The sequence below is a fragment of the Myripristis murdjan genome, chromosome 16 (genome assembly GCF_902150065.1).
Source record: "Myripristis murdjan chromosome 16, fMyrMur1.1, whole genome shotgun sequence".
In the NCBI taxonomy this organism is placed as follows: domain Eukaryota; kingdom Metazoa; phylum Chordata; class Actinopteri; order Holocentriformes; family Holocentridae; genus Myripristis; species Myripristis murdjan.
The window spans coordinates 28,002,656-28,124,154 of NC_043995.1; the positions used below are offsets into that span (position 1 = coordinate 28,002,656).

The 121,499-nt window shown below is 40.9% G+C and overlaps 6 protein-coding genes across 7 annotated transcripts; 3 read left to right on the forward strand and 3 right to left on the reverse strand.

The window, feature by feature from the left end:
• The first annotated feature begins 23,192 nt into the window (after nucleotides 1-23,192).
• On the forward strand, nucleotides 23,193-43,918 carry LOC115374123 (retinoic acid receptor beta-like). The gene is made up of 8 exons (XM_030072885.1): nucleotides 23,193-23,878; nucleotides 27,498-27,652; nucleotides 29,070-29,211; nucleotides 33,610-33,776; nucleotides 35,816-35,992; nucleotides 38,832-39,036; nucleotides 39,449-39,607; nucleotides 40,622-43,918. Exons 1-8 carry the CDS (start codon nucleotides 23,719-23,721, stop codon nucleotides 40,831-40,833), a joined length of 1,377 nt encoding a protein of 458 aa, XP_029928745.1. The 5' UTR covers nucleotides 23,193-23,718; the 3' UTR covers nucleotides 40,834-43,918.
• Nucleotides 43,919-45,979: 2,061 nt separating this feature from the next.
• On the reverse strand, nucleotides 45,980-58,258 carry nek10 (NIMA-related kinase 10). The gene is made up of 35 exons (XM_030072217.1): nucleotides 58,188-58,258; nucleotides 58,003-58,063; nucleotides 57,758-57,891; nucleotides 57,290-57,385; nucleotides 57,119-57,203; nucleotides 56,967-57,008; nucleotides 56,797-56,875; nucleotides 56,634-56,701; nucleotides 55,722-55,801; nucleotides 55,563-55,649; nucleotides 54,634-54,858; nucleotides 53,631-53,770; nucleotides 53,134-53,195; nucleotides 52,945-53,016; nucleotides 52,796-52,860; nucleotides 52,404-52,506; nucleotides 52,124-52,252; nucleotides 51,335-51,472; nucleotides 51,191-51,236; nucleotides 50,910-51,031; nucleotides 50,462-50,564; nucleotides 50,295-50,370; nucleotides 49,986-50,115; nucleotides 49,811-49,881; nucleotides 49,327-49,534; nucleotides 48,974-49,076; nucleotides 48,793-48,867; nucleotides 48,500-48,545; nucleotides 48,256-48,293; nucleotides 47,923-48,023; nucleotides 47,621-47,731; nucleotides 46,856-46,961; nucleotides 46,543-46,595; nucleotides 46,197-46,252; nucleotides 45,980-46,034 (listed from the first exon to the last, which is right to left on the reverse strand). Exons 1-35 carry the CDS (start codon nucleotides 58,256-58,258, stop codon nucleotides 45,980-45,982), a joined length of 3,237 nt encoding a protein of 1,078 aa, XP_029928077.1.
• A 913-nt stretch (nucleotides 58,259-59,171) lies between these two features.
• On the forward strand, nucleotides 59,172-80,356 carry septin7b (septin 7b). Of its 2 annotated transcripts, none has more exons than XM_030071781.1 (15): nucleotides 59,172-59,286; nucleotides 61,998-61,999; nucleotides 62,161-62,263; nucleotides 66,672-66,778; nucleotides 67,845-67,945; nucleotides 68,439-68,573; nucleotides 71,064-71,181; nucleotides 71,577-71,669; nucleotides 71,767-71,863; nucleotides 72,542-72,593; nucleotides 73,087-73,215; nucleotides 74,703-74,723; nucleotides 76,733-76,868; nucleotides 78,033-78,175; nucleotides 79,134-80,356. In XM_030071781.1, exons 1-15 carry the CDS (start codon nucleotides 59,283-59,285, stop codon nucleotides 79,171-79,173), a joined length of 1,281 nt encoding a protein of 426 aa, XP_029927641.1. In that variant the 5' UTR covers nucleotides 59,172-59,282; the 3' UTR covers nucleotides 79,174-80,356. The 2 variants fall into 2 exon arrangements, with proteins under 2 accessions (XP_029927641.1, XP_029927642.1); XM_030071782.1 differs by having other exon boundaries at nucleotides 59,212-59,286; nucleotides 62,164-62,263.
• Nucleotides 80,357-80,608: 252 nt separating this feature from the next.
• Nucleotides 80,609-82,128, reverse strand: LOC115373407 (protachykinin). Its single transcript, XM_030071783.1, has 5 exons — nucleotides 81,916-82,128; nucleotides 81,326-81,425; nucleotides 81,202-81,225; nucleotides 80,965-81,021; nucleotides 80,609-80,851 (listed from the first exon to the last, which is right to left on the reverse strand). The coding sequence occupies exons 1-5, from the start codon at nucleotides 82,009-82,011 to the stop codon at nucleotides 80,796-80,798; spliced, it is 333 nt and encodes a 110-aa protein (XP_029927643.1). The 5' UTR covers nucleotides 82,012-82,128; the 3' UTR covers nucleotides 80,609-80,795.
• Nucleotides 82,129-83,293: 1,165 nt separating this feature from the next.
• On the forward strand, nucleotides 83,294-97,093 carry LOC115374535 (uncharacterized). Its single transcript, XM_030073509.1, has 12 exons — nucleotides 83,294-83,946; nucleotides 85,287-85,426; nucleotides 86,370-86,545; nucleotides 87,078-87,238; nucleotides 88,060-88,200; nucleotides 88,516-88,637; nucleotides 90,168-90,336; nucleotides 91,381-91,526; nucleotides 93,660-93,787; nucleotides 93,880-94,006; nucleotides 94,929-95,062; nucleotides 96,866-97,093. The coding sequence occupies exons 1-12, from the start codon at nucleotides 83,495-83,497 to the stop codon at nucleotides 96,989-96,991; spliced, it is 2,022 nt and encodes a 673-aa protein (XP_029929369.1). The 5' UTR covers nucleotides 83,294-83,494; the 3' UTR covers nucleotides 96,992-97,093.
• Nucleotides 97,094-98,249: 1,156 nt separating this feature from the next.
• On the reverse strand, nucleotides 98,250-120,009 carry col28a1b (collagen, type XXVIII, alpha 1b). The gene is made up of 34 exons (XM_030072218.1): nucleotides 119,917-120,009; nucleotides 119,787-119,859; nucleotides 117,006-117,583; nucleotides 114,921-114,980; nucleotides 114,674-114,727; nucleotides 114,038-114,082; nucleotides 113,918-113,944; nucleotides 113,785-113,829; nucleotides 113,661-113,705; nucleotides 112,718-112,771; nucleotides 110,752-110,820; nucleotides 109,249-109,317; nucleotides 108,887-108,955; nucleotides 107,829-107,897; nucleotides 107,555-107,623; nucleotides 107,293-107,361; nucleotides 106,741-106,809; nucleotides 105,922-105,993; nucleotides 105,765-105,833; nucleotides 105,372-105,443; nucleotides 105,106-105,174; nucleotides 104,947-105,015; nucleotides 104,298-104,366; nucleotides 104,126-104,194; nucleotides 103,629-103,697; nucleotides 103,453-103,521; nucleotides 102,699-102,767; nucleotides 102,150-102,230; nucleotides 101,885-101,920; nucleotides 101,750-101,786; nucleotides 100,938-101,492; nucleotides 100,000-100,181; nucleotides 99,305-99,596; nucleotides 98,250-98,422 (listed from the first exon to the last, which is right to left on the reverse strand). Exons 1-34 carry the CDS (start codon nucleotides 120,007-120,009, stop codon nucleotides 98,250-98,252), a joined length of 3,609 nt encoding a protein of 1,202 aa, XP_029928078.1.
• Nucleotides 120,010-121,499: the final 1,490 nt, after the last annotated feature.

Consider the following 121,499-nt stretch of genomic DNA (forward strand, 5'->3'; position numbering starts at 1 on the left):
GAGTTGCGTGTACAGGCCACACCCACATATGGACGACAACAAAACACACATATCTCACAAAACTCGCTCAGTGACAGCAGAAGAGACAGGAAGACAGAAGATCAGAAATATGACAAAGGACAGGACAGTATGAAACAGCACCGGCATTTTGACAACAACATTCAAATTTGCCGCTATACGCACGGCGGCAGAAGTGAGCGAGAGGGCCGGACTTCAGGGATGATGTATGTAGTGTGTCCCAATAGTATGCATATGCATGCATATTTCATACTAAACTACATACTTTGTAAGGGCAGCTGCAGTACATACTAAAAGTAAAAAGTATAAGTATGCGATTTGGAACGCAGGGCCGGTTTCAGATGGCGAGCTTTTGGCGCACCTCGGCGAAGCCTTTTGGCACGAAACTGTCACTGCGCCAAGCTGAATCTGTCGGCACCTCCCCCTGCTGCAACGCCACTCCCATCTTGGCGCACCTCCGTCTGTGAAACTTGCAAACTGTCTCACTGTGCCACCCCGCGCTGCGCCGGGAAACTAGAGCCCAAAGACAGACACATATGTTTTATAGAAGCCAGGGCCCAAATTGACCGCATCTAAAACTCCAGTGTCAAAATAGTCAAAATGTGTACTAGACATTGATAATATATCTGTGAATTTTATCTTTACTCAGTTATCTCCATTAAATAAGGAAAAATCATTGAGTATGAGGCAAGAAAAAAAAAGAAATGTCATTACCACCACACTTTGTCTTTACCATCACAGCTTATTGTGTGGTGGTAATGACGTGTGATGGTAATGACATTTCTTACTTTCCTGGTAAAAAATAGCTCATTGTATGACTTGGTAAGGCTAACCCAACAGCTAACATAAAATGCACTCTAGTTACACACAAACAGAGCAAATTTTCATAAAACTACACTAAAATAACAACATTGAAGCTTATTTGGTAATGACGTGTAATAAACATACTCTACTGTCACCCTATATAAATCTTGAATTTACTTACATTTCTGATGATCAAAATGTAAAACTTTCCTCTTTACAGCCATGTGCTCATCTGCCTCTTCCCATATGCAGATGAGTGAAGTGAACTGATTTTGGAAAACCTTAATTATTCTGTGATTTGTTCAAAGTGATGGTAATGACCACAGTACTTAGGGACAGCCATATTTTGTTTGAGAAAACCCACATATGGCACATTAAAATGAAATATCTATGTGAAATTTATTTATTCAACTTGTTTTGAAGAAGTATAATGTAAAAATTTAGTTATTTTTAAACTTTTTTTCACTTTATAACATAGTTGAAGTACCACACTCTGGGCTGGGGACATGGCCAAAGCACTGAAAATTTGACATAAAACACATTTAAAAACGTATAAAAATACATGACAAAGAGACAATAAAAAAAGTTCAGGGTTAATTTTATTGCTACTTAGCAAATGTGACAAAACCTAATATGATTTTAATTTTTTTCATGAAATTTTAGGCCAGGGACTGAAAAGTTACCCAAATTGAAGAATTACCCATATATAGATATATAAGATGCGGTTGAGTAGGGTTTTTATCTTAACCTCTGACATCGGGCCCAGTTGGGCACAGGCTTTTTGTATGTATGTATGTATGTATGTATGTACGTATTTATTTATTTATTTATTTACTTGTTTGTCAGATTAACACCCCTATAAACTATAATATTAAGACTTAATATATCAATATTTTCTGTGCAAATCTGTCTCTTTGTGCACAATTCAGTACTTTATTGTCCCACTGGGTGAAATTTAGCTTGTAGATATAACACCCATAACAGTAAAATCTATAAAAGATGGGTTTTGTATAGATTTTTTGTGTTTCTGTTTGTGTGTATCTGCATATTTACTTGTGACAGGGTCATGGTAATGTTTGTGTTTGCAGCTGTTTTGCCACCATGTGGACTCACACAACACCCAGGTCATTAAACAACCCAACAGAGTCTGATCTGGTGCGCTCACAAGCCTGATGTTTTCTGCTTTTCTTGTAGATCACTGAACAACAGTTATCACTCTTCCAGATTTTAATAAATACCCTGAAAATATACCAATAAAAGACCTGCAAGTCATATATTCACTTGAGTTAAGAAAAGGCCCGGTGACCTCTGGTTTTCAATGTAGATCTTGGAGTCTCTCAAACGGACCCACCAGAGGCTCTCAGTCTACACCTAAGCTCATTTGTGATTAAAAGTTGGAGCTTTAGTGTCCCTCATCCTATCATTGTGTGTTGCTGCAACTGAATTTGTTAAACTGGGTAGAGAGGCAGAGGGATTGCTCAAATAAACCAGGGCGTCATCTGCAAAAGGGTTGATTTAAGTTTGAACCCTGCTATGCTTATAATGGCAGTGGTGTGTTTCAGAGAACAATGCAAAGAGGAGTGGGGAGTGGATGTTGGCTCATCTTATGAAAATTCAAAGGACCTTGCCACGCAACATCCAACTTTAAATGGAACACCGATTTAGTCTCTGTCATCAAAAAGAAGCTCATCATATTATTTACAATTGGCTATGATCTAATAAAAAATACCAAATATCTAGATTAAATATTAGAAGCTAACAATTCTACCAACTATTTCAGACAGTGTGTGAATTAGGTGTGTTTACAACAATACAGGGAGTGTTGGTTAGCTGCAAGATATTATTTTCAGCTGTCACTAACAAGCTGACATCATCTAAACAAAATGAGTCAGGTTTGTATGCGGCAAAATGATCCATTCTAAGTCAAAAACAGAACAGAAATGAAAATCTGTTCTGTTTTACTGAGTCAAACAATCAGCTGGTGGCACTATAAATATCTTACACTGTATAAATACAGTCTGACTCTTTGATATTAACCTTGTAAAGTGAATAATTACACGAAAACTACATTTTTTTTGTTTGTTATGGCTCCTCCACTGTTAATCTAAGCAGAAATGGATCAAATTGCGTGTGTGATCCTCCATGTTTCAGATAGATGTGATCATGTATTTAATACATTTTCACTCAAACATTTCTTTCTTCCTTCTCTCTAATAATAACAGATACCATTAATCAGAAAGATTTTTTTTCTGAAACATGTTACAAGAACCTTATGATCCCTTTAATGCTGTAATTCATGCTACTTCTTCATACTTGCCATCCATACATTTCTACTTAAAGGTACACCATGTAATTTTTATTATGCTGCAGCACCATCTTGTGGTTATTCCCCATCCCTGTCTATATACAGATTCAAGAGGATGAGAGTTAACTTGTACAGAGTAAACTTGACTCTGCAAACTATTGCCGTCACCACTCAGCAGGTTTTGTAAAATTTTTAAAGTTCTCACAAACTGCAGTTTACTTGATCAGGGTTTGAGACGAGGATCAGACCTGATGGTGCAGGTTAACCAGCTCTCATTTCAAAGGAGCTGCTGGTAACAGTCTCACAATAAAGCATTACCACATTAATTTTGAGAAATTTGCATTATTTCCATAAACAAATGAGATCAGGACGTCCAGGAGGGCTAGAAACCGTCTCCACTGGAATTCACGTTGTGTGCCAGCAGGGCAGATTTGACTGGAAAACAACTGATTTTACTTTGCAAGTGGAAGATGTTTTTATTTCAGGTGTGTTATTCTAGCTGCACAGTTTCATCTTCTTGTCAGGGAGGGTGACAAGCAGCAGCAACATCTTTGCAACACATGTAAGTTAATATATATGTATTCTTCAGACGCTATAGCACCTTTAAACTCACATTTTCTGCTGGGTGAAAACCTTGTATCTCTCAAATATCATCTGTTAAGGAACAAAATGAGCTCTGTCTTCAGATTGAGCACCATGTATTGTTTTTCTATTCAGTTTTGAAAAGGCTTCATATAAACTAAGGGCCATAAAATGAATTTTAACCTAAACAAGCCCATGATATACTGCAATACTAACATAAATATCACCACATTTGGTGATAATTGGTTGCACACTGGTCATTCCATGGAAATTCAGTGCCTCCCACCTGACCCCATCAGAATCTGCTGATTTTTTTATTTTATTTTTTTTGCTACAATATCTTTTGCATATTCAGTGAGGTCATGCAAACTCTTACATTCATACTATGAATATTTTCTGAGTTACAGCTCCTCAAAGTTCATATGGCCAGGTCAAAATTTTGCTCTTTTATTCGCATTGTTTGTTTCTAGCATTTTTGAGCCTCATAACTTTGACTCTGATGAAGACAGCCACATGAGATTTGCAGAGCTGAAAAACACACTTGAGCTCTGCAACCAAGTCAACTTTACATCCATGCCAAGTGTCACATTCTTAAGCCAAAATCTGTTTTTTCATCAACATGATTTTTTTCTATAACCAAACTAAATAAGGTGAGCATTATCATGGTTGTAATTCCTTTCTAGAGTTAATAGAATTTCCAATTTCAGAGTCAAAATACGCCTTTATCAGAAAATTAGTTTGACACAGAAAGAAAGATGGCTAAAACATGAGCCTGGTCTCAAAATGTCGCTAAAAATGAGACCTTTCATTTGCCAGACCTGGATTTAACCAACCGCCTATCCCACATGATGATATGTCCCTTCAAAGTTTTCCAGTTTTCTCTGATGAATTATCAGAAAACATATGACACATCCAGGACACCAAGGCTTGTTTATATTCCCCTTTGTCATAGACATTAAAAAGGTCCAGTTTTGCTGTTGAAACTTTAATTTTCCCCAAGATATTGATGTTCAAAAGTGGTTTCACTTGGTAAATTACCACATTTTCCCCAGCAAATTTTTATTGGTTTCTTGGGTAGAAAAAAGTCATACAAGATCAGGAAAACAACATAAAGCATTTCAGCAGATTTATGCATCAATCTGCATCATATTTGACCTCTGGCTGCTGTAAATCCCCGGCCTCACAGTCACGACCCTCATCTGTCCGCTCACATCAACGACAACAGAAACAGACAGTTACATGAAGACATACAGAGGCTTTTGAGGGAATTTAAATTTCAAAAATCAGTATACATATGTTACTATATGATATGCAGATATGCATTTTAGTTTGTGGAGTGAAACTGGAATTTTCTGGCAACCTAAATGTTAGAAAATTAAAGAAAGTTGTAAAAAAAAAATGGACCATCTATATTTATATTTTGTATTTGTTATTAAGGGAGGTGGCAGGTTATGTAAGCTGCTTGTTCCTTAGTAGGTTAGGGTACAGTGTATATTACTCAAAGTATAACAATAAAATATATAGTCAAAATCACATACTCACTACAACAACACAGCAACTAAGGTTAACCCTAACACGAAATCAAACTATCATTTACTGTTGTGTTTCTTGTGATCCTGATGATCCACAAACAAACGCCATTTTGGATCGGACGAGTGCATGCTAAATCTTAAAATGTAAATGAAATGTACAATCTAGACAAAGTAGAGTAGAAAGCAGATGACAGAGAGACAGAGAAACACACACACACACACACACACACACACACACACACACGTCATTTATATTCAAAGGGGGAATCATCAGTATTACCATAGATCATCTCTGATATCACGCTGCGTCGGCCTCGGCGGGGAGACGAGCCTCTCTATCTAAACAAAGGCAAATCCAGGAGGAGCTGAAACAACACACATCCCCTCAGACATCATTTTACTGGTTTGAATAAGACATTAACTTTACTAAAAAAAAAAAAAAGTCCTCTAGTTCTCCTCCTGCTCCCTAACCCACTGAGTTACTATTAGCCACTGCAAATAATATTCTGATCCTCTGTTTGTCACATTAGCACCCATATGACCACTGACTGAGATATGATGACATGATCCAAATGCACAATGCCATTTTAGCAGCCAATTCTCCATGGGACCTTAAATTTGAGACAAAATATGCAGATTATGCATTCAAAAAATTGTGTACAGTCTGATTTATTTAGGTTTTTCTCCCCCCTGCTGCCTATGACTGACTAAATGGAGAACTCTTCATATTATAAAACTGATATGTTGCAGCTCTTTAAGATTGATGGTACAGTTTAAACAAATAGTTGAGCTCCCAGTGTCAGTTAACGTGTCATTATCACAATCTAGGGCTATAAAAGCAAGATAAAGTAGGATTACTGAAGTTAACAGGTTACAGCTACTCATACAAAGACACACGCGGCCCCAACCTGTAATTTGTCATTTTCCCAGACAGTTTGCATGTATCTGTGGTTTGCATAATAGCCAGTGACAGTGAAAGGTCTTAAGGAGGAGACAGAAGAGCGAGAGGATATAACAAAGCAGGACAGAGATGAAGCCGATGTCCTCATAGGGTGAAACACCGCGGCACTCAATATTTGCTCGGATCTTTGCAACGCTGGTGAGTAAAACGTGAAGCTCAGACCTGACTCATCACGCTTCTGCACCCGTGTCACTAAAGTCCCCGTACGTTTTGTTGTCATGGGTGAATTAAATGACTGCGAGGGTCATGAAAATGCACGGCTAATTTAATTCCTGCAGGAAACTGCCTGATGGAAAACAGTGCATGGTTAGGATTGTAGCACATTAATCAGATTATGAATGGGGGGTAATGATAAAGCAAGTAAGGTGGAAAAGAGATGCAAAATGCTCATAAAATGCTGCTTTTTAAATTATATGTTAAAATGATTGGATTTGTTTTTATTGACAATCAAATAAAAGTGCCTTTGCTAGTGTATGGTGTGTTAAATGTTGAATTTGTACGAGTTATTTTAGATGCAAGTGGATTTTTCAGTACATTCAACAAACTCTAAGATGACTGTAAAGTTACATGTGGATTGAGGCAATGGTCTGATATTATGTGTATATATGCGTTTTGTGTAGCTGTGTCAGAAGATTGTGTGTGTGTAAAACACTCACGATGGCTCACCACCTTCCAGCGGTTCTTCTGCTCTCAGGTAAGAAACTAAAAAGTTATCGAGATGAAACGTAAAAGCAAAACTGCTGTCTTTCTTTTTGACGTGCACTTTTCTGTACATTTTTCTGACATTGTTTGCCAATATACTGCTTTATGTCTCTGATTTTAAACTTTTTTCCCTCCTAGTTGTGCTATTAAATGCAAAACTTACTGCTGCCATTGGCCAGTAAAGCTCTGATGTTGTCAGAACCTAGTCTTCAAGTTTATCACACTATATCTAACCAATTTGATTTTTTAAATAAACTAAAGTACATTTACTTGCAAATCAATCTGTGAACATAACAACGCATTTTATCCTGCATCATAGTACATGCAAAACACAAAACTATAAAAAACTGGATTCTATGGGACCTTGAAGTGTCATTAGGAACCATCTGGTGTGTGTGTGTGTGTGTGTGTGTGTGTGTGTGTGCATGCTCTCATAATCATAGACACAAAATTGATCCGGCATTTGCATTCAGGGTCCTTAAACTTCTCAGTCTTTTGCTACACAATGGAAACCTCATTTTTAGTCGATAAGTTGTCGTTTTGGTGCGGTCATGGCGTGGTTTCATTTGAGTTTGGAGCCCTAAAGTGTTGAGTAAACTGTAAAATTGCAGAGTGAGATGGCAGTGATCCAGTAGGTTGTTCGTTTTTAATTTGGAGGTTGAATCATTGTGTCTTTTAATGATACAGATTAACAAACCAGACACTGATTCGTGTGAAACTCTTTATTTTCCTTGCTCATTACATGTACATTCATGTACATTGTAACCTGTTTTTAAAAAGTTGAAATGATTGACAAATAAAAATAAAAAACGACACCCTCCCTCCCCAGGCTTCCTCATCGCACCCTCATACTTCCAGCCTCATTATAACTTTGTTAGGATGAAAAAGACCTGGCTTGAAGCACAGAGGTACTGCAGGGAGCTGTTCACCGACTTGGCCACCATACGCGACCAAAGCGCACAAAACAAGCTGAAGAACACTGTCCCGTCTCGTTACACCGGTAGCGCCTGGATTGGGATGTTTAAAAATGCCTCTCATTGGTGGTGGGCGGCTGATCCAGACAAAGAAGTTGAGTTTTACAACTGGACTGCCTCGGCTGGGCGAAGACATAATCTCTGCGTATCAATGCTGACTGATGGAAAGTGGTTTCCTGACCACTGCAACGAAGAAAAACACTTTGTTTGTTTGACAGGTGAGTAAGTGAACAACACATCCTGCGCTTGTGTGCTCCAGTGTTTACTCCTGCTCTACTGAATCACCTCTCACTGCCTTCCAGGATCAGCAAACGGCAACCAGACGTACAAGCTTATAAAAGATAAGATGAGCTGGTCAAGCGCCGTGTCTTACTGTAAAACCAATCACTCTCACATTGCTTCTATTATGAACTCAACTGAGAATCTGGCGGTGCAGAGTCTCTTGTCGGAGCCGGCATGGATCGGCCTGAAGCGAGCACCATGGAGGTGGTCCAGTCGAGACGGTGCTTCCTTCAAGTCCTGGGCAAAAGACCAAGAGCACATAAAATCTGGGTGTGTGAGGGTGAAGTTCCCTTCTGGAGAATGGTACAGAGATGAATGCTCTGTCATACGCAACTTCATTTGCAACGAGGGTAAGCATCATTTTTCATTTGACTTGCGAAAAACAATATGCATTTATATAAAATAAAGTAAAACTGAACCATAAAAACACACCGTTCAACACGTGAGCCGTGACTCTTCATTATATTTTCAACTGAGAGGTGGAACGTGCGGAGTTACAAACACAACCACTGTCTGTGAGCCAAACAACCTCACACACTGAGCTGACAAGGCAATAAATACACTAAAAGTATCTATATGTTTTTAATTTAAATTGTCTGAGCAGCACTTTTGCCTTCGCAGGGAATATTTGTTGATTTCATATACTGTTAACAAATCTCTGAATGAAAAATAGATGCACATAACTTTGGAATTAGTAATGTTGCTGCCCTTGAGGATTGAGGAATGGCTTTAAACTCTGATGTCCGAAAGAAACCCGGAGTGTCGGGTTTTGGGTCACAATTTGAGTTTCTGTTCAGTTGGTTTGGAACACCAACGAGGAAAAAAAAAAATTTCCACTTCTTCTTCCACTTTCCTGTTCTGTGTCACAGGTGTGGTCAATACAAAAGGTCACATGACCCATCATCACCGTTTTCATTTTTTTCTCACAGTGTTTTAACATTTTTATCAAAAGCGAATCATGTTACAAAACCCATGACAATATTCTACAACATCACACCTCTCAAAACACATGACAAATATTACACAGTTACAAAAATTACACCATTTCACATATTCACATCGACCGCTGGCAAAACAGGATGGGCTAAATTTCTTTAGAAAGATAGCTGATCTGTGTTTCATTGAGTCCACGAGGTTCAGTTGTGCTCAATTCATAAATTTACATAAAAATACAGTGAAGTTATTTCAGAGTCAGAGTGTGGTGGTTGATTTTTGTTTTCACTCATGTTCCTGTTGATTTTTCTTCTTTTTTTTTTCAATGTAATTCAATTGTGCATGTGTCTTCATAAGGGCCAAAACTAACCGTGGTGAGACTGAAGCTTCGGCACAGTAATAATTTGATGGATCCAGCCGCCCACGATGAACTCCTGCAGCAGGTACGAATTCGCAGTGTGTGTGTGTGCGAGTGATCGTCTGTCCTGCTTTCCAGGTGTGAGACGTAGCAGAGTGAGAAATTCTAGATGAGCATATGAAAATGACACGCCGAGGTGGCCAAGATGGAGTTATCTGTCGTCACCCCATCATGCATTTCTCCTTCAAAACGTTTTTCTCACCTCCACGCTCAGGTCACGAAATTTCACGGGACTTTTTGGGAATTTCTGACATCCAACTTTGTATGATGTGTATTTATGAAATAGTTATGATCGATATGGCCACCACGTTGCCAGGGTGACATATTCCTATGTTTGCCATCTTGACAAAGCAAATACAGTTCCTCATTGCTGGTTTTCTTTTCTCACCTTTCCACACCATCGTTTGGACAACGCTTGAATATTTGCGACAGGCTTTCATTCACCCGATTTATTTGTCTTGGTTTCTTGTTTTTTTGTGATATTTATAACACCACTTATCCTCCATTTCCTTCTCTTCACAGTCTTCATCGCACATGCTAATTTACTTATCTTTTCAGTCTGTTTTTTTTACTATTTTATTTATCTCTTTATTATCCTTTTCTTCTTGTTTGCTGTTTAAAATGTGTTCATTGCACTTTATATCAAGCACTTCAGATTGCCTCTGCCTCTGAAAGCTCTGTACATAATCTATGTAAATAAGCTTTCCTTGCTGAACGAGTCGCCTCCGTCTTTCCCAGCTGCACACGGCTCTCGGAAAGCACATAACCGACTTCAAACTGCGGTGGAAATCTCCACCACGAAGAGTGGAGGAAGAGGAGTCTGGAGGTGAACCGGGTCTGCAGTGATCTTTTACAACCCAAGATGTTTTCGTCCGCTCGGCTGTGCGCTGGATGGAAAAGTGAAAAGTCAAACTGTGGCTTGATGTGGGAGGCTGAGACAGCAAAGTGAGCACAAGGAAATCATTTGCATCCAGATTTGAGTTTGTGTTACAGTCGGTTCATTTTTGACAAATTAACGCTGGATTTTGATAGTGACAATTTTGTTATATCAAAAAATAAAAAATGCTTATATTGTATATGAATCATCATGTGATCGCCCCAAAAAATATCTCAGGACTCCCTCAGTTTGAGAACAACTGCTCCATAGAGAGATATCTGATAACTAAATAAATTAATTATTTCATTTATTTTATTTTATGCATTTATTCATTTTGCAGTTTTCTTTTTCATTTGCCTTGATCTGATTTCAATATCAATCACAACTAATGGGAACTGTATTGTTTGTGTACGTGTGCTCTTGTTTTCATAGATAATAATTTTACTATGTGTTAATTGTAGCTTTCTGTTTATATGATAAAATTACAGAATAAAACACGTCAGCAATGGGTCGTAATGTATCTGCCAGAAATGCAAGCCTGTATGTTGTGCTGTCTTATGTAAATAATATACATAAATGACAATACGAATGCATTATCCACATGTTTTGTGTGAAATTTAGATGGGAATGCTTTTTGCTTGCCGTGTTTATGCATTTATTCTTTTTTTTTTTTAATCTAATAACTGTTTCAGTATACTTAACTCAGTAACCTGTTAGTTTAAACTTAAAACTTTTATAATGGTCTAAAAAATTATGTTATGGGATAGCCGACTTCAAAACTGTTGCATTAACACTGTCTGCTTTACTCATCATGTGACATTTTGAAGAATCACAGGCTTCATTCTTTATTAATAATGGAAAATGACTAGATGAAGGCAATAATAAGAATAAATAAATCTGTAAGACTGAAAATGTCTCCAGCACATGTGATAACCAACGCCAAAAGGTCACCTCTGCACAGACATCATTTGGATATGTAAATATGCCACCATCTAGCAGCAACAGCACTAGATATTTATCGGTGTGTGTATCAGAGATGAGCTGGAAGAGATTACCTCCAGCTTTGTGCGTCTGAAATGCTGACAGCTTATCGGCTTCACTACAACCTGCAAACACTTGTGAGTATACCTTCATTTAACAGTTTGCAGGGAATTAGGCTCTTGTTAAAGGAGGAATATAACAAGGAAAAAAAAGTTTCCTATCCTGATTCAGGATTAAAGTGAATTGCCTCTATATGCTGATGATGTTGCCCTGATTTTTGTTAAAGTTTTGATTTAGTGGACCTTAAGGCCTTTTTCACTGTCTTTTTCACAGCTGGTAATGTGTGATACACCGTAACAGGTTAAATATTGCTGGTTTATATATACAGTTTATATATCAGAGTCAGTCTGTCTTGATGAAAATGGCCTCTGGCGTGTTTGCTGCGTCTCTGGTGGTGAAACTGTACTAGCCTCCTCTGGAAAGGATTTCTCCGTGCATGACTGTCGTTCCTCTGCTGTCAAACTATCTGTCTGAGTTTGCTGCACTGGAAATAAAATACTCTGCTGTGATGTAAGGCCATCTACAATTGCCCAGTAAACCAGAGGAATAAGAAGAACACAACCACAAAAATGCAAAAAGGCCCAGAAATAAAAGGCTTATATCAGGAATAGCTGTGTTATTCATTCATTTGTTCAGTGAAACAATGTCAAATTGTTTTAGATGATTTCTCTGGTTTTCTTTAATATCTACTGTCTTCATGTGGTTTATTCTGTTTTGCTTTTTCTTGTGATTCGCAGTAAAAATCAGATATGGACTGCAGAGTGCTTGTGCCCCTCCTCATCTTTGGTAAGAGTTAAGATGTGATTTTAATTCCTGTGATGCAGCTTTATAGTTAAATCTCACACCATACACCAGATTAATTAATTCATCGAGCTGTAGAGTGGTCCACAAGCAGTGTAATACTGAAAGAGAAATAATATTTTTAGAGGTTTTTCCTGAGGAAAAGATGACAGTTGTTTATCTATGAGCAAGCCTTAAAGCTGCACTGAGCGATTACAGCAACAAACCTGAAACTAGAACCTGTGCTTTATGCAGAGTTTTGTACCTCTAATTATATAAACCAACACCAAATCAACCAAAACCAGTGCCCTGCCCTGCCCACTTCACCCCCCTCTTCCCTTCAGCTTCATTCAAAGCTTCTCTGAAACGTCACATTCTGCAGAGAAACACATCCAAATTTCAGATCAGTTCATTCTGCAGCGACAACTTCATTCAAAGCAGCGCCACCTTGTAGCTTCACCACATTTTCAAACTGGAGCTCAGAGACAAAATAATCCCAGTAATCCAACAAGAGCCTTGTGAGAGTGAACTGTATCCCACATTTCCATACCACAGACACATTTTCCACCTTAACTTTCGGTTTTGTACAAGCGATTTGCCGTGAATCCGGAGGCAGGACTGACTCTGTTTGAGCTCTCCACATCTTCTAGTGGGATTGACTAGTGGGAGTGAAGGGATTGACTTATTTGGATTAAAAATAATAATCATAACGACTAAATATATATATTTTTGAATACCAGTCCTAAGCCAAATATCATCTCTGCCATCAACACTTAGGACTCTTGATCTCCTCCTCCCACCTCTCTGATGAGTTTCACTTTGTCAACCTGAAAATGAGCTGGAGCGAGGCTCAGCGTTACTGCAGAGTCAAACACACTGACCTGGCGACCGTCAAAAACAAGAATGACCTCAACAGGCTGGTCGGACTTGAGACCGCTCGAGCCTCAGCGGCCTGGATCGGACTGAGGGACGACCCCCGGTCCTGGAAGGGAATCATGGGTGGCAAGAAGACCTCGTGGAGATGGTCCGCAACCGGCAACACAAGTAGGACCACCTTCCACAACTGGAAACCACCCGAGCCGAATAATAGGGGAGGAAACCAGCTCTGTGTGCTGATGTACAACGATGGAACGTGGAAAGATGAGCTATGTGGAGTAAAAAATAAGTTTCTTTGTTTCAATGGTAAGAAAAACCATGTTAATGGACTTCAGTTAGTCACCTGTAAGTCATAGACAGTTTAGTTTATTAGTTTATATGAAACTAATAACATATCTGAAAATTTGCCAGAGCTAATTTTGATGTGTGGTACCTGTGCAGGCAAATAGTTACAAGCACAAACACATATGAGTGTTAAGAATAAAACAGCAGTGGACATATGCAGAGGCCAGCAGTACTGATGACAGCTGATCTGACTGCAGGACGGCACAATGTAAGGCCTCACTGGTAACACTTTAGAATAAGAGTACAACAATTAACGTTAGTTAATGCCGTAATAACCATTAAGTAACAGTTAACCAACCGTTAACTGATGTGTCTAAGAATCATTTACTAAAGCTATTTACTAAAGCTGTTCATGCAAATTTATTAATTTATATGTTATTTATATGGAATTTTCCCTTGTGGGATTAATAAAGTGTACTTACTTATTTAAGGGTTATTGTAGATATTATTAACATTAGTAAATGCCATAATAATCATTAACTAACAGTTAATGAACTATTATGGCATTAACTAACATTAACTAACGTTAATTGTTGTACTGTTATTGTAAAGTGTTACCGCCTCATTCTACACATAAGATAATAATAAAAACTACTTTTCCACTCTTCTCAGACAAGGGCACAGGACCATACAAAAGCACACTGAGATTGCCTCAGTTTGAAGGGATATAAAGTGAAGAGTAGTGTCTTCATACATTTAACAAAAATGTATAGTCTAGTGAGTATTCAGTATAGAATATGGTGTATCATTAATAAATGACTTGCCTGATATCAGGACTGAACCGTCAACTTCTTACACCGTGTTTCAACTCAAAATCACTCTAAACTTTCGAAAGTGAACGCGTGTATTTGAAGAACATTGCTTCTCTTTGGAAAGAGCTTGCCACACACAAACACACTTTACTGAAAACATGAATGCACCCATGATACCACCACATTATGCATTTTTGTTAATATACCACAGAGGTCTTCAACATGGGGTCCACGACCCCTAGGGGGGTCCGCGGAGGTACTGCAAGGGGGTCATGAAATTTTTGACTGATTAGACAATTTTTTAAAAATTAAAAAAAAAAAAAAAAAAAAACAATTACCAGATATTTTTCCCCACAAATTTAAGTCTTTACATACACATTAACATGAATCCATTTGAGTAGCTTAGTATTGAATGCACAATAACAAGGTACATTTATACATGTCACTAGGCCCAGTGTTAATATAAAACACATAATTTTATACAATATATATTGAAGGGCGTCCCTGCTCCATCACTTGATCAGTTTGGGGATCCTTGGCTTGAAAAACGTTGAAGATAGATAGATAGATAGATATACTTTATTGATCCCAACCAGGGAAATTCTGGTCTATCTATCTATCTATCTATCTGGCCAACAACCTGACACTATCTTAAGCAGTCATTATTAGAATAGAAAAGAAAAGCTCCTAGTCAAAAACACCGTAGCACAGAAATTAATCACTTCTATTCAGTTCTGTGGTGACAGTAAAGTTGTGAAAGCGCTCCACAACTAGATATATTTCATTAATCATTATTATACTGACTTCCCTGGATTATTCTGCAGACACACATTCAGACAAGAAAAACTACACGTTCATCAATGAGCACCTCTCGTGGAAAGACGCCCAGGCGTACTGCAGGGAGCACCACACCGACCTGGCCACCATCGAGACCGCCCAAGAGAGCCATGAGGTCGTGTCCAAAAAGCCAGCCGGCAGTATTTGGTTCGGCCTGTACCGAGTGGCGTGGAGCTGGTCTGACAGGAGCTGGAGCGCCTTCAGACCCTGGAGCTCTGGACAGCCTGATAACTTTGGGCTTCGACAGCACTGTGCGGCTGTATCGCTCCATAACGCTCTGTATTACGACAAAAACTGCCAAATCAAGTTGCCATTCTTTTGCCATGGAGGTAAATGTTCACTTCTTTGCACATGACCTATCTTGGGGTTCTTTGTGGCTGTAATTAATAATTTTCTCTCCTTGGGTGTGTTGTTGTATATTTGCATTGCCCAGCTCTCAAAGTAAAGATGTCCTTGATCAGCGTGAGGATTCAGACTGATGCTGACCTGACAGATCCAGCTGCTCACGCCCACATCCTGCAGCAGGTATAAAATTCTCCCTTGTGCTATGAAACTGCATAAAGAGAGTCATAAATGAAAACATCCAGTCATATCTTTTTTTTTCTTCCACTTCTCCCCAGTTACATGCAAAACTCACCAACCAGGGAGTGTCTGACTTCCAGCTGAACTGGAAGATTCAGCCCAGAAAACAGGAGGAAAAGGAAGACGAAGCCAACCTCACAGATTCCCACGATGCTTTACAATGTTAACTTCTCTACAAGCTTCAAAAATTCACCATGTTGCTTTTTAATTATTGATTTGGCAGTGTATAATAAGCATGCATTTTTTAGGCCATTTTTTGATGCTTTTTTTTTTTTTTTTTTTTTTGCACAATTTCTGCATTTTGAGACAACACTTTATGACTTGATATGACCTTATCGTCATCATCATCATCATCATCATCATTATTATTATTATTATTATTATTATTATTATTATTATTATTTGAGTGATCCAGTTTTAACCCAAACCTGTGGCAGTGGCACCAGTAGTCCTGAATAATCATATGTAAGCTAAAATTAGACTTCTTGAAATTTACTTGAGGCTGATCTATTGATTTTGACATAAAATCAGCTTGTATAATTGTTTAATAATAAATATATGTGTATACATGTATATTTTGCAAAGTGAATGATTGCTGGATATAGTTTTCTATCTACAGATCTTCTTCTCTCTGCGTTTCAAAGATATGTCTTAAGGTGGAAGTGGGAGATTCCTGATGCTGCATGAACAGCGGTGTGTGTCAGTGGCTGGTAAAGATGTAACTTTTCATTATGTTCCAGTTGTGATGAAGGTTGAGCGAAGCCACAGGAAGGCTGTCCTCATCACGACGAAATCACTCTCTGCTTTCCAGCCTCAACCTCAAAACATCCCAGCGATGCCACCCAGGAGCTGCTGAGTGAAGTCTGCACTGTTTGGCGTTCAGTTTGTGATTTGAAACCATTTTACTTTAACACACTCACATTAGTTTAGCACCTTTTAATGAGGGCTGTTCTTGATCTTATTCCATGTAAGGTCATGGGTCCAAGCCATTTTCAGGAGTTGAACTGGCTCCCTGTGGAAGGTAAAGTTCAACATTAAAACTTATGGTTTTTAAGATTTTTACATGGCATATGTCCAAATTATTTTTTAGTTTGTTCGGGATTCCCATGGCCTGAATCCAAGTACACTCCTGTATTTGAGGGCGGAGAGATGGAACAAAATCCCCAAACAAAATCAAATCTGCTCATATGTTGAACAGTTTTTATAAAACAACTGAAGAAATGGATGCTAAACAAGTTATCATGAAACATCCAGTGTTTAGATCAGCTTTCTGAACTTCTGGGTTTTACTTATTTATCCTCACTTAGTGCTTTTTTTTTTTTTTTTTTTTTACTCTTTTTTCTTCATTTATGTATTTGTCTGTGTGCATTAGGATAAAATATGAGCTGAATCTGAATTTTTAATTTGTCGGATAAAATCAATCAATCAACCTTTGCATTTTAACCTCTTTTTAACTTTTTTTCCTCAATGAGCTGCCAAATATCTGCACAGTATATTACAGTGAGTAGCACTATTAATAACAAACCTTATCCAGTATATTCTGTTTAACTGGCTGGCACCTCATGTCCTGAGAGCATTGAATAGAGCATTGATTGAGTTATTCCACCTGAGAAAATAGTCTATATCAGCTTCAATGATCACTTAAAAGAAGCAAATTTTAAAGTGTTTAAATTTTAAAGTGTTTAAAGTGCAGTATTCAAGAAGTTCATGCAAAAGTACATTTCATCGCCTGCAGCAGAGAAACATAAGAAGCTACACTGACGATTTCCTCGATACTGGAAGTGACAAATAATCACTTGCGACTAAAATCAAAACTATCTGCTAAGTTTCAGCTTCCCCTGGACACAACATCCGATCTTTTGCTCTTTCATCTCCCTGCTTTCCTTTGCTATAAATCATCATCGACTGGCCGCCTGGTAAACATTAACATGCCGCGCGTAATTTACTGACGTCACTTTTTTTTTTTTTCCCTTCAAACAGTCAACTTTTGCTGCCATTTGGAGCTGCCAAAGTGTGATACTCTTCCTTGCGGTGTTAAAGCTCCTGTAAGCATACATTAATTAGCACAACACATTGGTTTCCGTTATTAACGGCGCTTGTAAACCCGTTGACGGCGAGAATGCGGAAAAATAAAGTTATCAAATGGCGGAATCAAATGGAAAAAGGCTTAACTCTTTCACTTCTGAACTCTTAAAGGACACTTTCGGTATTTTTGAAGGCTGATTTCTGTGCCGTGGTGTCTGTTGCTTAATACAGTTTCAGTTGTCGGCTCTGTTGCCCTATATAGCTCAAATGGAGGCTGATTTTTAGACACTGATAAAGAATTAAAAATATTAAAACTGTCCTTTCAGAAAGATGCAACACTGTATTTTCAGTGAAAGTTACAAGTGGTGCTTATAACCAATGTGTGCATAATAAGAGCCTGTATTTTTTAGTTATGTGTTGCTTTAATAATCGGGGCAGCTGTGAATGTCAGTGTCTGCTTTATCCCCCCATAGATTAGGGTTACAGCATGGCTGCAGTCCGGAGAATTTGGCTGTCGTCCCCAATTCTCCCTGGTCCCAGATGTTCCCGTTCAAAAAAATACAACAACATCATGACCGTCCATCAATCAAGGAGACGGGTTTCTTTGTTGTCGTCTTAATAGGCCCGACACGATCCCATGGAAAATCAAATGCCACTTTAAAAGGGGAGTCTGACTTGCGGCCCGGCCCTTTAAAGCGGCCGCTGCCCTCTCATCCTGCTGCTGCTTGTGTTACAGCGGGGATAAAAGATATATTGCCCTAATAAATAACCCCTCAATGATGCCATGCTCTGAGTGAAGGTTTACAGCTGGTTGTAAAGGGGAGAAAAAAGAGCAGAAAGGTGGCTGAGGAACCCGTTTACTTTGTGGGCCATTCTTGCTTTCTCCTTTTGATGTTTGCAGTTGGCCTTTTAGTGGCTCTCCATATTTCCGACGCCGGCTGCACACAGGATTAGAGGGACACACACTCTTGTAGATGTCGTTAAAGAGAGGAGATTTCCAGTTTTCAAATGAGGTGTGGATCGTGCACAGAGGGGTGCAAACCCAGTGTAAGGAAGATGTCTTAATAATCTGCATGTTCTGTGTATATTTCAGCCATGATTTACCTTCTTCTCGCTTCATAATTGAAATTAATTGCATAAACTTGACAAATAGAGACAAACAAATATGGAATCCCACTATAATGACAATATAACAAAAATAACTATGCTCTATATGTTCTCCTTGATGACAATGCAGGATTTATGTCAATGTGGCACACACACACACACACACACACACACAAATACAAAACTTTGAAAGCAAAAAAAAAAAAAAAAAAGTTAAATTCCATATAGGCAGCAGAGTGTGGAAGGGCCAATTTAGCACTCTGGAGTAGCTGTGAAAACACGAGAACGCTGAAAGGAAGGAAAAATAAAAGAACCCAAAACAAAAGTGAACAAGGGGCTCGAATCATTCAGCGTTAATCATTAAAATACACCGCCAAACAAAGAGGGTTTTATCTCCGCTGCCTGTACATTATCTGTATACAGGCCTGGGGGAGGGAGCGCCCAGAATGCAAAGCTCAGTGCCGCTCGGGGGAAATCAGACCTAATCCTGGATGATGGTCGGCTGCCATTCACAGGGGATCGCCTTTATTCTCCGGGGGAAAATGAGCAGGACACATTTCTCCTGCATTTTTTTGCCCGAATCTGTCGCTACATCTGGTCAGGTCATCTGGGAGTCCAAACAAAACGTGGTGCGGCAGTGTTCGGCGACACGTGGCTGGAGCAAACTCCCAGAGGAGCTGAAACCTGCCCCAACTCTGACTACCTACCTCAGGCTAAAACTTTTTTTTTTTTTGCCATTCATTCATTCTCTCTTATTCAACGCCTTTTTAAGCCACTCCTAATTCCCTTTGTGTGGAAAGTGCTACACCACTGATTGTCAAAGTGGGGTCCAGGGACACCCAGGGGTCCTTGAGGGGCCACCAGTGGTTCCTCAGCAAAATGAGGAACAGTTTAATGCCACATTCACTAGAAATTATGACACAAAGTATAGATGTATTGGTATTAGTAGCATAATACGAGTACTTTTCTCACCAATTTGACCCTTAACTGTCAATATTCAAGTAGGACAACTAAACAATAATTCACACAAAACAAAATATCTTTTCATATCAGGCTCTCTGGGGCAAGATCACTGAAAATGGGGGTCTGCAGCTTAATGAAAAAGCTTGAAAACTGCAATGCTATGCAAATAAACTGGTCTTGCCTTGTCACTAGATTTTTTATATATATATATATATATATATATAATGATGAACAGATACACTTCTATCAGAGACAAAGCCTCTTTTTAGTCAAATCCTGAGCACACAAGGCTCCACCAACTCGAAAACAAGTGAGTGAGTGAGTGAGTGAAAGGAGATGGAAGTGAGAGTCAACAACATGGAAAGCCGAACGTGAGAAAGGGCATGTGCGAAGAATGAAAGTGATACTGTAAGGAGGGGAGGGAAGAGAGGAGACGGAGGACGAGGAGGAGGACGAGGACGGGGGGGGGGGGGGGGGGGGGGGGGACAGGGGAGGACGGGTGGACTGAGGGAGGTCCGGCAGCAGTAATGCAGGAATGTTTCACATGCCTGTCCTCTGGATGACCTCCCCTCCCTGGAGTGTGGGAGATACTGGGAGTAATTAGCCTCCTTTAACATTGGAGCTGCGCTGCCCCAACGCCTCAATGGGGTTAGCAGTGGCATTGAGGGAGATCAAGTGTATTTATATTTTCTAACAAAATAGCCTCTGCATTCTTCTTTTGCACGTCCTCTGTCTCTTTTCACTGGACTGTTTTCATGTGATACATTTAAATCCTTCGGGGGGTTTTCTTTGTTTTGTTTTGTTTTTTTTTTTTTTTACCCATCTTTTTTTTTCCAGGTTTTTGGGGCAGGGGAGCAGTTCCGGTCCTTTCCACTTGATGTACGCTGGTAGTCCATTCCATTATTTTGAAATAGAGCAGATTTCCTTTAATTCTTGCCTAGTTCCTCCCCCCACCCACTAACCCATCTGGCAGCTGACCTACTTTATCTTCCGGTAGATTTGATTATGGCTCAAGCTAACTGCAAATTCTTCTTCCTTAAGTCAAGAACGAGGAATTGAAGTGGACGTGGATGAAGAGAAAGTGAGCCTAAAAAGTATTGATTTTTGTAAAAGCCCCTGTGTTTTCGATCATGAAACGGCAATATTGGAAAATCCCTGCCGTCTGCTTTGCTTTGCTGTCCCTTGTTTAAAAGAGACAGCTGCAGTTTTCCATCCCAGACAAAAAAAACATGCACACAGTGCTAAAAACATGAATATTCTGCAGCACGTTAATGCAAATAGAAAAAAATTGTTAACATGGCAACGTGAAAATAGCAATACATTTCTTTTTTCATCATGCAATAAATCTAAATCTAAATAAACCTAACATATGTGTGGTTTCTCCACACTGTTTTGGCCCAAATCCATCATAACTGACTACATGACTGATGACTTTTTGGACTTTATCTGTTTCAGCGAGACTGAGAAGCAGCTCCAACAGCCTCAGCTTTCTTCTGTTGTGCCCGCAAGCCTTTGTGGCGGTGATATATTAAACTTATCAATCAGTCATTATCAGCTCATCTGAATGGGATCTCAGTTCTCTGGTTCCTTAGTTTGTCAACTCTCCTTCATATCTTCTGTAGAGAATACAATTGGCTAATATCGGCAGCTGATGACCTCCAGCACTGAGAAAATGAACGGTGCCTTGTGTGTTTGTTGACACCACAGTGCTTCCATAATGATGTGTGAGCCTGATTTTGCAGATGGCGAAAATATTTGATATTTGCATGCCCCAGAAACATGTTTGCATCGAGGTAAGACAGGAATCATAACCGGAGCTCTCACAATCACAGTTTGTGTTTCATTTGCATTTGCATGTGTGGACTGTAAACCGAGTGATTTGGTTACTTGGGTAACAGGTAAAACAGAGTCTGGATGTAAGTGTAGCTGATGAAAAAAAAAAACATTAAGAACATTTTTATGTCATCAGAAGAAGAAGAAGAAAAAGAAGAAAAGTGTGTGTTATAAATATGAAGAAGAATGACACAAATAGCTGATGTAAGCAACTAAAATGACAGTAAAACCAGATGAACAATAAAAGGTGCAGAAAAGAATAATATCCAGATGCATAATTATTCTGGCACAGAATAAGACAAGGATACAACAATTAGAAATTATTCAATATGACTCACTCTGTAGAGAAGGTAATTCTATAAAAAAAAAAAAGAGTTTTCAAACAAAACACGTGAAGATTCATATTTAAAGTTAAATCCAAAGTATATAGGTTTTATTACTGCCCATTAAATATATATATATATATATATATATATATATATATATATATATATATATTCTATTAAATACAGAACAGGCAAGATTTATGATTTTTCCTCATACTGATGATATTTGAGGTTTGGGTTTGAGGTTTGGGGAACATGTACAGCAAACCTCAAACCTCTGATTGACCTCAATGTTACATCTTGTTGGCCTTAAACTAAAAGCAAGAAGAAAAAAAATATAAAACTCGCTCCATGTGTTATGCAGTATGCACTCATATTCAGACGACCAGCACAGTTCCACTGCAATGAAATATTAAATACGAATATTATTTCCTCATCAGAGCAGACTACCTAATGAGCAAGGGTGATGATAAATTAAAAACATGGTCATCTGTTATTTAGTTATTTATTTATTGGTCATCATCATACAAACCCTTAATATAAACACTAAAGTCTCACTTTTATTGTTTTTTTTTTTTTTATCAGTTTTCCATCATCTTTAGAGTCACATTTATCTTTACATCGTCATCATCATCATCTTCTACACGATGATGAATCCTCTGAATTTCATATCATCCAGTTTTATGCCACTTGAACACTTTCCCTCCTCTACATTCCTGTTTACGACATCATCAGTGGCTGACGGTCCTCCCTGATTCCTTGACAACACCTCTGGCATCCTTTAGCCGTAAAGAAAAATCTCTATAATATCCCTTTAATATTCCTTTAAGGACTTAGAGCGTCCTCAGCTGTCAGCTTGTAATGATCTCACTGAGCTGGGTGGTATTTTACATTTTATTCCCTGTCGCATAAATTAAATATTTATCCTCCTGTAATATGTAAGGACTTTTAATGCGTCTGCGGTACTCACTTGTGTGTTTATAATGTCTTTATGATATTTTTTTTTAATCTTCTGTGGGTCACTATAACATTCATTTGGCGTTATGGAGTAATATTCCAGTTTATCTCCTATGGCACTGCTGAGTTTATCTCCTATGGCATCGCTGTTGCATTCCTTTACAACATCTCCATAACATTCCTGCGATATTTGCGCTGTAACCCTCTGAAAATGTATTACAGGATTATTATAGTGTCGATTTCCCAACTGCGGGCTCTCCGGATGCGTATTTGTCATCTTTTTTGCAGATTATAATCCCGCAGTGAGAGCCGGAGCGCAGCGCACGGTGAGTTTTGGTGCTGGGTGATGTCAGACAGCGGCTGGGTCATCTGAAGGTCAGCAGCGGAGGAGGTTCACGGAAAGTTCACTCGCATATATTAGGTAACTCTATCGGCCGCTGTGACATAACTAGTATGAAGTAGGTTGCTTCGAGACGGCCAAACTCATCCGTCAATAAAGAAGAGATAAGAAGTCCCTGGAACAAACTTTGTTATGCAAAATAGCCTGCGTGTTTAGCCGGGCGGGCTCCGTGTGCGGGACGGGCTACAGTACAGGCTGTTTGGCTGGCTGCGCGTCAACATGCGAACACTTTCCTGACGCTCGACGGGGACTTTCGGCCTGTTTCCGAGCGCACACGCCCCTCTGACCACAATATTGCCATGCTTTCCTGCTGAGAGACCGCTTGCATCCAGTACAAACTTTTACCTGAAATGCACATGCGGTAGAAACTGCAGGGAAGGCGACGCGGGTTGTAGGAAAAGACGGATTTTTTTTTTTTTTTTTTTTTTTTTTTTCCTGTTGCATCCGATATTTTTTTCTTATGTGGACACACCTGCAAAGGACCTGTCTTTGATTTGCACGAGATCATGTTTGACTATATGGAATTTCTAGCCGTCGGCCCCGGAGAAATGCTGGATTTCTACACATGCAGCCCCGCCTGCCTGCAGCAGGAGCAGGAGCAGACTCTCGCCGCCTGCTTCCCTGAACTCACCGAGTCCGACTGGCAAGTGGACGGCAGCTCGCAGTGTAGGTGAAATGATGTTTTGCAATAAAATCCTGCTGTACCTCAGTGGTTATGGCGGATAAAATCATAAATAATGTCGACCTCCAGATATAAGAAAACTCATATAATGCAAATCAATTATATTTCCAGATTAGGATTAATTTACTGTATGATGTATCTTTTCACACCACTGATATCCTAATATCACATACGACTCTCCATGATGTGTATATAACATGTAAGGAAATTAGTTCAACTGATGTCAAATGATTTTTAGTCAATAACTGTGCAAAAGATAATATTATGGGGTATTTTAATTAATAATCTTATCATTTAAATATGAGGCCTGTAGCCAATACTAGGCCTGTGTTGGTGATGTTGATTGGCTGTGTGCTACACTAAACTCTATGTCATAATTATTATATTCTCAATGGATGACTGCCACTTTGATGGATGCGATAGATGCAAAAGCAAGTAATGCCACAGCCTCTGTCAGCTGGTAGTAGCCCTGCAGGTCATGTATTACACTTTAAATGGCAGCAGGGGATTCAGGCCGTGGGCAGCGAGTCAGGTTGAATTGCTCTTGCTCGCTTTCATTTGATATATCACATGTGACTGCTGCAACTGTTGACTGTCACTTCACCTATGTTTTAATTATGTTTCACTCGGAAATTAGAGTCTCCTTCAGTGTGCCTCGCAGGCCGAACATTTCTCTTAGTTTCTCCCTGGAGGTTGCGGTGCCTTTGGAGATGAGTTTCCTCTCGCACAGCTTTATTTTCTTCCTGGATCCCGACAAGCAGGGAAACACCGAGTGCTGCAGGACAGTGTGTATCAGGGAGTGGGGCGGCACATGTGAGAGTGGTCAGTGTTTGGGACAGAGAAGGCAGGCCGGTCAGTTCGGGGTCACTGTGGGTTCACCGGATGGTCACCAGCTCAGGAGGTCAGACGAGAGCCAGACTACACTGCTGCTGCCGCTGCCGTCCGTCCTGACAGCAAACCATGCAACTTTTCAGGAAAGAGCCTTACTCTAAAAAAACGAGTCTCTTTTACACCCCTGTGACTCCCTGAAGATGCTTTGAACCAAGAAATGATGAAAACAGAGTCAGATGTTGATTTTATAAACCTGTCACTCAACTCGGTCACAGCTTTATCTTTATTCACAGTACAGGAACTTCCTCCTTGGGGAAAAAAAACTCAACATGAAGCCTTTTAAACTGGATTTCCAGCCTGCAGAAGTCTTCATGCCCTCAACATACTTTGTTGATACAAATTGTTGACTCCAATGATGCATGATCAAATAACGCTGCCTAAATAGGGGGCAACCTCTTCCCCCTTCCCCCCGTCCAAATCCCTTCATCATATCCTCCCCACCATATACACACACTCTTACACACACACACACACACACACACACACACACACACACAGTCTCTCTCTGTTTCTTCTCTCCCTCCCTCTCTCCCTCTCTCATCAGTCAGTTGGGCTTGTGGCATGCTCCTACATTGTTTTGCATTGGGAGAGCATTCGGGCTAATGGGGGTGTCCTTGTTTGACCCGGTGATTCCAGGTTCAACCAGAGGCCACGGGTTCAAGGGGATGGAGATAAGCAATTTTTCTCGTTTTGTTCTCCTTTTGAAACGGCTTTCTTCATTTTCTGTCAGTGGCGCAAAGTGTTCGAATGGTGGAGGTGATCAGGAGCCAGCGGGGAAGCTGGCTGAGCCCCACAGATGGGAGACTCCTTCTGCCTGTGGGAGAGAAAGGTTCAGAGAGTGGGACGGGACTCTGTTGTGATAGATGGTGTGAAATGATGATACGCTTATATGGAAAGAAAAAAAAATTGCAGATTGAAGCTGCACCGGGGAACTTTGCACAATGACATCTTCAAATGGCAGCAAGGGGTAACTTTTCAATCTTTGAAAAGTCTGAAAAGTTTGAAACCTCACTATCTAGAAATCCTGTAATGTGATGTCAGTGAACTGCATATGTTCACCATCCCGGCTGGTTTAAAGCAAAGGAAACCAAAAAGAGAGTCTAAAGATAACATCGATGAGTCCTGCGCTCTCTGGATGGAGTGTGCACCTCCTGCTGTTTAGGAGGCAATTTAGAGGCTCTGAAGTTTAAATTTGTCTGTTCCTGCAGGAGGAGAAAGAGTGCATAGAGACACCAGTATTTCATCTGGGGAACTAGGGCAAATCTACAGTGTCCCAGTTAGGGAGGATGGGACGCCCCTCTCTGCTTCAGCCCAACTGCGTGATCTAAGCTGATAAGATGGGTGTATGAAAATCTTGGCCAGTGCAGTTATGCAGCGAGAACAGTGGCTGCAGCTCAGTGTTAATGCAGGCAGTGAGACCTTGAGATAAAAATTTAGCACATTACTTTTTGCCTTTACGTTGAAATCTCAAAGACACTTTATGAAACTGAAGATCCCTTTTGCATCAGCACCAACAAGATGCTAGATGGCACTGAGACTGGATGTGTGTGTGTGTGTGTGTGAGTGTTTCTCCTGCTGGTCTATAGGCCACTTCGTTAATGCTTTAGAGGGGTTAGCAGTAACTGGATAAAACACCCCCAAAGGTGGATTCAGCTCTGTTGCTCCAGATATAACATACAGTATATAGTATTATATGGCTGGCATGAGTTTTATAACTTCAGTTCATTGGAGACCCTCAGGACCAAAAGGGCATAACACACTTTTGCACACACAGTATTCAAGCACTTGTCTTCAAATCACAAATAGGATCCTTGCACCTGAAGTGGTAGCAAATTAAAATATCCGAATAATAGAAAATAGGCCCGGATGCTATGGACAAAAGCAAGTATCATGATATATTTGAGCAAATAGCTTGATATTGATATTGTGACAATATTGTGTTTTCATGAGATATTTAAACATGAGATTTTTTATAAATAATCATTAGCAATGTTGATCTGATGACCAAGCAGGTAGAGACAAATACCAGAACAGCTGCAGCAGTCTAATAAGCTGAAAAAAAAAAACTCATCTCTTTACTGTGTTGCAGCTTTTAAAACCAGGACAAGATAACACAGATTATGATATGATGCTATCCAAAATCCCAGATGATATCTAGTGTCATATCACATTATCGATTTATTATTGATATATTTCCCAGCCCTAGTAGAAAAGCAGTCATATAATTAAAAAAAAAAAAAAAAAAAAGGTAGAGCGCTAGAGCTCAGCATGGGTGAAAAAGTGCTCAGTCAGCTTTCCCCGGTTATGGAAAGTAGTGCTCAAATGATTAGGCGATTAACCGATTAGTTGATCAATTCATTAAGAAATCATTTTAATCATTTCAAAAGTAAAAACCCCAAACCTTGCTGATTCCTGCTTTAGTAAGACCACCAAGATGCTAGATTTGCTCACTTTCCTCCATTCATATCATTATAAAATTAACAGTTTTTTTCCTGGCTGCTGATCAGACTGTGAAGTTATGATTTTGGGCTCTTTTAACCTCCAGTTATCATTTGTCATTATGTTTGACAGTTATGGGATAAAAACAATAATCAATAGAGTCATCATCAGTGAAAATAATCATAAGTTGCAGCTCTAGTCTGCGTTGGTTTGCGCGATGTGTGTGTGTGTGTGTGTGTGAGCTTGTCTCTCACTGTCCCTGTGTGTTTGCAGCAGTGGAAAGCCAGAGCTCCAGCTCGGGCTCAGAGGACCTGTTCACCAGCCCGCCCTCCCCCCCGCCGCCGCCACGCACATACAAGCCCTGTTTTGTGTGTCAGGACAAATCCTCGGGCTACCACTACGGAGTGAGCGCCTGCGAGGGCTGCAAGGTGAGACGGCAGGGAAACGGTCCACCACACACCGCGTCTCATATGGAAATATGTCATGTGTCCATAATGTGGCCGCTATGAAAATATCACCTCATTTGTGCAACATGAAAATAGGCAGGGCATCAGGATAAAAGGGTTTGTAGCCATTTGGGGGGAAAAATATCATCATCAGATATATTGAAGTTTTCATGCCAAACGTTAATAACAATCTGTGGGGAGTTTTGCTTTTCTGACAGGAGTCATTTCGTAAGAGTGTGTGCCATATTTTGAAAATGAAAGCAGTGATGTAAATCGGATTTCAGCGTGTTCAGTCCCACGTGAGGTCGTTTGAGTGAGCTCCAGGGAAACTGAATGTGTCCCCCTTAATTTTATTCCGACAAATTGTAGCGTTTAACTCTTGATTGATGTTATATGTGATAGATAATCAATGAGTATGTTAAATGTTAGTTAAGTGGTTTTAAGCCACAATGTGAAGACAGATTCAACAATCAGAAAAGAGTATTCACCCAGACCATGATATAAATACTTATAATCATGGTTAGATTCGTGTATGTTGAAAATGTATCTGAAAATTAAACAGCTGCTTCAAATCTGAAAACTTTAGTTGCAAATCAATGTCACATCGTCGTGACAAACTGCAAAAATTCAATAAACAAAATAGTGTAAACATAATAGCACCAAACTCAATCAAATAAGAGAGTTGAGTGTAACACGTGTGAAATAAACATTATTCAAATAAAAGCAAAATTCAGTCCGCAGCACCATAGCTGGACCAAAATGAGTTTTAAGTTTTAAGTTTAGACAGGATTTTTTTTAAAAAGCCATAAAATGTTTTTTTTTTTCCCTTCTCATATTTTCTTTCACTTTCGGATTTTTGCCTGATTTTTTTTTTTTCTCATTTTCAGCTTGAGAAGTTTTCCCATTTCTTCTTTTGTTCATCGAATTCAAGTTTTGCTCAGCTGTTTTTTTTTGTTGTTGTTGTTGTTTTTTGGGGGGGGGTTTTTGTTTGTTTTTTTGCTCAGACAGCTTTTTCTGTGAAAGGAGCAAAGTCTGGGAACTCACCACCTGATCACTTGAAATTTTTGATTTTTTTGTATCTTTACCCTGTATTCTTTTTTATTTCAATTTTAATTTTAACATTAATCTCTTATTTTTACAAAATAAGAGATTACAAAAGGGTGTTGTGAATTAGCGTCCACTACAAACACTGCGAGCATCAGATAGCTGTTCTCAGTTTGTCTAAGTACATGGTATCAGTCCCTATCAAATACACCATAAATAAATAAATGAATTGTAGACTCAAGTTAAGTTTTAGCTGCCTTTGTATGTAAGCCTAGACAGGACTACTTTAATCACCCGCTAACCTGCGGCGTTAATAAGTAATCACGCCTCTCTTTCCTCCCTGGTGGCACCGCAGGGTTTCTTCCGCCGCAGCGTGCAGAAGAACATGGTGTACACCTGCCACCGGGACAGGAACTGCATCATCAACAAGATCACCAGGAACCGCTGCCAGTACTGCCGGCTGCAGCGCTGCCTCGCCGTGGGAATGTCCAGGGAGTGTGAGTGTCTGATCCGCCTCGATTCGGAGCGACGCCGCGCGCCTCGGGAGGCCTGTCGCCGCGCCGCTTTCATTAAAACATCCTGCTGTATTCCCGCAGCGGTGGAAAGTCGCGTTAAAACACCCAGCAGCCGGTCTGCTTCCCGAAATGAGGCGTGCATGATTATGAAATTGTGAAATAACTTTTGCCTTTGCTCAAAAAAACACCAACTCCTTCCAGAGCAGAGGTGTTAGGCCTCATTCATGAAGCTCACCAGCCTGGATTGAGTCTTTTTGCACTCATGAACGTAAATTGTCAGGTCAATTTTGTGTTTTTGCAGCACCCAACCACACACCTGTGATCATATTGTGGACTGCAGTAATTAATGGGAACACTAAAAACCGCCACACGAGCTATATTTAGACCTGACCCCGTGATTCACATCATCATGAGTGAGGAAGCAGTCCGCTGCGACAGACTCAGACTCAATAAACCCCGACTGCGTGTTCAGACAGCGGCCGACAGAGCAGCAAAACAGTCAAGCGTGGCTGCGTTGTCGCCGAGTCGCTGTTGAAGTGTCACTCAGGCGCTCGGTGACGGTCGGTGGTTATTTTCAATGTAGGTCAGTGGGTGGAACTAATCTTCAGGAGAGACGAGGAGGCGAGTAGAGATGTGATTGGTTGGTCTCTGAAGCGCCAAAAAAAGTTGATGTCAGCTCAATCACTTCCCAAACACAGCAAGATAGAGTCTTGATCAGTAGGGTGGTTGTTGAAGTTACAATGAAAGTAAAAATAACTTTTCCACCCTGTTAGGGATTTCTCCACATCATATTTCTCCATATCAAATATACTAATCCTTTATCTTTTCATTTGCTGGTATCAGAATTCTGTTATTTTTTACTTTAACCGCCTGGACATGCCATTTGAACTGAAAATGAGAAGCAGGGCACCATTTAAATGCTGATTTCTCATGTTTTCTCCTATTTAACCCTCAAATTAACTTAATGAATTTCACCAGCTGCCATCTGGACTGCTCCTGCTACTGCTGCAGTGCACCACTACAGCTTAAAGGGATCATAAATCCAGTTTAAAATGGGGATTGTCTTATTTAGTGTTGCTCTTGAGTACTCTCTTCATTATTTGCAGAGATTTGAGAGTTCCCAAAAGTCGCCAATTGGAATAATATGGAGTTTCAGAGGCTGCATTTTGTACAATAATCCATGCCAGCAGGATTGGTTGGGCTGTAGTTCCCCTATCATCTGGACCCTGAAGACCAACCAGCTGTTCAGCAAAGAGAAAATATCCCGCTTATTAGGGCTTAAACAGCTACAGCTTTACTAATGGTGCAACAGTATGTCAGCAAATGATTTTATAATTACTGTCACCTATCAAAAACCTGTAGTAGTAGAGGTGATGTGAGAGAGTCCACGGCGAGCTTAGGAGGCACGGCTCCATCTCGCCCGCTCCTCCTCCGGTACAATTTAGATAAAACAGGTAAAATAATCCCCGGGTGAAATGTTAGATTTACATCCTGGAGCACCACAGAATGTGCTAATGAGATAACACCGACTGTAACTCAGCACCGTCTGAGGAGCCTGTTGGAGGATAACAGGTACAGCTGAAGAGTTAATCAAACAGGCAGGAGGGTAAAAAAAAAAAAAAAAAAAAAAACTGAGATCATGTTCTGATTGGATGGCTCTGCTCTTGAGTGTGAAACTGCTGGTTTGAATCAGGGGAAATGAACCGATAAGCTCCTCCAGATGAATGAAAAGACTCCAGATTCTTTTTTTTTTCCTGTGAAATTGTTTTACTGAAACGCCACACATTTTAGTTTTACCGTCCCTGATTTCAGAGAATGGATTGGTAATATTTTGGGGAAAAAAAACGAACATTTTAAAGACATTGATGTGATGTACTGCAGCTCAGATATTCAGTTGTGACAGAGTGGAGCAGCGTCAGCGCCTCAGCTGTGCAGCGTTTAAATCCTCCAGCACTCCAGTGACCTAGATAACAGCGTCTCTGTGGCTGTGTGCGGGGCAGCGATAGGGCGGCGGGGAAGGATCCACCCAGCCACATGTTCCATTGTAAGGCCAGACAGGCACATTACATAAATCCATCACATGCATCAGTCGGGTGGACGCTATGTAACTACCTGCTGGCTGCTGTCGCCGCAGGCCACACTCACTGATTGGTGTGTAACACGATCTCACTAACTGTGTTTACACAATGGCGGCCGGGATGTGGGGCATCCGGAGAGAGGGAGCGAGGAGGAGAGAGGCTGAGGCAGGCATCGCTCCACATGTTGTGTAATCCTGAGCTCCCCTGACATGTGGACGGCTGCCTGAGCCCGGCCAAACGTGTTGACTGAAACGTGTTGACACCGTTACCGGAGCCGTTATGAAAGGCTAACCTGGTTTCAGGCTCACACTCCTCGCGTGGACTCTGTCAGACTCTGTTGGATATTTGGGTTTCGTATTGATATCGTGATATGAAACTAGCTATCATCTGGGATTTTGGATTACCATCATGTGTCATTTTTCTTATTTTTAACCCTTTGAAACCCAGGTTATGTTTTGTCCTCTGAACAGAATTCACTTTATTTCTTTTTATTTCTTATGTTTTGGGGGATTTTCATACTTATTTATTTATCTGCCTGTGTTTTTCAAAGAAATCAAGTGAAATTGCTTCAGTTTCATAGGGTTAAAAGCTTGCGGAAGGCCGTTTAGAAGCATTTAAACACAAGAAATGGGATGTCGATCCAGGCTTCAAAGGGTTAAACACCACGACACGGTGCAAAGATCCATCATCCTCCTCCAAGTTTTTTCCAAATCAGACCAAATCAAAATCTCATTGGACGTGCTGATTGACCTCTAATCAATTCAATCTAGGGCTGGGCAATATGGACAAAATCTAATATCATGATATCTTTGACTGAATCACTCAGCCTCAATGTTATGACAACACTGCAGCGATGACTAGATATTTACACACAAGATTTTTGCTAAACAGTCATTGATAATCATTAATATGATGACCAAGCAGGTAGAGGCAAATCATAGCTAAAATACATCACATCATATTTAACAAAAATGTCTATATCGCACTGCATTTTGGATACTGTTAAAGTTATAATTACAATATAATAGTGCATAAAAATGGGGTGGGACCCAGATTTGGGATTGGTTGTATTGGTGGGTGAGGAACAGGTGGGAGGCAAGGGAGTGCCTAGGCGTGGAGGAAATTAATTTTGCTATCTCATATATCTTAATTATGTCAGTTGTGTATGATCTTGTCCAATTACCAATTGCAGAAAATTTGAAGATGTCTTTATGGTGAAAATGTGAATTTATTGGCATATTGGTGGAAAGAAAATCAAGTTCTTCACATTATTCCATCAAAATCTTGTTTTTATGGTTTAGCTTTAAGTCCACTCCACATTAAAGCAGAGCAGGCCGCTGTGTTTCTATCTGTACAAATCCTGCATGATCCCTGGAGTCGATCCAAACTGTACAGATGATTCATGTCAGTCACAGCTGCTGTGACGTTTTAGACGGTTCATGCCTGTGAGTTCTGAGGTGAGCTCAGCGAACGACAGCACTGCCCACGATGACAAAGAGGAAAAAAAAAAAATCCCAAATAATGCAGCAGTTATCAGAGGTGTGGCCGTTTCACATATGTGTGGTTTCTCACGTCAGCCACACTAACCTGTTCTCGAGAATCAAAACAGGGAAGGAAAAATAACTGAACATCTGTCATATCAGTTCTTTGACTGAATTACTCAGACTCAATATTGTGAGGACACTGTAGCGATGACTATTGGTGCTTTCATAAGATATTTACACACAAGGGATTTCTCAACACCCCACTGTCTTATTTCATGTTAAAAATCACAGGTCAAAATGTCCGATAACAATATTCAATGTTTTAGTTCTCATTCTGTTCCAAAGGCAAATGTCAAAGAAATATACTCCATAGTGTTAAGTAGCACGTTAAGTTGACTTTATATGATGATGAGTATGGATTTTTTTTTTTACATGCCTGGATTTTCTCTCAGTTTGTAGCTACCACTTCATTAGAAACTTAGAGATGCTACTTATCAGTTACTTGTTTAAATATGGATTACTGAAAATCAAATGTGGTCTCTTGCAAACACTCTTTTGACTTCTGGATTTAAAAAAAAAAAAAGATATAGATTGTCTTTTCTCATTGACACCCGTGTATTTTTATGTATTTCACTTTTTCAATGAGTTTTGTGGGAAGGCTTATTAAACTCATTCAATAGATCAATGTCCATGTAAAAAGTGACCATTTAAAACCATTTAAAACCATCAAAATAAGAATTATGCAGCAATACTGAACCTTCTGAATACCTTTTGCTGTTTTTTTCCTGTATCTGCATCATTCTGTTTGCTTTCCCCAGCGGTGAGGAACGACAGGAACAGGAAGAAGGGAAAGAAGGAGGCGGTGAAGTTGACCATCATAGAGACGTACGAGCTGACAGCCGAGCTCGGCCTAATCGTGGAGAAGATTTGCAGAGCCCACAGAGAAACCTTCCCCTCGCTCTGCCAGCTGGGAAAATACACCACAGTGAGTCACCGGGAGCGTTTACATGGTTTTCCTCAAAAGGGGAAAAAAATAAAATGCAGAGCAGAAACACAGCTGTCCCTTTGTATTAACACACACATTGTTACTGTGGCTTTTTGATGGATTTGATTTGATTTGATTCATTCAGATTTACTCATTTATTCAGTGTATTTACATATATTTTAGCATCCTCATGCGTACGTTGGACTAAATTATCAATACAGTGATACTTTCAAATGTACTGTCTCCAATCATTATATCTTTGATGGTCGGTCAAAGACTGTGAGCCCACAAAAATTCATGAACAACAAGAGAAAAAAGCAAAATTAATATAACTAGATGTTACTTAAATTGAGTCTAGCATCATTTTTGTGAACTGGAGCTCCATGTGTTATCAGTCCAGACAGTCTGGAGAGCAGAGGGAGTGCCGCTGTGCCTCTGCAAAATTAATTAAATGTTAAATGACACCTGGAAGCAGGTGTCAGAGGGGGGAGGCTACACATGTTAACAAGAGTCAACAAGGGTTAACATGACAGATTAATTTAAAATTTGTTCAGAGATTTTACTTAAAAGGAGATTTGCAGTTAAGTTATGGTCAGCTCTTCAATGTTCCTGGTGTTCATCAGATTCTTAAGTTACTTTCAGAGGGAAGGAACTTTTTTCCTTTCCAAAGCAAAGCAAAACTAGTTGAAAATTAAATTGTTCCCCAAATTGTATGCTCCTAAATGATGATACATCACTAAAATTAACAGTAACAAAAATGTCTGTGTTGTACTGCATTTTGGTTACTGTAAAAGTTATAATTACAATATAATAGTGAATAAAAATGGGGTGGGACCCAGATTTGGGATTGGTCAAATGGGTGGGTGAGGAACAGGTGGGAGGGAAGGCAGTGCCTAGGCGTGGGGGGAAATTCATTTTCCTATCTTATAGACATATCTTAATTTTGTCAGTTATATATGATCTCATCAATTGCCTGCTTAAAAATTAGGAAAATATCTCTATTTAAACAAGCCCAATTGACAAGGGTAAAAGAAGTTTATTCTTAAAAGAAAGAAAAGGCATTTGTGCAGAAATTTTTAAGACGTCTTTATGCTAACAATGTGAATTTGTTGCCATATTAGCATTAAGAATAGCAAGTTCTTAACACTGTTCCACCAAAATCTGTCATGTTTTTATGGTTTAGCTTTAAGTCCACTCCACATTAAAGCAGAGCAGGCTGCTGTGTTTCCGTCTGTTCAAATCCTGCATGATCTCTGGAGTCGATCCAAACTGTACAGATGATTCATGTCAGTCACAGCTGCCGTGACGTTTTAGACGGTTCATGTCTGTGAGCTCTGAGGTGAGCTCAGCGAGGACAGCACCGCCCATGATGACAAAGAGGAAAAAAAAAATCCCAAATGTTTAATTTTACAGTAATGCAGCAGCTATCTGAGGTGTGGCCGTTTCACATACGTGTGGTTTCTCACGTCAGCTGAAGTAAGCTATGCTTGGGAGTCAAATCAGGGAATATCATATCAATTCAGAGTAATAGTTCATTCAGTTCAGTATTACAAATCAGGATTCTTAAAAAAACAAAAACAAAAAAATCATTAACATATTTAAAGTTAAGGCCAAAAAGGTAACCTCAGTTGTCACATTTTTATCTGGAAGCTAATAATTTTCCACTGATAGATCTGATTGATTTTGCGTCTAGATAATTAGTAGATTATTAGATTATAAGATAGTTAATTATAGTATCACCGCAGATCACAGCAACCTAAACTCTGGAATAAATCCACCTCAGCAGGACTGAATGGATCACTGCTACACATTTCAAAACCTTAGCTCAGCTGTATTAAATTGGAAATAGATTGTTTTTGATCATTTTTGTTAATTTTGGTGATTAAACTAGTGTACAATCTAATTCAGACAGCATTAAAAATGTTTTCTCTGGTTTCTGACAACAGAAGACTCTGTAACACCAATTTTTTCTGTGATTGTATGGATAAAAAAGTTCATGTTTCAAGTTTCCTTCCCCGTTCATCACCTTTCCTTCGCAGAACTCCAGCTCTGACCACAGGATCCAGCTGGACCTCGGCCTGTGGGACAAGTTCAGCGAGCTCGCCACGAAGTGCATCATCAAGGTGGTGGAGTTCGCCAAACGAGTCCCGGGCTTCACCGGCCTGACCATCGCCGACCAGATCACCCTGCTCAAAGCCGCCTGCCTCGACATCCTGGTGCGTCTCTGTGTGTTTGTGTCTGAGGCTTCTCGGATGAGTAGCAAAAGATTCTGGAAAGAGTGCAGTTGCCTGTGACTTCCTTTGTGCACAAAGGCATTTTGTTTCAGTGTCAGATACAAGTGGAGAAAGGAGAGTCTGCAGCAGGGTGTCTGATTGAAAAAATTGGTGCCGGTCCACGTTTCCTGGAAGATTACAATGTCCCAGACAAATTACGGTCAAATATAATCTGTGTTTATTGAGCTTAAAACAATGGATAGGCTGGCTATATAAAGAATGACATCATCAGCGTATGTAGATGTATAATATCCTTTATTGAAGAGTAGGCTACTTTTTCTTATACATTATATTCACTTCACTAGACTTGCGTGCATGATGCTATTTTAAAAATAAATACTGTTGCATTGGGGCAAAACAACAAAGAATTTCCTTCAGCTTTAGGCTTCCATCATCTTAGATAAAATAAAATAGAATAAAAACTATTTGCAAACAAATAAACAACAAAAAAATACATGTAGGTCTATCTGGATCATAACATTAGGGCATGCTGCTGCTGACTTGGCATCAAATAGATTCCATTCATTATCAGACAAAATGAAATACAATAGTAGTCTTTGAAAGCAAATGAAAATATAATAACCTATCGCTGGCTCTTACCATTTTACTTGTGAGACTTTATCGCAGCAGTGAGGGTGCTGAGTGTTTCTCCATAGCTTGCAGAGCACATCAGCCTTGTGACCTTTTCCTGCCCAAGGCGACTCCGCGGCGCTGGTTTGATTCAGTTCTCGGCTCACTGGAGACAGACGTCAAGCAGGCTAATTTTTGCCAGTTTTAATACAATTGAAATTGTGCTTTTAGGGATTTCACTGGACATTATGACCGGAGAGATTTAAATAGGCTACAAAAAAAAGGTAATTACCAGAAAACGGAAACACAGATCTGAAGGTACCACAAGGTTTGTAGTTGCTTTTCTCAAAACCACAATGCGAGTCTTTAACCTTAAAGCGTGGTACAGTAAGACATTAACTTTAACTTCAGTTCTGCTGAAATGGTGAGAGCATGTTTTTGGATGGCAGTAAAAAGAGTAAAAAATTATGTATTAAAAAATTATAATGGTTAATAAAAAATTTAAACGATTTTTGAAAATAAATCCCATGGTTTTGTTGGTTGGATTTTTTATTTTCACATACTTGTACATTATGAAGCGTCAACACTAAAGACACTGTATATACAAGAAAATACTGTATACTCAGTTTTGTGTGGAGGCTTTTATTGCTAAATAGGTATTTATCATGACATGGAAAATTGAAAAACTGAGGTGAAGCTAGCTAAAAAAGTAACCCTACTTTTTTATGTTATTATGACTTAAATAATGAAACCTATGTGCATGATTTGGAATTGATAAAAATGAATGACACACACACACACACACACACACACATGCCTGCACAAGAGGCTGTCATCCATCGCTTCGCACCTTGCAAGGATCTTGAATCACACCGCCAGCCTACATTTACAGCAAAGACAGACAGGCAGGAGGAGAGACGGACAGAAACACGTCCTCAGGCTCTGTGTGTGTGTGTGTGTGTGTGTGTGTCTTCCTTCCCTCCGTCTTCTCTGTCAGTCACTGCCAGCTCTGTCTGTCACCATCACTATCACAGCCTGGCGTCCTCACCAGTGATAATTCACTCCGACGCTCTCTGATACCGTCACGGGAATTTCATGTAAAATCAAAGCTCCATCATGTTGATTTTCACACCTCAGGGATGTTTTTTTATTTTTATTTTTATTTTTTTTTATTTTCTGATGAGGCGCACTGGGACGGTTGTTTGCCAAGTTCATCCTGACTCACTGGCTGCTTTTAGATCCTCCAGGAACTTGGTTTTGATGCTACGTGTGATTTTAATTGCTTCCTTTGGAATCCGGTTTTTAAATCTCGCCCTCATTCATTTCATCTCCCTGGCTCTCTTACTGTGACCTACTTTTTTTTTTTTTTTTTCATTCGATGTGCTTTCACACCCTGCTATGTGTTTTGTTCTGGCAGTCTCTTTCCTGTTCCTCCTGTCCTTTTCTTCTGTCTTTCACTTTTATCACTCTCTCTTTGGTTTACTGTGCCGCTGAAAACATGAAGTTGTGTTGCACTTTGATCTAAAACCCAAACCATCAGTGTTTAACACTTCAGGCCTCTTATATTGGGAAGCCTGGGAAGGTGGTTTGTTAGATTTTTCCTGCATATTTAACACACCTTCTATGCTTATTTTTATAGTACCATTCTAAAAATGGAGAACCATTTTTAGAATGGTTCTTACACAAAAAACTGGAAACATGTAGATTAGGAGAGTGTGTACATCAAGATTGGGTGATGGGACGAATACTTAAGGTCTTGTGGAAATTCCCTTTAATATTTATACTCAGTGGCCACTTTATCAGGTCCACCTGCATAATCTAATCCAATCCAATCCAACTGTTGTGCTGTAAAGTTTCCTTTCCTGGTTTTCTTGTTGTCACAGTAATAGAGGTGTTCATTCATTTCTATGTTTGGCATTGAGCTCATAGTTAGGGCTGCTGTTGGACTGGACTGCATTTTACTGAGAGCTGTTTCCACTATTCTGTCCCCCCTCATGTTCATTAAACGCACATTTACCTCGATTTGAACATTGTTGGAAATATTTGAGATAAAGCACACAACTCAGCAAAATATAGAACATAGATCTTGATGTTTTTAGACATTTTAAAGCGGAAATGTTACATATGAGGCCTTTAAGAGGGGATTTGAAAGACAGGGCATTGCCCCTCCTACTCCTCCTCCTCGTCACCTTCTTCCTCTCCTCCTGTCCAGATCCTGAGGATCTGCACTCGCTACACTCCGGACAAGGACACCATGACCTTCTCAGACGGCCTGACCCTGACCCGGACTCAGATCCACAACGCTGGCTTCGGACCGCTCACCGACACGGTCTTCACGTTCGCCGGCCAGCTGCTGCCGCTGGAGATGGACGACACGGAGAGCGGCCTGCTCAGCGCCATCTGCCTGGTGTCTGGAGGTACTGCAGCCTGCACAAACACAAAACTCAGGGGCAGTTGTAACCTGGTGAACATCTACACACTGTGTATAGCTGTGGAAAACAGAGAGATGTAACAGTAACAAATATAATATCAAAATTTTTGTTTATATGCAGCTATATGCACCCCGATGTGTGTCACTTTTTAAAACGTGAACTATCATGATACTAAAACATGAACATGCAAATTGCTGTGCACGCAATAAGATGAGACAATAAACCAGAATTAAAAGAAAACAGAATAAAAACTGTAAATAAAATCAGTTTAAAGCAACTCAGTTGAAATGAGGTAAAAGATGAGACAGATCAAGCTTTAAATGAAGATTTGGTAAGTCCCTTTTGGTTCCACCTCTACATGTTCCAGTTTAAACCAGTTTGATCTCTCTGTGCACAGACCGCCAGGATCTGGTGGAGCCGTCGAAGGTGGAGGTGCTGCAGGAGCCGCTGCTGGAGGCGCTGAAGATTTACTCCCGCAAACGCCGGCCCAGCATGCCCCTCATGTTCCCCAAAGCCCTGATGAAGATCACCGACCTGCGCAGCATCAGCGCTAAAGGTCAGAGAGGAGATCGTCATCCCATGCAGGGATCACATACCAATAAAATAAGTAAAAGAAAAAAAATAAAGAAAGAGGACACTTGTGGGGGAAATGGGAAATAAAAGCCAGACAACTCTAGCCAAAACATTTTATCTGGTTGGGAAACTTTTGTGGGCTGTGACTCACTGCAAAACGCAATTCGCTATTTTTAAAGATTGCTGTGCAGGAGTGAAAGTACATTCACTGTTAATGTAACTGAGTGTCTTCTTTTTTAACTTTTAACTGAATTTACATTTCTAATTAATTCAAGTTGTCCTCTCATCCTTTTAGAGGGAGCATGAGTCAAAAAACAGCAGTTTCAGATGTTTTATATGATTTTGTTAATGCCACTGTCCTGGCAATAAAGAAATAGATGATTTTTAAATGAGAGACGACAATTTTCAGTTTAAATTTAATAAATTCAACTTGGCTCGGGTACTTTAGTGATATAGCACTTTTCATGAAGGGGTGTAGCTCAAAGTGCTTTACAATAAAGTGAAAAAACGAGATTAAAAAGAAATTAGAACGGGCAATTTGAAACAAGAGCAAGTCGTGTGTGATAAAATAAAGCAATCAATCAAATCACAAACAAAATAGACAGCAAAAGCAAATATCAAGAACAAATATCAGTAAGATCTATAAAAGCTGGAGATAAAACAAATGAACAGCAGTAGCAGTAGTAGTAAAATATGTACAAACAAAGGAGGGACATCAAAACAATAAAATGTAAAAGTAATGTAAAAGAACAGAATAAAAGAGCGAAAAGCAGTTATTTAAAAGCAATGTCGAATAAATACATTTTAAGTTCTCGTTTAAAGATATTAACAGGGAATTCCATAATTTTGGTTTATCTGGTGAGCTTCTGATTTTTTTTTATTAGTTTGGTAGTTTGTATTCGGATGCACTGTTGGCCTGTAAAGCTCTTTCGAGACTGAAAAAGTGATTAAATAAACTTGGAGCTGGAAATGAAACGTATTTCGTAACCCTCCGCAGGGGCCGAGCGGGTGGTGACGCTGAAGATGGAGATCCCCGGCTCGCTGCCGCCTCTGATCCGGGAGATGTTGGAGGACCTGGAGAACCTGGAGAAGCAGCAGCAGAAGAAGAAGAAACACAGCGAGGAGACGAGAGCGGAGCAGCACACCGGCACCGGCCCACACACACTCTCCGTGTCCACGCAGTACCTGGGCTCGGGCTTCCTGGTCTGAACCGCCTCCGAGAACATTACCTCCATCCAACACCGCCCCCTCCCCCCTCCCTCCCCAAAGAAACGCTAACAGTCACAGCTACGGATGCAGTCCAGAGGGTTAGTCGTGGTTTACCTCAGTTTTCGGTTCAGCAGAGGCCTGTCAGTGAATGTTGGGAGATTTTTATTATTATTTTTTTAAAGGGGCATTCCACCATGTTTGAAGGACAGTCACAGATCCATCCACGTTCCCTCACAAAACAAAGAAGAAAGCTATTTTAATGTCAGACAGCAGGATGTTCATGCTCTGCTGTCCAAAGTGGGAAAACATTGAGGAGGAAAATGTAACTTTACTAGTCTTCTTCAGTTTTCTTTTTTTTTTCGCTCCTGCAGCATGGTGGCATGTCCCTCATTACCACTGGTAATCACTTTTAGACTTTCTGTGACAGGCTGCCACTTGTATTTATATTTGCATGATATATCACACAGATTAATTTCTTACCTCATTAAATAACATTACTGTTAGTGTTAGTGTAGCAAAGGTAGCACATATATGGGAAAAAAGAGATGCTCTCTACATACAAGATGATTTTTTTATGCTGTTAGTTTGGATTTGTTTATTTGCTCCATGTGCAAAAAAAAAAACAAAACAACAACAATATCAGAAAACTCCGGACTAATTCTTTGATGAAATTAGGGGAATTTAGCAGTTTTATATGTACAAAAGGGAAATGTAAATACAAAAACTTGACATTGAAGTATTTACTCATAAAGGTATCATTAGCACCGGAGATAGCAGAGTTCACAAACTGATGTCACCGAGTTTAAGATTGAGAATTATAAGAGTAAAAGTCAGCCAGTATCATCCTGAATAAAAGAGACCACCAAATTACCCATGGTACATTGCGTATATTAAAGGTGCTATGCAGTGTGTAGCAGTTTTCTTCGTCATGTTGCCTTTATTGTCAGATAAATCACAGTACATGATGTGCTTAAAGTCAATATCATAAGGATTTATATATATATATATATATATATATATAAAACCATACGACTCTATGTAGGCGATATCACATGATCAGTACTCATTCCATTGAATCCAATGGTAATGTCAAACAGAATTCAGAAATTTTCAACTATTTCTTCAAGTGTTTCATGCCTCATTTTGTCAGAGTTTTTAAATAAATACAACAAAAAGAAATGCTTGTTATCATTAGCTTGTAACCCAAAATTCAACATATCATCGCCATATGTTTCTACTGAAAGGAGATGAATGATAATATTGAATTATAGCCCAGCCCTAAATCACAGGAGAGTGAAGCGCTTTAACCAACAGCCTGCAGGACACCCAAATGTGTCACATGAATTTTAGAGATTAGTAATTGAGGGACATCAGGTTGGATTTTATGGGAAGTCAGACGGATTATTTTCTGGCATAAAACTGGAAGATTTTTGGTTTGACTTTGTGAGGAGAGCAGCTTCGTTCCAGCTCCGCTCTTCCACCTGCGCGCTCGCTGTCAGCTTATCTCGTCAGCAGGCCTATTTGCTCTTATCTGCTTCCTGCTCTTCAAAACAAACAGCATTTGTGTGCGCACACGAGGGTTTATCTGAACTGTGATCTTATTTACGAGGAAGAAATATTGTACTCATAGCACCTTTCAACTTATCTTTTCTTGAAGGGGAACGCCGCATGATGTCAGGATTTCTGCAGGTTATGTTTACATGTCTGCGACAGTCCCGTCAAAATCTGTGCAGGTGGAGAGTTTTTATTCCAAAATCAAGAGCGATAAAACAGGTTCGCTTTAAACCAGCGATTCTACTTAAAAACTCAAATTAATATTGTATGAACACGTTCAGTGTCTATGACGCAGCTGCAAATTGCTGTTCATGATAACAAATCCCTGTTTATATAAAAAAAAAGATCTTGTATCACCAGTGATTTCATGCCACTGGATGAATTACTCTTCATTGTCCTTAATGGGTTGAGAAAATGTATACGTGTCTTGGTTGTACAAAACAATTCCACAACAAATTGAATAAACTCAAAGCAGTGTGTTTGTCAAGCTAAAAATAAGGTTTGACTTGTAAAATTAATAATTTAGTCTATAAAGTGTCTACATATGTTCTTAGGAAGTTGGCAGAGTCTCCAAATTGCTTCCTTAGTCTGGCCAGCAGCCAATAAAAAAATTATTAATCTTATAATGTGTATGAATAGAGGAAAGTTAGAACATATTCGCATCTTAGTGATGTTAGTGAAGCTGAAATCAACATATTTTTACTCAATAAATGACTAAAATAATCAGTTTTCATAATTGCAATTGTAGGATTCTCTGCTGATTGACCATTAAATCAACCAAATGTTCTCAGCCCCGTTTCCAGAGGCGGTGTTTTGGAGATACAAGGTTTCCACAGCACACTGATGGCATAATTGATGGGACTGTCCAAGACATTTAGAAATAACGTGAAATCTGAACCTGGTGTTCTCCTGACGCCGAGGTGTGTGTGGCTGCACGGTGTGTGTGTGTGTGTGTGTACTCCACGACTCCGAGCAGGGAGCCTCGACAGCAAACGTTGTGTTATCTTAGTGACTTATGGCAAAAAAAAAAAAAAAAAAGGATGAATTCATTCAAGAGCGCCGTGGAGGAGCTCATGTGCCTACTTCTCTCTGTAGAGCTTCTCCACAGCAGCTGCTTTGACACAAAATAGCAGGAACACCAAACTCCTACTAATGACTTTAATTCATTTGGGTTTAACCATTATTGTTCATGCTGGCCCTGGTTCACTAACATGGAACACAAACTTAATGAATGTCATTAGTAACACTTGTGATTCCCTGCTGTTTCATGTCAAAATGGCTGCTGCGATTAAAAAAAAGGAAAAAAAAAGTCTATGAGTTTACATTTTCTGCAAATCTCTGCAAAAGTCCTGCATGATCAGCCTGGAGGAACAAGTGCGATTAACGCTCCGTGTCATTCCACATACTACCATGATTTGGCTGTGTACTGTATTTCTCTTGTGATCATTTTCCATGCTGCGTTCATTTGTGATATTACTAAACAGATCATATTTCATATAGGTGTTGGTCTATTAAAGTCTTGTGTACTGGATCTCACCTGGCTGTGTTGTGTTTGTGCTCATGCTGCGGGCTCTGTAGATGCAACAGGAGGCCGTCTCAGGTCACACTCCCTGGTCCATACTGCCCCCTGTCGGCTTTATAAGGAATTACACTGCACCTCGGTAAAGATTCAGGCTTGCATCCACTCCAAACACAACAGATTCATTACTGGAAGCTGCATTTGAGATTTGCTGTGTGTGTGGTAAACCACAAAAAGGAAAGAAAGAAAAAAAAAAAAGTAAATTATAATTAAGTTGTTTTGCTTCATATTTAGATTTGAAATCTTGTTTTCTAACAGGGGGGTGAGACCTAGTTCTACTTCTTTCCAATACAGTTTCACTTTTTTTGTGTAATATGTTGGAAGAAGGCAGAATGAGGCAGATTTGCCCACTAATATCAAGAAAATTACACTTTACTCAAGGAAATTTGGAAAACAGGCTGATAAGCACGGATAATCTCATCCCACCGGCAGATTTTTTCCCACTTATTTAAAGATAAATATGATTTTAAGAGTGAATGTGAGGCTACATGATGTGTTTACAGTGATATTACCACACACAGTGAGGCAGCAGTGTGTGACTGAGCAGACCAAACACATGACGCCCACTCACTTTTTAAATGAAGGAGAAATGATGTTGAAGCAGCTGGGGTCAAGGGTCAACTCTCCTGGTTTATCATCTTTTTTTTTTATACACTGACAATGAAATCACTGCGGTGGCCCTAAAAAAAAGAGGAATCAGAGGATATTTAAACTCGACTGTTTATTTTGGACTCCCTGAGTCATTGGCTGAGAACTGAAACTGACTCAGATTATCCACAGTGTTAGTTTATAAATGGAAATGACCACATCTGGGAAAGTTGACCTCTTCATTAGTTAAAGTTTATTAAACATCAGTGTAACACAGATTACTACTGCTTAGAACAGATTTTACAGATAAATCCATTTTTGGATGAAAGTGCATGAGAAAGCTTCCCCTGAGCTTTACGCAACGAGAACGACTGTTTTACAATAAATTACATTCATAGTGTCTACAACTGATCTTCATTATATTTGAATAACAACAGTCACTGCAGAATATATGTTAACACAGAACAAGTACAGTGAAAGAGCTGGTTTTGAACCTGGACTGGCCAAAAGCTGTTCACAAAAACGAAAGACAGAATTTCGGCGTCTAATTTTTGAAGCTTTTGAAGTGCAACATTTGAGGAAATTTGGTGAAAATGTGCCCTGAAGTGCAATCCTGCGCCGAGGAGTTAAAACAGCCAAAGCACGGAACCAATCCTGAGAGTTTAAAGTGCGACTTCAGAGAAACCTGAAAAAACAAAACACGCAGCTTCACACACGCAGGGCGGCAGAACCCTGCAGAGAACAGTCTTCGCATAGTGTCCTCGCGTGTGTGTGTGTGTGTGTGTGTGTGTGTGTGTGTGTGTGTGTGTGTGGTTGCTTGCGTCAACTGTTGAGGTCAAATCCTCCACTTCAAAATGATAACTGACTGCCATTTTCATATCATTGATGAAGCAATTTGTCTTTGTGTAGAGGCTGAATATGACAACATTTTCATGGGAGAATATTTACAGTTTGAGCTTGAACTGATTTAAGTGAATATGGATTGAACATATTCACATGTGAATTCATCTTTGGAGTCACACTGTCACATCACATTTGTACAAATAATAAACTCCTGAGACTGATGACATGGAAATACCAGTTTTACAAAGCGCTTATCCCAGTGTAATAACCGGTGTGTTAACTTGTAGAAAGGTATTTCAGGCAAACAGTGATACTGCATAAATACTTAAAGTAAACAGAAGGAATTTTCCTTATTTACTTAAAAGAATGTACAAATATGTGTGTACACTTCTATCATCATTTTGTAGTTTACGTCCATTTCAAGTATTTTAATATAATTAAATCTAATTTCAAGAGTTTAGACAGTATCACTGTGAGGTTGGAATACCTCAGGCTAATGCAAATTAATACACCGGAATAAGTCGAGGTGATATTGCAGCTGCTTCTGTGACTGGTGATGAAGGACGAGGATGAGGATGGCAGTCATTTCTTAACCGCTGCAGAGCTGCTGCTTTTCTTGAAGGCCTCCTCCTCGCCCCTAAAAACAACACAAAACACAGATTACATTAACATATCTATAGATTACAATACAATATCTGAGCCACTGTGGTCGTTTTCAATCTCTAAATTTTCCTGAAGTGAAAAAGTAAAAAGGTGTTTGCCTCCAAAATGGTTTTACAAGTTTTCAATCAAATTTCACCTGGTGCATGTTGCTTTGTAGTAGTTATTCTCCTGCAATACGTCCTCTATGATGCCCTGAAAAGCATTACACACACAGATAATCACTTCCACATTAGATAACAGGCATTCAACAGAATATAAATAACATAAATATGGGTGAACTCGAAGTGATGCCACTACTTCAAAACTATACATGACCATAGAAATGAAACAAACTACAGACATTTTAAAGGAAAGTACCTTTAACAAGACAACACATGCGCACACACAGAGAGATATACACACACTTTAGAGTTATGGAAAGATGAAAATCTATGTAGAAGACAAAAAACTTCAAAACTAACGACAACATAACAGAAACCGACCTGCATCTGCTCATAGGTGACGCCGTCCTTCAGATTCCCATCACCTGTCATGTCTGTATGAGAGACAACAACAACAAAAAAATGTGTGTGTAGCCCTGCAGAGATCCATTAATCCCTCTCTAATTTTTGCAAATCAAAACGTACAGAAACGTGCACAGCATGTGTAGCTCATGCTCCTAGTTTCATTTCACGTGCAGACAGATTTTGAGTTTCACTTTTCAGCCACGATGGCGACTGTTGGATCCCTGCTGGTGCTGTGTTGCTTGGTGTGTGTTATGTGACGCAGGCTGAAGGCTGCTGATGTTAACTCTACCTGGGTCGGCGGCGGCCCGGCAGTCACCTGGAAAGGCCCGGACCGGCGGCCACCAGTCTGAACCCGCTGAGCCGAACTCCGTCAGCTCGGGAGACGCCTGGAGGAGCTGCAGGGAAGACGGAGGAGGGGAAATTTTTTTCATTTTTTTTTATTTTCGCTGAGACTGGCAGAGTGAGTAATTATAATCAAGCTCGGGTGCAGGTGGAGTTACATGTAAAAACTGGTGGGAAATTAAATCGCTGCCAGCCGAATGTGAGTAAAACCTGCTGATTGCTTTGTGATTTCACCGACTGAACGGCTGGTATGTAGAGAATAATCTGTAGTCACACTGCCATTTCCAGTTTTGATGATCACTTATTAGTATTGATATTAGAGAGTAATTTTAATAGAGAACAAATACAGATAGTGGAAAGCTTGTCTGATAAAATTTTGGATTCATGTGCCATTGCATAGGAAATATTTCATTTTTTTGTACCTCAGACAGTGGAATTGTAATATATACTTGGGCATTTATGGAAATTAAAAAATGTTCTGTATCACATACAGTTGGAGAAGTACAAATTATTGCCAAAACCTGGCCTGTTAAATGGTATCCCAATTCAGGAAAATAAATTAATGACCACATGACTCGCTTTGTTTTGCTGTCCAGATAAAAGAGGTGGCTCCTCTCACCTGCAGGCTCAACTTTGTCCCCTTCTCTCCTGCACATTATCATCACTACTCATCTCCAGCTGCACTTGAGAACTGTGAGTCAGCCACACAAACCTTGCTGAGCTCCACCTTCAGGTTGTAGGGATCGCTCCCCTGGTGGAACAGGGACTTTTTGAATCTTTCGACGATCCGCCGCTTGACGCTGTTGTGAGGAGCAGGTGGCAGCTGGAAAGGAAACAAAGACCAAGCTGGGAAACATCGACACAATCAACCGTGATCAGAAATGGACCTTCAGTTCCAGTGAAGACATGAGGATCAACAAAGTAAGATGTGCAATGGATAAGGTTTTCTGTGACTGCAGGATTTAAAGCAACTCTTATCAGAACTAATCCAAACCATATGGAGTATTACTGTACCTGAGTGATGAATATGATTTTATGCATTTGGACGAGGAGTCTCTGGATGGGATCATCAATCTGGCGAACCTTCCTCTGGGAGACACAAATTCCTGCTGACACTGGGGTAACATCAACACCAACGCCATTATTAACTTTTAACCCTTTTAGCCTCTCTAAATTCTTCAGCATCATCTGCTCTTTGTGCTGTTTCATATCTGAGGCCCAAATATTAAGAACTTGAATGAATTCTGCATATTCAAGTCCTGTAGTTGAGCTGATGCAAATACTGACATTCCCACTCTTGGACAAGTTTCTAAAGTATAGATACATACACATGTTCCAAAAGGTTACCTGGCCTTGGTTTGATCTTTGAGGCAGCAAAATCATCTCTGAGAATAAAGACAAGAGTGAAAAAAGGGAGGACAATAAGCTGAATGCTAAGAAAAATGTGTGGTTATGTATGCATGCTTCAACAAACCTCCTTCTACATAAAATTATGTTTTTATGTTACAAAATATTAAGTGTGAGCACGCCTCCCCCCCCCCCCCATAGATTCACTTTAGTTAAACAAAAAGTGCAATTGGGTTTGACATACCCAGCTGGAGTTTGGTCTCGTGTCGCAGAGCCGCTGGACTTCGATCCTTTGATTTGAAAAAAAGTGAATAACTTACATGAGACAGTGGACAAACTGGAACAGTGCACACTAACAGGAGGACAACTAACACTATCCCCTCCCTTGATTTCATTTGAAAGAATGTTAGAAATACACAGAGCACTAGATCCCATTATCCAAAGAGTGCATCCATTACAAACTATTTCTTATGAGGATCAGAACAAAATAAAGTTTAATGAGTAATTTCCATTGTGTTCTTCTATTTGGCAACTGACCGTAGTGTTTTCTCACTGAGGCGGCGGTGTCATTTTTGCTGTTAGATTCACCGACATCCTCATCTGTGGCATCATCTAAAAGAAAAAAAAAAAAAAGACAAAGTCATTAGCGCATGAGATCAGCTTTGGATTCAAATCTTTGCCACCGGTTTGTTCCAGCAGGTGAACTCGGCAGATTCACCTTGACTGATGTTCTGCTCAAAGTGGTTTGAGCTGCAGGCGGCAGAGGAGGCAGGAGGTGGGGATTCAGTCTTCATGGTTGACTTCTCTTGGTGTCCAAGAACCTGCAAACAGCACATTAATTGTTCTAAGAAATTATTCTGAAACTAGATTTTTATTGTAGGGCTTATGAAAGGGCCCTTACCTACACAAAAAATAGATTTTGCAATATCAACAACAGGATTTAAAATCCAAAACAAAACCTTCAACTAACTAATGCAACAGTTACAGTCGTCATCAATGCTGATTTTGCGATCTTAATCATCCAAATGAAACTTTTACGATGGCCTTTGTGACTTTCTACACCTGAATCACCTGAGGCGTGTCCGAGTGACAGCAGGTCACGCTGCATTTATGCCTCTCCAGGAAGTACTTCTGCGCTCGTTTCCTGTCTCGCTCTGCTTTTCTTTCCAGTGCATGCTGGGAAGTGTAGAGGGTGTCCATCTGCCTCATCATGAGGTCAGAGATCCTCGAGCTGACGGCCACAATGTCAGGCCGCAGGTCGGCGTCCGGGCTCAGGCACCTGACAGGACAAGAGTTGAATTATGAGGCATGTTATAAAATACATACATCAAAACAATGAATAACAAATACTGGAATAATAACAAAATGACAATATCTACAAAAAAGACAGTGTGACAATGTGAATAAGTGAAAACAAGACAAAATTACATCCCAATCAATCATAGTGATTACCAGGTTTTTTACAATGCATGGAAATGTTTTCACACAGGTAGAGGCATTTATTATCATTTTATTATTATTTATTATAGCATTTATTTCAGTGCATCAGCTTCACCATTTGATCATGTCTGTGACTCTGTCTGAGAAGGCTCCTTCTTCAAGCGGCTCATAGACGGCCTCGACGATCTGCCGGCACATTATGAAAGGCAAACAGAAACAAAACATGAATAAACTTAGTGGAGAAATCAGCAATGTGTGTGTGTCTGTGTGTGTGTGTGTGTGTGTGCTACCTTGCTGGCCAGCGACAGCATGTTACTGCTGTAAAACGGAGGCTGCAATGTGGCCATCTGGTAGAGGATACACCCTAAAGCCCAGATATCAGCCTTCTCTCCATACGGCTCATTCTTCACCACCTCTGGACTAACACACACACCAGCACACACACACACACACACACACATGCAGGGATGACCATGCTTTATTTAAAACGCTGCATCTTTTTAACACATTTCTGTCAAAGCCTGTCACCCTAAATACTAAAAATATCCTATAAGTTGCAAACATTTCTTTTATCCGGCTCACTGGGTAATTCTCCTCACCAGGAGTAAAGGATGGTGCCGACCACTGATGTCAGCTTGCTGTTCTCCTGCTTCTGTTTGGCGAGCCCAAAGTCAGCTGGAAGCCGAGGAGAGGCCGAGGTTAAACTTTTACAGTAACACAACGCAGGAGGGAATTTGTGGAAAGTAGTGAACACGGCCAAACTCACTGATGGTGACTCTGTCCTTCTCCCCCAGCATGATGTTGTTAGGTGTGAGGTCGCGGTGGACGATCCTCTTCTCCTTGTGCAGATACCGTAAGGCCAGACACATCTGAGCGGGTTTGGAGAGAGGTTTGAGGCATTTATCCGCAGCTACTCTTGACTGAGCACAACAAAGCAATAGAAAGAACTCCCCACGGCAGCGAACAGAGAGTAAAAACCCTGCTTTCTTCTGCAGAACAGGGACTTATCCCAATGAAGCACCGAGTTCACAGAATGAAGTAAATCCTGCAAACAGTGGATCACTTCTGTGTTTATTTTATCAGCATATTGGTCCTAAGGGGTCTTCTGAAATTGAAATTCTTAGATTGCCAACATTACGAGTGATGCTAAAATGAGTGTGTTGGTCAAAGTCGAAGCAGCTAGGGAGCAGAAGATAAAGTGTAGGTCTTGTTACCTGGATGAATATGTTCCAAATCCGGTCTTCACTGAACTGCTGCTGTTTCTCCTTCAGAGAGCTGAAGTGGTCGGCCAGCGGCACGCCCTCGATCAGCTCCATCACGATGTACAGCCTGTCACCTGAAACGGGACATTTTGCTCAGAGGACTTTAAACTTTGGTATTTGTTGATGTACGTTTGTCACAATAAAAGCGGAAAGCTGCACTGATTTTTTTTTCTCCTCTGTCCTCATTAATGTAAATCAAGCTGAATCTTGAACCTTGAAATATGAATCCTCACCTTCTAAAAATGTCTTGTAATATTTAACAATGTTTGGATGTGCCATCTACAGAAAAAGAAGAGAGCAACAAATTAACTACACAACATTTGACCAGAGAGCAACTTTCTAAAAGGAATTTGAGGGAGTAAAATTTTGCTTTGCACCTGTTCTTTGATGATGGTGAGCTCGGAGATGATCTTCTCCACGTCGCTGTCTCTGGACTTCTTGTCTTTCCCGAAGGCCGGGTTGCGGAGGTCCACCTCCTTCAGAGCCAGGAGGTTCTGGCCGCTCTGCTTACGGACCTGCGAGCCGAAGATGGAGCCCACATCAGAACGAGAAAGAGAAAAGCATCTGGCAAAATTCTTGAAATTCTTCATACAAAATAACCAGATTTCTTGTGTTGTGTTTGAGGGCTTCTTCTAAGATGCAAAGGGACTCCGTTGGGTTCTTCATTAGAGAAAGTAGCCCTAGAAGGTTCCTTGAAGAACCATCATGAGTTTGCAATTTGTGGGAATACCATCATGATTTGTAAACTATTTATGAAGTCTTTCAAGGAACCTTCTGTGGGTTCCTTATAGATCCAATCTGAAGAACACCCTAAAGTCCCCATGAAATGACCTCATATGACTTCTACTTCCTGTGAAAAAGAGCATCTTAAACAGTCAACCAATAAAACCTTCACAAACATCCTCTCTCATCCACTTTTCACTTCAAATAAAATTGTTTTTTTCTCTCCCAAATGTTCTTTACTTGCACTGTGTCCCGACAAAACAGGAAATGCATAAAATCAAGAAAGTAAGAGTTCGCTTCATGGGGTCTTAAAGTCTCTAACGAAGCTCTTTTTCATTTTAGGGCACAAAACAGAGAATCAAATAATATCATGAGGAAGCAAGGGTGACCCCAACCAGCGTCTCTGACTGTGAATGCTGCCAGTTTGAAGAAATAAACTTTACTTTGAAGACGCTTCCAAAGGCACCGGTGCCCAGATGGTCCAGTATGGAGAACCCGCTGATCACTCTGAGAGGAGGGCGGTTCTGGTCCGCAGCCTCGATGCTCTCCCTCAGGCTGTCCAGCTCCTCTTCCTGCAAAACCGACGTGTCATCTTGGAGTCGTGTTCCCAGTCTTACTACATTTTGTTTCTACATCCCAAACCGCAGTAATAATTTTGATTATTTTACACCCCAAATCCAGCTGAATAAACAGCCGAATCCATTCTGAATTTGTTTTTCTTACAGCGTAGAGCAAAACTTTGGCTTGCAGGCCTTCATAGGCGGTGAGGTCTCGCACATAATGGCCAACGTCAATAAACAACTCAAACAGGTCTGTGGGAAACAGCCTGAAATGGAAAATGGATGATTACACAACGGCACCGGCGTCCATTTATCGAGATTTATTACAAAGTAGATATCCACCATCTCAAAAAAGTGACATATTTTTCTGAGCCAAATTAAAACAATTTGTTGAATTTTATGAGGGAATGGTTAACATAAGTCATAGGCTGACAAAATTCGGAGATTGGGTCTGACATATTTTACAGATACATCACGTACTTCAGGTAATATATTATCTGAACTGTAGAGCTGCATTTTAAAAGTAAACTCCTCTTATATAGTACATTACAGCACCTCTTAAACAGATGTCGGTTTCTTTCCACGCTGAAGAGAAATCGAAGGGTCCGGAATGCATAACACTGTCAAGACATAAATACATATATACGTATGTATGGATGTACTTAATAATGTTATTATTATTATAAATATGTGGTATGATGTACCTGTAAAGAAACAGCCTTTGGTTCGGTGCTTTGTGGTAGAATCAACTTTGCAATCACATATATTCCATTTTCCTGAGGAAAGAAAAATGCCTGAATTAACTGACCCAGTTTTCAAAATATTTTACATTATGTTTATATCATTTTATAATGTCCATCTAGCTATGTTCGTCTACAGGGAGATTTTCTTACCTGCACAATGTGGCGAGCAGAAGTGTCATCCAAAATAAGCTCAGTCAGGGCTGTACAGCACGCTGCAAGAGGGATTAAAGGGGAATGCTGCTCAATTTAAGAGCTCAGACAAGGGATTCAGAAGGACTGTTGGCTTTACCATCTTTCCTTATCACAGAAAGATCAGGACTTTTCATGTTGAACTTGATTTTGGCTTTGGAAAAGAGCTGCTCGGGTTTGCAAATACTTAGTGGAATATTCCATGGTAACAAATAATTAATAATGGTCGCTGGCCACATTCACTATTTTTACAGCTAAGAAGACATTTAGAATGAAACAGAGTCTCCAAATGACGGCTGGCAGAGTCAGAGCAGAGACACACCTGCCAGCTACCAGCATGCAGCAACAGTTTGCTGGATTTTCCCACCCAGGACTCGCCTTAAGAATTGGTCAAATGAACAAAGAAGCAAAGAAATACACAAACACGACGTGATGACCTGTACGCCCCCCCCGCCCACCTGACTGCAGGGCCATCGTGTTGTCCACCTCCTCCTGCGGGCTGAGCTCCTCTCCCATGTGCTCCCTCTGGATGCGACCAGCTGCGTTGGCACTGGACAGCGTCTCGACGGACAAGCGGTCAGACACATACTGCCTGTCACTGCAGCGGTCAACAGACAACTCCGAGGATTAAAAGGCTTTAAATAATGCAGCAAATGTAGTAAATAATGATTACAGCCTTGATCAGTGAAAAAAAAAAAATTCACATCAGTAGAACTGCACAAGTCATTGGTACAACCCAACACACCCCTCCATCCCCTTGAGCTATGGCGGCCTGTAGTCATATTTTCATATTTTCACAAAACATCCTGTAACAAAGTTGTGTAAGATGCAAAATACTTTAGTAATTATGCTGCTTCGTCATTTCCCTTTTTGGCCTGAGAACAAGGCTTGCTTCAGCTTTTGTAGCTGAGTTATCTTGTGATGCAAGTCATGGCTCTCTCCTCCTTTGAAACTGAAAATGCAGAGAGGAAACTAGGAGTATTTCAGATGGGTTAGAAGTTTTTTATAGGTTGGAAAGCTGACTTCTCAGAGCTTGAAATAGCAGACAGTGGTATAACTGGAAAAGTATAACTAATTCCTATTGTCAGTGATAGTAATCAACAATATATTATATATAATTTGTCATTTTGGTTTAAGTATTACTTATTGCCGCTTTAAAACGGACTCTTCCATTAAGACTTAAAGGTCATGCCTCATAATATTTCTGGGAAACGTCATGTACAAAGGGGTCATGTTTGCAAAAGGAAAGGATCTTGGATGCGGCAATTATTCAGTGAAAAGGAGGGTGATTTTGCTCTGATGGCAACAAAACTAGGGCACTGGTGTGAATCTATCTCCTAACCCTGACAGTGTTAGTGTTGTGCTCTACCCACTGACCCAATAAATACTCAGACTGTTACAGAATTTGTGTGAGATCTGGACCAAATACCACAAATCTTAGGTATTACGACACTGCCTAACCTCTGAAGCAGACGGAGCAGCTGCTGCACGCCTCCCCAGCTCCGGATCTCTGTCCTGGTGTCTGGATCCTCACAGAGCTGCACCAGGACCCAGGCGATGCTCCACAGCAGCTTCAGGTGCTGGCTGTGCAGCAGGCTCAGCAGCACCGGCAGCCCCTCCAGCTCCCGCACCTGATCCCTCACCTGGCGCACCGGCGACAGCAGCCTCAGCAGCTCCGCACTCATCCTGGAGGGAAAAAATCAGGCTTATCCATGTATTATGTTTATCATATGACAAGGTGGGCAGCCACAGAGACTACCTATTAGTTTTAAGAAACCAAACTATGACCTTTTCACTCATCTACCTGAGGTTTCCTTTTCGCTGCTCCAAAGTCTACATTAAAGACCAGAGTTAGTCAATTCTTTGCCACAAGTTCTCCTAGACTCCTCCTTGCCTTGAGGACCATCATCATTTTCAACATAAACCACTTTTTAAAACTCATTTTTTGGACTTGATTTAACTGAGCATCCTCTTATTATTGATTTTGATCTCCCTTTTATAATAAAAGGAAATTAAAAACAGGTTTTTATTGCTTTGCCTTAATATTTAATATACTTTTATTATGTGCTCGGAGAAAAATGAAGCTTTATTGATCTGCACCGAGGCTTCGGGAGGGAAAAATACAAATACAAGAAAAGCACAAAAATAATATAAAATTAGTAATTACAAAGCAATAAAACAGAATATAAATAATTCTGGGGTTATGTATGTAGACATAAATGTATGGATGTTACTTTTATTTCTTTAAGCAGCTCTGAAGGATGACATGAAGGATTAAGACATGTAAGACATATAATAAGATAACAAATTCATATTTTACTCAACTCATCTGAATAGAGTAACTTTATCAGTCGAGGACACCGACAGGAATAACTAAATTAGTCACTAACCTTTTTGATAACAGGTCATATTCTTGCAGTATCACAAGCAGGTTCTCCACTATCAGCAGCTCTCCAATCTTCTCCCTGCATTCTGGGCTGGAAAATTTTTTTTTTGCAACAGATGAACTAATAAATGCATCTGATGCCTCAAATAAAGTAATAATCTACCTCTCAGCCAGGGTAGTGAGTGCCAGGAGGGCCCCCAGCAATACACTGCTGTCTGATGTTGATAGGAGCTTCACCAGAGTCTGGAAATTAACACAAAAGAAAGTTATTAATTTCATTAGCATCAGACATTTTCTTCCTCCAGTTTTCCTGCATGGAGTTCCTTAAAGGTAGAAACATTTGTCAGGGTGACATTAGTGCAGAGATGCTTTGACAACACACTGATTTTTACAGTACACACTGACCCACATGTGGCAAGGACATTGTAACTTCACATGCAGTGCAAGGGGACGGTGCAAGATGAGCAGCAGACAAGATATATCACTCTGCACTGGGATTACGCACTAATTACCTAAACAGGACACAGAATCCAACCTCAGTACTGCATTGCTATTGCTTTCAGTTAATTTCATATTACTTTGCCATATTTATTTTAAAGGGTGGCAGATTCGATTTCTTTTAAATTATGAAGTTCAGGGGCTTGATTCAGGTTTATATGCAAAGACATGTTTCCTTCTGCATCACATTTACTGAACTCAAATTAAAAACATGTGTGTAAGTGTCAGAAATAGTTTTTCTATTTTTATGACACAATAACTGTCTCATACAAATACAAATAGTACCTGTTCTGAACCTCTATAGCACCTCTACACTGCCAAAATACTACAACAGAACAGAGAGTCAGCCAAAACAAAACAAAATCTAAACATTTGTTAAATAAAAATTAAAAAAATCTCAACTATAATTATCGACATTCCATGGGGTGAGTGTCTAGTACTGTATTAATCCATCAGGAACTTTTCGTCCAGACAGAGGAAACCAAAATCCTCCTGTGCTCCCTGTGCAGCTCCGACACAGACATGAAGTGAACACAAACAACAGAGCAGGATAACATCACGACAGCTCGTCACTGACCCTGTGAGCTCCGCTCTCGATGACCCAGCTCCTCTGATCCTCCACAGCCGACAGCTTCTGAAACATGTCTGTGAAACAATTAACACGACAGGAACTGATAAAGAATCACATAAGACACAAGCTATCGGCGCGTCTCTGTGATACTGGGAGAGATATTACTCACAGGTCACCGTGACCAGCTTCTGTATGGTGAACGCCTGTTCCCCACAAGCTATGTACGTGGAAGTGACACACTCCATGTACTGAGGCAGAAAGAGAACAGGAAAATAAAGTAAGAGAAATATAGACAGTAGGTAGGCTGTGTATGCATGTGAAAAATCTGTGAACAAATACCCTGGCAAGCAAACTGACGCCGTGCAGTTGATGGAGAATTATCTAGGAGAAAGTAATAAAGTGAAACAGTTATTGTTTTCAGTATTTTGCTTGATAATAAATACAAAAAATAGCATGCCACAAGAGAACTGAAACGGTTTGTGAAGTTGGACCTGATGCTGGGGATCTCTGATGAGCAACCGAAGGCAGATCAAGACTCGAAGGACAGACTCAGGTGGAGCGTGGTCGACCCATTCACTGTAGGAGGAGCGCATATGACTCACTGTGATGCAAACTGTAAGGGTGACATGAGCACAAATAACACCCAGGGGCATTTCGTCTACCTGCAGAGTCGGTTCTTGACCAGAGAGGTGAGGATGCCGGAGAAGAGCTTGTGCAGTGGATGGCTGCTGAAACATCTCCGGTTTCTGTATGTTATGCTGTAAAATTGAAATATCTATAATGAGTTTGACACATTTCAGTAGGATGGTCTTTTTTACAGCCCACAGAAATGCTAAAAATGAGCTTTCGCAACATTATCCAGGTGTTTTTCTAACCAAACGATTGTACTTTGGCTGCAAAAGTCTGCTTATCATCTCCTAGATTTTTCCTCACTGACTGTGTTTTATTGCACTTGAATCCTAAAGCACATTGGTGAAAGAGTGAAAGAGGAAACAATGGGGTTAGTATTGAACTTTTGGACTTCCTACCAATTTCAATGGAGTTTTGATTGAAATCAGGGTGAGTAATGTTCATGTTGGGGGTGAACTATTCCTTTAAGACCAAAACCCCCACTCCCTGGGAGAGCAAACCTGAATTTTTCCAGCTCCGAAACTTCACTGGCGGCGTCGCTCCCTCTCCTATAACAGATGGTATCATTTTGATGATGCTGGCCCTGAGATCTGGCTGCACCGCTGCATGCTTTACTGTGACTCAGTGCTGCCACCTGCAACACAGACAGTCTCATATCATACACAAACACGATGAAATATAAGCTGGTTTGTGTCATGCTGAAAGTTTGCATTGCATTGGAGCGGAGTCACTTGCTCTTTTTCACCTCTTCTCTGGAGACACTTTTAGCGAGCAAGGACAGAAGTCTCCTGAGGTCGTGAGATGCCCTGGAAAATATCAGTTTATCGGTTCAAAATGCTCTTGTCGGGTCAGGGAAATACATGAGAAAATGTGGAGCAGGCTATTAAAAGAACTGGGGTGAAAAAAAAAAAAAAAAAGTGACCAGCTTACTTGCTGTTGATTCCTGTGGATTTCAGGGTCAACCTCTCTCCTTGTCTCAGTTTTTTAACCGCGTTGGGCATTTTCAGCAGCCCCCCTTTGCTTCCATGAGCAACCTGCAGGGTCAAGTTTGAGATATTTCACACATCATGACATTTACACAGTCTAGGCATGGAAATATCACACGGCTCTGTGATAAAGGGGCTTATTTTGCCTTGGCTGACAGAGACTGAGCTGACTTGGTCTGTTTGAGCTGATACAAGAAAACAGAGAGAGAAAAAAGAGAGAGAGATCATGAGCCAAACCTCTTCAAAGTCTCACCCCTCCCTCTGCACCGCAAGGTTTGCAGGATTCAGCTGATTTAGAGTCCTAAATAATCCACATTGCTTCATTATATCTATGCCATCAGTAGCCTTGAATTATTTCCCTGATACAGCAGACATCCTGGGACGAGCCTGGGCAAATGAGAAAAGACAACACTGAAATTCCTTCTTTTTTTCAGCCAATCCAGGTTGGGAATATTAGCCAGGTCTAGTTACCATGGATACATCAGACGCTTTTGCATTCCGTTACCGGATCATTTTGACACAGGAGTGTCGTCGGATTGTTGTATCAATAGATTATTAACGAATTCTCAATAAAACTAAATAAGAAAAATGCCAAATGGATGTATGCGGAATTAATGTTTTTTTTTTTTTTTTTTGGCAAAAGACATGCATATTGTGAATTATCCATGTCCTTGCATCTGTTTTTATTATGCAATGATTTATGCACGATGGTGTCCATAGTAGGCCGGGATGTATAGAAAATTGTGTGATATTTTCCACAAAAAAAAAACTGTTTGACATGCGAAAAGGCGCATCAAAAAATGTTCTTAGCGGTTCTCGCGAGAACGCGTCGGGACTGAAAGAAAACCCGACGATATCGCGAGATGGCTTGCGCTTCCTTTCGCGATTCACGTGGCGATTTACGCTTCTTCTGCGGCGTACGTTCAGTGTATAAAAGCGGCGTTACGTACATCATATTGCGTATCTCAAGCGAGTAGTAAGAAGGGGAATGTCGGGTTGTGAATGATCGGTTTTTGAGGCGGCAGGGAACGTCAACGTTATGGGTGAGTCTACTATATATTCCGCCACAATCAGCAGCTATATTTGTTCACAAAACGTTGCTGGTATTGGCAGCTGGTATAGTTGTGGTCTGCAGCAGGATGGGTGTTTAGACTGTGTGCCTTTGCCTGTATTTAGCTTCTTCAGTTGTCTGAGCAACCAACGCCCAGTCGTCCGACACCAGTTGGATGTAATGCTAGCTGGAGTTAGCCTGCTAGCTGGCTGCATAACCTAACGGGAGTGTCATTTCCTGTCTTTAGCTAGCTTTGTAGCCATTTAGCCAAGTAAGCGTTTCTGCGTCCGGGCTTTAGCTAAAACCATTAGTCGCCTTGGGGTGAATTAAACAGTCCTGCTAAGCACACTTAATTTACCCAACGGGCCACAACTCAGTGTGGTTTGTTGGATGAAACAGCTAGCCGTGAATGCTAACTTGTGTGAGCTTGGGAGGGAGGGGGGTAACGTTACGACATTTCCTACCTTTGCTTTTAAGTTACTTCATGTGTAGCTTTGAACTTGGTTGTATGATTTCACCTCAAATATAACACCGTCAGGATGCCTTAACCCTCTTGTTATGTTCACATTTTTGAACATCTTTGATGTTTGGGGTCAATTTGACCCCTGCAGTTTAAACTTCCACAAAATTCTTATAACTAAAATTGTTATCAAAGTTTATGTGTCAAGTACTTTGTTTCTTTGTTGATGACCTAAATAGCCCTTTAAATAAAACATAACTCCACCCCACCCTCACTTATACATCCAGTATTCCTATTATGCGACAATGGAAAAATATGCAAATCACCATAAAATCTCACTGATTGATCTAAAATTGGAAAGAAATATTATTTTTTGCTGTTTTAATGGCTTTATATTATTTCTAAGTACAGATTTTTGTTCTTTATAACCAATGCGTTACAAAGTGTGTAGAGGACATTGAAAACATATCATAAGGTAAGGTAAGGTAAGGTAAGCTTTATTTATCCCGCAAAGGGAAACTGTTTTTACCACCAGCAGAGACAGAAAAACAAACAAAAAAAACATGACCTGACATGATACACAACAAAAACAATAGGACAATAGAAACCAATGAGACGATCTAGAAGTAGGACATGAATTGTAAAGAGAGGACATGATAAGATAACACAGAAGCGTGCAAGATTTAAAAAAAAAAAAAAAAAAAAGAATAAATACTGAATAAATACCAAAGAAAGCTATGCAGCAATGCCAAATCTGAACCTAACAATCATCATGTGAATTTCATCTTTACCCGGTAGTGCCCATTACATCAGGAACGCTCATTAAATATGAAGCAAAAAAAATGATGTTAATCGTTTATTTAGAGACGTTAAACATTGGCCGGGGTCAAATTGACCCCAAACGTAATAGGAGGGTTAAAACTAAATGTAGAGCCATATGAGGGGTGTATCCTGTAACTAGACGTAGAGACTAAGTTCCGTGGTGTGTAATGTTAATTTACGTGTGTAAGAGAGGGGGGGCTGCAGGCGAAACGTTTTGTACTTCACACAAGCTGATGCAGTGGTCATGATGGCTCAGCATCCAGCGACAGGCAGGCAAAAAGTTAATTTTAGTGCCTATATTTGGAAGCGATGTGGAGGTCAGTGATTAAAAAAGGGCGCATCCACCTCCATGTAATCTGGATTAGACTGAATCTGGAAACAGAGGCATTTTGGGTTAGTGTCTGTGTTTTTTTTTTTTTTTTTTTTAATTTGTTCAGCTCCATGTTTCTGGCCACCTAAAGCCATGCAAGCGGGGTGCTGTCACCACTTCCTTTGGCAGACCTGTCATGCTCGCTGTAAATGAGACTGACATCTGACAAGGGCTAGACAAAATGGGTTTACACTTATTTGAAATTTTAAGTGCAGCAACATTGATTAATCATTCTTCAAAACACAGCATAATAACACTAAACGGATGGGGAAATGCAAAATACTTCACAAAGTATTGATCAGAACAGACCAATCACTGTTGTTGTCTAAACCGAACCTGAAATTAAATATTGTCCTATTGTTGCCCTTTGAGATATTAATATTGCAGGTTGGCATCTATCATATTGTTCAGCCCCTCATCTGATATGTTATTTTGACATTTCACATATTTCCACGTTTTGTTTCCCAACAGTGCTGCCTTCAAAGTTCACATTGTGCTCCTAGATAACCTGCAGTGGTTTCCTAGACCCGTCCCTTTGCGAAAGTGGGGCTAGTTTTCAGCACACTGAAGCAGTAGGATGCGGCTGAAATTAAACTGCACATTCTTTAGGCAAATCGACTTATTCTTAGGTCATAGCATTGCTCCGAAGAAATGTGGGCTGCTGTTGTAGGCAGGAGATGCTCAAACACAAGGGGCAGAAATCCTCTCCTAGCTTCAGGCAAAAAACAAACAAAAAAACCCAACAAGAAACAATACAACAGTGAATGGGCCTTGCTACTGACAGTAAAGGAGCAAGTGGAGTGGAACATGGATCACACTGGCCGTCTATCTGTGGTGTTACGTTAGCACGAAGCGTGAATCATGTAGCCCCGGGCTTTTTACGGCCTGTGAAACTGATTCTGGAAACAGAGTGGTTTATTTGTCAGATGACTGGAAATTGATTCTCTGTTGCATTTTATTTTTGTGTTTTCTCCCTTTGTCTTTTGTTGCCCTGGAATTGCTGCCTTTTCCTACATGTTGGAACCACGTCACATTGATCTACACAAAACAGCTGTAAGTATTAATATAGTCTATATGAATGAATGAAAACAGCATTTTAGTTTACACTGCACAGCAGTAGGAAGATTAAAACTTTTATTTAAGCTTGATTGCTAAATGGGGGCATAAGGTTAAATGTCACTGTGGTATGTTTCTTTTTTTCTTTTATTTTCCAGCAGCAAAAAAATCTGGAGGGGTATGTGGGCTTCGCAAGCCTTCCCAATCAAGTCTACAGGAAGTCTGTCAAGAGGGGCTTTGAGTTCACCCTGATGGTCGTGGGTAAGAACACATGCTGCTCAGCCCTCTGTTTGCCCTTGTTTTATTTGAATCATTTCATTGTATTCATTGCGGTTGGCATTTTAAAGTCTTGCGTTGTGGTTTGTTATTGAGGGAGTGGGTGTGTGTATGTTTTTATATTTGTGTGTGACTGGGAGAGAGGGTGTGCAACCACATTTTTGCACAAGGGACATGTGTATGTCTCTGTAGTTTTAATCATTGAGTCAGAAGAGGGAGGAAACATTACAGTGCCTTTTATTTGACTTTAGCTCCTTGACACTCTGATTCCCAGAACAGAAACATTTAGGTTGGATTCATCCTGAGCTGCGCTCAGCAAATCAAAAATATAAGCATTCTTTTGAAACCCTTGGATGTGGTGGTTGACACGGGGCCAAGATCGTCCTTGGCTAATCAGCCCGTGTTTGGAGGGAAAATGTTTCCTCGGGTCAAAACTATTTCCTGTGTGTGGGACCGACAGAATTTGTCCCCGGCTTGCTTCTAAGAATAGCGCGTGTCCCATTGCGCTCACAACAGTCGGCTTCTCTGCAGGCTATTGGCTTACGCTGCCGCTGATAAATTTCATAAATGGCACCAATTGTTTGCGTGCAGTCTCTTCATTTCTGTTACCAGGTACTCAACATGAGAACGGGCTGTCCTTTCGAACCAGGCACTTGGATTTAGCTCGCTCATGTCCCCTGAAATGCCCTTTAAAGGATGCTGGATGGTGACCAGGTTGTCTTCTGGGGGCTGTAAACACTTTTCTGTTTGCTCCAAATAAAACAGCCTTTAGCCTCATTTTTGGAAATGATTACAGTAAAGTTAGGAATGCCATTGCACTGAACTGCCAGGAAAGGACAGGATTTTCTTTAGGCTTGTCAGTCATATGAATGTTTATCATTGTTATTACCATGTTGTTCTATTGTGTGGATGTGCACACATTTCAGCTATCCCTGTGTCTGAGGAGCTGTGAGCCCACACATCTCCACCGTGCAACGCAATGCGTCACCAACGTTGTGTGAAAGAATTAAGGAAGGTGAAAGAGGGAGGGAGGGCTGGTATTGTCATCAGCGACTGGCACATCTCACCATGCATCCGTGGAAACACATGACCCGCCAACCTGTTCAGTTTCTCACAGTTCAGAGCAGTGGATTTCACAGGCCTGTCATCACTTAACCTTGCAGCATGTTTCAGAAGCACACACCCATAGCCTAATACATAGTTACATGCAACCTGTCAGACGCTGACACCATGTATTAAAAATAAATACAGCCTCCACACCGTAGCTCCAGTGTAGTCCAAGTTCTATTAGGTTAAAGAAAGTAAAATAAGTTCATTATAATTTCCTTCAACAAGAAGATTAGTCATTAAACATGTGATTTTTATCACTTTAAAGAAGTGCTTAAAATTAGTCATAATGATTTAGCTGGTAACCAGTTAACGTCAAGATCTATCCTGCCCTCTCACTCTTGATGTGTAATCTTTCCACCACCGTGATCCTAATTTCTTCTGTGGATGCTGTCAAATGAGATCATTGACAAACAGATAAACTATTAAGTCTATAAACCAATGTAATTCCTAAAGTATTAAAATAAATCCAGATTACAAAACTCAGCTAATCTCTGAAGCCTTCATGCTGGATGTAGATCTGTCATGTCTCACTGTGCAGCATATGATGGAGCACGGGGCGGTGTGCGCCTGCTGCTCTGTGTCATGACACAGGTTTGAGCCACAGATGTCAGCAGTCAGCGAAAGACACTCAACTCGAGAATTATTTGCACCTTTAATGAAAATGAGAAAAAATGTTTGCAATATATATAGTGGTTCAAATTTCTGGAATATACATTTTGGGGAAACTAACTGATTTTACTCTTAAAAAAAGAAGCCTCTCCTTGATTACTGTTTTTATAGGAGTCAAAATTATTGGCACCCTAAAGAATATTTTAAATAGTGCAAAATAAAGTATTATCTGTGAAATGAGTGTCTTTTTTTGACTGATCGAAAGTTGATCTCATTCTCCAGAAACTTGAATGATGCCTTTCATCATGCACAGTTTAGTGGAATCTTGGAATAAACAAGTTTCAAAATCAGCTGTTAAATGAAACCTCCATGTCAACAAGCTGTTTGGAAGACTTGGATGAAAGAAGCTCTTGCTGAAAGCAACTCATAAATTCAAGCACTTTGAACTTTCCCAAGCGTCGTGGGAGCTCCAGTCTGAATCATGTGTTGTGGTCTTGTGCAACCACAACACACGGTTTTGATCATGCACATAATTGGCATGTTTGGTGACAAAAGTTGACTGATGAAGCACCTGATAGCCATCGTGAAGTGTGATGATGGATCATTGATGCCTTGCTGCTGTTTTGCTGCGTGTGATTAATGGCAGAATGAATTCCATGGTATTTTATCCCAGACCTGGTTGCCTCTAAAGGGAGGTTTAGTCTTGGCTGTATATGAATCTTGCAACAAGACAGTGACCCCAGAAGTACATCCAAATCAACACAAATGGTTGTGAGAACACAAAATCAGTGTTTTGTAATGGCCATCTCAGTCTCCAGACTTGAACCTTATTGAAAACCTGTGGTTCTAAAGAAAAGACCATAAGCAGAAACCAAAGAACATCAAAGATCTTTCATCATGGCGGAGCAGTCCAAGATGCAAGATCCCTCCAGACATTACAGGAAGAATCTCATCACTGTTATCCTCTTCAGGGAGGCTTTGCCAAATATTTATCATAGGCACAATTATTGGCATCCCTATGTTTTGCAGAAAAATGTATACTACTTAATAAAAAGTGCTATTATAACAGTTGTGTTGTTTATAAATCCCCTCCATGTTTGAGGCTAGAAATATGACTCCTCAAAGTTTATCGGTGATCAGTGCATGAAAGGCCTGTCAGTCCCCAGGCAAACATGAGCTGAAACAAAACTGTGTTACATGTTGTATCTTAATGACGCAGTTATTTTTGAAAATGACCATAAGGAGATTAATCAGAATAAGTGAGTAGCTATTGAGGCCATCACCTCTTGAGGAAAAAATATTATTTGACGTTACAGGATGGGATTTAAGGGGAATTTTGGTTGTGATCCCTTTGACTCAGATGTATTTGGGCCAGGTTTGGAGATTTTCTAGCACTCTGCCAAATATCAGAGGAACTGCCTCCGCTGCTGGCTCCACACTGGCTTCAAAACTCACCTGCGGTTTTGGCCGCTTGGATGAGATGTTCTGAGTTGATTTTTATTCCCCGTCAGTTCACTCTCTGTGGTAGGATCCTCTCTCTCCACCCACACACCCCAACAATTGCTTGGCCTGTATCACTGAACACTTGTACACTCACATCCAAATCATTGGTGGGTAAACTGTAACAGCTGGATTCCCCAAAACCCACTGTCCACCTCAAACAAAAATTGTCTATGCATTACATATGCCCATGGATTTAGCATTTGTTGTAGGTATTTACATGTTAGTCCTAATGCTAATCTGTAAATAAACTCTACTCACCAAAGATCAGACTGTGCCTGCTCAGAATTACAAATTAAAGTTGAGGCTTCCTTCAACCTTTTATCCATCTAAGTATGTATGTGTTCACTCTGAGGCACTTTTCTTGTGCACAGCCTCCATTGTCTAAGGTTAGTGTTGTAAGACATGTTAGTTTATTTGTATTTCTTTTATATGTCAGAAGTCCAGTTGACACCCAGTGCGGTGTGCTTGTTAATCTCCCACTGTTTATTGCTCTGTGTTTGAACTTCATCTCTCTGACACTTCAGCCCAGTGTTTAATCATTAGACAATACAGTAGCATTGAGATTCTGCGGCGTATATGTTACACTTGACTATAACCCTGGTGTAAGCGCTGAGTCGTTAAATATTGACTTGTGGCTACCAGTCACAGCGGGCAATGCCAGCGGTCATTTCCACCGGCCTAATGATCCTTTTCATTGGGAGCTTGGAAACCGGGCACACAATGGCCGACCAAGCTTGAGAGGCCTCCCAGACCACACAGCCAGCCAGCTGTAGATAACAAGAGGCATTCTGTGTTGTTGTGTTAGCCTCTCTACTGTGAACTCGGACGGATTATTGCCTTGGACAAATGTCAATGTCATCCCCAGTTACAATGCATGACCTTTGATTTTGTTTTTTTTTATATTGGCTGTGGCTTTAATTGTCTTAGCAGCTTGTGTTGGAAGCCAACAGTGTTTCTTGTGTGGGTGGAAGACGGGGGAAGATGATTGTTTGTCATCTTGTTTCTTTCTCCCTTTCTATAACTGCTTTATCCAAATATTGCAGTGCATCCGTCTTTGTGTCTCCATGTTTTCATTCGAGGCAGTGTTAATAGTCTGGCCATCTTTCGGACTGTAAAATTAGAAAAATGTATGTACTCGACAAATCCTGATTCTCCTTTTGCTCTGTTCCAGGCGAGTCAGGACTGGGCAAATCTACGTTGATCAACTCTCTCTTCCTGACAGACCTTTACTCAGCAGAATATCCTGGACCTTCACACCGAATTAAAAAGACTGTACAGGTAATGTGCTGGCACAGATCTGTAAGCAAATACACAAACTTTTGTCAAATACGATCTTTGATCAGCTTGCTGTTATGCATCAGGCAAATTTCATTTCATCTTTGTGGGATCTCTTCTGACAACACTATATTACAGTTTTAAAATACAGATTTCTTGGGTTTATATATATATATTTCTCTGAATCATAAAAGGTTTAGCTACATATATACATATAAATCACCATAAATCACTGTAAGGTGATAATTCATGCAGATTGGTTGACAACACTGAAGCACATTCTCCTTTTGTGTGACATCATCATTTAAATATGGCAAAGGGAACGTCACAGGAGTCGTGGGAAAAATCACAGCTGTGACATGAAGATTCATAGTGTTGCAATAGAACTTTAACCTACTTAAATGATGTAGTGCTCAATAAAGAACAGATTTGACTTTACATGTATTAAGAGGATTATAGTTGAGCTCTCAGCCTGATTAACATAAATCGGTTCTTGAAGCCCATGGCTGGGTTAAAAGTCAGTCTCCCCATCTGGTTTAGGCATATCGGACTCACCATCAGCCCCTGCCATAAATGCCTTTATGTTTATCTTCCCTAATTACGTAATGTTGTCCTGAAGCTTAAGTGCCTCAAGTGCCTTCCTTTATCTGTCTGGCTCCTGACTGACAGCGCTGCTATCTCCAGATGGTCATGTGTTTTTCTGGTTTCACAGCATAGTTGGCTAATAGCACCGTGTGGGCCGGCATGTTGCTACATGCAGCTAAGCCTCAGTGTCACTGGTTTCTATGCGATATACGTGGTCAGAGTGTGTCTGTATATACCATATAAGGACAGTGATGCTGTTAGCAGGACAGGCTGTGTCTGAAAGTGATGATGATTTGGTACCACCCCTTAAAGTCTTGGCACTGTTTTATTTTTGTCCTTATCTAAATCAGACTTTGGATTGAAAGCGATGGGGGAACAAAATGCCCTCTGCAGTGCCATGACAAACAGTATTAGAGGCCAGATGCTGCTGTCTCAGGCAGAAGTACAGAAGTGAATTTTGCCTCTGTCCTTTCTCCCATGCCAGGTGGAGCAGTCCAAAGTTTTAATAAAGGAAGGAGGCGTCCAGCTCCTGCTCACAATAGTTGACACCCCGGGATTTGGAGATGCCGTAGACAACAGCAACTGGTAAGGATCCCCAACGTTCTGGCTCAGTGAAGATTGAGGAGTGTAGTAACTCCTTGATTGCATTGATCTTAAATTCTGCCAATTTCAACTGCATTGACCCGCTAAAAGAAAGAAATTGGATAAATCCCTCTCACTTTGAGGCAAAATGTTTGTGATTCTCAAAAAAAAGAGTGGTAAGAATAGCGACTCTTTTGTTCAGCAGTGTCTTATTAGAATAAATAACATTTAAGCAAATATGTTGTCGTTTTTCACATTTCAGAAGAAAAACATCAGCACTGTGGTTTACAGAATCGAATTAAAATGAATTGGTACAAACAAAACCACTCTTATATTAGATCTCAACCACTGAGTCAATTAAAATCCCGGTTAAAACAGAGATTGATACCTCTGCACAGATGATATAATTTAATTCATAATACCAACAAAAAGTCATTGACCATTTTGGGTCTTGGTGGTGGTTCAGTTTCATAAATGTGGTTTTTGTGTTCTGTAGCTGGCAGCCAGTCATCGACCACATAGACAGTAAGTTTGAAGACTACCTGAACTCGGAGTCACGGGTGAACAGACGACAGATGCCCGACAGCCGGATCCACTGCTGCCTGTACTTCATCGCCCCATCAGGACACGGGTGAGTCCTAGAGAGAAATACAGAATTAAAAAAAACAAGCATCTTACTGGATGGTTTTATCTAAGGAACACAGGCGGTTTTACTGTGCTTAATCCCAGTGGGAATCAAAGCCTTAATCATTATCAAGTTTTTAAACACCACAGGAGAAAGAGAGGGAGTGAGGAAAGAAAAGACTGGGAATAGAGGAAGCAAAATCTGGCTGATGGAAGCAAGTAATGCCGTTCCCTGTGGTAGCAAGTGCTGTCAAAGTGCCTTTGAGCCAGGCGCAGATCCCACAGCTGCTTCTGGAGCAGCTCGGTCGGCAGCAGTACAAAGCTGTGGTTGTGCAGGGCAGCTCCTAGGTGTGTGTGTGTGTGCGCGTGTGTGTACAGTAAACGCATGTATTGTGTTACCCTCCCTCCTCCAGTGACTGCTCCCTGAGGCTGTCGCTGTAAATAAAAACTGTTATCAGTCAGCTTGTCTTGTTTCATAAGGGTCAAAACTTGAGGGCTGAAAGGGAAAGGTGGTGGGTGTGACACATAAGGACACATAAGATAGAGACGAAAGAAAAAGTTGGCACAGTTCCCAGCAGATGACACCAATAGTCAGATGTTTCGCAGAGTGATGACTGGGTGGAATTTTATCGTATATTTATATTATTCTGCAGTTATTCTTGCTATTCCAGTGGTTGTCAGCAATGACCACAAAGCTGCACAAATCATGCTCTCTCACCGCTCTTGCCTTTTTGAAAAGTCACTCACGGTTGAGCGTCTCCTGTTCCAACAAGGCTACCACTGATATGGAGCTGGGTAGTAAATCATCCAGGCTCATGTTTGGGTTTAATTTCAAAACACCATTTGAGACTCTTGACCTTTAAAACACACAAACATTAGCTGCTGCTGTTGGCATTTTGCAGGGCAGAGTATGGGTTTGTGGCTGCTGTGTGGAGCTTCGCAGTTTGTGTCTATGCAAATGTGCAACGTGTGCTCACATGCCCTTAAAACATGACATACTGTAAACAATGAAGAGGCCTCTGTCTGCCTTTTCTATCCTCTTTTCTGTCCTCTCTCTCTCTCCCCCCGTCATGTCCCCCTGCAATCTGTCCGTCCTCTATGAAACATTGTTTGTATTAGCTTGCCCACTGTACCAAGACAAGCAGTACTTTAGCCTTGAGGATGGACATCGTATGCTGAAACCCCTCACACACACGCACACACACACACACACAGAGAGAGCACCAGCTGACAGCTCTCGCACACCAGCACAATGAGCCCCATCACTGAGAGCAAGGCTCAGCAGAGACAATCTACCTTCTATTGAGCCTCCAGCTGGGCTCTGACTGATTTTTTTTTTTTCCTTTCCCTCTGTGTGCCCTAATTAAGGAAATTACTTGCTATCCTTAGTTAAACATAACCTTCCCACAACTGTGTTTGAACCCAGTCACCAGAGTTTAGTGGGACATTGTGAATATTGACGGTAACCACTCTAACCACTAAAAACAAACAGCTTCATGGTGCATTTCAACTCACAAATGTTTTTTTTCCGAAATATCTTGACAGAATGCCCTAAGAGAATCAGATGGAGATTGAAGTTGTATTTTCTAAGAGAAAACAAAGCAAAATGCAGAGCAGCCAATGACAAACACAGGCACAGCTAACGATGACCCTGCTCTCACATTGCCACAAGCATATTGGCTTTGAAAGTATTTGCATGACATTCTGTTAAAATTGTTTAAACCGATAGGAAGAGTCTCTCCATATTTGGTTTGCTTCTGTGGTACCTAAAAAAAGAACCACATTGATCGTTATATTTTAAGCCAAAAGCCAGTGGGCCCTCTGTGTCAGTGCTAGCTCCATTCACCATGTTAGGCCTTTGACTCCTGGCATGATAGAGCCACCAGGCATCCTTAACTCCACTATAGTGCACCTTCTCTGCAACAGTTTGATTTATTAATCATTACATAGTACGTCCTCTTTTTATTTCATTAAAATCAACTACATTGTAAAGAGATTGTAAAATACTGGAGTGGCTGGTGAGTCAGTATCCATCTCCAGCCAGTATTAGTATAGATATTCAGAAAGTATAGCTATTCAGAAAAATTCAGATGAAATTTCCAGATTACTCCCAGTTCTATTCAGAGCTGGTGGTGTCGTTTGCTTTCCAAAGGCAACAGGTGATTGCACACGACTCTGGACTCATTGCAGGATCTTTTAATAAATCACCAGCGTTTTGCCAGGCAAGCTGGCTTCTTCAGGGTCTTACTCTCTAAAGGCAGCATATTTGTCACCTAATTTAGACACTTATTAATTCAGCAATTACAAGGGACAGTACAGTAAAGTCACCAGTTTACACTGATTAGTGTGTGTGCTGCAGTCTCCAAATTACCCTATTTTTTAATTCCTCCTGGCTTGAGCCCTGCTGATGCTTCATAATTTCATTGAGTAAAATATGATATATAGTTTATATATAATACAAACAGCATATAAAAGCTGTGTCTCTGTCTCCCTGCAGATTGAAGCCGCTCGACATTGAGTTCATGAAACGGTTGCACGAGAAGGTCAACGTCATCCCGCTGATTGCCAAAGCAGACACCCTCACCCCAGAGGAGTGCCAACAGTTCAAGAAGCAGGTCAGTGGTTTCCACAGCAGCTTAGTACTGCAGGAGAAGCATCCCAGAGGGTTTTCTTCACTGTGGTCATAGGTACGATGGCGAAGTGGCTCGGTATGAAGCACAGACTGCGCGCTGTCTGCGAGGTTTTCGGTGGAAACACAGAGGAACATATACAAATAAATTAAATAACTTTGCGTAACAGCCAGTTCTATTTTTGCTCTGAGTGTGATGTGCTGTTCTTTCTTAATACTAGCTAGAGTGAAGCGGATTAAAGGAGTTCGTCTTGTATGCTTTTGATTTTTGTTGAGGGAAATGACAGAATTAAGTATTCATTATGTTCATTTGAATTATCTCTCCCTCTGCCAGCAGTTCCTAAAAAAAAAAAACCCTTCTCTCTTCCTGTTCTGCATTAGATCATGCGGGAAATCCAAGAGCACAAAATCAAGATCTACGAGTTCCCTGAAACAGACGACGAGGAGGAGAACAGACTGGTGAAGAAGATCAAGGTAGGTTATCTGCCACGCCCGCACATCATATTACACAGTGTACTAGTGTGTTGAATCCTCCTGTATTAATATTACCTTTTATATTGCTCTGTGCCAGGACAAGTTGCCGCTGGCTGTAGTAGGGAGCAACACCATCATCGAGGTGAATGGCAAGCGGGCCAGAGGAAGGCAGTATCCCTGGGGTGTGGCAGAAGGTAGGAAGTGCAGTTTAGCCAATCCCAGCACCCAGTGATTGCTGGGATAGGCTCCAGCATCCCGTCAAGCAACCCTAATTATGATAAGCCACTTGGAAAATGAATGAACAGCGAATATGTATAAAACTATGTGATTTTAACCACTTGCATGATTGAAAATAGTAGTGAAAGCAACACAGAAAATGTAATGCAACTTATTAGATTATACAGATAATACAAATTGACTTAAAGAAAAACAGCTCATAAAAAAACAAGAGACAAGCAGCATTGAAAAGAAGTAGCCACAAATACTAAATGTGTTGCAAATGATATCTTTTAAAGGCTGCAACACATTTAGTATTTTTTTTTCATGGCAACTTCTTAGCAACATGGCAGGACAGCATTCCTGCCAGCAGGTACCAAAGTGAGTCACAAGGGAAAAAACACAAATACACAAATAGCAAGAGGCTGTCTTGTGATCAGTTAAAACATGTTCATATATATATATATATATATATATATATATATATATGTATATAGTCATTAAGCGGTGTTGTCCAGTGGATCAGAGATGTGATGTTACTCGGGCTGGAGGATACAAAGAAGGTTTTGAGTGTATTTGTAATGATGGCTGACCATGAGGACAAAATGGATGACTGACTGTGTTTTTTTTTTCTTTTTCTTTTCCTCTCTTCCCAGTGGAGAACAGCGACCATTGTGATTTCACCATCCTCAGGGATATGCTCATTAGGTACGGTGGGAAAAAAAAAAACAACTGTCTGTGAACTTAACAGTCCCACATCCATTCCCCTTACACCAGCCTGCTTGGCTCCAGGTTCAAATCATGAAATATGTCCTCCCAGTTTGATATCTGGTGCAGGCCTGTTTAGAACGGGGCTTTTTAGTCGAGCTGCTGCTCTGTAATGAAGCAACTGTCAAGAGAGTAGCAGCACCAGTAGTTAGCGGTTATTCAGAGACAGAACGGCTTTGCTGTATTGTTAAAACAAACAACACTGGTAGCTTGCTATGACTGTAAAACTCATAAACAGAGCAGCTCATGCTAGTATCCAAGGAACGCTGGCTTAGCAACGCCATAGCAACAAGCAGAGCCTTGCTAGGCCCATATACAGTGTAAATGTATCAGAGCCAAACTGGGCTTTGCTCGGCTCCGCCCCATAATTTGATTAAAATTGGGATCTTTTTGTCCTTTTTCATTGTATTTATTATTTTTTGTTTGCCCCCAGGACTCACATGCAGGACCTTAAGGATGTGACCAACAATGTCCACTATGAGAACTATCGCAGCAGGAAGCTGGCCGCTGTTACCTACAACGGTGTGGATAACAACAGGGTTAAAGGCCAGCTCTCCACCAAGTAAGTTCTAGACGGAGCATATTCGGCTTTCGGCTAAAAATGTCATTTGTAGCCAGGATAGGAGTTTAAGTTGTTTTTTTTTTGCCAACCAGCCACTGTAGCTTGCACATCCCTTTATTCACCAGCTAGATGTTATTTTATCTGCCAGTTATCACTTATAATGAGCCAGTTATCATTTTGAGGTTCTGTTCTATTCTAAAAATCTAAAATTTATCAAAAATGTCTCCCTTCGCTTTAGTCCCACTCAACAGTAGATAAGTGAGAAATTACCACCAGCCACATGCTGCTAAATTTTTGCTGTAGCTAAGGGAAGTTTGTCGGCTCAGCCAGGAGCACTGGCAGGGAGCCAGTCATCATGTGGAGTTTCTTTTTCTGGTCCAAAAAGCAAATGCAAAAAGCAGCGGCTAGTGAGTATCTGCAGTTGTAGACAGAATAAATGTTTTTTCCTGCACTGCAAACCACCGACACAGTTTTAACACACCATCCGTGTAGTCACACCTGTATTCAGAAACGACACAAACCACAACATGTGCCTCTGAAAGTTCACAGTACATGATTTCAGCATGCTCTGTAGACTTCCCGCATCCTTCTCTGCAGATGTTCATGCTTTGAAGAGACATGACATGACCTCACATGACTTCTACTACATTTTAAACAGAGTGTCGTAAATGATGACATCATCCTGCACTAGTGGGTGTAAATTAAAATTTCAACCAATGAAACCTTCACAAATCTTAAAACATCCCCTCTCGTCCACCTTGGCCCTTCAGGGAAAATTGTCCTTTTCATGTCTTCAGGTCTTTAATCATTGGGGCTCATTTGTTGAGACCGTTTGTGAAATCCCATCATGCAGATTATTTTCAGAGCTTTCAGATTAATCTAACTTTGGCCAGTTGCATGTGTTGATCTGAATGGGATGAATATGTTTGAGCAACATGGCTGCTGTATAGCCCGTGCAAAGCTAAGGCCATATATACTCTTATATACCCTAATTTATTAATTAACATGCAGTGACTGATAATCGGAGGCAAAACTGGATTATTTTTGGCAGAATTCATTAATTTACTGTCTATAGTTCTCAGTCTGGTGATATTTGAGTGACAACCATAATGGATGTTGAATTTGTTTAGCTTCTCTCTGCGGTAAACTTTATTCAAATGTTGCTGCTTTCTCATTCAAATGAACATAAGCAACTGGGTGTAACTCGCCAGGCTGAAATCACAGCTCTCACACTGCTGATGCTAACACACAGCTAAACGAATGATGAGCTCTACTAATGTATTTCACACCAAACACACAAGATGAATATTGCTTTTTTCATGGTTTTTGTTAAGCATCCTCCACATACATTTTCGCAGAAAAGTACTCGGCAGCGCTGGCCACAATTAGTAGACTGTAGTTCGGTTTTAGTGCATGATCTCATCACTGCATGCTGTGTTTGTGTATGTGTGTCTGTTTTTTTTTTTTTTATTTTATTTTTGTTTTAGACTTGACACAGTTGAAGGAATGTAAGTGGTCACTTTTTACTGTTTTTCAGACCCTCCTGTAAGATCTCCATTTGTCTCTACCCTGCATCCTTTGTCCCCTATTGGCTCCATTTTGGGCGTCTTCTCTCTCTCTCCCTGTTGACAAGGGTCTGCTTTCCCCTCGCCCTCGTCTGTCATAGATGTTTCCAGGACTGACTCAAACACGGGAATACCGCGAGGAAAACTATTTGTGTATAGCCAAAATTTAAAGCAATCCTCGTGAATCAAGTTTGATCGCTCTAAATGCAATAGCTTGAAGAAAAGGTTTCATTTTATCTATTTTTTTAAATTACACTGGAATATTCATTGCTGCTTCCACCTGTCTGCCTGGCGTGGGATGTTTGGAAAGGTTACCAGGGATTATAAGTGATTATGTAACACTTTTACACTTTTTCCCTGCGAGGCAGTGTTGTGTGCTCGTGCTGCCTTCCTCCCTCAGATGGTCAAGTTCCTGTTCAACACTTTTCACTTAGTATGATGAGCTGCCTGCCTCGAAAAGGGGTCTAGCCTGAAGCTGAGGCAGCCAGGATCTGTGAAACCACCACAGGCATTTCAGAAGCACATAAGCAGACTGAGTTTGTTGTGTTTTTTGTCATGGAGGTACTGTTGCGGAAGAGCTTGGTGAGAAGTCAAAAAAAAAAAAATCCATCAGCCACTGTTCCTCCATCAGTCACTGTTTAATGAATGACCCTTACCTGCAGTGACAGCAGTGTGTCCAGTGGAAACTAATGATATATACAGGATGATATCCTGGTGTCTGTACCACACCACAGATTTACATTGTTGGAAGATGTGTAAATGTGTAAAAGTATCCAGTTACTGAAGTATCCAGTTACTGTTTACAGACACTGTTATGATATACGAGTTTGTAGCAAATTGCACAGGTTTTACATTCATTTTCACAGCTGCAAACACATTTGTTTCTCTTCTGAGGACACACAGCAATATAGACATTTATTTAGATCAGATCTGTCCACCTTATGAACCCCTCCCAAAAACAAACAGACTTGGAAGGCTCACAGATCCCTTGCTAGGCTGGAAGTGGAAAGACAAAAGCGACAGGACAGTGGTGCAGTGACACAAACCGCAGATACATCTATATATTTACCAACTCTTTGTGGGGCAGCTGTGCTGATATCACCGTGCTGCACCAAATATGAGCTTGCAGTTTGTTGCCACAGTGTAAAACATTAATATAAAACCCTTTAGGCCTTTTTTAAGTGAGAAAGAAATAATAGATTCATCACTGCTGAAATGATGGTTCATCCCTCATAATCACTGGTAACCTCTCCAGACATCCTATGACAGGTCTATATGCTCATAAAAAACCTCCCTTGGTTATAAACAATACTAACCTTTAACTCCGTAACCCCTCTAACCACCTGCACTCACGGGCTTGTTGGTCTCTGTGTTTTTGGTCCTCGTAGGCCTGTCCAGCGGTTTCTCTTCCTCTCGTAGGCCTTGAAGGTGTCTTCTCCCCGTCACAGCCCCGTTGGGTCCTCTCATTCCTACAGCTCTCCGTCTTGTTCTTTTTCCCCCCTGCACCTCTACATGTTGCATTTCCCTGGGAATTAAGGATTAGTGTTGTCACGATACCAGAATTTTGACTTTGCTACCAAAACCAAGTTCATTATCTTACAAATTTGATGCTATTGTGGTGCTACAGCAAGTTAGAAAAACCACCAAGCAGTGTTATTATACTTGATTAGCTTTGTATTCCTCCACTGGAGTTGATGAGATTTTTGCCTGTACAACAAATTGGGTAAAAGTGTGAAAGTGCTCAGCTCAATCTTTTTTAAGGGTAGTGAAGTAAAATTGAAATTTTGGTTTTTGTGACAGCACTAAAAAAGGGGTGCCATCACTGCTGAAAAAGAACCAGCTTTCTGATCAAGAGGTTGGAGCTGGTGATGCAATGTTAGTGCCGTTCTTAATCTGTGCGTGTGTGTGTGTGTGTGTGTGTGTGCGTGTGTGTCGTGTGTGCCCCCATGCAGAAGCCCCCTGGCCCAGATGGAGGAAGAGAGGCGAGAGCATGTGAACAAAATGAAGAAGATGGAGATGGAGATGGAGCAGGTGTTTGAGATGAAAGTCAAGGAGAAAGTGCAGAAGCTCAAAGACTCCGAGGCGGAGGTAACACTTCCACACTCACACACACTCACACACACACACACACACACGCTCTCACATCTGGGTTACAGTCTGCAGCTCATCCCCGGTCACGTAGCTCTCATCACTCTGCCTGGTTTCACTTCCTCTTTGCAGAATCGTGACACTCCAGTGGGTTTTGGGTGTGATTGAGCTCTGAGAGTTTGTCGGCGGTTGTGCAAATGGATTTTCTGTTTGCCAGTTCCCTCTTTTGCGTTTGTGTTTTACTTGTTTGTCAGTTGGCGAGACAAGACCAATATATGTTTGTTACTGTAATTACAGTCAGTCTGTGTGCTCCTAGGAACTGTATATAATACACAGAATGTATCCATGATCGCAGGCCTGTATTTGAGGAAAAATGTCTGTTTACACACATCATTTAATATCTGAAGAACACATGTAGCCATTATTCAGAAAAAGAAATGTGGATGTAAGTATTTTAACCGTTAATTACACTAAGCACTTTAATCTACACACCGCTGTTAGATGGAAAGATTGGGGGGAGACTTCCTCTTCCTCTCATTAATCTGTTTTTTGATATACGTAGAACTGCATTGAAAGCCCTGTAAACTGTGCAAAGCATACAGTGATTTTTATTTATTTATTTATTTATTTATTTATTTATTTTAATTCATTCATCTAAAATTTACAGTTCCACTGCCGTTAAAAAGTTATGTTGTGTCACCCTGCCGTAAGGAGTTGCTCATCCTAAAAGAATCTCATTAGTTTCACTGGAGAGTTTTAGTGCCTCATTGTGGCTTAAATGTTAAGAGAGATTCTCAGAGGGTCACTGACGAGGAAAAAAGTTTGAGTATAAACAAAGCAAAGTGAAGAATTAAAATGGTGAAATAATAAATACTACCCTGCCATAGTTACAGTGTCATTCTGTGGGAAACGCTGAAAAGGTTTATACCTCCGCTGAACATGATAGGTGTGCTGCAGTGAGTTCAGTAAATAGTAAATTAAACAGCCTGTGGTTTTTCTTGCTGTGCAGTTGTATCTTCATCAAGATTATTTACTAAAAAAAACTGACAAATTCATGTCAGACTTGGAACTGCTGTTTTATTCTTTTCTCATTGGCAGCATGTGGTGACACATTGCTTTCCATATCCATATCTCACTCACACCTCGTCTCTGCTGTCTCTGCAGCTGCAGCGGCGTCATGAACAAATGAAGAAAAATCTGGAAGCACAGCATAAGGAACTGGAAGAGAAAAGACGCCAGTTTGAGGAAGAGAGAGCCAACTGGGAAGCCCAGCAGCGCCTGGAGCAGCAGAGGCTGGACGCCTCCAGGTACGGTGGTTCTTCTTCTGGTTTTTTGTGGCAGAGTTTTGTGGTTGTGTGCCAGCATGTGAAGTTAGAAAACCTTTGAAAGTTTTAGAATCCAGTTTGGCCTCATCAGACGTGGCGGCTGGTGTCAGTTCACACTCTGCTCATGTCTGACCACTTCAGTGACCAAGACAACTTCCAGTATGTTTACTTTACTTCCAATAAAGTGATTCTAGTTATCTGCCAATCAAAGGAGTCTTGGAAATTTAAAGGTGATCTCATGTGACATTGATATTAAGCCTCTACGAAAAGGAAACCCACCAACAGCGCCACCATCAGGCTAAAAAGCTTAAAGCAGTCAAGCAGTCATGTTTCTGCAGTGACTCAGCACACATACCAAAAAAAAAGAAAAAAAAAACTTGATCCAATAATGAGGGACATCCTGGTTACTGTTGAACTGCAATGTGTGAGGTGATATGTGCCGATTGGATTTGTATTTCAACCAGCGGTCATGTTGCACTCATGGTAGGAAACCAGCTCATGTACTGGTCAAACTGGCCTCTTATTTGCCAAAATTCAGCTTTTACTTACCTACAAATCTACAACCCAGCCTTACTGTTAGGATGAAAGAGGCCCTGCTTGTGATAGGTGTGTATGATTTAGGCTACATTTTCAATATGCTGATTTACAATTACAGAGTCCAGAAATTATGTACTAATTACATATTTTTATACTAATTGCATTATGAGTGGATGTGAATTATAATAGGCATCAGATACTGATAAAGATAAAACAAACAAAAACAGATTTATTTCATTTTGTATCTGATGATCTTTATACCACTTGATCTCATTTAAAAATTGGACACATTTTTTGAATTAAGTTACTGACTGAGTGTGTGTGTGTGTGTGTGTTTGTGTGTGTGTGTGTGTGTGTGTGTGTGTGTGTGTGTGTGTGTGTGTGTGTGTTTGCTCCTCTGCAGAACCCTGGAGAAGAATAAAAAGAAAGGCAAGATCTTTTAAAAGACGGTCGGCGGGACCACCCCAAGTCAAGTTACTATTGATTGCCAACGTTGCCAGTCAGGACATCCGTGTGTGCCACTGACACCCCGACCCCCCCGACCCTCCTTCCATCCCCCTTCCTCCTCCACCTCCTCCTCTCTCTCTCTCTCTCTCCTCCGCCTCCTCCTCTCTCCTTCCTCTCTGCTTCATCTCTTGGCCATAACAGCTGTGGTCCTGCTCCCAGCCACTAGAGGGGGGTGTTGGGGTGTACTGGAGGTATTGGGGATACTGGGGTGTGTGTGAGGGGGGTCTGCATGTACTGTCAGAGCCACCGCCAGAGAGCTCCCAGGCTGCCTCGGGACTCACCCAAGGAATGTGTTTACCTTAATGACAATAAAAAAGAGAAAAAAAGAACTTAACCCCGTCTTAGAAAGGCCAAACCCATATTATTATTGTTATTATTATTATTATTGTCGTTGTTTATTACTGAATACTGTCCTCGCCCCACCCGCTGCTCTGTCTTTCCTCCCAAGGATGCTATTTAATGACTGATGTCTGCCGATTTATGCAAAACAAACAAACAAACAAAAAAACACATACAAAACATGTCTAACTGTTGTACAATCAAATTCCGGTGAATTTTGTTTACAGGTAAAAAGTTGCAGTATGTATATTAACCTGATCTGTGATGTGTTCAAGTAAGAAGAGGACAAGGCATTAACTAAATCCATTTTTTTTTTTTTTTAAATGAGTGTAATCAGTAATCCCTCTCCCTCCTACCAACCATATGACTTAGCCAAAATTCAAATCTTGTCAACATGAGACATGAGAAACCACGGGAAGCCGAGAAAAGAGCACCTTGGGCTTTTATAATTCAAAAAAACAAAACAAGTAATGGCTAAAGCTTCTTTTTTTCTGAAATGTAACGCTTTCTTTTCTTCTGTGTTTAGCTATTTCCACTAGCCTTGGACCACCATTTATAATGTCATAAGTGTTATATTTCACTTTAGTTTATTTTTATATATACCGAGCCAGCTGAAGTAACTTCTTTTGTATGTTAGAATTCCTCAGAGACTGACAGCGGCACAGCACTGTTTTAAAAAATAAAAATAAAATTAAGAAATGAATAAAAAAAACAAAAAAACATTTGCTAAACAGTGAGCCAGGATGAAACAATATTAGAGTCACTCTGTGGAAACGAGATCAGTGGGAAATGAAGAGTCAACACCGTATTTTGCTTTGGCTATGTACTCATTCTCTGTATTTTTAATTTTATTTTTCATTTGTATTGTACAAAGTCACTTAATAAACCTGTGATGATATCAAGGACTGCACTGGCTTCACTATGGAAATGGTTTTTATGCGTGGATCAAGTCATTTTGAACTGATGGTCACAACTTCACATTGCACTATTTCACGTCAATCTGCAGGATTTGATACAGGATTACAGGATTTGATGTAATGGTGCATTTTACCTTATTACCACTAGATGGCGCTACGTGGACAAACGCACTCTGAACATTGGCAGGAATGTCAATTTACCCTTTTCTATAGCCATTTATGTTTATATAGAGACAGTTTTTTAATGACCATGTGGTGAAAATGGTTGGGTTTGTTCGTCAGCTGTTGTCATACTGGTCAAGTTAGGAAAACAAATGAGATCTTTGATGTCTTCCGGCCTGAAATGCTGCTGAAGAACCTGTGAGGATGAAATCAGCTGTTACCAAGACAGTCCCGCTGAAATGCCACATTTTTATAAAGTTTTTTATTCATTTATTGGGCTGCTTTTTGTCCATGTTGAGAGAAACCCACCTTGTTCCTCAAAGCTCCTTTTGCCCATTAGTCCCACAAAGGTTTGAAATCTGTGTCCTGGGGATGACAGAAAATAACTAATTTAAAAAAAAAAAAAACTCATGAATTTGCACTCAGCTGGCACGTTGGAAATTCTGTCATCATGCTTTTAAAACGTGTGAAAATGCCATTTTGGCTACGCTGATTAAAACATCCTGCCAAGAAGAAAAAAAAGTGATGCACGGGGAGGGAACTTACGTTTATGTGTCATCTGCGCTTTTGCTGCATGGGGGAAAAAAGCAAGAAATTTAATTCATCTGTGAATCTGAACGCAGTAAAAATCAGTGCACATGTTTAAATCAGTGGGATTAAATGAGCCTACCAGCTTTCTTCCCCATGAGACCGAGATACTGCCGTGGTCTTGGTTTTCTGACCATTCTCCTCAGAGTATCTTGAATTATTTCAGAACTTGGCCATTTGCTCTGCATGCAAACGTGTGTGTGTGTATGTGTGTGTGTGTGTGTGTGTGTGTGTGTGTGTGTGTGTGTGTGTGTGTGTGAGAGAGAGAGAGAGAGAGAGAGAAAGAGAGAGAGAGAGAGAGAGAGAGAGAGAGATTAAATAATTTAGCTGGATTCCCTTAATCAGAAAAAGTCCCCTATATTTACAAAGCGTCAATGTTAGTGCGTGGATCTATAGTGGATGTACATTCTGAAATTTAAGATTATTATATACATTTTCAGCACGTGTTACATGCAACATAGTAATTTCATAATAATTTCTTTAAAAAGCATCAGAGTTTCAGCTCATCCTAAAATTATTGCATGAACCTGTTGTTTCAGAGGAGAGTTTTTATCTTTGATGGTCTAAACGCTTTTCCAGAGACTGTTGGCAATAAAAACTATTGAAACTATTTTCAGTCATAAAATCTAAGATGTTGGTTCAACAAATATGGGCTCAATGTTGTTTTCTTACCTCCTCTATGTGTCCTCTCCAGTTGTCCCAGTCCTTCTCCTGGCAGAGGACATCCGTCAAGAGGAGCAGCGCTATGACAAGTTTAACTATCCTCATTGCAACGGTGCCACCGCGCGTAATGCCACCTTAATGTCTTTACATATAATGTTAAAACTGAAATCCGGTTAGTCGGGCTGTACGTACATGAACCAGTCTGTCAGAAGTGTGCACACCTCGCTCTGATGGATTATTAGTTTTCAAACGCGGACGGAGCGAACAGCAGCGCCGCTTCTGCGTCGACGCGACATTTCGCTGCCTTGCGCTCCGCTTTGCGCGCACTGCGCTTTTACGCACGGCTCGGGTGGAGGGGGTCCACGGTGTTCCCACTTCCCCAGTAATCATACTGAGTGCTGGGCTCCCAAGGGGCTTTGAGTGCTCGGCTCATTTGGTTGCCATATTTTAGTTATTGTGTGGCTCATGCTTTGCGCTCTTGAAGAGATCCGCACCGACAATGGGGCATCACGGAAAATAGCATAAAATAGCACATGGTGGGTTAGGATGTTGAGTTTCTCAACTTTTTTTTTTTTTTTTATTAAGAGTTACTTTAACACTTGATAGTGAACATGACCCAGCTCCTATGGGAATTAAAATAAACTGCAACAACCTCAGATTAAAACAATCAGCTCGTTACTGATTTGGAGTCAAAGCTGAAATATTTGCCAGTTTAACGGCAGACTCCCAGAGAAACCATTCAGCATATTAATCCAGCATCTTCTCACAGTAACAAGGTGAATCTCTCAAAGGAACTTTACTGTTTTATTCACTGTTGGCTTGTTATGGTTCACGTGCTGCTGGAATCAACCCTTCTTGCTTTGCTTCAAATTAACACACAGAAAGTTTGCTATATGTGCTTCATAAATGGAAGATTAAGTGATCACAGTTTCAATTAAACTTCATTTTCTCACCAGTTTAATTATTCCTGAAATGATGTAACAGCTCCAGATATCAAACATGCCCTGATGCCTTAATGTCCCTCACTGTCAGGCAGGCTTTCCTGAACTGGCCAAAAAATGCCGCCGCCTCGCTGGAATAAATGTCAGAAAAAAGGCAAACACGCAAAAGCAAGTGTGTGTCCTTATGAGACGACACGAGCTCATGTGTTTATTAAAAACTTTACCTGATCAACTCATAATTATTTGTTTCTTGGACCAGAGACTCCACGTCCACCAAGTCTTATGAATTCCTTGGCAAGGCTTTTCGATAGTAGTAAAAAAAACATGTGCAAAGACAGTTGGAGAGGTGGGAGACGGTGACAGTGTTGGCAGCGTTTTGCGTTTGTAAGCTTTTTGTTTCATCGGGGCCACCGTAGAGAGCACCACCACCACAGGAGGAAGTGGATTTTTGACAGCCTGGGTTCAGCAGTTAAAAGGTCCTGTGAGGCTGCAGAGGTGTGTCTGTTTGGTGGGACATGTCAGACAAGAGGCGCGTTAAAAATAAAATAAAATAAACTAACACTAAAAAACAACATTACAAAGCAATGCCCAGGCTCGGACTTTGTGTTTTTTGATGGTTCACCGTGGCAGACAGATAAAACTACGACATGGCTTCACTGTTTTGGAAGTTTGGGGTGTTTTGGCTCCTTGTTTTGGCGGTGGCGCATGTGACTCTGGTTACCGCCGCACCGGTGGAGGAGACCGCGAAAGGAGAGGAGGCTGACGGTGAAACCTCGGACGACACGATCAGTCTGAGGGCCAAGAAAGACGGGCTGTACCCGTCCCCGGAGCCCGGGGACCCCGCGCCGCCTTTCCGGGTCACCACCCTGGACGGGGAGTTCGAGTACCAGCCCGGAAAGCTGCGCGGCTCGCTGATAATCCACGCCTTCACCAACAAGTCGGGCTTCGTGGAGTGTTTGTGGGCCTCGGAGGCGTCCCGGACCGACCTGCTGCAGGACTTACCCCCCAGCGCCCATGTCCTGTTCCTGTCCCTGGACGACTCCGCGGTCACTGATGCGCTCTGGATGCGGGACCAGCTGCACCAGGTCGCCGCCCACGGGTGAGCGGGGGGCCGCCGTGGCACAGGCCGGGAAACACCCAGGCAGCCAGGCAGGAAGGCAGTATCGGCCGATATCAGCTCCAAAACTGAAACTAAAACTGTATACCACCCCCATACTGTGCAAGTAACGTTTGAACAAAGTCGACTGGACTTGAGAGTAGGATAAGAAGCTTCTTCAGTTCAGAACTGCAGAACAACTTCTTGGAGGAGAAGCGAAGCGTCTTCTGAAACCCTACTGTCAAGTCCAGTCGACTTTGTTCTAACCTTTCTTGCATATCATGACCTGGATGACTGAGAATCTCCACAGACACCCCCATATTATAAATTTACAGATAGGCCTATTTGGTCCATTTCAGACCTGGCATTTTGGTGAGTTTTTATGTCAGGAGTGTCTCCAGTTAGAAACAGAATTAGTTTTATTCATGATCTAATCCTCATAAAATAGTAAAATAGTTTTGTCTGAGGAGTTTGACTTGCTTTGGTTTTGCTGCATTTGTACCCAAAATCTTACAAATATCCAATATGAATAACATCAATTATGGATGTTTGCAAGATTTGAGAGCCAAAATATTCTAAGTGATATATCAGTGGTTCTCAAACTTTTTTGACTAATGTACCCCCTTTAAAATGTAGATTTCAGCCAAGTGCCCCCTTACCAGTACAAAAAAAGTAATAATAATAATAATGAAAAAAGCTGCATAAACAGGTGCACTCCAGCTCCATCAGTGTGTGAAACAGCAACTTGATACTGGGGAAATTTTATTTCTGTTTTTGCTTCTTTTTCACTTCCCTTTCCAGTAATATAATTTCCAACTGTATCACTGGAGAGGGAAGTGAAATAGTGTAGCAGTGATACAGTTTGAAGCGTCAAAGCGACAAATCCATTTTCTGTTTTTTTTTTTTTGGTCTTGGCTCATTTCGACCAAACATCTTCACTCGACGACCACAGCTGAAGATTTAAACCACACACACACACACACACACACACACACACACATTTGACACCTTTTGAAAACCCAGAGAGAAAACTGAAATGTGGTTTATCAAACTGACCTTCACATTTTTAACTATTACAGCACAGACTAATTATTTTAAGAATTATGCATGACTCAAATTTTCTAAATGAACATTTTTTTTTTAAAACTCTCCAACCCCCTGCAGTACTCCAATGTACCTCTAGGGGTAGGCGTACCCCCATTTGAGAACCACTGTAATTGATCATATCTGTATTTGATATTGGTGCTGGTATCGGTGCAGCCCTGGTGTCAGTCTCAAAAACCTGCAGGTGCATTGTTGGTAAAATGTGTAATGGCAGCCCTTTTCCCATCGTCTGTGTGCAGGAAGAAGGAGGTGCTGTCCCGGCTGCACTTCTGCCCCGTGCCGGCCTTCGCCCTCGGTAACTGGATCCCCGGGGTGCTTTATACCTGGGCTTGCGCGAGACGCAACTGCGGCCTGGCCCAGGTTGTCTTCACCTCTGAGGGTAAGAGGGAGTCTGTGTGCCGGTCCGCCTGTGAGGCCACAGTCTGTCCCACCCGGACTCAGGAATGAACCATTAATGTTGGAAATGTTAAAACTGATTTCTACAAGATTTTGGGGTAAAAATGAGCATGTTTTGTCATCCTAAATCACAACACAGGACCGCAGCAGAGAATTTCCCATCTCCCCAAATTCATATTCGCCCAGTTTGCCCAAATTAGACTCTGTTGCTGGGGATGGACACGTTTCCTTCCATAGGAAACAGTGAAATTCAAACTGTTTCCTGAACAGCAGCAAACAGCGCTCCATCCAGAGAAAGATCAACTCACCAACATTAGATCTGTTTCCACTTCCTTTCCTCGGTTTCCTTTAAAATAAACCATCACAGCTCAGCTGTTTTTTTTTTTTTAATGCAATAGGGAACTTAAGTCTAAAATATCCCTGTTGATTACAATCTTTAAACACCCGTGCTGGTTGAATTCTTCTGATGATAATAGCATTTTCTCCAAAAGCTGTTTCTATTACACAAAAATGCAAGTTTATCCCAGCAGGTGTGTTGGGTTTGAGCTAACACTGAGATTTGGAAAATGGTTAATTATCACCTTTTTTCCCCCCAAGTATAAGCAATCTTCTAAAATCATTTAAATATGCATCCAGAAGACAGTGAGAGCATAATGATAAATATAAAAAATGACTCAAATTATCTGTATTCTTACTTTAAAAAAAAAAAGAAAAAACATAAGAAATCTCAGTTTTTTGTCAGCTTCTTGTTATTTAGTTTTACAGTCATTTAAGAACATGTTTCTTAAAGCTCAGAGTAAGATTAGTACCATATGTATGATGTAATTTGGTGACTTTATTATTTAGAAAGAATAATAATGACATGATAGATAGATGCATGTTACATTCCACTCTTTTGTGGTCACCGGTGTTGTCTTTTCCCTCAGGGTGGAAGATGCCGGTGATCGTCAAGAGACTAGACGCCAGATATGATTGGCTGATGGTGCGTTGGGACGAGAAATCGCACCAGCTGGTCGACGCCGGAAACGGGTGTGACCCCTCCTCGACGGTGGCGGGCGCCGTGGCCTGGGTGTCCGAGGGCAACTGCTCCTTCTTCACTAAGGTCCGGTGAAATTCACAGCGGCAAATACATCAGAATATACAATAGACAATATTTTCTGCTGCTGTAGATGGATTTCAGATGGTTTTACTCACAGCAAGCGCCACTGTAATGGAAACCAAACTTTTTTTTTTTTTTTTTTTTTAACTTTTCTGGGCTGAAAAACAGCATCAAAAACAGCAGGGAGGGTTGAAATAGTTTTTGCTCCTTGTTCCAAAGCAGAGGGCAGACTGCAAAGTGAGTTCCCAAAGCCAGAAATCCCAGCAGCGGGCAAAGTGGTGGTTGAGTCACTGGTATCGATCAACACCCCCTGTCAGCCCCCACAGATGTATTTTAATCATTTTATGCTACGGGGCAGTAAAAATCTCACGAATTGCCCCTTTAACTTACTTGCTCTCCAATGCAGTCAAAGTGTAAGTTGTATAATTTAACAGCTGAATATGAAAAAAGCCATCCACCTCTAGACACCTTGTTTGGCGTCACACATCCAAAATCGGCGCTCAGTGTCGTCACGCATCGCTGTTCCTCCCTGCAGGTGCAGAACATGGCCAAGTCCAACGCCTCCGGTGTCCTTGTGTACGCCCTCCCCGGCAACCCGATCCAGGATATGAACTGTGAGGGGGACGAGTGCGACTCACCGCTGGGCATCCCTGCTTCCATGGTGCACCTGGAGCCCGCGGTCGCCCAGGCGCTCCGGTAAGACCCAGACTCAGCAGGGATTAGAGGCGTATTTATCACTCTGATACCTTAATGTCCTGGAATATGGATTAAGTGTTCTCACCGAAGGTTAAAGCGGTAACCGACGACATTTTCAGATAAATGAACGCCTGTTTTGTTGTGTCTAATTGTGTCGCTCATGTGAGCCTGTAACTATAAATATCTTTTACTGCTGTGCATCTTGGTAGTTTTATAGAAGAGGGTAGACTAAATATTACACTGGGGAACTTTTCAAAGGGGAAAAAATAATTTGTTTTTCTCACTTCTCATTAAAAATATTGTCATGATGCTCCTGAACAAGGCACGTGCACTTTCTCAGCTCCACCTGTGCAGTCTAATCAGTGCAACAGCTCTGCCATGAATTCTACCTGTTAACAAAGTTTATGGTGTTAATTTTTTGTTGACATTGTGGAGAATGTGTCAGTTTAATTCTGTGTTTATTATTGAGTTTGTAGTTTGCAAAGGGCTTGTACAGGACTACCTTATATTGAGAGGTGTTTCTAATTTTTTGTCCTTCTTATTCATTTACGCTGATGAGGACAGAATATTGGAAACAGTCCAATATGTAAAGTGTTGTTTCAGGTTTTATTTTGTTGTTTGCATTTATTACATTTATGATCTATTCACAGCTATAATACGTCATGATGTCATGATTTGTTCAGCGAGGACTTCAGTTACCTACTGCCTATTTAAAAGCTCCATAATTTGTTTTAATTTTGCACATTTTTTAAGAGTATCTGTTGATTGTTTCCAAATGCTTGCCATAAATTTATGTTGTGAAACTTCTCTTTCGTTTCCAGGTTTGACCAGCGGGTCAACGTGTCCTTCCAGAGAACTCCGTCCCCAAACCTCTTCATCGGTATCGACCAGCAGGGGGCGCTGGCTGAGATGGGCTTGTTCCTCTACCCCACGTTCAAGTTCATCAACTGGCAGGCACAGTGGTAAGAAGTCTGCTGAAAAAACTGTCCAGAATCTATAATGTAATAAATGAGACACTGTGGGTTGGCCATATTGTTTTAATACATTTACTTAAAGCTAACCTAACCCTAAGAACCAATATAAACACCAGAAAATAAAGGAACTTGAACTTGAAACATTTTCCGAATAGAAGAATCATTGTGTCTTTTATTTCTTTTAAATATCGCACAAGTCTGACTCTACCAGCTGTGACAGTCCTGTTTGTTTGTACACAGTTCTCCTCTCGGCTCATTATTTTTTTGGTATTTATGATGACTATATCTTGGTTCCCGTTTTAGGTTTGACTTCTATAATTCGCTGCAGACCAGACTGCGGAGCCCTGCCCAAGTGGTTTCTGTTTTCGATAAGGTCCAGATGCAGGGCGACCGAGGAGCGGTGGCTACAGTGGACCTGCCACCAGGTACATTTATCAATAATATGTAATATATGTACGGTTTTACAGGCTAATATGGATACTGATGTGTTTAGACTGAAGTTGCTGCAGATATTTTGTGTCAATATTCAATGCCTTCAATTTTGACCATTTTCATGCCAAAAAATAACATGTGTCCAGTGTTTCTCCCTAGAATTTCATTCCTTTCAGGGTGGGAAGGCCCCTGAAACGGCATTTAGACCATCACAGGACACTAAACCTTAAATTCTGTTTGGGGTAAGCACCTCTCAGGCAGGGTGACCCATCACATCTGTTTAATGGCACGGAAACTCTGGGATGTGTTAGAGTTTTAAATGAAGAATTAAATGAACAAAAATATGATTGAAATATAGCCGCAAGTGGCAAAACGCAGGGTCCAAGCAGCTTATTGAGCTTTGCTGAGGCTCAGTAACTTCTGGATGCTTATTGAAGACTTTAGTAATTCTGAAATTTTGTGATTGCGAGCTTCAGTAGAGAAACGATGGGAACTCTCAGGATTTAAATCACAGTGTCGGCCCACATGTAGCACGGTTGAAATTTAGAAAATTAGGCGAGATAAAACTGACGGTGTTCGTGGGGATGTCTTGAAGCCAGGACGTGTGTGTCCTGAGGTGAGGTGACTGAGCCACTGAGGACGTGGTTTGTCATGAAATGTCTAGAAAGTTAGATCGGTTGTGATGAGCCACACACACTTTAATCAGTCAGTACCAAATTTCATACATCGACTGACCCTAGATTGTGCAAACTGAAATTCTTTACAACTTTACAACTAAACATTTTTTAGGTTTTAGGTTTTATGTTGACATCTCAGTGTTTTCATGAGTTATTGCAAATTCTTGAAAATTAGCTATTGAGATTAAAAAATATTTTGCCTCATATGATCAAGATGGATTGACATGTTGAAAATTCTTAAGCAACTCAGAATCGGCAAAGATGCAGAGGACTTGAGAGATTAAAATGATGAAAGAATATTTGATCCTAGGCCAAGCCATTTTCCAGATAATTGAGAAAACACGAATTTGGTTATAACAGCGCCACCTTGTGGTCAGTGAGTATCGTGTTTGCTCTCCAGACACTTGTAGCGGAAAAAAGTTAGAAGAAAGAAAGAATGAGAACAAAAACAATAGGGCTCCAGGCAGGTTCACTGCTTGGACCCCTAATAATGAAATGAATTAAAAAAAAATGGAAACAAACCTAAAGTTTATTGTTTAGGAGGCCGTTTTCATCCAAAGCGCCATACAGTCCCATAAGTGCAAACATTTGTAACATGGATGTGGACAGGGAAGTGTTAGTGTCATGTTGCTCTCATCTTTTAGAAATTTTCTGAGCTGAAAAAACATCCGAATAGTATTTTAGGCCATGGCAGTGCTCCGTCTTTGCTGTGGAAAGTCCACAGTGGGGGCCAGGAGTTCAGTTTTCTAACACACATCGTAATGCAGCGTGAGGAGATGCATCACATGCCAGCAACCAGGTGGAGCTTTTTTAACGCTGTCACCGTTTGCACGCGGCTGCTTGCAGACTTCCTGGACTTTGACACGCTGGAGCTGGACGCCTCCCTGTCCTGTCCCGGCAGGAGAGACCTGTCCTGCGCTCACTGGGATCACACGGTGCAGCTGTTCGTCTGCTGCGACCACTTCAGCCCGTACTGCAACGTGGAGCTGGGACGCTGGATCACCGCCTTCCGCAGGTACTCGGCCGCCGTGGAAGACATTGTTGTTGTTTTTTTTTAGTAAAACATGGCATCCGTGGTGATTGCACACGACTCTGGACTCATTGCAGGATCTTTTAATAAATCACAGCTGGCTTCTTCAGGGCCTTACTCTCTAAAGGCAGCATATTTGTCACCTAATTTAGACACTTATTAATTCAGTAATTACAAGGGACAGTGCAGTAAAGTCACCAGTTTACACTGATTTGTGTGTGTGCTGCAGTCTCCAAAGTTTAATAAAAGCCCCAAATAGCCGTTAGTGTCTTCCTGAAACCTATTTCAAGCCTGCAGCATCCTGTTAACATTTCTCCGAGGTATATTTTATTTATCCTCCTGAGACCCAGCCTTTTCAATTATGTGCTCTGTAGTGGACATCAATTGATCGTCCATATCCTTTTACTCATTAGAGATACCCTATCAAGTCCTGGTGTACTGTACAGAGGACATCCAGGACTTTCCAATGATATCTCATGTGATAAGGTGGAAACACCCACTTTCTATTGAGCCAAAATGGCAGCTGCAGAAAAACGCACATGTCGTGAAAAAAGAAACAGGAAGTCAACCTGTGATGTTTGTTCCTTCTGTCTGTTTGTGTTTGTTTGATTGCTGTGTTTTGTAAAGCGTCCTTGGGTATTTTGAAAGGCGCTATATAAATCGAAGTTATTATTATTATTATTATTATTATTATTGTTATTTAAATATTGTTTAGCTATTGTTTTTTACTTAGGAAAATTATATTTTTTCTTGTTAATGGCATTGATTGTCTGTAATTGATTATCTGTGGTTAATTGATTGTTTTTTTAATTTAAATTTAAAATTAAATTATCTGTTTTTTACAGTAAAATCCACTACAGTGGACGTACTGTAAAATCTAAAATCAAAATATTTTTGTGAAATTCTAAATTGTGAGTTGTTGTTTTAACTCTAAATAGACAAGAAATCACAAAAAAAGTTAAATTGGAAGAGACTTTTTTTCCTCGGGTCTCAGGAGGATATTTATGTATTATATGTTTTTTTTGGCAGAGGCATTGGGCGCTGGCTGACAGACGTGTCGCCCCTCCTGCCGCTGCTGAACAGCGGCCGCTGCACCTTCACCATGAAGACGGTGCCCTGGGCGATGCCCTGGATCGTCTCCCTCAACGTGCGCTTCAGCGACGCCAACCAGACCAGTAAGAGTCACACACACACACACACACACACACACACACACACATACACACACACAACTAATGTCTGATGAGCTGAGCTGGTACTGTTGCTTGTGATATGTTGTGTGTGTGTGTGTGTCAGCTGAGTGGCTGCTGTGTGTGTGTTACTGTATTTTTTTTTTTTTTTCATGTGAAAATTGGTGACAGAAGTAATGGCAGCTGTGGCTTTGGGACAGCAATTTCACAACAGAGAGGAAACTGGACACGCAAAATATGTAACCGCCCGCTGTGAGAATGGAGAGATTGGACTGAAATAACACCGTCCCCGAGCAATTTCAAATCATTTTCTCTCATTTGAAGATAGCACCATTTTTTTTTTTTTTTTCCAAAGAGGAGGACAGGAACAGTCTGTCTGTAAATAGCGGCTGGAAGATATGTGGGCATTCGGCTGCACTGTGGCACAGAAAAAAGGGAAATGGGAATTCATCGGAAAAAAAATTTTGATTCCTCTTCCTCGTGATGCGTCCAGGCCGAGTCGTTACGCTGCAGAAAATGATCCGGGTGAAAAAAGAAAAAGAGAGGAGAAGAACACTTGAATTAGAAAACAAGAACTCAGTCAGTAAATGACTTGATATGTATGTCTTATCGCATTTAATGACCCACATTCATGTTTTTTCAAATCATTTTACTGTGTGTGTGTGTGTGTGTGTGTGTGTGTGTGTGTGTGTGTGTGTGGTGGAGTTTGCAAGTATAATTGTCTGTTGAAATTATTTGAAAGACTTCATTAGACGATTTGTAGTATTTCCTACTTCACCAATAGACTTCTAAATATTTATCCACGTTATTTTAGTGTTTTTACCCCTCCTCCCCCAACACACACACACACACACACACACACCGGCTTGCCCCGCCCCACCTCTTTCTTTGTCTCTCTCCCTGTGTGTGTGTGTCTGCTCTGTTGATTTTCTTCATCAGCAGTGTGTTTTTTTTTTTTTTTTTTTTTTTTTTTTACACATGTCGATTCCATTTTCACAATAGCAGGTTATTGATATTAATGACAAACCGAAAAAGATTGAAACCAAGATTGATGTGAAACCCTGGCACAATTGTGAAACCCTGAGTGGGTCGAATTATACTTGGCCAGCTGTTACAGTTTTTCTCGATTGCTGAGACACATTTCTCGAAGGTTGCTCTCCTTTTCTCTAAACTGTGAACACAAAACCCAATTTTCAAGCTACATTCACAAAACCTCAGACTCCTCTTGCAAAACCAAACTTTCACCTCAAAACAGTTCAATCTGTGCTCAAAACTGAACTATGTTCAATCAAAATTAAAAACACTACTGAGCAGTCACTGCATAAACACTACATAGAAAAATAGAAAACACAGTGCTCAGGACATGAAGCTGTACAAATAAATGTTTATTGTTCACTGTAGGCTAAATGCATGTCGCTAAACAAAAAACCTGTGCATTTAGCACTTGTACATAGTAAAAAAAAAAAAAAGTACAAAAAACAGAAATCTTGTGCATTTACACGTAGCACTTGCACAGTACAAAAACAAACAGAAATCTTGTGCATTTAGCACTTGTATACAGTAAGCCTACGTAAAAATAAAGTACAAAAATATACAAATGAGAAGTGCATTACTCAGCCACAGCATCATTTCTCCGTACTGGGTCGACCTCCTCGACCTCCTCGACCTCCTCTCACACAAACTCCTCCTCTCAGATTTCTATCCATTGTAGGGCCTCACAAAGCAGTGCTCTCTGAACTGGCTTATATATGTTCCCTCACATCATTAGCCACAAGTGTGATCAATTTTGAGCTGTTGTGTTCAACCAGTGACACCAGTGCTTTACTTGTGTTTGACTTTTGCCACCAGTGCTCACCATTATGCAACACAGGTGCATCACAATGAAAATGTGTTGGTAAGTTGTGTCTAAACAGGTGAAAAGTGCTTATGGTTTTGCCAAAAGAGTGACTGATTGGTGCAATAGGGTTTAGTGTTTTAGCAATTGAGAAAAACTGTAATATACCTGGGCGAGGTGCTTAAGCCTATCGTGTGTGGGAAAAACTGCATTTTCACACTCATTTTTAATGCTCAAACAGTTAATTCATTAATTGACTGACTGAAAATCCCTCTGGCCCACAGGTGATCATCCTGCGAACAAGCTCCGCCCCTTCACGGTGATGCCACTGTACAGCGGGGGCACCTTCGACAAGAACTACAACAAGAGATACCGTCCAGTCAAATTCTCCGTCCCGGCCTCAACCAAGCAGGTGAAGGGAGCGGGCGCTGAGGTCATGTGACACGGCGGGAGGGGACGCCGCACTGTGCTTTTTGTTAAATTAAACCGCCGGCTGTTTCTCAGGTGGAGCTCTTCGCCGTCATCACGGGCCACGGCAGCGACAACAACCGCTGCGGGGAATTTTGTGTCACGTCCCACCACTTCCTGATCAACGCCGTCTACAACAACACGCGCATATTTGACTCTGCAGGTGAGGAAAACAGGATTTACTAATCTTATAGTCCAATAATTTTAGGCCAAAATTGGGGTCAACCTAGGACAAATTGCAAGAGAAGCAAACTCAACTGATTTTGTATCCTCAGTTTGTCCTGAGTCCCATTGGTGGAAAGTTTTGAAAATCACCTATTTATGACCACATATTACCAAAAAACACTGTTTTTAACACACAGGGGAAAGGAGTTCAAAATTTTACTTTCAGATATCACTATAAAAATTCACAAGTTGATTACACACACAAAGACAAGAAAAAAAGTCAAATACAAGTTCTTTGAATTATTCTGTTTACACATGCATATCACACATTATCTGATTTGATATGCGCTAATAAGGAATATAAGGAATAAATACCAGAGGAGACATTTAAACAGTGAATTAAAAGGTTACTATATATATAGTAACCTTGAATTAAAAGGTTACTATATAACAGTGAATTAAAAGGTTCTGGCATTTATTCCTTATTTTTATTTCTTATATATAGCACATATCAAATCAGTCACTTTAATATTTATGTAATGAGCTCAATCTTAACTTTATGCTTACATCTGACAAATAGTCGTGCGAAGTTGGACTTAAGGGTGTTTCCATGGTTACTGTACGTGCCGTGTCTGTCCGGCAAGCCTCAAAGGTAAAGACGAAGCGGACTGGGTTCATTTGTGTGTTTGTGATGCACAAATCAAACGAACCTCCAAGCAGAGACGACCTCATGGTTCACCTTTTTGGGACGTGTGGTATGTTTATTCCTAAAATTTGCTGAGTCAGTGGAGTCCACCTGAGGAGTGTGAAAAGACCTTTATTCCTCACTTGCAGCTCTCTTGTCCTGTCTACTTCAGAGTGCCTCCTCTTCCTGAGTGTCATATTGTCTTATGTTTTTTTTTTTGGTTTGGGACCGTCAGGGTCACCTCTGGGCTGCACCATGCGGGTGAAAGAGGGCGCCGTGCCCAATGAGTACGGCACGTGGCTGTACGGGCGAGGAGGCTGGTGTGACGGACTGCAGGTCGACCCCTGGACGATCGATATCACCAGACAGGTCTGTCCCTCTACCCAAAACACCTTTTTATGATTACTGTCATTATTATTCATGCTTAACAGCCATTTTCTTGTTATAGTTAGATGTATTCTTGTGCTTAAAATGAATGAGGATTGAATAAATTGTCATTGAGTGATGCTCGCTTCACTTTCGTAACCAAAACTGCTCCTGCCAACCTGGACGCCCTCTTCTAGGTTTAGATCTTTGCTTGTTTCGTATAAAAATCTCATAAAAGCATCTGCCAAAGGTGAATTGAATTGAACTGAACAATGTCAGACAACCGTGCGTTTCACCTTCCATCACACCGATGTCAGATACATTACGGCGGAAATGTATGCTTTATCATTTCTGATGAGTTGCTGCTGCATTAATCCTTTGCAGACACTTATATGTATACAATGCATAACAGCAGGCCCAGTAAGGCAGCTCTGGTGGTCAAGCCAGATATTTATAGATCCCATTTTAAAGCAAAAGATGTTGACCAAAGTGTTGTTGAGAAGTTATGTGCTTTTTAAAATTCAGCTGCTCTGAGAGAATAGATGCACTGAAACTACCAAGAACACAATAATTAGGTTGATATCGACCAAACTGAGTTCACTTTTTTGCGTCAAACTCACACACACACACACACACACACACACAGGGTTACTGAAGACAAGGATAGACACCAGTGAGCCACCGTCTCTGCAACAGATTTACAAGAACAGTAATTTGCAATCAAGCTCATGGTAAAGCACTGGAATAAAATAAAGTCATTAAGAGTCGAGGAGGGTCTGATTATTCTCAAGTGTTGTTGACCAGAAAGGGTCTGACTTGAATCATGTTCCTAAAATTTCCTCAGTACTCAAGAACTTGAGTTTCATGTTCCAAAATATGATTATACGTCAGACCCAACTTTAAAACAAGTTACTGCACCGAACTCACAAAATATTAGAGGCGTGTTCCTGTGATTTCAGTTGCAGCCCATTTTGCACAATGCACATCTCAGCCGCCTCAAACCCTACAAATCCCCCTGACTCTCTTTATCTAAATGTTCTTCTTTGTGACTGTTTTGGATTTAAAAAGGGAAGTCAAGCAGGGACCTGAAATCATCTCATCAGTTTACTTGATGAAATGAGGAAACGTCACTCTTCATTTTGTGTGTTTTGGAGTGCAAATGTGAAGCAGTGTTTGCCTAAAAGTGAGAGAATCAAGTTTGTGCGTAGCAGGTTGCTGGTTTGAATCCCTGCACCTGCTGGGAAATGGGAAACGCTCTTCCATTCATCAATAGCAGTCATCATCCTGCATGCCCTTAAGCAAGGCACTACACTTTTGTCTGCTTCAGTGGAGCTGCTCAGTAGCAGTCAGAGGCCGTTTTTTAAATGCATTAATTTTATGTTTACTCAAGTGCATTTTTGCTGAGGATTTGTACTAATCCGTGATTAGTTTCCAAGATTTCTCCTGTTTTTTCCCATTTGGGCTTTTGGAGTTTTACCCACTGTGAGGGTTCAGGTCAGGTGCTTTCATTTTGTTTTGTACAGAGTTTGAGCCTGTAAGGCCTTTTGAGACCGTAACTGTAAACAAACTTGAACATAAATTCAATCTAGTTTGAACTCTGCCCCTTCATTATTTTACAAGCGTGTGTGAAAGATCATATCTGGCAGTGTTCGCTTTTCAGAAAAATAACTCTACTGAGCTATTTTTAGTGTTTACATAAGTGGAGTTTTACAAACCCCCCTAACCTTAACCCTCACGTCGTTATTGTTAGTAATAATGTCACCTGGCCTTGACCGATGATGATCTCTCTCTCTTATCTTCCTCCAGCTGGACATGTCCGGGTCTGAAGCCAACACTCTGCTGTACTTCGGCTTGTATGAGGGACGGGATCCCAACCCGACACAGGACCCCGGCTACATCATCATGACCTCGTTTCTCGTCTTCTACAAATAACACCACTCTTGACAATCGTTTTTTTTTTTTTTTTTTCCAATGAAGATGTAAATGAATGTGATTGATGTTGAATGTTGTGCAAGTCTAAATAAAATCTCTATTTTCCCACTTTTTTTGTGCCGAGTTTCTCATACTTCTGGCATAAAACAGGAGGTAACTGTCGGGCTTGTAAATGATATAAAGGGCAGCGAGGCAGCTTGAGAGCAAAATATCACATGCCGTGCTCGCCCACCATGTCCATTTACATCGCTCAAGATGTTACCCGCAAGAAGCCTTGGAGATAAGTATGCACTCCATGCTCATTTTATCCCTGAAGTCAAAGATAGTGCATTGTTGTGAGATCCTCCTCTCCTTACTAATTACATGTAATTATGTCTGGCATGCAACTTGAGGTTGAAGGAAGTGCCACTTGGTCACAGTTCCTCTGGCAGTGAGTCATCTGCTCGGTTACCGTCTTGAGGGAGGTCGTTCCTCCTCAGAAACAACTTCTACTGACACAAGATCAACCTCTTGAGGGCTATTTTTTTTTTTGTCCAAGAACAACACTGGTAAACTAATCTGCATGAGAAATATTGCAGGGGCTTCGCCGTGCAGAATGCCAAACCAAAAATGCAACAAAATGCAACTTCTGGTTTGGATTATATGTGCGATGATTCATTGACAGCATTCAAAATCAACAAATCATTTCTTGCTTTGGTCTATTCGATCTTTAATGACATTATGAAGTATTAAAAACAAATGCACATTACAAAAAAAAAATGAACTTTAAAAAATACATTATTACATTATACAAAAGGGTTACTTCTCTGAATAGAAAGGTTAGTGGTTACGCTGGAAGATTTATTTTTAACATAACTGCTCAACAATGTGTAAGTAAAATTACATAAATCCCTCTTGTCTGTATAAATGTTACCATTGTCCTCACGCCTATAACCCGTCTTTCTGGTCCCTCATTGATTTAGCTTCATTTAACCAATTAATGGATAAATCATTCTGGCAAGTAGATAAAGACATATATGTAATAGTCCTGACCTACTGAAGAACTGAACCCTAATTCATTCTAGCAGTGTCACTTTTATAATATTTGCGGTCCATTTTCTCCTTCCTTGGCAAAGTAAAGGTAAAGTTCTAAGGCACTGAAATTGACATCGCAGCAAACTTACATTTGAGCGCCAAACAAAACGTTTCATGAGCGCTCAACAGGTAAACAGCAACATATCATGGTCTGTAGGTGCTCGAGTACACAGAAGTGTGTGTCTTAGACCTTGACGCAGGCTTTTATGCAGCTCTTCTCGGTGTCAAACTGGTTGCTGTTTCCTAGACAGCCTCCAAACCAGAACTGAGCGCAGGCGTTGGCTGTGGCGTCGTAGTACCACTTCACCACGTAGTTGCGGCACGGTCCTGGATCCAGGGCTTGGCCGCAGCGCTCTGCTAGGAAACAACAAAAAAACATGGCGGGTTACTCAAAATCTGTAAGCGGACCACTGAACCCCTGAGACTGAGAACCACGAGAATGAAAATGTGGGTTTTGAGTTTTCAGATGAGGGATGTTTTCAGATCTTTTCTCTGCAGAGGTATATTTTGGAGTATCCTGATATAGGATTTTTACTTGCAGGTAGTATGTCGAATTAATGTCAAATGATTCGGATTGGCTGCATGTGGAAAAGGCCTTTCAAAGAATTCCAGTCTTTGGGCTTCGTCATTTGACCATTAACTCTCCAGACAAAACTGTATCTGATTCTTTAGTTCTTGCAAACCTAAATATTTCTCTTGGCTGGGACAGATCTCATTTTTCCAAGTTGACAAAAGGTTGTAGCAAAAACTCCAACACACTGTGCTCTAATGTTTTGGGAGAAAACCTTAAGAGAGGTGAAGGTTTCATTGGAAAGATTAAAGTTCTGACACCGAAATTTAATTTTGTACAAGGCTTTGCTCTCATGGCTTCCCATTTGCACCTGCACAGACAAAAAAAAAAAAAAACAGGTTTGCAAAGGACCTGTCTCCGATGTCTGGTTGCCATCATGGGGCTTGTGATGGGGTTTCTTTTTGTTTTGTCTCAGTGTTTAAAAGAATGAGTCAAACTTCGACTGCACTGCCCTCTAGGGGTTGATTGAAACTTTCAGGCATGTTGCACTTCTGTTCATGCCCAATCAGTGATGTCATTGCAGTATTTTGCCATTGACAGCTGCTTCATGAATTGGGTGTGGTCAGAGGTGCCACATGCCTGAAAGTCTCGACCCTTAGAGCACAAGTTTTCTGGGGTTTGTGATTTTGTGTTGAGTGACGCTTTAAGGATGAAGCCGGTGGAGTTACCTGACATGAACTTGTCGATAGGCAGCGGTGGGGGAGTCAGTGGAGACGGCGGCGGTGTCCTGTCCTGGGTGGCGGGCCTCAGGGTGGGCGCCTCCGGTCCTCTGGCCCCGGTCATCACCATACCGTTGGTGGGGATCTTCACGTCAGTCGGCGGCAGGAACTCTGTGACAGGTTTGAAGGGCTCTCTGTCGAAGAACGGGAATCTCTGGGTTTCCGTCGTGGTTCTCTCCTCCATCTTGGGCCGCTGCGGAGCGATGGGCTCTCTGTCAGGGCGCACCGCCGGGGGACCAGGCTGCAACCACAGAGGAAAACTGTTTATTTCACCTTTTTTATTTATCCAAGAAAAACTTGATGAAGACGCATCCTCTTTATCATCCACGTCCTGCTTCATGTTCATATCGCTTCACAATTTTATACCAGGAAGCTGCCCGGTACAGCCACATGTTGCCTTTCACTTTCCTTGTCTACAATTTTGTCAGCCGGTCTAAGGCATCAAGCCAGCACTTGTGATTGAGTGACTAAAGAGGTCGCGGTGAGCAGTGAGGAAGCCTAATTGTCATAACAGGAAATCATACGTCATTTATGGTACTGACATGAGGACTGCCTGTGACAACTTTAAGTTTTTTAAAAGTTTAAAAGGTTAAGCTGCTCAGAATAAGAGGACTGACTTGTACAAAATGATTTTTTAGTCTCACCACCATCTGCACTCTCCTGAAGTCTCCTGGGAAAGTGGGCGTGTCTATATCAGTCCTGTACGGGGGTTCCCGAATGCCGGGAACCTCGGGGATTCCCGGAGGCAGTCTGCCGCTGGGGATGGGGCTGACCAAATGCCTCTCTTCGTTTTCACAGATGTGGCTCAGCAGCTTGCTTTCCAGACCTGGAAGACAACATACACACACACACACACACACACACACACACGGATACACAAAATGACCTTTTTCAGCACTGCCCAGCTTCAGAGTTAGTCCATTGGCCAGACCAGACGCATTTTCAAGAGATTATCATCACAAATTGGCACGGTCAAACACACTGCAGTATACACCAAAGCTGTACTGGAGCACTGCTTTAGCACCTTGCTGAAGGGCACTGTGACAGCAGATGTCGGAGATGAAAGAATTACTCATTCTCTTTTCCTGTTAGTTTTCCCACATGAAACTCAAGAATGGGATCTGTCATCCTATCATAACCAAAACTGTGCAGCTGACGGTGCCATAGTGTGCCATTTAAAGCTGCTCTAGTCTAGGCAACTTGACACTTTGGCTTCATCTAGTGGCAGGAAAAGATAAGTTTACATTTTTGTTCACTGCTTCAGATCTTGAAACAGGCCTACACGTCTTCCCTGTGGGTGGTGAGGGTTGAGAAGGTGAAACATCTTTTTGAAGCAGCCTTAAACAGCTTCTTTGGTCTGAGAAATCGCTGTTTTTTAGGGAAAATGTTTTGGATTTCTGCCTGCAGTTTCAATTCCACACTTTCTGTGCAGCAGCAACTGTACCTGACACCTGAAATTAATTTGGACGAATAGGGCAAATTTGCAGCAGTGGCATCCTCTTCTCTGTGGAAGTCCCTGTCTTGTGACTTTGTGTGATAGGAGCTTTAATGTTCCTGTTGTTTGGTCATGGGAATGACTTACCCGGAAGTAGTTTGAAGTCGTCAATCAGGTACACGTGTTCCTTATCCGGGTCAGAGGCCATGAGGAGGAGCTCGTCGTTGAACTGTTCGTACAGCGGGTCGCTCTGGTTCACCACCCCGATCACAAACATCTCAATGTTGTCGCTGTGCGCGTCCGACACCGCCATCTCCAGGCTCACCGAGTCCCTCTCATCAGCCTGTCCGTCCGTGATGATGATGGCCACCTTCCTCACACCCGGCCGCGCTGCTCTGAACACCTGGTTGGCCTGCTGGATGGCACTGCCCGTGAAAGTGCCCTCGCCCAGGTAGGTCATGGCACGCACCGCAGACTTGATTTGGTCACGGCTGGCCTCTTGCCTGAGGCTGGCCACCACCACATTGATGTGGCTGTAGAGGACCACGCCCACCCGCGTGGTCTCCTGGCTGACCGAGGCTCGGTCGATAATGGCGTTCACAAAGTCTTTGATGATGTTGAAGTTCTCGGGGCCGACGCTCTCGGAGCTGTCGATGATGAAGACGAGCTCCAAGGGGTTCTGACGGCACATCACCCTGCAGCCTTTTGACAGGAGCAGAGAGACAGAGAGTTTAACAGATACCAAAGACTGATGGATAGACAAATTGATATTTTGTTGATCACCATAACGAAACTTGAGATGAATGCACTCATGTTCTTGTCATGTTCTTAAAGACTTAACAGATCGACAAAGGTTCAAAAGAGATTACAAGAAAATGCCAACTACATGTCAAAATTCAACATCACTGAATACAAAAGCAGTTTGATGTGAATCGGGTTATAACTGAGTGATTACTTACTACATATTTGTCTCACAATTTTGATGATTTCTTCCCTCTGTGAAAAAAAAACAACAGCAGGTATGATGTTTTTAGAATAAGCTGGTTTTTGATTTATGTGGTTTAGTTTAGTTTAGTGTAGCAGGCCACACTTACTGTAAGTCCAGGCTCCCCTTTTTCTCCGTCTCTGCCCTGCGATTCAAGAGAGGAATTTCAGCCTTATCAGATATCTGTAGGTTTTACCTCCAATCATTGCTCAAGTTTACTTTGACAGGGTTGGATCAGTGGTTGTGGCAGGGATCAAATATGTCACCTTACATTTGCAGATTTTCTCTTCAATGATCATTCCACTCTACTGCCCATATGAATGACAATTATTTATTTTAAAAATGATCACTTGTCTGACAACAAAATTCAGTACCAAAGGTCCAGAACCTCCTGGCTCTCCAGGGTCTCCTTTGTCTCCCTTTTTGCCCTTTTCACCTCTGAACCCTCGGTCACCCTGTAAAAAGAAAGGAATTCATCATTATAACTGAAATATTGAGGATCCAATGACCTAAAGCTACAGTTTCACTGCCTGAGTCTCTGTAGATTTACTCTTTTTTAAATGAAATTCTAGTGTCAGGTAAAGATATATGTCCAACCACAGGAAGGGATAAAATACAAAGGAAATCTACAATGTTCAAGTGCTCTGTCCAAAGAAAGCTGGACCACAATCTTAATCTTTTTGCCTCTTGTCCCTTTACTGTAAAGCATCACAGACCGGTCAGATGGATAAACATGACTTTACCCATTTGTGCAATTTACTGACATCATTTTTGCTGCTGTTTAAAGCTGCCAAGTGTAGCTTTAAATTATTTCATCTCCTTTAAGAAGTACTAATTTCATTCTATCTTTCATTTTGTGAGAGCTGGTATCTCTACATGTGTCCTGACGAGCCCCTGTTGATGACACTGCTGTTCAGTATTACCTTGTCCCCCTGAAGTCCTTGTCCAGGAGGGCCTCTGGGTCCTGGGATCCCCTGAAATCCAGACTCCCCCTGGAATCATTGCGCGTCAAACATGTCAGAGAGAAAATCTAAAACTACATGAAGCCGTGTATGTTGGTAGCAAAACATCACTCAGACTCTGAAGTGCAAAATAGTTTGTCAGTAATATTGAAATGGAAATACAGTCCCTATCTGATGAAACATTTGATGCAGGGGCCATTAAATAATCCTGTGACCTGCACTCACCGTCCCCCTGTTTTTTTTAATATATGAAGGTATTCACTTGTATCCTGTGTATCTGTAAATTGTTTTGGTTTGACCTGAAGTCTCCTCACTTCACAGGTGACAGCTAGGCCAGATTTAGCCCCATGAAAATGTGGTTTGGGTTTTGAGTTACATTAACTTCACCACATTACTCTCTTGTTATTGCTAACACAATATTGGTACAACCTATAACCAGTTTTATGAATTTTCTGGCAACAAACACAAGAAGAGCTTGGTAGTTAGTGTGAGATGTGACAGTCACACCCACCTTTGGTAGGTATTGTTTTCCTGAATTCAATGTTGCCTTGATCAGTGACATTTTAATTCTCAGCCTAGAACCTTCATGACTAATCACAAGGGAAAAAAATGCTTTAAAAAACTAACTTGAGTTTATGATGAACCCAACTGAGTAGTCAAAAATAGGACTAAACAAACAAAATAGGACATTTTTGACATTAAGTGACACTAGTACCTTTTGTCCTTGAATGCCTTCTCCAGTTAGCCCCTGTGGGCCAGGTGGTCCAATTTGGCCAGCTGCCCCCTGCAGGAGAAATATACATTAATATTCCTTTCACAGGATTCATATGCAATATAATTACAGTTTTAAAAAATGACATTGATCTCATGGTTAAGAGTGGGTTGGAGTACCTTAGCACCCATTATCCCAATTCCTGGTGGCCCAGCAGGTCCAGGAGGTCCAGGCAAGCCTCTGTCTCCCTGAACAGAAAACAGTTTCCAAGTCAAAAACATGTAAAGTGACACAACAAAGAAAACATAAGAGAAATTAGTATAGGTACTGTAAGATAAAGCAAAACACTCTTACAGGCTCAGAAAAAACATCTCAAACCAAACCAAAGACAGAAACACACAAACACAGCACGGGCAAATCAATATGCCAAGCAAAGATACAGAATTAGATAACAGATTCATGCAGCACAAACAGATCATGCTAAAATGACACAGTAAGACAACAAGAGGATCCAAGGGTAAGATGAGTTAAAGCAAGAAAGTGAAATCACCGGGGAAGTGAGTGCAGTAATGAGTGTCTAAGCATCTGCATCTGGTGACTAAAATCCATCAAGAGTGCATTGATTACTATTATCAGCTGCTGTCCTTCTTTTAACGTTACTCTGCATCCACTTTACCTTTGGTCCAGGTAAGCCGATGCCCTCTGGTCCCATCTCACCTGCCACTCCAGGAGGCCCCAGGGGTCCCTAAGGAGCAGCATGAGAAATGACACGTACTGTACAGCCATCTGTGGTTATGAATATGAACTGTAAGATTATCACAGGGGCTGTAAAGTGGGTAAATACTCACTGGAGGGCCAGGTTGTCCCTCTCCTTTCTGTCCAGGTGGGCCAGCAAGTCCGGGTGGCCCTCTGTCACCCTGAAACCCAGAACAAACCACATCAGTGCTTTTCTTTAGCAGTTCAGTGGAGACTAGTTCTGGTCCAAGCTGTTTGCTGCAGTGGCGAGCCTTAACCTAGCCCACACTAATGCCCTGTAGGGACAAAGTGGGATGTCATTGTTGTTGCTGTCTGTACTTCAGTGGGTGGCTTCAGTCCCTCCAAAGTAAAGACGATGTTCCTGTCATCAAAGACTTTTCTTCACATCCCTCGTTCATGTGTGCGCCAGTACTGGCTGAGGTAAATGAGCAATATCTGAAAATGGTTATGGTGCAATTTGTGGTAAAATGTGCTTTTTGAAGAAAACTTTGAGAATGGAGAACATTCCCTCCATGGAGAAAAGTCCCTCACGACTCCAGCACCGTCTTTACTTTGGTGAGTGACTGAAGTACATTAGAGCCACCCACTGAGGTGCAGACAGTGAAAGCTTCGACAAAGACATTTTACTTTGTCCCTTACAGGACGTTACACCGAGCTAGACTAACAGGTTAGCCCCCAAGCTAACACCTCGGACCAGAGGTAAATGGAGACTGTCCAAAGCTGGATGGACATTAAACTCACCTTGGGTCCAGTTATGCCAACACCTGGTTCACCCACAGTTCCAGGTGGGCCTCCTGGACCTGGATCTCCCTGTCAAAACCCAGACCAAGGTGAATGGTACAACTTTAAACAACTGTTTCTAGCTGTAACAGCTTTGATCAGTGCCACAAAGGGGCTTACTTTGACACCAGGTATACCCCGCCCTGGTGGTCCAGGCAGACCTGGTGGACCAAGGATTCCTGGTTCTCCCTAAGAGAGGAAACAGTTAATGAGGAATGGGAAGGGTAGGAAAAATGGATATGAGCTACATTTAAACATTTCAAGACATACTCACAAAATGCTAAAAAGTGTTTTAGCTGTATTTTATTTAAATATTGAGCAATTAGCCACCAGTTACTTGTTCTAAATTAATCTACATAATTTAATACTGGTGTGTGTATACGTACCTTGGGCCCCATTGGCCCCACAGGTCCGACTCCACCTGGCTGGCCTCTGGAGCCTCTGTCCCCTCTGTCTCCCTAACAGAAGAACCCAAGACTTGTGCTCATATTCTTCAAAACAATCCTCTGAATCAACATAATGACTTCTGAAGAAATCACCGGGGGAAAAAAAAACAAGTTTGCATGTTGTGAATTTTTGAAATTCACACAGAAATTCAGAGGAAAGTACACAACTTGTGCAGGTTTTAATCTGCTAATGACACTGCAAGCTGCAGTCCTTAATTAAATCAGGAAACATCACATCAAAATCATCAACTCTGAAAAATCACAATGGATTTTTTCCCCCTTTTTTTTCCTCAGAAGGTTTCCTATATGATTGTGAAAACACAACTCTAGTACCTTCTCTCCAGGAGCTCCTTTTCCAGGAGCCCCATCAGGTCCCCTGGGCCCTGGTAACCCGATGTCACCCTGCCAACATTTGAACAGAGTCAATGAAGAAACAGCCTGGTATAAAAAAAAATGCAGTATTGTAGAGGGGTTTATATCATTTCAGTACCTTTTGTCCAGGTGCTCCATCATCTCCTGGCAGACCTGGGATACCTGGTAACCCCTCTGCCCCTGGGTCGCCCTGAGGTTAGACAATAACACATGAGAGCTTTGGTGGGAGCAGACTGATGGAGAAATGAAAGAAACTGGATGAAAGTTACATAAAAAAAAGTTAAAGTCAAGTTTTTGCCAGTGCGCCAATAAATCCCTTCTATCTCTTGTATAAATTCTTTATTTTCTTATTTCATTTTGTATCACTTCTCTTTTACATGATCACCTTACAGATAGTTGATGGTTATTTTTGCTCATTTGAGCTTTAGTAATCCATTACATATGACAGAATAAGTGTTGTGTGGCCAATCTTCATTAGTTGCTCCATGCCCCCTGGGTTGGTAATCCAAAATACTGTATCTGTATCTGTCTTTCACTTCCATTGCGCATCAAATAAAATCCCAAAATAACACTTTTAGCACATAAACAAATGCAGATTATACTAATATATATGAAAAAAACAACAAAAAAGTCCCCGTTCCCATTTTTGTGTGTAATTACAATAATTTATTAAAGTACTATCATGTTATTTCTTCCTAATTTAAGGTTACCATGCAGAAGTTTCCTGCAGACTTTACCTGCCGGAGCTACTTTGCAGCTCAAATAGGAATATAACAAGAAATAAGCTGTTTAATTTTCTCAAAAAATGCGTACTGGGACTTATTTTTTATGTTGGTATGATCTAAAATCTTTCACAACCATGTGGACGCACGTAACAATACAACTCAACTTTCCACCAAGGTTTGATTTTGCCTCAAAAGGGAACTGTCACACATACTTTGGGTCCTGGTTCTCCCACTCCTCTCTCGCCTGGCAGTCCAGTCTCCCCTGGAAAACCCTGGTTGCCCTGTGGGAAACACAGAGAGACAGATATTTGATATTTACTCTTATTCTGTATCATGTTTCTGCATGCATTATTGATTGACAGATGCTGAAAAATGTCCAAGGAGCGCAGTTCTCAGTTAGCAGCCGTCATCTATTGAATGAGTGGGAACTTGTCAAAATTCAGCAAATATAATGTTGTGCTCCTGCAGATTATCCACAAGTTAACCAGTTTCTTAAAAGAAATGAATGTATCCTGGACTATAAATCATCATTTTCTAAATCAGCATTTTGGAAGGCTCTATGACTGACAGGCAGGACGTCTCGCTGCCTCAGGCCTCCAGATGTTGCAGCATTTTCACCAGGAAACTGTGCGATAAAGTATGAGGGAACAACTAAAACTAAAATCAGACAGAGAATGTGCCACGTTATAAAATTTACAGCCACTTCCATCATGGTTTCTGAGACAAATTAATTAAAAGTTTCATTGAGACCCTCCCAGTCTTACCTTAGGTCCTACTATCCCGATACCTGGAGCTCCCCTGGGGCCTGAGGGTCCAACCGGGCCTTGATCACCCTGAGGAAAAGAAGGCCAACTTATTAATTCTGGTGTATGTTGAATGCTAAGTTTGCAGCTTTAGCAGGAAATCATCTTGCCAGTGATTTCACTATAATCATTTTCTCACCTTGAATGTGAGCTGTGTATAATACAGTAAAAACAGCGATCTTCTAGATAACATTCTGATATCAGCTGATTTCAGAAGCTTTACCTTTTCTCCTTGAATTCCCACTCCGGGACCACCGACTGGACCCGCAGCCCCAGGCGGCCCTGCATTGCCCTGAGAAAAATTTTTGTTTTATTATTCATGAAATGTATTAATAACAACTCCGCATTGCATCAGTGTTTGTGGTGTGGGTAAGTTCCAAAAACTCTGAAAATATTGTGACTTCACTCTGTGGGTCCATTTCCATTGCACCAGCAGTGGCCAGTTTGCTGAGGTTGGACAAACATCCAGACTATAAATCAATGTCCAAGCGGTTTACCTTGTCGCCTTTGATCCCAGCACCTGTAGGACCGCGGCTGCCCCTGGGGCCGTCATATCCTCTGTCACCCTAAAACAGAAGTGCTTAATCTGACTTACATTCTCACAGTAAATCTTTTTTTTTGTCATGATGAAAAAGCTGTTTGCACCGGCATCTTGTATTCTAATGAAGATCCACGCCCAAAATGCCAAAGCTTTGCACCTGCAATAAATATCAAGGATGCAATATTCAGGATTTTAGAAATGAAAGCTGCATTGATGGCCAAAAGTTTATTTTCTGCACATGAACACATACGCAGCTCCACACATTTGAATCAGAGTTTGCATCAGAGTGCAGGTTTTACAGCTTGTTTGGAGGTTAAAGAGGCAGAAAACCAGACAGAAAATCTGGGTGTTGCTGACATCTAGTGGTGGAAATTGTTACCGCACTGCACTGAAGCAATTCTGGACATCCAGCAGTGCTGCAAAATAAATCTTCTCTGCCATCAAAGATTTTTCATCACCCTTCAAGCGGCAACACCAAACACTTCCTGTTGGTTCTGGCTACCAAACCAGCAACCCTCTGGAAAACGGCAGCTTGTGTTGTCATGACGACTTCAATCCCGATACTAAATACCACTAAAACAAACCGAAAAAACTGATACTACCCTGATACCGTGAATATTTTACCTCACTTGACACCTTTGTACCAGCTTTGGCACTGAGGTTTTAATGTTGGCTGGTGGGTTCGACTGTCTCTGTGTGTGAAATAGCTCCATGTATCCCCTGTCGGCCTATTCCAATCCTCCTTTTAACTCTTTGAACCTTATCTGCCTTCTGGAGGTGAAGATGAAATGCAATCTCAACTTGCAGAGCACATTTTCTGAAAGTACTGAATTATTATAATATAAAATTGAAATTGAAATCATGACAGCACAACGTTCAGCCTTTCTGCCTCCAGGCCATGTTTTGTATATATTTAGTTCATCTGAAATTAAAACCACCATACTTTTGTGTCATAAAGGCACATCACTGACAGCCGCTGCTCAAGGCAAAAACAAGATCAAAGCCTCTTCTCACCTTTGGTCCTGGAAGCCCCTCACCAGGTGGTCCGGGGTTTCCCTGTGCTCCTGTTGGGCCTGGGGGACCCTAAAATAAACAGTCATATCACATTTCCCATAACAAGGTATCAACTTTAAAAAAAAAATGTGTAAAAAGGTGGTAGGGAAATGGCAACCTGCCAAGAGTCAGGTGTTATTTCTACATAGAAATTTAGCCAGTGCAGCTTTAATCTTTATTATTACCAGAGTTTCAATAATTCAAAACAAATGTGCAGTTACACTTCAAGTCTTCTGATTGATTTCTCATCTCACAGTTGTGCAGAACCTAAAAGTCAAATGTGCAATTATGCTTTAATTTAGTAACATTTTGTCCATACTCACTGCTAGTCCTGGTTCTCCAATCCCGATGGGACCCAGGGGGCCGGGCCGCCCCTGAAGGCCTTTTTCACCCTGTGACCGTCACACACGTCCCGTCAGCATCCAAACACTGCTTCAATAATTCAATAAACCAGAGTCTGCCATGCACCTGCTCCATCTTTCACCCCCTTTTTCAACTTTGCTGTGTTGTTTTTATTAGTATTTTTGTATTGACGTCTAGAAAAACCAGACGTGAGGGGGGGCAGGGGGGTCCTCTGGAATATTTTGGCTTGCACAGTGTTTTGGAACGGGGCCGAAACTGGCAGCTCCTTTGGTGCTGCCAGCCAATCAGAGCACTGACTCTTTGTGGCTGCTGGAAACGCCCTGAAAACTGCCTGTATCTTTTTAGGTGGGAGAATAAATTACTCAATACATTACTAACAATATATTTAAGAATCACTTTGACTTTAGGCGAGCTTCAGAGACTCAAGGTAATTATGTTAAACTGTAAAGCACCTGAGAAATGCTGCTTGCCCCTTTAAATCTCATTCATAAATACATTTGACTTGGATTTACCTGAACATTACAGTGCTGTAGCTAATGTTATTATATTAACCCCAAGATGCATTAGTGAGATAGTGTTTTTGTTTTTTTTTTTGTTTTTTTTTTTTGCAATATGAAAATATTCTGTTTTTTCACGCTCTAGGTATCCCTACAAAAATTTGTTTTTGATACCATCCCATTCAATTTTTTATTTACTTCTTGTATTTTTTAAGAAAATAGATGTTTTGTAATATTTGACATGAAGGAGAAGAAGCTTTATTGTCATTGTACAAAACACAATGAAATTTCGCTTAGCAGCAACTCTTGAACATTAACATGAACATTTGATCCTTGTGAAATGTAAAGCCTGTTAAAAGTTGAGCACACTTCAAATGTCAGTAGTGAAACCACTTATCAAGACTATTTGACACATTTTTTAAATATATTATGCCATATCATATCAAGAACATCAATATCATATTCACCTTTACTGCTGGAACTCTTTCTTGACACTTAACTGATAACAAGTGCATAACATTGCTCATTTCCACAGCTTGTAGAAGTTATTATTATTATTTTTAATCATCAAATGAGCCTTTCTATATAGCCAGCTAACACCATGTAGCTAAGTTATCTAGTTAGCAATAGTAATAGTAGCTTTATTTGTCTGGTATTTTTCAAAACAGCTCACTAACATGATTATTAGTTGGGTCAGTGCAACTAATTATGCAGTACAGAATTAGTTTGGAGGCCCATATAGAAGGTGGGTTTGATTTGATGGTAAGTTTACCTGTTTTCCACTATAAATCATTGCTGTGCACACCAAATGTGTAATGAAATTTAGCAAAAAGGATGAAAATAATCAACTTAGATTATTGAGAAATACATGGAATCTTATGTGGATCATTTCTGGCCCTCTCATGGAAGAGTGTAGGGTCCAATCACTTCTGCATCTCAGGGTTAATATTGAATCTGACAGGTTACCTTTGCTCCAGGGAATCCTATACCGATGTCTCCAGGAGGTCCTTGGGTTCCACCGGGTCCTCTGTCACCCTGTGGCAGACACACCAGGTCAGAGGTTTGTAGGTGCCAGCTATTCCTTTGCACACAAATGAGAAAACACTGACCGTCCTCAGGTCTGTCTCTGTGCTTTGCATCATTTACACTTTCCCTGCTCATCTGTCACACATGAACACAGCTGCAGGATGCCATCAGAACGTCATTATTAATTGGTTTAATGTTTAGGTTTGTCGCTGAAGGGCGCTGTGGTTGAGCAACAACCTCACCGACCTCTAGACGACCTTCCTGCTATCTCTATATATCTTATATCTGCTGATAAGGCAGCCCCTGACTGCCCTGCCGTCTCAAAGCGAAAGTGATAATAGGTTTGAATTTTCAAAATAAAACTAAGACCAAGGTGACCGAGGTGTATTTAAGTTAAAAAACAGCCGCCATCAAAGCCCGGCCTGTCCACATCATCAAAGAGCACGATAAAGATCACAGAGTTACTGAGGACAACGAAATGAAACGGAACAAAATTGATTATGGACTATTTTCCACTCAAGTTTGAACTGATGCATAGAGCCCCTTTCAGCAACTACTCAAAAAAAAAAAAAAAATACGACACACAGCTAAGGACTGCTAGGGAGCATTTTGTAGAAGGTTTTTTATCTGTTTCTCTGTGCTGTAAAGTGCTCGGTGGAGGTTTCAGTGCCAATCACATGTCTGTGTGGCTCTAAGAGATATTACATTACATTACATTACAGGACTGACAGCAGGGATGACACAAATATATCCACAGCTGTATGTATTATGATATCTTTTTTGTTGGATATTGCACTTTTTACCTGCAGACAAATCGCTCCTGGAGGATAAGAATGTACATATTGTGGTTTGACCGATATGTTTTCCCTGTTTTTAAGACTGATACTGATTTCTTTTTTTTCCACTGACGCTGCCGAGAGCCGATAGCAATTTGTGCTAATATTCAATATCTTTAAATCTGAAAAATACTATGCAAAAAAGAAAAAGTGAACAATTAATACAGTAAATCTCTTTTCTTTTGTGAAATGGCTGAATGAACAAATTGAGCAAAAAGAATGTTGCACATGCAAAATTTTAAAAAATGAGATACTGTAAAAATAGAGCAAAAACCTTTTTAAAAACAGAGCAAGAGAATAATCCCTTTCATATTAGAGAGAAACACTGACACACTGATGTTTAAAAAAAAAAGAAGAAAAAAAAAAAAAAAGAAGGCAGACATTGGCCTGATACCTGGGATTAAAAACACACAGGATACTCTGTATTTTGGACAGTAAGCAATGAGTGAATGCAACTTTTTTTTTCTAATACTTCAAATGTGAATTTAATCTAACTTTTCAAATGAAACCATACGTAGTGTGGCAGTGAGCATCTGTATCTTAGTGACAGTAACGGGAGGAAATGCAGATGTAAGACCTCCTGATAATCAATAAAGCCAAATCACTAATAAATCTTGTTGCAACCTTTTGTGGCATTTAAGAAACAAAAAGCAGCATTGATAATGTCTGGACTTTTCCTGAATGTGCTGTAAATCCAAACCTCCGCTCCATCTGGATAAAGACGGCCTTGTTGGAAAGCGGCAGGCGGTTCGATAGTGATGGGGAGCTCAGCATCCTAATGGCCTTGGACACACATTTTAAAGGTCATTTCATGTCGCCTTTTCTGGCAACATAAAAGTCTGACAATACAGATGTTGTATGGTCACTTTCCCATGTGGGGAAGAGTCTGTGTGCACCACAAATGAAGAATGTTTGTCTCCCTGTCATCTGAAGGGAGAAATCCACAAAACTCAATCAAATTAAGCTCATTTTTAAAGAGCTAGAAGTCACTAAAGTCTTTGGCCGACCAAATATTGATACCTTTACATACAGGATCCTCTGTATTCTGGACAGAGTTCTTCAAAACTTACTTTAGGTCCTACTGGGCCCTCAGGACCCATGTCTCCTGGTAGTCCAGTGACACCCTGCAAAACAAACATATACAATTACGTGTGCCATGCAAACCTGCTTTGATCATAACATTAAAATGAAAGGCGTGCCCTGACCAACTTGGACACCTTTTTTCCTTTGTGCCACAAAATTTGCATCACGCAGCACAAAAAAAAAAAAAAAAAATCATGCATGAATTTAAATACTCAAGCCGTGATGATCAAAAGCGATGCCCCCACGGCCAATGACTGATCTGCAGGCCACGGCTAAACCCACCCCTACTAAACGAAAAAAATACGACGGGATTAAAAACAACATTCATGGCTTTCATGTCCTTCAATTCTCAGGCCAAGCTCACAAAATAACACGGCTATACTGACAATGTGCCAGTAGCACAGAGGAGGAAGAGTGGTACTAGGCAGCCAGGTCTCTGCACTAATCCCGCTACACAAAGTCTGCTCCTGTAAAAGAAAAATATCCTGCAAGCCTGGATTCACTGCTTTGGATAGCCACATTAGTATCAGGATTACCCATAATCCAATATTCACATTCCATAAGTGCAGGGCTGGGAAAAAGACAAATTCCACTTCCATTTTCCATATTTGAGGGTGAATGGCCTGTCTGATGTCTACAATATGTATCCACATGCGCAGTATGCATTTACGTAATCAAATGTATGTTCAAGGGCCTGAAGGGGAGCATTCTGAGGAAATACGTACAGATATCAGGCGGCATGCGTATTTAAAAAACGAACAAAAAAAAGGTATATATTATTTTTTGTAAAAGAAATTACAGTATGATCAACCTTTTCATTGAGGGTGCAGGTCAAAAACCAAGATATTAAGGCTTAAACTAGTAAAACGGTCCTTTGCTGCTTAGATTTATACTTATTCTAATAATATTAAGGGTGCTTGATCACTGTACCTGTTCTCCCTTTAGTCCTCGTGGGCCTAGTGGTCCGTCGGGGCCCTGCGAAATGACATCGAATGCATTAAGAGGACTAATGCATGGGGATTTAGGGAAATAATATAATTAATAATGAACGTACAATGTCACCCTTTTCTCCAGGGGAGCCGCAGTCTCCTCTCTCTCCCTGAAGGACCAAAGGCACAAAGTTAGACCAGCTGTTTTTTTTTTGTGTTTTAAACAATAAAACGATAACTAAGCTGAAGCAGACGCACCTTGTTGCCCTTATAGCCCGGTCGGCCCTGTGAGAGATATGAACGGTCAGTGTTTTAGCTGAAAATGAACACGCTGCCTTGTAAAACACTGACAAGCTCGAAAAGAGGAAACATTTTTACCTCCAGACCTTCGTTTCCAGGTCGACCGTTCAAACCGGGCTCTCCCTTAAACGAGATGAGAAAATGACCATGACCAGCATTGAGATCAGAGCCTCAGACTCGGGATGCACGATAATATCGGTGCGTCATTTGAATCAGCCTTTATCGGCTTTAAAAAGAAATATCGGTAACAGCTTGAAATGAAATTTTCTTCCCATATGACAGGCCTATTTGTGACATGGATCAAATCTGCCCTGGTTGTGGCTGTTGTCAGGATTTTCCTTAGGCAGAGCATCATCCAAACCTGTTATGTTACATAAAAATAAATATGGCATGTTTTGCGTATCCTTAGTTGAAGTAGTTTTCTTATTTTGCCCAGTGCATGAGTGCATTTTGGAAAGCATTTTATTTTATGTCTGCATCTGCCAGCGGGCCTTCACAATAAGTTGCACCGCCAGAGACACTTGATGTTCTCGGCAATTAGGTGGAAAAAATATGAGCATATATCAGTCGGTGTTTGGCCAAAAGAGTTGGAAAATATTGACATATTAGATATCGGCAAAAAAACAAAAAAAACAAAACAAAAAAAACAATATCGTGCATCGTGCATCAAACATTTCAAATTTATTTTGTTTCTGTCTTTGCAGTATGACTTACCCTCGATCCTTTTGGACCAGGTGGCCCTCTGTAGCCTGGGTCCCCTTTTTTACCCTGGATGGGGTAACAGAATAATAATCGATTTGTGATCTCAGGGAAATGTGAATATTGGAAATGAAGATGATGAACAAACACACAGCGATGACACACGTAAAAGAGCGGTCTGTGCTACTGACATTTAGTGAGGCTGACTGTCTTTGTACAGACGCTGATGGTGTTTTGTGGACAGGGATTTGTGGATACTCACTGGACTTCCTGGAGGGCCCCTCTCTCCTCTTTCACACAAACACACTTGGGCCTGTGGACACTGAGTGAAAGGGGACGAGGTCACTTTGCAATCATCAGCACTAACTGTAATTTAATATTGAATTAAAATGCCAAAATCACAATAAAGCACTTACCCCTTCCATTGCAACTGCACCCTTAGATAAAAAAAAATACATATGAGAAAAGTTTCAGTGTGACATCTTGATTTCGTATAAGCAGGTCACTGATACAGTTCAGTTACAGCTGCATTACAGTGGCTTGGATCAATCCACTACTGGCAGACAGGAAAGATTGATTTATGAAGTGTGGTGCAACCTTGGTTTCGACTGCATGTTGTGTTACCTCACACACTGTGTCTTTCTCATGTGGATGAATAATGCCATGCGTTCATGGAAAGCAGAGTAATCCATGCTATTGTCAGTCTCCAGACAGGTCCTGACCTACTGTGGACGTTAGATATTTCTGTGCTTATGGGAAATGCAGAACAGGAGGGAAAGCCCCCATGCAGACACAATCCTGTCATTGAGATTTGAACCCGCCGTGAGGACACAGTGGGCTGGGGCAGGCCTAGATAAACACACGGCTGGAAGAGCCAAAGGCTGCTGTCAGTGTGATCGTCTGCATTACTGTGTGTAATGATCTGAGTCTGCACCAGAGTGGAGGGCCGACAGATGAAGGATTTCATTCCCACCAAACACTATGGCAGCTGATTTCGCTGATTTGCACGACCTTCAGCTAGAGAAGGGGCTAGGGAAGGATCAAAGTTAATAGTTGCAAGGAAAAGCTGCAGACTCCTGTGCTATGAAGGCACACAGAGTCACTGGACTGTGGTGTTTTCTGGCTTAAAGTCTACCAGACCTTCACCAAATAGTATTTCAAAACACTTCCTGGCATTTTGTTGTGTCCTTTGCACATCAGTGAGGGCATAAGCCAAAACATGTTGGAATAAACCTCATCTATTTTTGCTTGGGGAGTAGATGTGCCTATTTAATGTGAAAATCTTGCAACTTCACTGATGATGGTTTCATATTTTAACTTCATTTTACGGATTACATGTATCTCTATGGGTCGAGACAAACTCTGCAACCCCTGGGCTTGGTAAACCCTTTCAAAGCCAACAGGATGAACTCAAACACTCATGGCAGCCAAGATAAAACCATTTCAGGGCACTCCCAGTCACCCTCCCCATGCACTGCCATTTTCAACTGTGCAACTATGTGGGGGACACTGCTATGAGCAAGTGTCACAAAACAACTATGTTTTGTGACATAGTTTTTCAACTATGAAGGCTAAAAAACCTCATCCTTATACCCAAAAAGCAAATGACAAAGCAATATTATTATCACAGTATTATGCATAATAATACATGATATTTTTTTGGATCTCTGTCCTCATTAGCGAGCTTAACTTGTCTCTATTGCAAAAATGTGACTTTATTATTTGTATAAATTGAAGAGAGTGGTAGTGTGTTACAGGAAAAACATCTATCAATATTGTTGTAATTCCCATTTTTCACCCATAGAGGTCGATAAAGGTCATACATTACTTATTGCTCCTTTAATCTCCTCTTTATGATTTATTTCAGCCTGTATGTGGCAACCAATGCACATCAAAATCTGCAGTAAAAAGCATCTTATCGCTGAGTTCATGCTCTGTGAGTTTGATGTCACTGATGACTTGGCGAAAGTCATTCAATAATTTAATCTCAGTCATTTAATCTTATATTTAATTTTATATTCAGTGTTAAAATCTTTTCTTCATGCAAGCTAAAAAAAAAAAAACTGCCAGTGGGATGGTATACTCCTACTTGTTCCAAATGCTTATCGATATGTTTCCAGACTTTTCTTGAATCAAATCTCATTTTCTTGATACTAGTGAACTGATCGGTCTTAATCTCCATTGTTTCAACAAATTCATACTTGTTGCCAGAAAAAACTCCTGAAACAAGAGAAACTGCATCGGAAACGTGGGATTATCTGTTCCCACTAGCATATAAAAACACTGAGACCATGGAGATTTTCGCAGTGAACATAGACAACATCTAAACTGAGGTCACCTAGATTACGCCGAGACTTACCATCTCTTTGAGCAGCTTCTCCTCCAGCTGAGGATCAGTAAGACTATGGACAAACTGCTGGGCAGGTGTGCTGGCGACGGCCCGCAGCTTGGCGTGATTCTGACTCTGCTGGGAAATGTCTGATAATCCTATGGCAAACAGCTTGATGTCATGACCTTTGGCCTCTGCTGCGGCCGAGATGACATCAGGATTGCGGGGGTGGTCGACTCCATCGGTCATCAGCACGGCGACCCGGACGCTGTCCGTCGGCGTCTCTTGCACCATCAGCTGCGTGGCATTGGTGATGGCATAGGTGGAGTAGGTGCCGTGGCCGATGTAGGTCATGGCGCTGACTTTACTTTGGAATAGATCCAGGTCTGTCCAGGTGGAGAAGCTGTGCTCTATGGACACAGAGCTGCTGTACTGAAGCGCAGCCATACGCACCTTCAGAGTCCAGCCGGCTACCTGGAGCATGGAGAGGCGGGTGCTGAAACGCAACACGAAGGCCTTCTGCTTCTCGAACAGGAAGGTTTTGGCGCTCTCTGAGCTGTCCACGATGAAGGCCACCTCCAGTGTGCATGTCAGATCTGTGAGGAAGGGAAATTACCAAAACCTGAGGCTTTTTTCAAACTTGTACATATTACAAAGAAATACAGATAAAAGTACTTGTAACATCTAGCATGGCCATTTTCAAAGGGCTCCCTTGATCCCATACCTCAACATATCTGAATGAAAATGGGTTCTGTGGGTCTTCCCTTTGCACACATGCCCACCTTATGTTAATCCCATGCCAACAAATCCTCTAACCCACATAACCATGCAGGTCATTTGTTCCTACCCTCTAATAGCTTTTCCTAAATTAGTGCCTCTACTGGTGGCAGGAGATATGCCACAAGCCGTGGTGCACATGCTTCAAAAAGGCCGCAGTTTGGTTAGGTTAGGCACCAAAAATACGTGGTTAAGGTTAGAATAAGGTCGAGGTGAAGGTTAGAGGACCTTTGTCGTCATGGTGACAATACTAAACAAGCAGAAATGCACTCCGGACTTGCATCACACAGGAATCAAACTCCCCAGGTTGAAAGTCCGGTGTAGGGGTAAGCCATCCACCACCCTGATCACCACCCAGTATTGATTTTATTCTTCTCCGGCACATCACCTCAATTCCTGACACACCCCGTTGTTGTATTATCGAAGTCGCTTAACTTAACATACATAACTATAGGTCGTGATAAACTTGTTGTTCAAAGGACCTATGATGACATTGGTGGCAGTCAGTCTCTCCCATGTAGTCTGGGCCACAAATCATGCAGGTTTTTGCATGCAGTCCACATGTGTTATTCTGGCCTGTTGTAAAATGGTGTGTTTGTTTGTTTAGACTGAAGTCTAAACAGTCTTGGAGTTGCATAAATTGGCTTTTACTGGAAAGCTGAAACTCTTGTGGATTCAATGAGCCACATTTGATTCATGTGTGATGATATTAGCCCCCATAGCAGCCATTTCATTGTAATGACATATTTTGGCATCACTGTGTAAAATTAGGATAAAATTAGGGAAATCATGGCTTCATGGAACTTTACAACCACAAACTAGAGACTGAGGGCATTCAGAGGATGTCTGGTTTTCCAGGTAGGCTGACAGTAAAGGGGAGTTTCTGAGACATTTCCTGAACTGAATGCTCACCATCCTAGTCGCCAAAAATGCAATTCTAACAGAAATTTCTGAATGTAAAATGTTTTTGACACCAAATGAAAGGATGAATTTTTCCATGGTGTTCCTCAAAGTCTGGGTGTCCTAATGCGGTATTTTGGGGGGATTTTTGACCATGTTTGTTAATTCTCAAATAGCCAAAAATGGTTCAATTTTGCACTAAATCTGTGTAACAGATGGGAATGGCCGTCATAATGTTCTAACCCTTACACACTCTAAATAAATAAATGAGTAAATACATCAGTAAATAAATAGATGAATAAATAGGTGCCCTAATCAAAACACAGTGTTTATTGCAGATTTATGACTATGATAACTGGACACACAGTGAGGAGCTGCATCTCAAATTAATCTTCAGCTTCCCAGATTTCAGATGAATACCACCTTTATTTTGGCATCTGCTGCTGACCTTTGATCTCCCCCTAAAATGGGTCTGAAAAAAGGGGGCGGGGTCAGGGTAAGGGTAATTAAGGATAATTCAAAAAACAAATATCAATACCAAAATTAATAAATCTGAATTTGAATCACAATGCATAAGAATTGCAATATATATTGAATCGGCACCCAAGTATCCTGATAGTATTGAATTGAGAGATAAGCATATCATTCCTCTCGTCTGAATTATTCATATTTCAAGTGATACATGTAGTCTGCTGCCTGGCTTTGTCCCTTTGCTCTGTATCAGGTCCTTACTGCACTGATGTCATCCATCCTGCACAGTTAAAAGAAAAAAACACCCTAAAACACCAACAATGCTCTTGTAAAAAGCTACTGATGATGTGTTTTGCATTTCTTGAGCCCACTGACTGGTTGTCTATCAAGCTACACTGTATTCATATCCATTTATGTGTCTGTATTCACAACTTTGATTGAAAGCATCAAGTTCAAGCTTGTTTTGTGTGGGTTTTATCAAAAGGTATTTGAGAATTATTAACTGGGGAAGATGAGAGAGGTTGAGGCAAAGTCAAATTAGGACAGTTCACGAGAAAATAACACCTGGAGATCATCAGAAACTGGTGATATCTAACTGCATACAAGTATCCAAGGAGGATTTTTTTCCCCTTTAAAGTGATTCTGACCGACAGTAACTCTGAATGTCTGCCGTAGCCAGGAAGTGGTCATCTCTGGTTGTCCGGTACACGTTTGATTTCCCCACCTGGAGAATTAAGGAGTCACATTTTGGCGCATTACAACCACAGACCCAGTGACTGACCTTCACCGTATGAATTACCATTTCGTTGATCGCTGAGCAGTCTGTAGTTATTCCTCGGTCCTGTTTTTCTTCTTCTCTGGCCTCTGGCTTCATGTGCTAGAGCCAGCAGCAGAAGGCAGAGAGCCACTCCTCTCCCCAGGTTTCCCTTCGGCAACATTTTCATCCTAACAGAGAGGAGACTTCAATATTATCTGCAGCTTTTCAACACATATGCACAACACAATAGACTCGGTATGAGTATTGTGATATTCACCTATAGATGCTGTATGCTCTATTATTATGACTCCTTCCACTAACCACACCCAGCCAGGGAAGAGTGAAATGTATAGACAATATGGCAGCAAAATTTAATGAAAATACCAACATTCACTCACATAATTTTGTGGTTTTTCAAAGTGTTACCATGCTCAAGTGTAAAATTTAAAGCTGGCACAATTTGTGTTATTACTAATTAATCTACTTCATTTAAATTCTGTAACTTTCATAAAGTGTGTACTAACATTGAGTTCCTGTCTTCACATTGGCCATAATTCTGGTACAACCGTTTACTGCCCCTGGTAAATGAACGATTCTTGCAAATTCACGAGAAACTTGTGGATTTATTGGACAAACAAAACCCTAAATAATTACTTTTCCCAGCTGCACTACACGAATCCAGTTTGCCACCTCCAGCTGTAACATGACACTACAAACCGACGAGAGACAGTGCGTAAACTATGATGCGCATGCAAAAGGTTTAAAATCAAGTAGGCAAAAAAAGGGAGCATGCTTTACCTGGAACCTCATTTAGATGCAGCCAAAGCTTGTAGTCTAATCAGCTGCGGCTCTTTGGGTGGCATTTCGCCGCGGACTCAGCTCCTGACAGGATGAGGTTTAGTGAAGACCATCAGCTGGACTGATGGTGCTGCGTGTGTCGCTGGGGGAGCTGCGGGTCGCTCCAGCATGTCAGCTTTGGTCCAGTTCAGTGCGTCTCCGCTGACCTATAAAGTGAGTTGATGGATCCCCTCCATGTTAAATCCTCCAATCAACACCTCAACGTGTATCTGATCCATCACAAATAGGAAGCAGAGCCCTCTCACAAATATTACAGGACTATTACAGAGACACCTTAGGAGAGTACTACAACTGGTATTAGTAGTATTACAATTAATAAGAATAAGAATATACCATCAAGCCCGATAAGGAAAGGAGATGAGGAATTAAAAGACGCAAAAGATTTTTCTGAATAATTATATTTATGGTGATTTCAAAACAAAGTAGGATAAGGTCAATGAATAACACACACACACACACACACACACACACACACACACACACACACACACACACACACACACACACAGGTCAAAAGCAGTACTATTATTATTATTATTTTTGGTTTTCATAAATGAATAGACTCTGGATACCCAGCGTCACATTTCGTTTGGGTTGGCAGCTATAGCGCTGTTTTCCGTCCGCTCTCTGTCATGTTATGAGCGGTTGCGCCTGGATATTGTTTGGATGCTGTGCGCGAAAAAGGTCCCAAATGAGTTTATTTTCCTTTTCCACTCTCTTCCACTGATGTCAAAACCAGATGAACGCTA

What these genes read in the sequence shown, in the direction of transcription:
- LOC115374123 (XM_030072885.1), top strand. Translation starts at nt 23,719, where the DNA reads ATGTTTGACTATATGGAATTTCTAGCCGTCGGCCCCGGAGAAATGCTG. An exon ending in AGTGGACGGCAGCTCGCAGT is followed by an intron (nt 23,879 to 27,497) that starts GTAGGTGAAATG and finishes GTGTGTTTGCAG; the next exon opens with CAGTGGAAAGCCAGAGCTCC. An exon ending in CCGCCTGCCTCGACATCCTG is followed by an intron (nt 35,993 to 38,831) that starts GTGCGTCTCTGT and finishes CCTCCTGTCCAG; the next exon opens with ATCCTGAGGATCTGCACTCG.
- nek10 (XM_030072217.1), bottom strand. Translation starts at nt 58,258, where the DNA reads ATGCCCAACGCGGTTAAAAAACTGAGACAAGGAGAGAGGTTGACCCTG. An exon ending in GTCAAGAACCGACTCTGCAG is followed by an intron (nt 57,204 to 57,289) that starts GTAGACGAAATG and finishes CTCCTCCTACAG; the next exon opens with TGAATGGGTCGACCACGCTC. An exon ending in TATGACCTGTTATCAAAAAG is followed by an intron (nt 54,859 to 55,562) that starts GTTAGTGACTAA and finishes TTTTCCCTCCAG; the next exon opens with GATGAGTGCGGAGCTGCTGA.
- septin7b (XM_030071781.1), top strand. An exon ending in CTTGACACAGTTGAAGGAAT is followed by an intron (nt 74,724 to 76,732) that starts GTAAGTGGTCAC and finishes GCCCCCATGCAG; the next exon opens with AAGCCCCCTGGCCCAGATGG. An exon ending in TCAAAGACTCCGAGGCGGAG is followed by an intron (nt 76,869 to 78,032) that starts GTAACACTTCCA and finishes CTGTCTCTGCAG; the next exon opens with CTGCAGCGGCGTCATGAACA.
- LOC115373407 (XM_030071783.1), bottom strand. Translation starts at nt 82,011, where the DNA reads ATGAGGATAGTTAAACTTGTCATAGCGCTGCTCCTCTTGACGGATGTC. An exon ending in GGAGAGGACACATAGAGGAG is followed by an intron (nt 81,426 to 81,915) that starts GTAAGAAAACAA and finishes GTTTGCATGCAG; the next exon opens with AGCAAATGGCCAAGTTCTGA. An exon ending in TCTCATGGGGAAGAAAGCTG is followed by an intron (nt 81,226 to 81,325) that starts GTAGGCTCATTT and finishes TCCCCCATGCAG; the next exon opens with CAAAAGCGCAGATGACACAT.
- LOC115374535 (XM_030073509.1), top strand. Translation starts at nt 83,495, where the DNA reads ATGGCTTCACTGTTTTGGAAGTTTGGGGTGTTTTGGCTCCTTGTTTTG. An exon ending in GCGGTCGCCCAGGCGCTCCG is followed by an intron (nt 87,239 to 88,059) that starts GTAAGACCCAGA and finishes TTTCGTTTCCAG; the next exon opens with GTTTGACCAGCGGGTCAACG. An exon ending in CGATCGATATCACCAGACAG is followed by an intron (nt 95,063 to 96,865) that starts GTCTGTCCCTCT and finishes ATCTTCCTCCAG; the next exon opens with CTGGACATGTCCGGGTCTGA.
- col28a1b (XM_030072218.1), bottom strand. Translation starts at nt 120,009, where the DNA reads ATGAAGCCAGAGGCCAGAGAAGAAGAAAAACAGGACCGAGGAATAACT. An exon ending in TTGGCATAACTGGACCCAAG is followed by an intron (nt 104,367 to 104,946) that starts GTGAGTTTAATG and finishes TCTGGGTTTCAG; the next exon opens with GGTGACAGAGGGCCACCCGG. An exon ending in AGGGACAACCTGGCCCTCCA is followed by an intron (nt 104,195 to 104,297) that starts GTGAGTATTTAC and finishes GCTGCTCCTTAG; the next exon opens with GGACCCCTGGGGCCTCCTGG.